Below are 144,179 nucleotides of genomic sequence, written 5' to 3'. Positions count from 1 at the left end.
ACAAACAGGGAAGAAGTTTGGCGAAAATCTTTAGTTGCCTGTAAATAAAATTTCAGGGCACGGACTACATCTAGATTGTGCAGAAGTCGTTCCTTCTTTGAAGAAGGATTCGGACACAATGATGGCACAACAATCTCTTGATTGATATTCTTATTAGTGACAACCTTAGGTAAGAACCCAGGTTTAGTACGCAGAACTACCTTATCTGAATGAAAAATCAGATACGGAGAATCACAATGTAAGGCTGATAACTCAGAGACTCTACGAGCCGAGGAAATAGCCATTAAAAACAGAACTTTCCAAGATAACAGCTTGATATCAATGGAATGAAGGGGTTCAAACGGAACACCCTGTAAAACGTTAAGAACTAAATTTAAGCTCCATGGTGGAGCAACAGTTTTAAACACAGGCTTAATCCTGGCCAAAGCCTGGCAAAAAGCCTGAACGTCTGGAACTTCTGACAGACGCTTGTGTAAAAGAATGGACAGAGCTGAGATCTGTCCCTTTAAGGAACTAGCAGATAAACCCTTTTCTAAACCTTCTTGTAGAAAGGACAATATCCTAGGAATCCTAACTTTACTCCATGAGTAACTCTTGGATTCGCACCAATGTAAGTATTTACGCCATATTTTATGGTAAATCTTTCTGGTAACAGGCTTCCTAGCCTGTATTAAGGTATCAATAACTGACTCCGAAAAACCACGCTTTGATAAAATCAAGCGTTCAATTTCCAAGCAGTCAGCTTCAGAGAAATTAGATTTTGATGTTTGAAAGGACCCTGAATTAGAAGGTCCTGTCTCAGAGGCAGAGACCAAGGTGGACAGGATGACATGTCCACTAGATCTGCATACCAGGTCCTGCGTGGCCACGCAGGCGCTATCAGAATCAACGATGCTCTCTCCCGTTTGATCCTGGCAATCAATCGAGGAAGCATCGGGAAGGGTGGAAACGCATAGGCCATCCCGAAGGTCCAGAGTGCTGTCAAAGCATCTACCAGGACTGCTCCTGGGTCCCTGGACCTGGACCCGTAACAAGGAAGCTTGGCGTTCTGGCGAGACGCCATGAGATCTATCTCTGGTTTGCCCCAAAGTCGAAGTATTTGGGCAAAGATCTCCGGATGAAGTTCCCACTCCCCCGGATGAAAAGTCTGACGACTTAGGAAATCCGCCTCCCAGTTTTCCACTCCAGGAATGTGGATCGCTGACAGGTGGCAAGAGTGAGACTCTGCCCAGCGAATTATCTTTGATACTTCCATCATCGCTAGGGAGCTTCTTGTCCCTCCTTGATGGTTGATGTAAGCTACAGTCGTGATGTTGTCCGACTGAAACCTGATGAACCCCCGAGTAGTTAACTGAGGCCAAGCCAGAAGGGCATTGAGAACTGCTCTCAATTCCAGAATGTTTATTGGAAGGAGACTCTCCTCCTGAGTCCATGATCCCTGAGCCTTCAGGGAATTCCAGACAGCGCCCCAACCTAGTAGGCTGGCGTCTGTTGTTACAATTGTCCAATCTGGTCTGCTGAATGGCATCCCCCTGGACAGATGTGGCCGAGAAAGACACCATAGAAGAGAATTTCTCTTGATCCAGATTCAGAGTAGGGGACAAATCTGAGTAATCCCCATTCCACTGACTTAGCATGCACAATTGCAGCGGTCTGAGATGTAGGCGTGCAAAGGGTACTATGTCCATTGCCGCTACCATTAAGCCGATTACCTCCATGCATTGAGCCACTGACAGGTGTTGAATGGAATGAAGGACACGGCAAGCATTTTGAAGCTTTGTTAACCTGTCTTCTGTCAGATAAATCTTCATTTCTACAGAATCTATAAGAGTCCCCAAGAAGGGAACCCTTGTGAGTGGTAAGAGAGAACTCTTCTCTACGTTCACCTTCCACCCATGCGACCTTAGAAATGCCAGTACTAACTCTGTATGAGACTTGGCAGTTTGAAAGCTTGACGCTTGTATCAGAATGTCGTCTAGGTACGGAGCCACCGAAATTCCTCGCGGCCTTAGCACCGCCAGAAGAGAGCCCAGAACCTTTGTGAAGATTCTTGGAGCCGTAGCCAACCCGAATGGAAGAGCTACAAACTGGTAATGCCTGTCTAGGAAGGCAAACCTTAGATACCGGTAATGATCCTTGTGAATCGGTATATGAAGGTAGGCATCCTTTAAATCCACTGTGGTCATGTACTGACCCTTTTGGATCATGGGTAAGATTGTCCGAATAGTTTCCATTTTGAACGATGGAACTCTTAGGAATTTGTTTAGGATCTTTAAATCCAAGATTGGTCTGAAGGTTCCTTCTTTCTTGGGAACCACAAACAGATTTGAGTAAAAACCTTGTCCGTGTTCCGACCGCGGAACCGGATGGATCACTCCCATTAGTAAAAGATCTTGTACACAGCGTAGAAACGCCTCTTTCTTTATCTGGTTTGTTGACAACCTTGAAAGATGAAATCTCCCTTTTGGGGGAGAGGCTTTGAAGTCCAGAAGATATCCCTGAGATATGATCTCTAACGCCCAGGGATCCTGGACATCTCTTGCCCAAGCCTGGGCGAAGAGAGAGAGTCTGCCCCCCACTAGATCCATTCCCGGATCGGGGGCCCTCACTTCATGCTGTCTTAGGGGCAGCAGCAGGCTTTCTGGCCTGTTTGCCCTTGTTCCAGGACTGGTTAGGTTTCCAGCCTTGTCTGTATCGAGCAACAGCTCCTTCCTGCTTTGGTGCAGAGGAAGTTGATGCTGCTCCTGCCTTGAAGTTACGAAAGGCACGAAAATTAGACTGTCTAGCCCTAGGTTTGGCTCTGTCTTGAGGCAGGGCATGGCCTTTACCTCCTGTAATGTCAGCGATAATTTCCTTCAAACCAGGCCCGAATAAGGTCTGCCCTTTGAAAGGTATGTTAAGTAGTTTAGATTTAGAAGTAACATCAGCTGACCAGGATTTTAGCCACAGCGCTCTGCGTGCCTGAATGGCGAATCCGGAATTCTTAGCCGTAAGTTTAGTTAAGTGTACTACGGCATCAGAAATAAATGAATTAGCTAGCTTAAGGGTTTTAAACTTGTGTGTAATCTCATCTAATGGAGCTGATTCAAGGGTCTCTTCCAGAGACTCAAACCAAAAAGCTGCTGCAGCCGTGACAGGCGCAATGCATGCAAGGGGTTGCAATATAAAACCTTGTTGAACAAACATTTTCTTAAGGTAACCCTCTAATTTTTTATCCATTGGATCTGAAAAGGCGCAGCTATCCTCCACCGGGATAGTGGTACGCTTAGCTAAAGTAGAAACTGCTCCCTCCACCTTAGGGACCGTTTGCCATAAGTCCCGTGTGGTGGCGTCTATTGGAAACATCTTTCTGAATATAGGAGGGGGTGAGAAAGGCACACCGGGTCTGTCCCACTCCTTAGTAACAATTTCAGTAAGTCTCTTAGGTATTGGAAAAACATCAGTACTCGACGGTACCGCAAAATATTTATCCAACCTACACATTTTCTCTGGTATTGCAACTGTGTTACAATCATTCAGAGCCGCTAAGACCTCCCCTAGTAATACACGGAGGTTTTCCAGCTTAAACTTAAAATTTTAAATGTCTGAATCCAGTTTATTTGGATCAGATCCGTCACCCGCAGAATGAAGCTCTCCGTCCTCATGTTCTGCAAATTGTGACGCAGTATCTGACATGGCCCTAATATTATCAGCGCACTCTGTTCTCACCCCAGAGTGATCTCGCTTACCTCTAAGTTCTGGTAATTTAGACAAAACTTCAGTCATAACATTAGCCATGTCCTGTAGTGTGATTTGTAATGGCCGCCCTGAAGTACTCGGCGTTACAATATCACGCACCTCCCGAGCGGGAGATGCAGGTACTGACACGTGAGGCAAGTTAGTCGGCATAACTTCCCCCTCGTTGTTTGGTGAATGATGTTCAATTTGTACAGAATGACTCTTATTCAAAGTAGCATCAATGCAATTAGTACATAAATTTCTATTGGGCTCCACCTTGGCTTTTGCACATATAGCACAGAGATATTCCTCTGAGTCAGACATGTTTAACAAACTAGCAATTAAACTAGCAAGCTTGGAAATACTTTTCACTCAAATTACAAGTAATGAGAAAAACGCACTGTGCCTTTAAGAAGCACAGAAAAAAATTATGACAGTTTAATAATAAGGAACTTGAAAAATTATAACAATCAGATTTTTCCCAGTAAAGGCATAAATTTAGCAAAGGATTGCCCCCATTAGCAATGGATAACTAACCCTATATGGCAGAAAAAAATGTACAAAATATAAACGTTTTTTTATCACAGTCAAAGCACAATCTCACAGGTCTGCTGTGAGTGATTACCTCCCTCAAAATAATTTTTGAAGACCCTTGAGCTCTGTAGAGACGATCCGGATCATGCAGGAAGAGAAACAGACTTTTGACTGAATTTTTGATGCATAGCAAAAGCGCCAAAATAGGCCCCTCCCCCTCACTCACAGCAGTGAGGGAAGTTCAGTAAACTGTCACAGATTAAAATAAACGATAGCCAAGTGGAAAAAACAGTGCCCAAAAACAATTTTTCACCCAGTACCTCAGATATTTAAACAATTTAGCATGCCAGCAAAAACGTTTAAAATCAAATATCATGAAATGCCAATAAACAGCCTGTTGCTAGACGTTCCCACTGCAAGTAAGGCTAAAGATTATATGCATATAGTATTACCCAGAGAAGTGCCATTCCCCAGAATACAGAAGTGTACACATATATACATAAACAGCCTGATACCAGTTGCTACTACTGCATTTAAGGCTGAACTTACATTATATTGGTATTGGCAGTATTTTCTTAGTCAATTCCATTCCTCAGAAAATAATATACTGCAACATACCTCTTTGCAGGTGAACCTGCCCGCTGTCCCCTGATCTGAAGTTTACCTCACTCCTCAGAATGGCCGAGAACAGCAAAATGAATTTTAGCTACGCCGGCTAAAATCATCCAAAAACTCAGGTAGATTCTTCTTCAAATTCTACCTGAGAAGGAACAACACACTCCGGTGCTGTTTTAAAATAACAAACTTTTGATTGAAGATATAAAAACTAAGTATAATCACCACAGTCCTCTCACACATCCTATCTATTAGTTGGGTGCAAGAGAATGACTGGGTGTGACGTAGAGGGGAGGAGCTATATAGCAGCTCTGCTTGGGTGATCCTCTTGCACTTCCTGTTGGGGAGGAGTTAATATCCCAGAAGTAATGATGACCCGTGGACTGACCACACTTAACAGGAGAAATAATATTAATATAACTGTGTTGGTTATGGAAAACTGGGGAATGGGAAATAACGGGATTATCTTTCTTTTTAAACAACAAAAATATTCTGGTGCTGACTGTCCCTTCTAACAGCTTTGCTGGGGTGCTCTTTGCCTCCTCCTGCTGGCCAGGAGTTAAATATCCCACAAGTAATTGGAATGGCAATGTAAACTCTCCATGCCATCGGAAAAAATATCTGTTTATATCCCCTGGCAATAATAGGTGTACAATGTTTCACTGATTTAGCGTAGATAGGTGTAATAAATGGTAATAGCACCATGTCATTCAGTAAAATATAAAATTGCACATATTATAGTCAATTGAGTACACTGTAGATCACTCAAGAATGTGCTGTGTTGCTGCCTAACGGTCCTTGAAAAAAGACACCAACATATAGGGTGTTATCAAATCTGAACTTATACATTATCAAATAAGAAATAGTTTGCACATTTACCTCAGGAGATGGTGTTAAATACCCAGATTTAGGCTTACGCTTACTTATTTTGGGGACAGCTGCTAAACAAACAGTCACTATTTTGTATATATTATTTTTAGCTTCCAGATAAAAAAAAACTGTAGTTTCCCCCTGAGTGATAAGTACAGGTCAAATTCCATCAGGTAAGAGGACTGTTGTGGTTGATATGTATGCAAAATATGAGGTATACAATTCTCACAGATTTGAGTTATCTGGCATACTGGAACATATTTGTAAAATAAACATATATATATAGATGGCAGGATATCAGAAAACTGACTCCTCAGAGATATTAGAAGGGCCAGAGGCATTTTGTTCCAGATTTTACATATACTAAAGTATGCAAAAACACTGTATACAAGTATACACACACACACGTACAGTGGATATAAAAGTCTACACACCCCTGGTAAAATGGCAGGTTTCTGTGATGTAAAAAAATGAGACAAAGATAAATCATTTCAGAACTTTTTCCACCTTTAATGTGACCTATAAACTATGCAACTCAATTGAAAAACAAACTGAAATCTTTTAGGCGAAGGGAAGTATAAATAAAAAAAATAAATAAATTGGTTGCATAAGTGCTAATACTTTGTTGAAGCAACTTTTGATTTTATTACAGCACTCAGTCTTTTGGGGTATGAGTCTATCAGCATGGCACATCTTGACTTGGCAAGATTTGCCCACACTTCTTTGCAAAAACACTGCAAATCTGTCAGATTGTGAGGGCATCTCCTGTGCACAGCCCTCTTCAGATCACCCCACAGATTTTCGATTGGATTCAGGTCTGGGCTCGGGCTGGGCCATTCCAAAACTTTAATCTTCTTCTGGTGAAGCCATTCCTTTGTTGATTTGGATGTATGCTTTGGGTCATTGTCATGCTGAAAGATGAAGTTCCTCTTCATGTTTCTAGCAGACAATATTGACTGGTATTTGGAACTGTTCAAAATTCCCTCTACCTTGAACAAGGCCCCAGTTCCAGCTGAAGAAAAACAGCCCCAAAGCATGATGCTGCCATCACCATGTTTCACTGTGAATATGGTGTTCTTTTGGTGATATGCAGTGTTGTTTTTGCGCCAAACATATCTTGGAATTATTGCCAAAAAGTTCAACCTTGGTTTCATCAGACCATAACACCTTTTCTCACATGCTTTTGGGACACTTCAGATGTGTTTTTGCAAAATGTAGCTGGGCTTGGATGTTTTTCTTCGTAAGAAAAGGCTTCCGTCCCACTGTCTACCCCAAACATATGAAGAATACGGGAGATTGTTGTCACATGTACCACACAGCCAGTACTTGCCAGATATTCCTGCAGCTCCTTTAATGTTGCTGTAGGCCTCTTGGTAGCCTTGCCAGACCGGTTTTCTTCTTGTCTTTTCATCAATTTTGGAGGGACATCCAGTTCTTGGTAATGTCATTGTTGTGCCATATGTCCTCCACTTGATGATGACTGTCTTCACTGTGTTCCATGGTATATCGAATGCCTTGGAAATTCTTTTGTACCCTTCTCCTGACTGATGCCTTTTAACAAGAGATTCCTCTGATGCTTTGGAAGCTCTCTGCGGACCATGGCTTTTGTGTAGGACGCGACTAGGAAAATGATAGGAAAGACCTACTAGAACAGCTGAACTTTATTCGGGGTTAATCAGAGGCACTTTAAATTATGGCAGGTGTGTGATGACTATTATTTAACATGGTTTTGAATGTGATTGCTTAATTCTGAACACAGCTACATCCCCACTTATGCAACCGTATTATTTTAGTTTTTTTTGTTTACTTCCCTCCACCTTAAAGATTTCAGTTTGTTTTTCAATTGAGTTGTTTAGTTTATAAGTCACATTAAAGGTGGAAAAAGTTCTGAAATGATTTATCTTTGTATATTTTTTTTACATCACAGAAACCTGATATTTTAACAGGGGTGTGTAGACTTTTTATATCTACTGTACATACATAGAGCCCTTGAGCACCCCCTGGCAGCTCTTGTATGGGTACTCACCCCCTTCCTGGGACTGGTCCTAATGGTAATAGCAGATAATCTAGTTACAGAGGCTCCATATTGAGAGAGAGAAGCCTGGGAACACTGAGGGAGTGAAGCCAACATCAGGAGCAAAGCCGATGGCCATGTTAAAAAGTTAAAACACTTTTGGTTCTTTAACCAAGCATAAAACCTCCATGAAAACTATCAAACACTGGTCCCCAGCCTAACCGGCACTTTCTCTATCAAACCCCATATTAAACTAAGGAAATGCCTGTCTTCTTAAAGGGCCATACGCCTACATTTTAAAAGTGCCTCAAAAATTTCACTTAGAGCTGCCAGAGGGCTGTAAAGGGTCAGCAGCCCCCTGATAGTGTTCTCAATGATGATAGAACCTTTAGGGACCTGATAGGGAGAACAAATTGTGTCATGAGGTGCAGAATACTGTACCTGTGTCAAAGTACCTACAGATAGCCTCTAGGCTATATGTGTGCTGTGTAAAGTCACTTACCTTATGCAGCAATCCTCTACTGGCTTACCAGGCATGTCAATGTAGATGCAGCAGTATCTAGTAGAGAGCACATCCAGTGCAGGTATCAAGTACCACAGAGGATTGCAGTTGGAAATATCGGGAGTCCCTCATAAGAGGCTAGGGACAAGTACCCGCAATGCCTGAGGGTAGTTATGGCTGAAGTCCTGTTAGGGAAAAGCTGTGCACATAACAAGGCATTCCTGTGTCCCTGTATCATTCAGCTGCTGTGAAGTTTCTCTTCTATTTTCTTGGTAAATGATACTCCCTAGAGACTCTGGGTCTTATATAGGTCTGAGCTCCCAATTTTTAACTCATAAGCAAGTAGCTGGAACAACCTCCATTCTCTACAATCTCCTAAGAGGCAAAGAACAAAGCTAGCGAGAGATGGGGGGTATTTTAAGCTCTTATATGGGTTCCTGACCTCCTCCTAGTGGCGGGAAATATATCCCATATGTTATGGAGGACTGTGGTCCATCATCATTTTGAGAAAGAAAATTCTAATAGAAATGCAAATTGGTTAATTATTTTGGCATCAATATATATTTACTAATATAATGTATATACAATAATCTGATCTATGTAAATTTACTATCAAGTTTTCAAATTTACTTCTGTGATCTTTGTTCTCTTGAAGTCCTTTGTTGAAAAGCATAGCTAGGTAGGTTCAGAAGCAGAAATACACTATGGGAGCTAACTGCTGAGTGGTGGCCACACATACATGCCTCTTGTCATTGGCTTTCCTAATGTGTTCATCTAGCCCCTAGAAGTGCATTGCTCTCCTTTAACAAAGGATACAAAGAAATTAAAGCAAATATAATAATAGAAATGGTAAATTTGTTTAAAATTGTATGCTCAAACTACATGAGTAAAAATTTGAGTTTTAAACAAAAATCAAATTTATGCTTACATGATATATTTGTTTGTTTCTTGACACGGTGAGTCCACGGGTCATCATAATTACTATTGGGAATATCACTCCTGACCAGCAGGCAAAGAGCACCACAGCAAAGTTGTTAAATACCACTCCCCTTACCCACAACCCCCAGTCATTCAAACAAAGGGAAAGGAGAAAGGAAGTAATATAAGGTGCATAGGTGCCTGAGGTTTAAGAAAAAATAAACTGTCTGAAAATACAGGGCGGGCCGTGGACTCACCGTGTCAAGATAGAATTTATCAGGTAAGCATAAATTTAATTTTCTTTCTATAGTCTCTAAGTTGTGACAAAATAGTCTCGTTAGTTGGTTGTGTTTTGTGAAGATAGTCTAACTTTATTACTTTTTGGGCTATAGAAGTGTATTCAAGTCTGTCACGTTTGTGTTTTTGTGCCTTTATCTTAATAAATTCACCCCTCATATAACTCTTTTGGGCCTCCCAAATAGTTCACAAATCCACCTGTTGATTATCATTTATGGTAAAAAAAAAAACATAATTTATGCTTACCTGATAAATTTATTTCTCTTGTGATGAATCGAATCCACGGATTCATCCTTACTTGTGGGATATTCTCCTTCCCTACAGGAAGTGGCAGAGAGAGCACCCACAGCAGAGCTGTCTATATAGCTCCCCCTTAGCTCCACCCCCCAGTCATTCGACCGAAGGCTAGGAAGAAAAAGGAGAAACCATAGGATGCAGTGGTGACTGAAAGTTTAAAAATAAAAATATATATGCCTGTCTTAAATAAACAGGGCAGGGGGCGGAGCCAACTGTGAAGCCAGACGGTCGCACTTTTCAACAGCTCTATCCCTAAGATATATAAAAAATAAAATTAGCGACTGTCTGTGCTCAAATATTCAACTATCTGACTACCAATGATGATCTGAAGCCTCGGCTGCTCTTAATGACTTCTTTGAAAGGGAGCATGATCACAACAATAGATCCTTACAACCCTGTTGCGTTTAACTCCGAACACGCTATCTGCAGCAGCCATCTTGTGGCCTACTCAGCTCCTCCAGTCGTGAGTAAAATTTGTCTACAGACTACTACTTTGTAACCCTCAGGCTGAGGAGCCACTATCCTATCTACGAATGGAGGAAGCGGATTGCATTACGGAACAAATACATATCTTCATTAAGAAGTGTGGAGCTCTGATCGGGCACCATTTTCCAACGGAGCCTAAGCAGACAGCGATAACGATCACATCCCACGCTGCCCAATCACTCACCCCTGATGTTGCAGAGGTTCATTCTGATTACACGACAGCTGGAGGACTAGAGGCTGTTCCCGAAACTCTAGGAGCCATGCCTCAAGTCAGTATGACCGCACCTAGAGTGCTTAGATCAGCCCTGCTGCACGGCCGCACCGGCAGAACCCTTATGTTGCATAGCACACATCTCATCATAACAACGAACCCGCGTGTTCCACACCATGCCTCAGAGTCTGTCTTACAATCTTCAATGCAAGATCGTGCTAGCTGGGACCCTGGTAGTGCGGCATACAACATGATACATGAGCCGGTATGCATTTTACTGGAGACAAGCTCTGGAGCCTTCTATAGGTCTAGCAGAGGAACTCAACTACCCTGGCCATGTGGAGTGGGATAAATGTAAGACGTCGCCATTGCTGCAGTGCCCCCAACAAAAGGAATAACTGCGGTAACTGGGAATAAAGGGACACTATCCTTTACAGCGCAAAGCACATTGACTCTGTTTAGGGACAAACTCTTTTACGCTCACATTTTTTACGATTCTACCCTCACTGCTCAAGCAATAACAATATTGTAGATTATTGCAGTTACACACTAAGCCTGTCTAAATTCTATTAGCATTGACAGTCAGTTTCATAAGTCAACTCAAGCTACCGTATTTTGTTATATCGATCAGGCTATATACTACTATTTTTCTTTTGCCTGTTGCAACAGGAGACATTCTACAAGACACCTATGCTAGTGAGCTTTGGGACGGCTTATTTAAAATAGGCACTGTTTGGTTTATTTACTCATGGAGCATTGTTTATAACAGGTTCATATTATAATTTATAACACAGCCATTTGCAATGCTCTAGAAAGCCCATTTTTGCCATCTTGTTATCTGTTTTAATGTTTTGTCTGCTCACTTGCTAACAGTTTTATATTTTAAATCTAATGTTTCCATTATATTTACTACTGAACCATACCAAAGGCAAGCTATACTTATATTTTGTAATCCTAAATTTACTAGAGATATTTGTAATTGTTTCCCGTGAATGACTGAGGTTACGGTCTGTTAGGGAATTCATGGCGCATGTAGATATGTGCAACTAGCATTCCTCTTCTGCATAGTATGTTTATTAGAGATCTGTGCCAGAGGGTATACTTAGTCATTCTCACATTTCAAAAGCCCCTCATGCCCTTATATGCCTTTGTTGTAGGCTTGAAGCATTAGACTAGCAGACATTATGGTTTTACAGTTTACTATGCCTAGACTGTATACTCTAGCACGGCTTTCTTATTGAGACCAGCTGCCTGCGGCCGGGGTGGCTGGATTATATTATCCCTTGATTGTATCTACTTAATGTGCCTTGCTAATGGGGAGCTCTGTTCCAGACTCTAGGCGCATACAGAACAAGAAAATAAATTTTCTCCAATCTATGAATATGTACATATAAAATTAGTTTGCTTACACTAATCGCAGCGTATGCTGCTAGCCTAGTGAATTTTTTTGGAATGCATGTAACTGATATCAAGCTAATCTGCACCTTGCATTTAGGTCCATATGCTATCAGCTCAAGCTTTCTTAAAAGCTGCGTTGGTTGAATGTACTCCCATTTTCCCTAGTTACTCTGGCTTCCAACACATAAATGACACGTGCTCCTGTTGTGTTCCCCCACCCAAGTTCTTGGTTTATACTTAATTCCTTACTTTGTAGACTGTTTAGATAACCATTACAGTTCCTGGACTTACTAAGATAAATGTTTTTTCTATGTGATAAGCTATGTCGGGTGCTTGCATGCTCATTACCCTGGTTCTGGATCGGAGTGGTTGGGGCAACCTATGAATACAATGATTATTTTGAGGCCAAGACATTGAATATTAGTAATATAGCTCACTTAATATATTCAAATTACCACCTCCCCCCCACCCATATCTATGTATATCGGTTTCCTTTCCTTCTTACAGCATAACCTCTGAAGCCATATAAATAGAAGTTAAGAATCTGCGCTATAGTTTATTATTTGAGCCTGCTGGGGCTATGATGTGATTTGCAGCATTGCCACGTAACAGCTGTGGATGGGTTTACCCATGGTAATTCACATAAATCGCATAAACCTTATTTAACTTACCACCTTCGCCCCCCCCACCCCCATAATATACCTCCCAATGTTGGAGGGTTATCTATATGGCTTATCTTGTCTATGCCATACCCTACCTATTTATACCTGCATACTTTACTACATTATCTACACTGCAAACCTATATATTTACTTTATTATTGTTTACAATACCAATTACAAACTACTCTAAACGTACAGGTTCAAAAGTGACCATCGAACTCGCTAATTTCAGTTCATATCATTTCCCTTATCTACTTTAGTAATCTACATAATTTATGAGTAGTCCTGTGGATTCATTATTATTCCCAGTTAACATCCCTCCTGTCCTATGTTGTATGAATCTTCGGGACCTCAGGAACAAAATCGCTGTTAAATTTAAAAATATCGAGGTTTATGAATGAGGTCCAAAAGTGGTCTCCTTGGGTACAATTTCCTTCTTTCGCTTCATTATTTCCTGTTACTCTTGTTGGCCCAAGAGTAATCCATTGTGTCATATAGAAGGTTCCTGAAAGATCAGCATCCTATCTGTATAATGTTTGCAAGTCATGTAAATTGTTGGCTATACGTCTCTTTCATGTATATTTTATTACTCCTGTAACATTGAAACCTTTTCTCATGTGACATAAGAATCTGCTATTATGATCTATGTATGCCTTTAACTAAACCTCAATAAAAATTACATTAAAAAAATAAATAAAAATAAACAGGGCAGGCCGTGGACTCGATACATCACAAGAGAAATAAATTTATCAGGTAAGCATGTTATGTTTTCTCTTGTAAGATGTATCGAGTCAACGGATTCATCCTTACTTGTGGGATACCAATACCAAAGCTTTAGTACACGGATGAAGGGAGGGACAAGACAGGGACCTTAAACGGAAGGCACCACTGCTTGTAGAACCTTTCTCCCAAAAATAGCCCCCGAAGAAGCAAAAGTATCAAATTTGTAAAATTTGTAAAAAGTATGAAGCGAAGACCAAGTCACCGCCTTACAAATCAGGTCAACAGAAGCTTCATTTTTAAAAGCCCATGTGGAAGCCACAGCTCTTGTAGAATGAACAGTAATTCTTTCAGGAGGCTGCTGTCCAGCAGTCTCATAAGCCAAACGGATGATGCTTTTCAGCCAACAGGAAAGAGAGGTAGCCGTAGCCTTTTGGCCTCTCCGCTTACCAGAATAAACAACAAACAATGAAGATGTTTGACGGAAATCTTTGGTTGCTTGTAAGTAGAACTTTAAAGCACGAACCACATCAAGATTGTGCAACAGACGTTCCTTCTTTGATGAAGGATTAGGACACAGAGAAGGAACAACAATCTCTTGATTGATATTCTTATTAGAAACAACCTTAGGAAGAAAACCAGGTTTGGTACGCAAAAACATAATTTATGCTTACCTGATAAATTCCTTTCTCCTGTAGTGTAGGCAGTCCACGGGTCATCCATTACTTATGGGATATTAACTCCTCCCTAACAGGAAGTGCAAGAGGATCACCCAAGCAGAGCTGCTATATAGCTCCTCCCCTCTACGTCATACCCAGTCATTCGACCGAAAACCAAACGAGAAAGGAGAAACTATAGGGTGCAGTGGTGACTGGAGTATAATTTAAAATTTAGACCTGCCATAAAAAACAGGGCGGGCCGTGGACTGACTACACTACAGGAGAAAGGAATTTATCAGGTAAGCATAAATTATGTTTTCTCCTGTTAAGTGTAGTCAGTCCACGGGTCATCCATTACTTATGGGATACCAATACCAAAGCTAAAAGTACACGGATGACGGGAGGGACAGGCAGGATCTTTACACGGAAGGAACCACTGCCTGAAGAACCTTTCTCCCAAAAACAGCCTCAGAAGAAGCAAAAGTGTCAAATTTGGAAAATTTGGAAAAGGTATGAAGAGAAGACCAAGTTGCAGCCTTGCAAATCTGTTCAACAGAGGCCTCATTCTTAAAGGCCCACGTGGAAGCCACAGCTCTCGTAGAATGAGCTGTAATTCTTTCAGGAGGCTGCTGTCCAGCAGTCTCATAGGCTAAGCGTATTATGCTACGAAGCCAGAAAGAGAGAGAGGTAGCAGAAGCTTTTTGACCTCTCCTCTGTCCAGAATAAACGACAAACAGGGAAGAAGTTTGGCGAAAATCTTTAGTTGCCTGTAAATAAAATTTCAGGGCACGGACAACGTCTAGATTGTGTAGAAGTCGATCCTTCTTTGAAGAAGGGTTAGGACACAATGAAGGAACAACAATCTCTTGATTGATATTCCTGTTAGTGACTACCTTAGGTAAGAACCCAGGTTTAGTACGCAGAACTACCTTGTCTGAATGAAAAATCAGATAAGGAGAATCAGAATGTAAGGCCGATAACTCAGAGACTCTTCGAGCCGAGGAAATAGCCATTAAAAACAGAACTTTCCAAGATAACAGCTTGATATCAATGGAATGAAGGGGTTCAAACGGAACACCCTGTAAAACGTTAAGAACTAAGTTTAAGCTCCACGGTGGAGCAACAGTCTTAAACACAGGCTTGATCCTGGCCAAAGCCTGACAAAAAGCCTGAACGTCTGGAACTTCTGACAGACGTTTCTGTAAAAGGATTGACAGAGCTGAGATCTGTCCCTTTAAAGAACTTGCAGATAAACCCTTTTCTAAACCTTCTTGTAGAAAAGACAATATCCTAGGAATCCTAACCTTACTCCATGAGTAACTCTTGGATTCGCACCAATGTAAGTATTTACGCCATATTTTATGGTAAATTTTCCTGGTAACAGGTTTCCTAGCCTGTATTAAGGTATCAATCACTGACTCCGAAAATCCACGCTTTGATAGAATCAAGCGTTCAATCTCCATGCAGTCAGCCTCAGAGAAATTAGATTTGGATGTTTGAAAGGACCCTGAATCAGAAGGTCCTGTCTCAGAGGCAGAGACCAAGGTGGACAGGATGACATGTCCACTAGATCTGCATACCAGGTCCTGCGTGGCCACGCAGGCGCTATTAGAATCACCGATGCTCTCTCCTGTTTGATCCTGGCAATCAATCGAGGAAGCATCGGGAAGGGTGGAAACACATAAGCCATTTTGAAGGTCCAAGGTGCTGTCAGAGCATCTATCAGAACCGCTCCCGGGTCCCTGGACCTGGACCCGTAACAAGGAAGCTTGGCGTTCTGGCGAGACGCCATGAGATCCATATCTGGTCTGCCCCAACGCCGAAGTATTTGGGCAAAGACCTCCGGATGAAGTTCCCACTCCCCCGGATGAAAAGTCTGGCGACTTAGGAAATCCGCCTCCCAGTTCTCCACGCCTGGGATGTGGATCGCTGATAGGTGGCAAGAGTGAGACTCTGCCCAGAGAATTATCTTTGAGACTTCCATCATCGCTAGGGAACTCCTTGTCCCTCCTTGATGATTGATGTAAGCCACAGTCGTGATGTTGTCCGACTGAAACCTGATGAACCTCAGAGATGCTAGCTGAGGCCAAGCTAGAAGGGCATTGAAAACTGCTCTTAATTCCAGAATGTTTATGGGAAGGAGACTTTCCTCCTGAGTCCATGATCCCTGAGTCTTCAGGGAATTCCAGACAGCGCCCCAACCTAGCAGGCTGGCGTCTGTTGTTACAATCGTCCAATCTGGTCTGCTGAAGGGCATCCCCTTGGACAGATGTGGCCAAGAGAGCCACCATAGAAGAGAATTTCTGGTCTCTTGATCCAGATTCAGCATAGGGGACAAATCTGAGTAATCCCCATTCCACTGACTTAGCATGCACAATTGCAGTGGTCTGAGATGCAGGCGTGCAAAGGGAACTATGTCCATTGCCGCTACCATTAAACCGATTACCTCCATGCATTGAGCCACTGACGGGTGTGGAATGGAATGAAGGACACGGCAAGCATTTAGGAGTTTTGTTAACCTGTCCTCTGTCAGGTAAATTTTCATTTCTACCGAATCTATAAGAGTCCCTAAGAAGGGAACTCTTGTGAGTGGCAATAGAGAACTCTTTTCTTCGTTCACCTTCCACCCATGTGACCTTAGAAATGCCAGTACTAACTCTGTATGAGACTTGGCAGCTTGGAAACTTGACGCTTGTATCAGAATGTCGTCTAGGTACGGAGCTACCGATATTCCTCGCGGTCTTAGTACCGCCAGAAGAGAACCCAGAACCTTTGTGAAGATTCTTGGAGCAGTAGCTAACCCGAAGGGAAGAGCTACAAACTGGTAATGCCTGTCTAGGAAGGCAAACCTTAGGTACCGGTAATGATCCTTGTGAATCGGTATGTGAAGGTACGCATCCTTTAAATCCACTGTGGTCATGTACTGACCCTTTTGGATCATGGGTAAGATTGTCCGAATAGTTTCCATTTTGAACGATGGAACTCTTAGGAATTTGTTTAGGATCTTTAAATCCAAGATTGGTCTGAAGGTTCCTTCTTTCTTGGGAACCACAAACAGATTTGAGTAAAACCCTTGTCCGTGTTCCAATCGCGGAACCGGGTGGATCACTCCCATTAGTAAAAGATCTTGTACACAGCGTAGAAACGCCTCTTTCTTTATCTGGTTTGTTGACAACCTTGAAAGATGAAATCTCCCTTTTGGAGGAGAAGCTTTGAAGTCCAGAAGATATCCCTGAGATATGATCTCTAACGCCCAGGGATCCTGGACATCTCTTGCCCAAGCCTGGGCGAAGAGAGAAAGTCTGCCCCCCACTAGATCCGTTTCCGGATCGGGGGCCCTCACTTCATGCTGTCTTAGGGGCAGCAGCAGGTTTTCTGGCCTGCTTGCCCTTGTTCCAGGTCTGGTTAGGTTTCCAGCCCTGTCTGTAGCGAGCAACAGTTCCTTCCTGTTTTGGAGCGGAGGAAGTTGATGCTGCTCCTGCCTTGAAGTTGCGAAAGGCACGAAAATTAGACTGTCTAGCCCTTGGTTTGGCTCTGTCTTGAGGCAGGGCATGGCCCTTACCTCCAGTAATGTCAGCGATAATTTCTTTCAAACCGGGCCCGAATAAGGTCTGCCTCTTGAAAGGTATGTTAAGCAATTTAGATTTAGAAGTCACATCAGCTGACCAGGATTTAAGCCACAGCGCTCTGCGCGCCTGAATGGCGAATCCGGAGTTCTTAGCCGTAAGCTTAGTTAAATGTACTACGGCATCAGAAATAAATGAATTAGCTAGCTTAAGGACTCTAAGCTTGTCTGAAATCTCATCCAATGTAGCTGAGCTAATGGTCTCTTCCAGAGACTCAAACCAGAATGCCGCTGCAGCCGTGACAGGCGCAATGCATGCAAGGGGTTGCAATATAAAACCTTGTTGAACAAACATTTTCTTAAGGTAACCCTCTAACTTTTTATCCATTGGATCTGAAAAAGCACAGCTATCCTCCACCGGGATAGTGGTACGCTTAGCTAAAGTAGAAACTGCTCCCTCCACCTTAGGGACCGTCTGCCATAAGTCCCGTGTGGTGGTGTCTATTGGAAACATCTTTCTAAATATAGGAGGGGGTGAAAAAGGCACACCGGGTCTATCCCACTCCTTGTTAACAATTTCTGTAAGCCTTTTAGGTATAGGAAAAACGTCAGTACACGTCGGTACCGCAAAATATTTATCCAGCCTACATATTTTCTCTGGGATTGCAACCGTGTTACAATCATTCAGAGCTGCTAATACCTCCCCTAGTAACACACGGAGGTTCTCAAGCTTAAATTTAAAATTTGAAATGTCTGAATCCAGTTTATTTGGATCAGATCCGTCACCCACAGAATGAAGCTCTCCGTCTTCATGTTCTGCAAATTGTGACGCAGTATCAGACATGGCCCTAGTATTTTCAGCGCACTCTGTTCTCATTCCAGAGTGGTCGCGTTTACCCCTAAGTTCTGGCAATTTAGATAAAACTTCAGTCATAACATTAGCCATGTCTTGCAAAGTGATTTGTAATGGCCGCCCTGATGTACTTGGCGTCACAATATCACGCACCTCCTGAGCGGGAGATGCAGGTACTGACACGTGAGGAGAGTTAGTCGGCATAACTTCCCCCTCGTTGTCTGGTGAAATTTTCTTTACATGTACAGATTGGCTTTTACTTAAAGTAGCATCAATGCAATTAGTACACAAATTTCTATTGGGCTCCACATTGGCCTTTGAACATATTGCACAAAGAGATTCCTCTATGTCAGACATGTTTAAACAAACTAGCAATTAAACTAGCAAGCTTGGAAAATACTTTTCAAATAAATTTACAAGCAATATAAAAAACGTTACTGTGCCTTTAAGAAGCACACAAAAAACTGTCACAGTTGAAATAACATGAACCGGATTAGTTATAGAAACCAAATTTTCACATTAAATTTATTAATTTAGCAAAGGATTGCACCCACCAGTAAATGGATGATTAACCCCTTAATACCAAAAAACGGATAACAATAAAAATATATACGTTTTTATCACAGTCAAAGCACAGTCTCACAGGTCTGCTGTGAGTGATTACCTCCCTCAAAACTAGTTTTGGAGACCCCTGAGCTCTGTTTCACCAAGTACCTCAGAGAAAAAACGATTAACATGCCAGTAAATGTTTTAAATATAAATATATGAGATGTTAATAAAAAGCCTGTTGCTAGTCGCTTTCACTGCAGAGAGGCTATAAGTTATATATATACAGTATTTTCTTAGTGAAGTGCCATTCCCCAGAAATACTTCAGTGCAAACATACACACATATCAGCCTGATACCAGTTACTACTACTGCATTTAAGGCTGTACTTACATTACATCGGTATTAGCAGTATTTTCTCAGTCAATTCCATTCCTTAGAAAATAATATACTGCAACATACCTCCTTGCAGGTGAACCCTGCCCGCTGTCCCCTGTTCTGAAGTTACCTCGCTCCTCAGAATGGCCGAGAACAGCAAATGGATCTTAGTTACGTCCGCTAAGATCATACACAACTCAGGTAGATTCTTCTTCTAATGCTGCCTGAGAAAAAACAACACACTCCGGTGCTGTTTAAAATAACAAACTTTTGATTGAAGGAATAAAAAACTAATTTTAATAACCACAGTCCTCTCACACGTCCTATCTATTAGTTAGGTGCAAGAGAATGACTGGGTATGACGTAGAGGGGAGGAGCTATATAGCAGCTCTGCTTGGGTGATCCTCTTGCACTTCCTGTTAGGGAGGAGTTAATATCCCATAAGTAATGGATGACCCGTGGACTGACTACACTTAACAGGAGAAAACCACCTTATCTGCATGGAAAATAAGATAAGGGGAATCACACTGTAAAGCAGATAGCTCAGAAACTCTTCGAGCCGAAGAGATAGTAACTAAGAACAAAACTTTCCAAGATAGAAGCTTAATATCTATGGAATGCATAGGTTCAAACGGAACCCCTTGAAGAACTCTAAGGACTAAGTTTAGGCGCCAAGGCGGAGCAACAGACTTATATACAGGATTAATTCTGACCAAAGCCTGACTAAAAGTTTGAACGTCTGGAAAATCTACCAGACGTTTGTGTAGTAGAATAGACAAAGCAGATATTTGTCCTTTTAGAGAACTAGCTGATAATCCCTTCTCCAAACCTTCTTGGAGAAAAGACAATATTCTAGGAATCCTAATCTTACTCCACGAGTAACCTTTGGATTCACACCAATAAAGATATTTGCGCCAAATCTTATGATAGATCTTCCTGGTGACAGGTTTTCTAGCCTGAATCAGGGTATCAATGACCGACTCAGAGAATCCACGCTTTGATAGAATTAGGCGTTCAATCTCCAAGCAGTCAGACGCAGAGAAGCTAGATTTGGATGCGAGAACGGACCTTGGATTAGAAGGTCCCGCCTCATTGGCAGGGTCCACGGTGGAACAGAGGACATGCCCACTAGGTCTGCATACCAAGTCCTGCGTAGCCACGCAGGTGCTATCAGAATCACTGAAGCTCTCTCCTGCTTGATTCTGGCAACCAGAAGTCGGAGGAGAGAAAGCGGTGGAAATACGTAGGCCAGATTGAAGGACCAAAGTACTGCTAGAGCATCTATCAGTACCGCTTTGGGATCCCGGGACCTGGACCCGTAACGAGGAAGTTTGGCATTCTGACGCGACGCCATCAGATCCAATTCTGGTGTGCCCCATAGCTGAATCAGCTGAGCAAATACCTCCGGATGGAGTTCCCACTCCCCCGGATGAAAAGTCTGACGACTTAGAAAATCCGCCTCCCAGTTCTCTACTCCTGGAATGTGGATTGCTGAGAGATGGCAAGAGTGATCCTCTGCCCATCGGATTATTTTGGTTACCTCCATCATCGCTAGAGAACTCCTTGTTCCTCCTTGATGATTGATATAAGCTACAGTCGTGATGTTGTCCGACTGAAACCTGATGAATTTGGCTGCAGCAAGCTGAGGCTACGCCTGAAGCGCCTTGAATAATCGCTCTCAGTTCTAGGATGTTTATCGGAAGAAGAGATTCCTCCAGAGACCATAAACCCTGTGCTTTCAGGGAGATCCAGACTGCACCCCAGCTTAGCAGGCTGGCATCTGTCGTTACAATGAGCCACTCTGGCCTGTGGAAGTACATTCCCTGAGACAGGTGGTCCTGAGAGAACCACCAGAGAAGAGAATCTCTGGTCTCCTGGCCCAGATGCAGTTGAGGAGATAAATCTGCATAATCCCCATTCCACTGTTTGAGCATGCATAGTTGCAGTGGTCTGAGGTGTAGGCGGGCAAAAGGAACTATGTCCATTGCCGCTACCATGAGTCCGATTACCTTCATACACTGAGCCACAGATGGCCAAGGAATGGAATGAAGAGTTCGGCAAGTGGTTAAGAGCTTTGATTTTCTGACCTCCGTCAGAAATATTTTCATTTCTACCGAATCTATCAGAGTCCCTAGAAAGGAAACTCTTGTAAGAGGGAAGAGAGAACTACTTTTTTATGTTCACCTTCCACCCGTGAGATCTCAGAAAAGCCAACACAATGTCCGTGTGAGACTTGGCTAGCTGAAAAGTCGACGCCTGGATTAAGATGTCGTCTAGATAAGGCGCCACTGCTATGCCCCAAGGTCGTAGAACCGCCAGAAGGGACCCTAGCACCTTTTTGAAAATTCTTGGAGCTGTGGCTAACCCGAAGGGAAGAGCCACAAACTGGTAATGCCTGTCTAGAAAGGCAAATCTGAGAAATTGATGATGATTTCTGTGAATAGAGATGTGTAGATACGCATCCTTTAAGTCCACGGTAGTCATATATTGACCTTCCTGGATCAGAGGCAGAATAGTCCGAATGGTTTCCATCTTGAATGATGGAACTTTGAGGAACTTGTTTAGAATTTTTAGATCCAAGATTGGTCTGAAAGTTCCCTCTTTTTTGGGAACCACAAACAGGTTTGAGTAGAACCCTAGCCCCTGTTCCTCTTTTGGGACTGGGCGGATCACCCCCATGGTAAGAAGATCTTCTACACAGCGTAAGAACGCCTCTCTCTTTGTCTGGTTTACAGACAATCGAGAAATATGAAATCTCCCCCTTGGAAGGGAGTCTTTGAATTCCAGAAGATATCCCTGGGACACAATTTCTAAAGCCCAGGGATTGTGAACATCTCTTGCCCAAGCCTGAGCAAAGAGAGTCTGCCCCCTACTAGATCCGGTCCCGGATCGGGGGCTACCCCTTCATGCTGTCTTAGAGGCAGCTGCAGGCTTTTTGGCCTGTTTACCCTTGTTCCAAGCCTGGTTAGGTCTCCAGACTGACTTGGATTTGGGCAAAATTCCCCTCTTGCTTTGTAGCAGAGGAAGCTGAAACGGAACCACTCTTGAAGTTCCGAAAGGAACGAAAATTATTTTGTTTCATCTTCATCTTATTTGATCTATCCTGAGGAAGGGCATGACCTTTCCCTCCAGTGATGTCTGAAATAATCTCTTTCAGTTCAGGCCCGAATAGGGTCTTTCCTTTGAAAGGGATGTTCAAAAGTTTAGATTTAGATGACACATCAGCAGACCAGGACTTAAGCCATAACGCCCTGCGTGCTAAAATGGCAAAACCTGAATTCTTTGTCGCTAATTTAGCCATTTGAAAAGCGGCATCTGTAATAAAAGAATTAGCCAACTTAAGGGCCTTGATTCTGTCCATAATCTCCTCTAATGGAGTCTCCATCTGAAGAGCCTCTTCTAGAGCCTCAAACCAGAAAGCAGCTGCAATAGTTACAGGAACAATGCACGCAATAGGTTGGAAAGAAAAACCCTGATGAACAAAAATTTCTTCAGGAGACCCTCTAATTTTTTATCCATAGGATCTTTGAAAGCACAACTGTCTTCGATAGGTATAGTTGTACGCTTAGACAGAGTAGAAATAGCTCCATCCACCTCAGGAACTGTCTGCCACGAGTCCCGCATGGTGTCAGATATGGGAAACATTTTCTTAAAAACAGGAGGGGGAGAGAACGGAATACCTGGTCTATCCCACTCCTTAGTAATAATATTCACAATCCTCTTAGGGACTGGAAAAACATCAGTGTAAACAGGAACCTCTAAGTATTTATCCATTTTACACAATTTCTCTGGAACCACTATAGGGTCACAATCATCTAGAGTCGCTAATACCTCCCTGAGCAATAAGCGGAGGTGTTTAAGCTTAAATTTAAAGGCCGTCATATCAGAATCCTGAATCAGAAATTTCTCCCTCAGATAACAAATCCCTCACCCCTACTTCAGAGCATTGTGAGGACATATCAGATACGGCTACTAAAGCGTCAGATGGCTCAGCATTTTTTCTAAACCCAGAGCTGTTCCGCTTTCCTTGTAAACCAGGCAGTTTAGATAAAACCTCTGTGAGGGTTGTATTCATAACTGTGGCCATGTCTTGTAAAGTAAAAGAATTTGACGCACTAGAGGTACTTGGCGTCACTTGTGCAGGCGTTACTGGTTGTGACACTTGGGGAGAGCTAGATGGCGAACCCTCATTTACTTCTGACTGAGAATCATCTATTGCTCTATTTTTAAGTGCATATATATGTTCTTTATAGTTTATAGACATATCAGTACAATTGGGACACAATCTAAGAGGGGGTTCCACAATGGCTTCCAAACATATTAAACAAGGATTTTCCTTGGTGTCAGACATGTTAAACAGGCTAGTAATGTAACAAGCAAGCTTGGAAAACACTGTAATCAAAGTAAAAAACACTTAGAAATAAAACGGTACTGTGCCTTTAAGAGAAAAAAAGCTGCACCAGTTCTGCAAAACAGTGTAAAAAAGCAGTAAACTTAACAAAATTTTTACAGTAGCATTATAAAGACTTAGTAACTTTGCACAGCTATGCAAATAAACAATTAACCCCTTAATGGCAAAAACGGATTGAAAAACGTTAAACCCAGTAAAAAAGACTTTCAGCACCTTGCCACAGCTCTGCTGTGGCTCCTACCTGCCCTTCAGAACAATTTGTGGGGGAAAAAAACTTATTTAACAGCCCTCAAACACAGCAGGAAACTCAGGAGAAGCCGTGATATGTCTCAGAGGAAAGGAAACTGCGCAACTGAGACGCGGAAATAGGCCCCTCCCACCTCACTCAATGTTTTGAGGCCTATCAGAGAAACACCAGTGTCTCTTAATTAACCATGTGAGTTACAAAACTCAAAACAATGTATAAAATGATCAAAAAAGATCCAAATGAGGAGCACCAGGCGATGTTGTATTTAAATAAAACTTAACTTTTATTCCAGCTCTGCAGCTTCCATTAAAACATATCACATTTACAACATATAAAAGGATAGCGTAGCATTGTCTCGCTTACGCGTTTCGGCTTTAGCCGTAGTCATAGCATGCTATGACTACGGCTAATGCCGAAACGCGTAAGCGAGAGAATGCTACGCTATCCTTTTATATGTTGTAAATGTGATATGTTTTAATGGAAGCTGCAGAGCTGGAATAAAAACATAATTTATGCTTACCTGATAAATTTATTTCTCTTGTAGTGTATTCAGTCCACGGGTCATCCATTACTTATGGGATATATTCCCTTCCCAACAGGAAGTTGCAAGAGGATCACCCAAGCAGAGCTGCTATATAGCTCCTCCCCTCACATGTCATATCCAGTCATTCGACCGAAACAAGACAAGAAAGGAGAAACTATAGGGTGCAGTGGTGACTGGAGTTTTAATTAAAATTTAGATCTGCCTCAAAAAGACAGGGCGGGCCGTGGACTGAATACACTACAAGAGAAATAAATTTATCAGGTAAGCATAAATTATGTTTTCTCTTGTTAAGTGTATTCAGTCCACGGGTCATACCAATACCAAAGCTAAAAGTACACGGATGATGGGAGGGACCAGGCAGGAACTTTAAACGGAAGGAACCACAGCCTGTAGAACCTGTCTCCCAAAAACAGCCTCCGAAGAAGCAAAAGTGTCAAATTTGTAAAATTTTGAAAAGGTATGAAGCGAAGACCAAGTCGCAGCCTTGCAAATCTGTTCAACAGAGGCCTCATTCTTAAAGGCCCAGGTGGAAGCCACAGCTCTAGTGGAATGAGCTGTAATTCTTTCAGGGGGCTGCTGTCCAGCAGTCTCATAGGCTAAATGTATTATGCTACGAAGCCAAAAGGAGAGAGAGGTAGCCGAAGCTTTTTGACCTCTCCTCTGTCCAGAGTAAACGACAAACAGGGAAGAAGTTTGACGAAAAACTTTAGTTGCCTGTAAATAGAACTTCAGGGCACGGACTACGTCCAGATTATGCAAAAGTCTTTCCTTCTTTGAAGAAGGGTTAGGACATAATGATGGAACAACAATCTCTTGATTGATGTTCCTGTTAGAAACTACCTTAGATAAGAACCCAGGTTTAGTACGCAGAACTACCTTGTCTGAATGGAAAATCAGATAAGGAGAATCACAATGTAAGGCAGATAACTCGGAGACTCTTCGAGCCGAGGAAATAGCCATCAAAAACAGAACTTTCCAAGATAACAGCTTAATATCAATGGAATGAAGGGGTTCAAACGGAACACCTTGAAGAACTTTAAGAACTAAGTTTAAGCTCCACGGCGGAGCAACAGTCTTAAACACAGGCTTAATCCTAGCCAAAGCCTGACAAAAGGCCTGAACGTCTGGAACTTCTGCCAGACGTTTGTGTAAAAGAATAGACAGAGCAGAAATCTGTCCCTTTAACGAACTAGCAGATAAGCCCTTTTCTAAACCCTCTTGTAGAAAAGACAATATCCTAGGAATCCTAACCTTACTCCATGAGTAACTCTTGGATTCACACCAATACAAGTATTTACGCCATATCTTATGGTAAATTTTTCTGGTAACAGGTTTCCGAGCCTGTATTAAGGTATCAATAACCGACTCCGAGAAGAGAATCAAGCGTTCAATCTCCATGCAGTCAGTCTCAGAGAAATTAGATTTGGATGGTTGAAAGGACCCTGAATTAGAAGGTCCTGCCTCAGAGGCAGAGACCATGGTGGACAGGACGACATGTCCACTAGGTCTGCATACCAGGTCCTGCGTGGCCATGCAGGCGCTATCAGAATCACCGATGCTCTCTCCTGTTTGATCTTGGCAATCAGTCGAGGAAGCAGCGGAAATGGTGGAAACACATAAGCCATGTTGAAAACCCAAGGGGCTGCTAGAGCATCTATCAGCGCCGCTCCTGGGTCCCTGGACCTGGATCCGTAACAAGGAAGTTTGGCGTTCTGGTGAGACGCCATGAGATCCAGTTCCGGTTTGCCCCAACGACGAATCAGTTGAGCAAAGACCTCCGGATGAAGTTCCCACTCCCCCGGATGAAAAGTCTGGCGACTTAGAAAGTCCGCCTCCCAGTTCTCCACGCCTGGGATGTAGATCGCCGACAGGTGGCAAGAGTGAGACTCTGCCCAGCGAATTTTCTTTGAGACTTCTAACATCGCTAGGGAACTCCTGGTTCCCCCTTGATGGTTGATGTAAACCACAGTCGTGATGTTGTCCGACTGAAATCTGATGAACCTCAGTGTTGCTAACTGAGGCCAAGCTAGAAGAGCATTGAATATTGCTCTTAAATTCCAGAATATTTATTGGGAGGAGTTTTTCCTCCTGAGTCCACGATCCCTGAGCCTTCAGGGAGTTCCAGACTGCGCCCCAACCTAGCAGGCTGGCATCTGTTGTTACAATCGTCCAATCTGGCCTGCGAAAGGTCATCCCTTTGGACAGATGGACCCGAGAAAGCCACCAGAGAAGAGAATCTCTGGTCTCTTGATCCAGATTTAGTAGAGGGGACAAATCTGAGTAATCCCCATTCCACTGACTTAGCATGCATAATTGCAGCGGTCTGAGTTGCAGGCGCGCAAATGGCACTATGTCCATTGCCGCTACCATTAAGCCGATTACTTCCATGCACTGAGCTACTGACGGGCGTGGAATGGAATGAAGGACACGGCAAGCATTTAGAAGTTTTAATAACCTGGACTCCGTCTGGTAAATTTTCATCTCTACAGAATCTATAAGAGTCCCTAGGAAGGGAACCCTTGTGAGTGGTAATAGAGAACTCTTTTCCACGTTCACCTTCCACCCATGCGACCTCAGAAATGCCAGAACTATCTCTGTATGAGACTTGGCAATTTGAAAACTTGATGCTTGTATCAGAATGTCGTCTAGGTACGGAGCCACCGCTATGCCTCGCGGTCTTAGCACCGCCAGAAGTGAGCCCAGAACCTTTGTAAAAATTCTCGGGGCCGTAGCTAACCCGAAGGGAAGAGCTACAAACTGGTAATGCCTGTCTAGAAAAGCAAATCTTAGGTACCGATAATGATCTTTGTGAATCGGTATGTGAAGGTAGGCATCCTTTAAGTCCACTGTGGTCATATACTGACCCTCTTGGATCATGGGTAGGATGGTTAGAATAGTTTCCATTTTGAATGATGGAACTCTTAGGAATTTGTTTAAGATCTTTAGGTCCAAGATTGGTCTGAAGGTTCCCTCTTTCTTGGGAACCACAAACAGATTTGAGTAAAATCCTTGCCCTTGTTCCGTCCGCGGAACTGGATGGATCACCCCCATTACTAGGAGGTCTTGTACACAGCGTAGAAATGCCTCTTTCTTTATTTGGTTTGCTGATAACCTTGAAAGATGAAATCTCCCTTGTGGAGGAGAAGCTTTGAAGTCCAGAAGATATCCCTGAGATATGATCTCCAACGCCCAGGGATCCTGGACATCTCTTGCCCAAGCCTGGGCGAAGAGAGAAAGTCTGCCCCCCACTAGATCCGTTTCCGGATAGGGGGCCCTCTCTTCATGCTGTCTTAGGGGCAGAAGTAGGTTTTCTGGCCTGCTTGCCCTTGTTCCAGGACTGGTTAGCTTTCCAACCCTGTCTGTAACGAGCAACAGTTCCTTCCTGTTTTGGAGCGGAGGAAGTTGATGCTGCTCCTGCCTTGAAGTTACGAAAGGCACGAAAATTAGACTGTTTGGCCTTTGATTTGGTCCTGTCCTGAGGAAGAGTATGACCCTTACCTCCAGTAATGTCAGTAATAATTTCTTTCAAGCCGGGCCCGAATAAGGTCTGCCCTTTGAAAGGAATATTAAGCAATTTAGATTTAGAAGTCACGTCAGCTGACCAGGATTTAAGCCATAGCGCTCTGCGCGCCTGGATGGCGAATCCGGAGTTCTTAGCCGTTAGTTTGGCTAAATGTACAACGGCATCAGAAACAAATGCGTTAGCTAGCTTAAGTGCTTTAAGCTTGTCCATAATCTCATCCAATGGAGCTGTGCGAATGGCCTCTTCCAGAGACTCGAACCAGAATGCCGCAGCAGCAGTGACAGGCGCAATGCATGCAAGGGGCTGTAAGATAAAACCTTGTTGAACAAACATTTTCTTAAGGTAACCTTCTAATTTTTTTATCCATTGGATCCGAAAAAGCACAACTAACCTCCACCGGGATAGTGGTACGCTTAGCTAAAGTAGAAACTGCTCCCTCCACCTGCCATAAGTCTCGTGTGGTGGCGTCTATTGGAAACATTTTCCTAAATATCGGAGGAGGGGAAAAGGGCACACCGGGTCTATCCCACTCCTTGCTAATAATCTCTGTAAGCCTTTTAGGTATAGGAAAAACGTCAGTACACACCGGCACCGCATAGTATCTATCCAGCCTACATAATTTCTCTGGAATTGAAACCGTGTTACAATCATTCAGAGCCACTAATACCTCCCCTAGCAATACACAGAGGTTCTCAAGCTTAAATTTAAAATTAGAAATCTCTGAATCCGGTCTCCCTGGATCAGATCCGTCACCCACCGAATGAAGCTCTCCGTCCTCATGTTCTGCATATTGTGACGCAGTATCGGACATGGCTCTCACATCATCAGCGCGCTCTGTCCTTAACCCAGAGCTATCGCGCTTGCCTCTTAATTCTGGCAATTTAGATAATACTTCTGTCATAACAGTAGCCATGTCTTGCAAAGTGATTTGTATGGGCCTCTCTGATGTACTTGGCGCCACAATATCACGCGCCTCCTGAGTGGGAGGCGAAGGTACTGACACGTGAGGAGAGTTAGTCGGCATAACTTCCCCGTCGTTGTCTGGTGATAATTTCTTTACAGAAAAAGACTGACTTTTATTTAAAGTGACATCAATACATTTAGTACACATATTCCTATGGGGCTCCACATTGGCCTTCAAACATAGTGAACAAACAGATTCATCTGTGTCAGACATGTTTAAACAGACTAGCAATGAGACTAGCAAGCTTGGAAAATACTTTCAATAAATTTACAAGCAATATAAAAGACGCTACTGCGCCTTTAAGAAGCACAAAAAAACTGTCACAGTTGAAATAACAATGAACCAAATCAGTTATAGCAACCAAATTTTCACAGTAAATGTATTAAGTTAGCAAAGTATTGCACCCACTAGCAAATGGATGATTAACCCCTTAATACCCAAAACGGATAATCAATTTAACAATTAATGTTTTTATCACAGTCTAACACACTGTCACAGGTCTGCTGTGACTGATTACCTCCCTCAAAATGAAATTTGAAGACCCCTGAGCTCTCTAGAGACGTCCTGGATCAAGGAGGAATAAGCAGGAAGACTGTGACTGAATTTTTACTGCGCAAAAAAAAACGCTAAAATAGGCCCCTCCCACTCATATTACAACAGTGGGAAACCTCAATTAACCATTTCTATGCAGAAATATACGTCAGCCATGTGGAAAAAATCATGCCCCAATAAGTTTTATCACCAAAGTACCTCACAAAAACTATTAACATGCCAGTAAACGTTTTAAACATACATTTTAAAGGTTATGTAGTGTTATCAATAAGCCTGCTACCAGTCGCTTCTACTGCAGTTAAGGCTCATACATTACTTCAGTATTAACAGTATTTTCTTAGTCAAATTCCATTCCTTAGAAAATTACTTTACTGCACATACATTCATCAGCCTGATACCAGTCGCTACTACTGCATTTAAGGCTGTACTTACATTACATCGGTATCAGCAGTATTTTCTTAGTCAATTCCATTCCTAGGAAAAATATTTTACTGCACATACCTCATTTGCAGGGGACCCCGCATGCTATTCCCTTTCTGAAGTTACCCCATTCCTCAGAATGTGCGAGAACAGCCAGTGGATCTTAGTTACTTCTGCTAAGATCATAGAAAACGCAGGCAGATTCTTCTTCTAAATACTGCCTGAGAGAAAAACAGCACACTCCGGTGCCATTTAAAATAACAAACTTTTGATTGAAGAAATAATTAAGTATAAAAACTCCACACTCCTCTCACGACCTTCCTATTATGTTGAGAGTTGCAAGAGAATGACTGGATATGACATGTGAGGGGAGGAGCTATATAGCAGCTCTGCTTGGGTGATCCTCTTGCAACTTCCTGTTGGGAAGGGAATATATCCCATAAGTAATGGATGACCCGTGGACTGAATACACTTAACAAGAGAAAGTAAAGTTTTATTTAAATCCAACATCGCCTGGTGCTCCTCATTTGGATCTTTTTTGATCATTTTATACATTGTTACGATTTTGGGATTTTGGAGTGAGCACAGGACACAGAAAACAGACAGACCCTGGGTAAGAGAAAGGATTTCCCACAAATCACAGAGGCGCCAGCAAGAGAAAACCCGGATGGAGAAACAAAGTTTGGAGAGAGAGAGGTCACAGCCGTTACTGCATTGATCGAGGAGGGAGCCTGAATTCAATTAAGGTACAGGAAACCAAAGTTTGGAAAGGAGGCTCCTGTGGACCGACAAGCAAAGGAGACGCTGAGAGACCCGACAACACGAGTTACGCCAAGAGCGGGTAAGATACTTGAACTACATACAAACAAGATTGCTGATTGCTGTTCACTGCAACAAATTGATACTCTTATTAGAGACATTCCAACCAATTTGTAACACATACACTATTGGAGGCAGCACTATATTAAAAGTGCAAGTGAATTGGGAAATCCTCGACCCCAGGTTTTACAATAATAAGATTTAAGAAAGACTGTTTTTTTTTTTGGTGCTTGGACTTTTTGTTTGTGTACAGTTTTACAAAACTCAAAACCAAGCCACAATGACCCCTTTAGTCCCTTCAAAAAACGTTATAAATGCATCAATAAACAAAATGTTTTTTCCTAACAGTGTCACCAGCCCTTTAGTCCCTTCAGAAAACGTTATAATTGCATCAATAAACAAAACGTTTTTTCTTAACAGTGCCACCAGTAACTAATGAGCCCTTCAAGCAAGCTGAAATTCCTATTAAAATGTCTGAATACTGCTTACCCTTCCCTCATGGGGATATTGCCAGCCTTTTCTAGAATTAACACAGTCTGTCTAGAAAAATATAGACTGAACATACCTCATATACAGCTTAGCCTGCAAACTGTTCTCCCAACTGAAGTTTTCCAGTACTCTTATGGCCTTGTGAGATCAGCAGTGGATCTTAGTTACAAAGTGCTAAGATCATCATCCTCCATGCAGAAATCTTCATCCCTTTTCTGCCAGAGAGTAAATAGTACACACCAGTACCATTTAAAATAATAAACTTTTGCTTGAGAAATAAAAAACTAACATTATAGTCACCACATAGCTCTTTGCCCTTCCTAGCAGCTAAGCAGGCAGAGAATGACTGGGGGGTGGAGCTAAGGGGGGAGCTATATAGACAGCTCTGCTGTGTGTGCTCTCTCTGCCACTTCCTGTAGGGAAGGAGAATATCCCACAAGGATGAATCCGTGGACTCGATACATCTTACAAGAGAAAAAAGTATCTAGCTGCTCAGATAGGCGAACTTTAAAGTCAGGATCAAGTAAGATGGATTCATCTAATCTCCAGTTAAAAGCTTTTAGGGGCATGGAAGGCCAATGTAAGTTGCAGGTGGACATGGAGTGGTCTGACCAGGAGGTATGCTTGATGTTTGCATTCCTTACCAAAGAGAGAGCAAGGTGATCAACTAGAATATAATCGAGCCTAGAGTAGGTTTTCTGGGGGATGCGAAAAGAATGTATAATCCTTTTTCTGTGGGTGAAGGTACCTCCATGTATCGTGTAATGTTAGTGATTTCAGATTGTGCCAAATGGAAGTTAGAGTGTTTTGGGGTACTCTAGAAATAGAGGTGGAACAGTCCACACATGGGTTAAGTGTAACGTTAAGGTCCCCTGCCATTATAAGAGGGCCTTTTATTAGAGGAGTTATTTTAGTGGTAATTTTTTGCATAAAAGAGTCCTGATTTTTATTAGGCACATATAAATTCACCAGAGTAACTGGCTTACCGAAAAGGAGGCCAACAAGACAAAGATATCTACCCTCTCTATCCCTGTCAGATTGCAGCAAAGAAAAAGGAAGGGAAATACTAATAAACAATACTAACTCCATTAGTTTTTTAAGTGTATTGGGACTATGGAAGTGTTGAGTATAGTGTGAAAAGAAATATTTAGGTAATTTTCCTAGATTAAAATAGGTTTTTTGTAGCATTACTATGTCCCCCCTTCTCTCCTTTAGGTCTCTCATGGCCACCCTTCTTTTAGATGGAAAATTAAAGCCCTTCACATTTTGAGAGATTATGGTCAGTACTTTTTGTTGTGTATCATGCATTTAATGGTAAACCAGATTGAGAGTGTATAGCCCGCCAGTCTAGAGGAAACATGAAGTTACAACCTATACAAAACAACATAAAATTAAAACTTAACAACATCAAATTACCAAAGAACAAATTGGTATGAATTAAAAATCAGAAAAGGAATTAGGTAATTGAGGATAATCATCCTCCTCACCATGTACAGATAGGTAATACAACAGAAGCAATAAGAACATACTGATAACAAGCAGATACAGTCCCCTTATCTTTCTAAAAAGATGCAGCAGATTTAATGCCCCTGTACTGCTGGAGGGCACTAACTCGTCCTGGACGCTGTTGCCAGGTCCAAGTCTTGAATAGTCTTTTAACTGATCCCGAAAAGATTAAAAAAAACCAAGATGCACACAAATTTTAACCCTTGTGTAACACTTATATTTTGAAAAAAGGATATGACATGTCCATTCAGGTTCCCACTTCCGGATCTGGAATATGTTTCACGGCTTGTTTGCGAGGTTTTTTAGGTTGAGATTGAAGCCACTGTGGTCTCTGTGGTAGAGGCTCCAAGGGCCGCTGCGATGAATTTCGTACCAAAGGTTGTTGGGAGTCGTTTGGTTGTGGAATTGGAAGATCTAATTTCTCACAGATTTTTGGGGTATCCTCCACAGATTTGCAGATTAGTCAGATCCCTTTCCAGTTAACTAGCATGTGAAATCCCCACCTATATAATATGTTCTGCTTTCTGAGCAAGGTGGTAAGGGGGGAAAACTCTTCTTTTCTTTTTTGTAGAGTCCTCACCGAGAGGTCTGGGAATATTTGTAAGTCAGAGTTGTCATATCTGATCGGTTGTTTTAACCTGGCCCGTCTCATAATTTCTTCTTTGACTGCGTAGTTGGTAACCTTTGTTATAACATCTCTTGGAGGTTGAGAATCAAGAGGTTTAGGGCGCAGCGCCCTATGAGCTCTGTCCAATTCAACTGTATCTGTAGTGTCGTCTTCCCTGAGGAAGTTAAATAGGCCCTGGAGGTGTCTATCAAGATCAGTAGCCCCAATAGTCTCAGGGATCCCCCTAATTCGCATATTTTGCCTCCTGCTCCGATTTTGAATGTCATCTATCCAATTCTCAAGGTCTTGAATGTATTCATCTTGTTTTGATATTTGTGAGTGCACTTCAGAGATGTTTGTAGCGTGGGAATCCTGATCAGATTCTATTTTTTCTATTCTGTGACCCAAGTCATTAATATCTTTTTTCACTTCCATCAATTCATCTCTTATACACTGCTTTACTTGCGAGACCAGAGATGAAAAGTCCTTTTTAGAAGGTAGAGAATCAAACAGGGCTTTTGGAATGGTGACAGCATCTGTAGCACTATCTCCCTCCGAATCAGAGGAATGTGTTGTGTCCTCCAGGCTTACTGTTGACTGTTTTTTGCTGGGAGGTGCAGTATTTTCTAAAGTTTTAAAAAAAATTGTTAACCAAGGGTGGTTTTGATGGGATAGTTTTCCCTTAAGGGTCTTTTTTTATTCCCCTTTTTAGGCGACATTTCTGCCTTTCTCTTTCCCCCCTTGCTCTTCCTATTTGTTAATGACAATTTTTTTTTTTTTTATATCTCCTGAATTAAGGACTATTGTTTTGGGATTTGTATCTTATATTATACTGATCTCTGCGGATCGTTATTCCTCCTGTATATTTATCTCCCCTCCAGCCCTATGGTATGCCGTAACTCAATACCGGCCTATTGAAAGATTAAGTGTGCAGCCTGTCTGCAGTAGGTGCGTACCTCCAAAGCGGGTCTGATGTCTTCACCGGAACAGAAGTGTAAGTGTGAGTGCGAGCAGCTGCAGGTTCGGCTTAGCAGTGAGGGATCTAACAATTGCAGGCTAAGTGTCTCTGCTCCACCGGGAACGTATTTCTCCCGACAACAAATCTAGGTGCGTCTGGGCGCGGCCTGCACACTGACCTCTACTACATCGTTATTTCTTAGCCGAAAACTCTGCTCACTGGGGCCAGATGTGTTGAGCAAGTATGCAGGGCGGCTTGCGATTATTATAAGGGCTGGAGGAAAGTGATTATAGCAATATTACACGGCACAGGAGCGGGAGCTCACTTAAAGTGCAGCTACCATTGTTGAGCGCTGGCTCCGCCCCCCCTTAATTTTCTTTCTAATGACATGGTGAGTCCACCAATCATCATAATAACTATTGGGAATTAATACCCAAGCTAGAGGTAGAGGACACGGATGAAAAGGGAGGGACAAGACAGCCTAAAAGAAGGCACCACTGCTTGAAGAACCATTCCCCCCAAAACAGCCTCAACTGAAGCAAAAGTATCAAATTTGTGAAATATAGAAAAAGAGTGTAAACTGGCAGCCTTGCAAATCTACAGAAACACAATTTTTGAAAGCCCAGGTAGAAAAAAAAAAACAGCCCTCATGGAGTGAGCCGTGATTTTCTCAGGAGACTGCTGACCAGCAGTCTTATATGCCAAGCGAATAATACTCCTCAACCAACAAGAAAGCAAAGTATCCGTAGCTTTCTGACCCTTACGCTTCCCAGAAAAGATAACAAATAAAAGAAGACTGGTGAAAAACCTTAGTCACCTGTAAATAATATTTCAAAGCACGAACTACATCAAGGTTGTGCAACAAGCGTTCCTTATGAGAAGAAGGATTAGGACACAAAGAAGGAACAACAATTTCTTGATTAATCTTATCTGAAACAACCTTAGCAAGAAAACCGAAAGCAGTATGTAATACTACCATATCAGAATGGAAAATAAGAAAAGGAGCTTTACATTGCAAAGCCGAGAGCTCCGAAACTCTTCTTGCCAAAGAGATAGCAACCAAAAACAGAACCTTCCAGGTTAACAACTTAGTATCCAAAGAATGCATAGGCTCAAACGGAGCCTGTTGAAGAACTTTCAGAACCAAATTAAGACTCCAAGGAGGAGTCAAAAACTTAACCATAGGTCGGATTCTAACCAAAGCCTGACAAAAAGACTGAACGTCTGTTACATCCGCCAGACGTTTATGTAACAAAATAGACTAAGCAGAAATTTGACCCTTCAGGGTACTAGCAGATAAACCCTTCTCCAGACCCTCCTGGAGAAAAGACAAAATCCTAGGAATCCTGACTCTACTCCAAGGAGTAGCCCTTAGATTCACACCAATACAGATATTTACGCCATATCTTGTTGTAAATCTTTCTAGTCACAGGCTTACGCGCCTGAATCATAGTCTCAATAACTGACTCAGAAAAACCACACTTAGATAGAATCAAGCGTTCAATCTCCAAGCAGTCAGCTTCAGAGAAATGAGATTTGGATGAAGGAAGGGACCCCAAAGTAGAAGGTCCTTCCTCAACGGAAGACTCCAAGGTGGAAAGAATGACATCTCCACCAGATCTGCATACCAGATCCTGTGAGGCTACGCCGGTGCAATGAGAATTACCGACGCCCTCTCCTGTCGGATCTGAGCAATAACTCGAGGAAGAAGGGCAAACAAAGGAAACCCGTATGCCAGACTGAACTTCCAAGGAACTGCTAGAGCATCTATTAAAACCGCTTGAGAATCCCTTGACCTCGAACCGTACTTCGAAAGCTTGGCATTGTGACGAGATGCCATAAGATCCAACTCTGGTTGACCCCACTTGAGAATCAAACTGGAAAACACCTCCGGATGAAGTTCCCACTCCCCCGTATGAAAAGACTGTCTGCTCAGAAAATCTGCTTCCCAATTGTCCACCCCTGGAATGTGGATCGCAGACAGCCAACAACTGTGAGCCTGCGTCCACTGAATAATCCTGGCTACCTCCTTCATCGCCAAGGAACTCAGAGTTCCTCCCTGATGATTAATGTAAGCCACGGACGTTATATTGTCCGACTGAAATCTGATAAACTGGGTTGAAGCCAATTGAGGCCAGGCCAGAAGAGCATTGAAGATTGCCCTCAGCTCTAAGACATTTATAGGAAGGACCGATTCCTCCCAAGTCCACAGACCCTGAGCCTTCAGTGAACCCCAGGCAGCACCCCAACCTAGCAGACTGGCATCCGTGGTCACAATCACCCAGGAAGGCCTGCGAAAACAGGTTCCCTGGGAAAGAAGATCCTGAGAAAACCACCACGGAATAGAATCTCTTGCTGCCTGATCTAAAACAATCTTTGGAGACAGATCCGTATAATCCCTGTTCCACTGTGTCAGCATGCATAACTGCAGAGGTCTGAGATGAAACCGGGCAAACGGAATGATGTCCATGACCGAAACCATCAGACCAATAACCTCCATACACTGGGCCACCGACGACCGAGGAGATGACTGAAGAGCCAGACATGAATTGAACATTTTTGACTTCCTTACTTCTGTCAAAAAGATCTTCATTTCCAGAGAATCTATAATGGTCCCCAAGAATACCACTCTTGTAGCCGTAATCATGGAACTTTTTCCAAAATTCACCTTCCAACCGTGGGAGTGCAGAAAAGACAACAACAACTCCGTGTGGGAGTTTGCTAGTTGAAAAGATGGCGCCTGAACTAGAATGTCGTCCAGATAAGGAGCTACCGCAACCCCCTGCAATCTGAGAACTGTCAGCAACGCACCCAGAACCTTTGAAAACACCCTGGGAGCTGTTGCAATACAAAAAGGAAGATCCACAAACTGAAAATGCTTGTCTAGGAAAGCAAATCTCTGAAACTTGTGATGATCCTTGTAAATGGGAATATGCAGATATGCATCCTTTAGATCTACTGTAGTCATGAATTGACCCTCTTGAACCAGAGGAAGAATTGACCGAATAGTTTCCATTTTGAAAGGCGGAACTCTGAGAAACTTGTTTACACACTTGAGATCCAGGATGGGTCTGAAAGTTCCCTCCTTTTTGGGAACGATAAACAGATTGGAATAAAAACCTAGACCCTGCTCCTGAACTGGAACAGGAACGATCACACCCATGTCGGAAAGATCCTGAACACAACTTAAGAATGCCTCTCTTTTTATCTGGTCTACAGATAACCTTGATAGATGAAACCTGCCCCTGGGAGGAAAAATTTTGAACTCCAGCCTGTATCCCTAGTACACAATATCTATCACCCAGGGATCTGGAACATCACGAACCCAGGATTGAGCGAAAAAAAGACAGCCTGCCCCCCACACGATCCAGTCCCGGATCGGGGGCAGACCCTTCATGCTGACTTTGAATCAGCGGCAGGCTTCTTGGATTACTTCCCCTTGCTCCAGGACTGATTGTGTCTCCAAGAAGGCTTGGGCTGATCCTGTTAGGAGGAGGAAGAGGAAGACTTACCAGAGAAGTTACGAACAGAACGAAAATTACTCTGACGACCCTTCTTTTTTTCTCTTCTCCTGAGGAAGAGAATGCCCCTTCCCACCAGTAATATCAGAAATAATTTCAGCCAAATCAAGTCCAAACAAAGTCTTCCCCTTGTAAGGAATGGATAAAAGCTTAGATTTGGATGATACATCCGCAGATCAGGACTTTAACCATAAAGCCCTGTGTGCCAGAACCACAAAGCCAGAAATCTTTGCTCCCAACTTGATGACCTGTAAAGAAGCATCCACAATAAAATAATTGGCCAACTTTAAAGCCTTAATTCTATCCTGAATCTCCTCCAGAGAAGTCTCCTGTTGAATAGAATCAGACAACGAATCAAACCAATATGCAGCCTCACTGGTAATAGTAGCAATACACCCAGCACGCTGCCATTGGAACCCCTGATGAACAAAAATTATTTTCAGCAAAGTTTCTAATTTCTTATCCATGGGATCTTTAAAAGAACAACTATCATCAATAGGAATAGTGGTCCTCTTAGCCAGAGTGGAAATAGCTCCCTCTACCTCAGGAACTGTCTAGGGAGTAACTATGACTGTTGAATCAGACTCATCCAAGGTAGCTAAAACCTCCCAAAGTAACAACTGGAGGTGCTCCAGCTTAAATCTGAAAGAAACCACCTCAGAATCAGCAGAAGGAATTACACTATCAGATTTCCCCTTCAGAAGCTACTGGAGAATCTTCTTCCTCAGACTTATGGGACGAAACATGTGACATAACTCCAACAAAGTCAGAAGCCTTAAACTTCCTTTTGCAAAACAGGAAAAGCAGACAAAGCCTCAGATACAGCAGAGGATATGTGAGTAGCCATATCCTGCAACGAAAATCCAACCTGAGACGAGACACAGGGCACTGCATAAGAAGAGGATTGAGATTGGGATGATTGGGGAGAAAGCTGCGGAATAGCTTGAACAGGAGACTCCTGAAAAACAGTCTCCTTAGAAAATTAAGGCTCTGAATAAAAAAGTCTATCCCTATACTGTAATGTTCTCTCTATACATGAGAAACAAAAAGGGATAGGTGGCTCCACATTAGCATCAAGTGCAAGTAATACCTTGCAGGTCCCTTTGATCCATCTTAACACAAAAAAGAAACAATAAAGCAGGAAATTCAAAAATTCAGAAAACTGCAGCAGCAAAAAAATAATTTTTAAACGTTACAGTCCCTTTAAGAATGAACGTTAAACATATCACACAGAAAATATACAATACAATATAAAACTTGACCCCTGCAGCACCTAAATAAGCCTTGCTGAGGTGCTTACCTGACCTCCCACGGACTAGAGTAATAACTAAAGTAGCAGAGATGATCCGGACTCTCCCACTGCTACCACCTGCTCTCCAGACTGACCGCACATGCACCAGCACAGGAGTCAACAGGAAAAGCAAACAAATCACACACTTCCTCCTAAAGGAGTGTGCAAAACTAGCGCAGCAGAAGCGCCGCCCATCGTGGGCGTATGCAAACACCTCCCGGCCGACATTACTACAAACAGTAGTAATGTCGGCCAAAATAAGCATCCAGCAGTCTACGACTGACAACACAACACAGCCTCTCAATAAAAATGAAAAAAATGTAATGTCATATAAGGAGTGTAAAAAACACTCCCAAACAGAGCCATAAACATTCAGTCCCTCTCACAGTGCCCCATAAAACTGCCACCATGTAAAAACCTGCACAAACAAACAGATTCACAATCTCAAAAGTTAACCCCATAAGTGCCATTTTTTTCTGAACACCTTCAGAAAAATAAAAAACAGCACTTCTCTCCATAATAATCTGCCCGGCAGCAAGGCAGCTCACTAGGTTTGAAAGGTTTCCCTCCTAACATGGACCTGTGGATACAGAAAGAAAAAGACTAAGTAAACCTACATAGTCTTTTTACCAAAAGGGCGGCTCACAACCTGGGAGGCACAGAAGGGATTATACCCCCCCCCCCCAGTTCCCAGAAGCTTAAAAGCCACCACTTCTCTACTGTAGAGACGGAAGTGGACTACAGCTAAACCCCAGAAAAATCAGAACAAACCTGTTCTGCTTAATATATAAAACTCTTGATTGAAGAATCTAGCTTTACCCCTTCCTTGTAACTGATACAAGCAATGAGAATGACTGGGGGTTGTGGGTAAGGGGAGTGGTATTTAACAGCTTTGCTGTGGTGCTCTTTGCCTCCTCCTGCTGGTCAGGAGTGATATTCCCAATAGTAATTATGATGATCCGTGGACTCGGTGTCATTAGAAAGAAATGGGTGTTCTTTCAGATATTGAGTGTTGCTCATACATTACCATTTGCTCTGCAATAATTCACCCTTCTTACAATTCTATAAGAGAAGTCTCTCTGGAACAAGACCTTGAACGTTATTTCTTTTTACTAAATACAACCTTTGCTAGACAACTTTAGCTTATCCACAGAAGAGGATAATCAGCACGAGATCTCTCATACAATTCATGAAGCATTAAATATTCATCTGATGCTTCAGGTACCAAATTCTGTTTTACTAAGAAATATTCTCACCATACTTTTAGTATTTCAGTTTATTTATACCCATTGCTTTTGGTATTGTTCTGGCCCTTCTTATTTTTATATTGCCTACTGCTTTAAAGGGACAGCCTACTCCAGAATAGTTATAGTTTAAAAAGATAGATAATCCTTTTATTATCAATTCCCCAGTTTTGCATAACTAACACTGTTATATTAATACACTTTTTACCTCTGTTATTACTTTGTATCTAAGCCTCTGCAGACTGCCCACTTATTTCAGTTCTTTTGAAAAACTTGCTTTTTAGCAAATCAGTGCCCTCTCATAAGTAACTCCATGGGTGTGAGCACAATGTTATCTGTATGGCACACATGAACTAATGCCCTCTAGCTGTGAAAACTGACAAAGGCATTCAGATTAAAGGCAGCCTTCAAGGGCTTAGACATTAGCATATGAGCCTTCCAAGGTTTAGCTTTCAACAAACAATACCACAAAAATAAAGCAAATTTGATGATAAAAGCAAAAACAAATTATGCTCACCTGATAATTTCATTTCCATCTGTATGAGGAGAGTCCACGGCTTTATTCATTACTTGTGGGAATAAAGAACCTGGCCACCAGGAGGAGGCAAAGACACCCCAGCCAAAGGCTTAAATACCTCCCCCACTCCCCTCATCCTCCAGTCATTCTGCCGAGGGAACAAGGAACAGTAGGAGAAATATCAGGGTATAAATGGTGCCAGAAGAAACAAAAGAAACGTAGGTGCGCCCAACGGAAAACCGGTAGGGGCAGTGGACTCTCCTCATACAGATGGAAATGAAATCATCAGGAAAGCATAATTTGTTTTCCATCTTAATATAAGGAGAGTCAATGGTTTCATTCATTACTTGTGGGGAAACAAATACCCAAGCTCTAAAAAACACTGAATGAAAAAAAACGGGAGGGCAAAAGAGAGGCAGACCTTAATCTGAGGGCACCACAACCTGCAAAACCTTTCTCCCAAAAGCTGCTTCCGCTGAAGCAAAAACATCAAATTTGTAAAACTTTGAAAATGTAAGGAGGACCAGGTAGCCGCCTTACAAATCTGCTCCATAGAGGCCTCATTCTTGAAGGCCCAAGAAGAAGCCACAGCTCTAGTTGAGTGAGCCGTAATCCTCTGAGGAGGCTTATGTCCCGCTGTCTCATAAGCCAAGCGAATCATGCTCCTCAGCCAAAAAGATAGGGAAGTCGAAGAAGCCTTCTGCCCTTTGCGCTTCCCTGAATAGACAACAAACAATGCTGAAGTCTCTCTAAAATCCTTCGTAGCCTGAAGATAGAATTTCAAAGCTCGAACCACATCCAAATTATGAAGTAACCGTTCCTTCGAAGAATGAGGATTAGGACACAAGGAAGGAACCACAATCTCCTGATTGATGTTGCAATCAGAAAAAAACCTTAGGGAGAAACCCCAACCAAGTGCGAAGAACAGCCTTATCAACCGAGTGCATGGGCTACTCCAAGGAGGAGCGGAATGTCTAAACACAGGCCTGATTCTGGACAGAGCTTGAACAAAGGACTGAATATCAGGAAGCTCAGCAAGCTTCTTGTGTAACACAGAAAGAGTCGAAATCTGTCCCTTTAAGGAATTGGCGGCAAGTCCCTTCTCCAAACCATCCTGGAGGAAGGAAAGGATCCTGGATACCTACGGCCCCACACCAGAATAAGTAGGTCCTCCACACCTTATGATAGATGCGTCAGGTGACCGGCTTCCTGGCTTGAATGAGAAAATCAATCACACTTTCCGAAAAAATCCTCTTGGCTAGGACTAAGCGTTCAATCTTCACGCAGTCAGACGCGCCGAGAATCTAGATTTTGATGCACAAAGGGACCCTGTATCAACAGATCCCTGCGACAGGGTAACCTCTATGGAGGAGACAATGACATCCCCACCAGATCCGCAAACATCATTCGTGGCCCCGACGGAGCAATCAGAATAGTCTAAGCTTGCTCCGTCGGTTTGATGCGGGCCTCAACTCGAAGAAGAAGTGGTAACAGTGGAAATATGTAAACTAGGTTGAACCCCCAAGGCACTGCTAAGGCATCTATCAGTTCTGCCTGGGGATCCCTGGACCGCGACCCGTATCTGGGTAGCTTTAAGTTGACTCTGGACGCCATGAGATCTATCTCCGGTGTCCCCCATCTGATGCAAAGCTCTGCAAACACCTTGGGGTTTAGAGACTATTCCCCCGGATAAAACGATTGTCTGCTGAGAAAATCCCCTTCCCAGTTGTCCACACCCGGAATGTGGATAGCCGACAGTTGTGGGTCTCCGCCCATTCCAGAATCTGAGAAACTTTCCTTAATGGCTAGGGAGCTTCTAGTCCCCCCCTGATGGCTGATATAAGCCACCGAGGTAATGTTGTCCGACTGGAATCTGATGAACTGGGACAAACCCAGGAGGGGCCAAGTGCTCAGAGCATTGAAGATCGCTCGAAGTTCCAGGATGTTGATCAGAAGACGCGGCGACTCCTGATTCCACCTGTCCTGTGCCTTCCTGGCACCCCAAACAGCTCCCCATCCTGAGAGGCTTGCGTCCATAGTCACAATCTCCTAGGATGGTCTCAAGAAGGGATGTCCCATGGGACAGCCTATCCGGACTGAGCCACCAAGAGAGGGATTTTCTCGCTCTGCCGTCCAGAGAAATCTGTTGAGATAGATCCGAGTGATCGCCGTTCCATTGCTTCAGCATGCACAACTGAAGAGGTCTGAGATGGAACCTGGCGTATGGTATGACATCTATGCTGGATACCATGAGCCCAATCACCTCCATACACTGGGCCACAGAAGGCCTTGAGGAGGTATGAAGGGCAAGATAGCTGGAGACAATTTTGCAACGTCTCTGGTCTGTCAGGGAAATCTTCAAGGATATGGAGTCTATTATCGTTCCCAGGAACTCCACTCTGGTACTGGGAACCAGAGAACTCTTTCCCGAGTTTATTTTCCATCCATGAGATCGAAGTAGAAGAGCTCTCGAATGGTCCTCTGCAAGCCGGCAGGACGGAGCCTGGACCAGGATGTCGTCCAGATAAGGCACTACTGCAATACCTCTGGATTTCGCCACCGCGAGCAGAGCTCCCAGAACCTTTGTAAAGACTCATGGAGGACCCTTGAACTAAACGATGGTGATCTAACCACCAAGTCCGAGATAGTCGAACATTGGGATTTAAGGATATTAATTGTGATATCTTTGTATAATCCCTGCACCATTTGTTCAGCATACAAAGCTGAAGAGGTCTCATGTGAAAACGAGCAAAGGGGATCGCGTCCGATGCTGCAGTCATGAGACCTAAAACCTCCATGCACATAGCTACTGAAGGGAATGACTGAAACTGAAGGTTCCGACAAGCTGAAACCAATTTCAGACTTTTGTCTGTTAGAGACAAAGTCATGTATGCTGAATCTATTTGGAATCCTAAAAAGGTTACCCTTGTCTGAGGAATCAAAGAACTTTTTGGTAAATTGATCCTCCAACCATGTTTTTGAAGAAACAACACAAGTTGATTTGTGTGAGATTCTGCAGAATGTAAAGACTGAGCAAGTACCAAGATATCGTCCAAATAAGGAAACACTGCAATACCCCGATCTCTGATTACAGAGAGTAGAGCACCGAGAACCTTTGAAAAGATCCTTGGAGCTGTTGCTAGGCCAAAAGGAAGAGCAACAAATTGGTAATGCTCGTCTAGAAAAGAGAATCTCAGGAACTGATAGTGATCTGGATGAATCGGAATATGAAGATATGCATCCTGTAAGTCTATTGTGGACATATAATGCCCTTGCTGAACAAAAAAGGCAGGATAGTCCTTATAGTCACCATCTTGAATGTTGGTATTCTTACATAACTATTCAAAATTTTTAGATCCAGAACTGGTCTGAAAGAATTCTCCTTCTTTGGGACAATGAACAGATTTGAATAAAACCCCAGACACCGTTCCTGAAAAGGAACTGGCACAATTACCCCAGACAACTCCAGGTCTGAAACACACTTCAGGAAAGCCTGAGCTTTTTCTGGGTTCACTTGAATGCGTGAGAGAAAGAAACTTCTCACAGGCGGCCTTACTTTGAAACCTATTCTGTACCCCTAAGAGACAATGTTCTGAATCCAATGATTTTGGACTGAATTAATCCAAACATCCTTGAAAAAACTTAGTCTGCACCCTACCAGCTGGGCTGGAATGAGGGCCGCACCTTCATGCGGACTTGGGGGCTGATTTTGATCTTTTAAATGGCTTGGATTTATTCCAGACTGAAGAAGGCTTCCAATTGGAAACCATTCCCTTAGGGGAAGGATCAGGTTTCTGTTCCTTATTTTGTTGAAAGGAACGAAAATGGTTAGCAGCCTTAAATTTACCCTTAGACAAAAAAAGCTCCCTTCCCCCCAGTGACAGTTGAAATAATCGAATCCAACTGAGAACCAAATAATTTATTACCTTGAAAAGAGAGAGATAGCAACGTTGATTTAGAAGTCATATCAGAATTCCAAGATTTAAGCCATAAAGCTCTTTTAGCTAAAATAGCTAAAGACATATATCTAACATCAATTCTAATGATATCAAAAATGGCATCACAAATTAAATTAGCATGTTGAATTAACTTAACAATGCTATACACATTATGATCTGGTACTTGTTGCACTAAGGTTTCCAACCAAAAAGTTGAAGCAGCTGCAACATCAACTAAAGAAATAGCAGGCCTGAGAAGATGACCTGAACATAAATAAGCCTTCCTTAGATAAGATTGAAGTTTCCTATCTAAAGGATCTTTAAAAGAAGTACTATCTGCCGTAGAGATGGCCCCATCAACTTTGGAGATCTTTTCCCAAAACTGCAATATATCAGACGGTAAAGGATACAATTTCTTAAACCTTGGAGGAGTAAAAGAAGTACCCAGTCTATTCCATTCCCTAGAAATCACATCTGAAATAGCATCAGGAACTGGAAAACCCTCAGGAATAACTACATCAGGTTTAAAAACCGAATTTAAACGTTTATTAGTTTTAATATCAAGAGGACTAGTCTCCTCCATATCCAATGCAATCAACACCTCCTTTAATAAGGAACGAATATACTCCATTTTAAACAAATATGAAGATTTGTCAGTGTCAATATCTGAGGCAGAATCTTCTGAACCAGATAGATCCTCATCAGAGATAGATAAATCAGAATGTTGTCGGTCATTTAAAAATTCATCAACTTTATGAGAAGTTTTAAAAGACCATTTACGTTTATTAGAAGGCGGTATGACAGACAAAGCCTTCTGAATGGAATGTTGAAGGACCAGCAACAGGTAATGGACTACTACTAATGGAAATATGCATGTAAAAGTTAGTCATGACAACTATCACAAATTACAGCCGGAGGAACAGTTACCACAAGTTTACAACAAATGCACTAAGCTTTGGTAGAACCGGCATCAGGATTCCAGTAGTAGATTCTGAAACAGGGTCAGTTTGAGACATCTTGCAATATGTAAGAGAAAAAAATAACATATAAAGCAAAATTATCAATTTCCTTATATGAGAGTTTCAGGAATGGGAAAGAAATGCAAAACAAAATAAGCCTCTGGAAACCAGAAGCAAAAAGAAATGAAGTCTTAAATAATGTCAAAAAGTTTAGCGCCAAGTATGATGCCCAACAGACAAAATATTTTTTGGCGCCAAGAACGTCTGCAACAAATACGAGCATCATAGATGACGCAACTACGTGAAAAAAACTTGGCGCCAACTAAGACGCCGGAAATGACGAAATAAGGTCAACAAACATAATTCTTGCGCCAAGAAAGACTCAAATTATAGCATTTTGCGCTCCCACGAGCCTAACAGCCCGCAATCTTGAAAAATTCAGGTAAGAATTTTTTTTTTATATATATATGCATTTCCCAAATATGAAACTGACAGTCTGCAAAAAGGAAATATACTGAGAAACCTGAATCATGACAAATATAAGTACAAACATATATTTAGAACTTTAAATATAAAGTGCCAAACCATAGCTGAGAGTGTCTTAAGGAAACATACTTACCAAAAGACACTCATCTACATAAAGTAGATAGCCAAACCAGTACTGAAACGAGAATCAGCAGAGGCAATGGTATATAAGAGTATATCGTCGATCTGAAAAGGGAGGTAGGAGATGAATCTCTACGACCGATAACAGAGAACCTATGAAATAGATCCCCGTTAGGATGACCATTGTATTCAATAGGTAATACTCCCTTCACATCCCTCTGTCATTCACTGCACTGAGAGGAACCGGGCTTCAAAAAAGCAGAGAAGCGCATATCAACGTAGAAAATCTAGCACAAACTTACTTCACCACCTCCATAGGAGGCAAAGTTTGTAAAACTGAATTGTGGGTGTGGTGGGGGGTGTATTTATAGGCATTTTGAGGTTTGGGAAACTTTGCCCCTCCTGGTAGGATTGTATATCCCATACGTCACTCTTGCCAATTACATGAAAGAAATATATTTAAATGGTACTTCATATGCATAACAGAACAGTTTTGTGGTTTAACACATTCCAAGAACAACCAATATATATTAAATAACTGATGAAACACCATCTCTTTCAGACTAATATTAAAATTTTCCAAAACAAAGTTAAAGTAACATTGACTCAATTGAACCATTTTCCATTTAAAATTGGACAAAGTGCTGCAAATTAATTTTGACAATTATTTCCCATAACTTTTGGGTTCTTTTTGGAAGACTTTTAATAAAAACAGCCGACATTTGGACATTTCACAATGGCAGTTGGTTATCTTACAGCAGATTGGATTACGCAGCATGAAAAGCTGCAATAGACATAATTACAGCAATTGGAACATGGATGCATTTAATTCTGGAGAAGTGCCAGCTCAAGAGAGAAATGCAGGGAAGGGCGCTTTGACTTGCTGCCCCCAAACTAAGTTTCCAAGGGGTTAAACACAAAAAAAAACAAATATAGAAGTAATGTACATTACAATTAGCCCTAATTAAAACTAGAATATAATAAAGGATTAGGACTACACATTCACACCAACACAAAAAGAAGCAGCATTCAACAAGTACAAAACAAATATACATTTCTACAACTCCTTCCAGAGGAAAAAGCAGAATGATGTCCTGGTGACATCCGACTTCTTGTCTTATTGCTCAGGAGGATATTTACATTTTATAAACAGAGGCTGACCACATCCTTTCTGGACATGCAAAAAGTCAGCCTTCAGAAAAAATAATACAAAAGTAGAGGAGCACAGATGAAGGGTAAACTCATAAGAGGAAAACAAATGTGGTCTGTTGTGCAAGAGCAGTTATTTGTGTGAACCTCCTGCTGAAGAGCACCCACTCATGTTGGTCTCCCGGTGTTGCTTATCCTCTCAGCGAGTATCGTTCTTGATGATAATTTCTACTCCGTGATGGCGCAGCTGTGCTCGCAGGATAAGGTTCTTGTTCTTCAGATCCTCCACCTAAAGAACAGAAGATAAATAATCCTTTTTTACGATCATGACAGCTTCCAAGTGCTGGCAACCCAACCAACTACTCAGGTCTTGTAGTGAGAGACAATTTCCAACTAGATCTGTAAATGTTGAATTCCATCAGTCATCATTGTACTATCCCCTACCTGCTGTCTCAGAAGCTCATTGTCCATTTGAAGCTGGTCCAAGGTCTGCAGTTCTTCAGATAAGCGGTGGTTGCTTTGTCGCAGTTCCTGGATGTAGTCACAGGCTTTAGATAAGATGCCTCCCTTGCTCTACAAAGCAAAAGATGGTGCATTTAAATGAACACTGTAAAAAAACATGCAGTGCACATTTATTTTTTTCAGTTTCCCCTGTAGTTTACTTTGCAAAGTATATATTTTTCCACTCCATCCAGTAATGCTAGATTCTATACTGCATATACTTAAGTATATTTCTATTTACTTGACTATTTAGTGCACAAGGTCTTTTACATCTGCCCATGTTTGGACACACAAATAAAAATCGATAAACAAGGTCAAGTGTAGGAGCTATGACCCTGAACTTCCATGAAATAGAAAAAGCTATGCAGTCAAAAAGAGGCTTTTATAACTATGCACTATGCATTATATACATAACAAATATTTAACTCAGTAAGAGGAATACATTGGCAATAAAGGTCATAATTGGAGACATAACTTGTAACAAGTTACTCACAAATCTCCATCCAGTCAATGATCTAATGAAAATAAAGATGACGCAAACTCAGCCACAAAAATATGTATGGCACCAATGCCTGCCATCTAATTACCTGTCCGGATTTGGTGTTCTCCATTGAGCAGTCAGGAATGATTTTAGAAAGCTGCACAATCCAATTATTAATTTTGTCCCGGCGCCGTCTTTCCACTACAAATATTATAATTAAAAAATAGAAATCCATTGGATGACAATGACTAGAAAACAGGGTGGATTTTTTTTTTTTAAATCTATCTATAGTTTCTATTTAAGGAACATTTTTATCCAAAGGTTATTAAACTTGAAATAAGGATTTGTTTTTAATTATGTAGGTATGAGGCTGTATATTCATGTTTTGGTAAATTAAAGGGATAGGAAACCCACATTTTTATCTTTCACGATTCAGATAGAGCAGGCAATTTTAAACAACTTTCTAATTTATTCCTATTATCAATTTTTCTACCTTCTCTTCGAATCTTTATTTGAAAAAGCAGGAAGGTATACTCAGGAGCTGGCCCATTTGATTGATGGCTACATTTAGTCACCAATCAGCAAGCGCTACCCAGGTGCTGAATCAAAAGTATGCCGGCTCCTAAGCTTACATGAAAGAAAAAAAAATGGGTTTCATATCCCTTTAATTGTAATGCTCTCACAGAGGTTTCTGTAAGATTATTTTTGGCATTTTTCTGCCTAGATGATGTCACATATTCTTTGTTTTGTAGTTCTCAAAACTGTGAATGTGTCTGCAGAAATAATGTGCCCCTTTATCACAACACAAATGTTATAAAATAAATATACAAAGTTGAGAAATAGACATTAAAAGGGACAAAATTTAATTTTCTTTCATTATTCAGATAGAATATACAATTAATATTTACTTTTATCAATTTTGCTTCATTCTCTTGGTATCCTTTGTTGAAGGAGAACATTGCTCTACTGGGAGTTAGGTGAACATACTTGGTGAGCCAATTACAATCAGCTAGATCACAGTAGTGCATTGCTCCTGAGCCTACCTATGTATGCTTTTCAACAATGGATACCAAGAAAACAAAGCAAATTAGATAAGAGGAATTGGAAATTGGAAGTAAGTGGAATCATTAAAGTTTAATTTTGACTTCACTGTCCCTGTAATGCCATTTCTCCCCTTCAAATCTATGGACACAGAATTAACTCTTACTAAGTATCAAGAAGCTCAATGAATAGAAGATTGTTTGGAGTGGAAAAGATCTGCACAAGGACCTAAGTGTGAGGAGGAAGGGACAAACATTAAAAATGAAATATGTTATTGTTTTAGTTAGTATTCATTATTTTTTCTCCTTCCAATAAAGTAAAGCTGAAAAGTTAATCAACTATGAACCGATAAAACTGAAGATTGTCCACTTCCCAAAAAATCTAATGATCTATGTATTTTGAATGGCATATAAATCAGAAATTTTCCGATATAAAAAATATTATCTGAAAGTTATTATTCTAAAAATGAAACCTTTATATAGCAAACCATGATTTAAAAAGGAGTCTTACTTCTAGTTATTTAAATTGTGATTTAAATCAAATCCACTCTGCTAGAAAATACAGTCTTTCTTGCATTATAAAAAAAATGTATGTGTGTTTATTTACACCCACACAATATTCTCTAGAACATAATGAAAAGAATAAAAAGAATGCTACAAGAATTAGTTGCAGGGCAATGGAAAACATAAAACTTCACAAGTGGGCAAACGAACATCTCTCTCTCTCTCTCTATATATATATATATATATATATATATATATATATATATATATATAGGCATATTTGGCTGATAAATACTGAGAAATTGATACATGCTGCTGCCATTATAATGTCCTAATTGTGCTGCAGTTAGGCAAAAAAAAAAATGTATGCTTACCTGATAAATTTCTTTCTTTACGGATATGGTGAGTCCACGGGATCATCAATTACTGTAGGGAATATCACTCCTGGCCAGCAGGAGGAGGCAAAGAGCACCACAGCAAAGCTGTTAAGTGTCACTCCCCTTCCCACAATCCCCAGTCATTCGAGCAAAGGAAAATGGAGAAAAGGAATAACACAAGGTGTAGGGTGCCTGAGGTTTAGACAAAAAAAACTCTCAGAAAAAAAGAAATTTATCAGGTAAGCATAAATTTTGCTTTCTTTCCTAAGATATGGTGAGTCCACGGGATCATCAATTACTGTTGGGAATCAATACCCAAGCCAGAGGACACAGATGATTAGGGAGGGACAAGACAGGGAACCTAAACAGAAGGAACCACCGCTTGATGAACCTTTCTCCCAAAAGAAGCCTCAGCCGAGGCAAAAGTATCAAAATTATAACATTTGAAAAAAGTATGCAAAGAGGACCAAGTTTCAGCCTTGCAAATTTGTTCCACTGAAGCCTCATCTTTGAAAGCCCAAGAAGAAACAGCCCTAGTGGAATAACTGTAGAGCTCTCAAATGGTAACGAGCAAAGGGAATTATGTCCATGGAAGCCACTATCAAACCAATTACCTCCATACATTGGGCCACTGATGGTCTAACAGCAGACTGTAGACAGAGGCAAGAATCTTGGCTCTTCTGACCTCCATCAGAAATATTTTCATTGATAGGGAATCTATAATGATTCCTAAGAAGACTACCCTTGTATCCGAAACAAGGGAACTTTTTCCAAATTTACCTTCCATCTGTGGGAACGAAAAAAAGACAACAAGATCTCTGTGTGAGATTTTGCTAGTTGAAAAGATGGTGCCTGAACCAGAATGTCATCCAGATAAGGTGCCACTGCAATTCCTCGAGACCGAATTACTGCCAGCAGTGCTTCCAGGACCTTTGAGAAAATTCTGCGAGCTGTGGCGAGGCCAAATGGAAGAGCCACAAACTGAAAGTGTTTGTCCAGATAGGCAAACCTCAGAAATGTGTGATGATACCTGTGAATGGGAACGTGGAGGTACGCATCCTTCAGGTCTATGGTCGTCATGAACTGACCCTCTTGCACTAAAGAAAGAATGGAACGGATAGTCTCCATTATGAAGAACGGCACTCTGAGAAACTTGTTAAGGAACTTTAGATCCAGAATAGGCCTGAAAGTTCCCTCTTTTTTGGGAACCACAAACAGGTTGGAATAGAACCCTAGACCATGTTCCTGTACTGGGACTGGAACTATCACTCCCAGGAGGGAAAGATCCTGTACACATATTAAGAACGCCTCTCTTTTTATCTGGTTTGCAGATAATCTTGAGAGGTGGAATTTGCCCCTGGGAGGAAAGGTTTTTGAATTCTAACTTGTAACCTTGGGATACTATAGCCACGTGTCTGGGACACCTCGTATCCATGCTTGAGAAAACAGAGAGAGTCTGCCCCCGACTTGATCCGATCCCGGATTGGGGGCAAACCCTTCATGCTGACTTAGACTTAGCTGCGGGCTTCTTAGATTGCTTCCCCTTGTTCCAAGACTGACTGGGTTTCCAAGAGAGCTTGGACTGTTCCTGCTTGGTAGAGGAGGGGGAAGACTTACCTCTGAAGTTACGAAAGGAACGAAAATTACTCTGACGTCCTTTCGGTTTATTCTTCCTATCTTGAGGCAGAAAAGATCACTTACCACCCGTGATATCGGAATTTCTGCCAAACCCGGCCCAAACAAGGTCTTTCCCTTGTAAGGAATCGCCAAAAGCTTAGATTTAGAAGAAACATAAGCTGACCAAGATTTCAGCCATAACGCTCTGCGCACCAAAATCGCAAGCCCAGATATTTTGGCTCCCAACTTAAAGGCCTGCAATGAGGCATCAGTGATAAAGGAATTGGCTAACTTAAGAGCCTTTATCCTGTTTCTCCTCCAAATGAGTCTTAGCTTGGAGGGACTCACAAAGCGTCAAACCAATGTAGCAATACACACTGCCGGTTGCCTTTGTAGACCATGGTGAATATACATCTTTTTAAAGAAAGCCTCCAGCTTCTTGTCCATAGGGTCCTTGAACGAGAAACTATCCAAAATAGGAATAGTAGTCCTCTTGGCAAGTGTAGAGATTGCCCCTTCCACCTTAGGGACAGTCTGCCACGACTCCTTAATGGAGTCAGCCACCGGAAACATCTTCCTAAAGCCCAGAGAGCGAGAAATAGGAACTCCAGGTCTCTCCCATTTCCGGGCAATAATCGCCGTAGCGCAATCTAGCACTGGAAACACCTCCCCAGGGGAGGGTACATCAGTACATCAAAGTATCTATTTAATTTGCTAGATTTCTTAGGGTTGACAATAACAGGAGTATCGGAGTTGTCCAAAGTGGCCAACACCACCTTTAACAAAACACGAAGGTGTTTAAGCTTGAGTCTGAAGGAAACCACTTCAGCATCAGAAGAAGGAATTATACTATCCAAATCTGAGATTTCACCCAAGAGCAACTTGGTTAGCTTGGACTGGATCAGAAACTTTACTACCTGATTCCCTAACTTTCCTCTTGCGTCTTCCCTGAAGCATGGGGATGGCAGCTAGCCTCTCAGATACCGCCGAGGATACCTGGGCAGCAATTTCTGTATGCAAATATACTCCTCAAGGAGATTGCGAGGAACCGCAGGGCACTGCATGTGACAACGGTAAAGTTTGGGACGCTTGAGGAGAAGGCTGTGGCATTACTTGACTAGCATCATCCAGAGAGAATGGTAGCTCAGAAAAAATGTCTCTTTGTACATTAGAGTTCCCTCAATACAAGAAGAACAAAAGGGCAAAGGAGGTTCCACTTGGTTATCAAAACAGAGCTTGCACTCTACAGCCGGCACAGACTCTTGGTCCATATTGCAAGAAAAAAAAAATGTATTTGACTACTGTCTCTTTAAGGCAGTGACCCCAAAGTAATCAAAACCCCTTAATATGGAAAAAGTGCAATCAATACATAAATTGGATTGGCCAAAGGTTATCTTTAAACACCTAACAGGGAACCTAACAAAACCTCTTATAGCAGCCCTCTACAACTCAGCGATATAGCTGAGGCGCCTACCTGCCCCCTCTGCACCGCTGAGCTGATTGCGACACTGATGCCTGATCGCAGTAGCTCCGGACCTCTAGGACTGTATCCGTTGAAGCCGAGGTTCGCACAGGAAACAAACTAGATGCGTCACAGAAGCTGTAAAACTGTGCACTTAAGCGGTCACTGCCGCCTGAGAAAGGGATCAGTCTCCCCTATGATGACAGGCGCGGTCCTGGCGGCCATACTATTCAGACCGCATAAAGATTCCCAGAATATAAGGGGATAAAAAACATGAAACACAAATCTGGCTGGTTCTTTCAAAAAACGGGTTAACAGTCACCATATAAAAATAAAATTACTGAGCCACCACTGATTGCAAAAACAATTTCTCTAAACATCACACAGTGCCTGCTCCCTGCCTTTATGAATCTTGACCTTTTAGGAATGCTAAAGTCCTGTATTAAATGCAGACTTTTCAGTGCAAGAGCTCTTCCCCAGAAGAAACCAAAATGGCACTTTTACCTGCACCCTTCACTGTCCGGCAGGAGGAAATCTCATCCGGCATGAAAGGAAGCCACTCCTCACAGAGACCTGTGGAAATAAGAAAGAACAGAGTAAACCTACTATGGCTTTCTATATCAGGGCAGCAATTTGTCAGGAAAACGCAGTGAGGCCCACCTCACAAGTTCCTAACTGCTTGAAAGCCACCACTGTCCTACTGAAGCGACTAATGTGGAGTACAGCTAGACCCTATCATGATATGAAAGATCAGAGCAAAACTACTCTGGCTTTCAAAATAATAAAATCTTTATTGAAGAGAAATTCTTCAGACTCGAAAAAACTTAATCTCCTCCTTGCACTGAAGGCAAAGAGAATGACTGGGGGTTGTGGGAAGGGGAGTGACACTTAACAGCTTTGCTGTGGTGCTCTTTGCCTCCTCCTGCTTGCCAGGAGTGATATTCCCAACCGTAATTGATGATCCTGTGGACTCACCATATCTTAGGAAAGAAATATAATTCTTGTTCATGTTTATCGTCCTATGGTTGTAACCTTTTTACTGCTGGAACTTTCTAAATTATTTGTGGTGTTATATTTAAAATGGAGTGTAGTGTACACATTGGGGTCTAAATAAATGTTATTAGTTTTTTCCTTTTTTGCTAAAATATATGTGCCGGATAACTATTATTTGTGTTTAATTTATTTTGGTAATTTTTTAAAAAAGGGTTCAGTATCCCGAGGACCTAGTTTTATTTATTTTTTTCAAAAACTTTTTTCAATCACTACTGAGATTTGCTGCCTCTAAATCAAAATGTTTCTTCTCTATGTTGCACCTAAATGATTACACATTTAAGAAATAAAAAGAAATAAAAAATGCAATATCAGTTTAAAAAACCTTTACTATAATAAAAAACAAAAGAACAGTATTTAAAACGGTGTTTAATTTATATAAATAGATATTTACCAATTTACACATGCATATTTATGGTTGTGAATATACATATTTGTATATGATTTATATATATATATATATATATATATATATATACACATACACATACATATATATATATATACACACATATATACACACACACAGTATCTCACAAAAGTGAGTACACCCCTCACATTTTTGTAAATATTTTATTATATCTTTTCATGTGACAACACAGAAAAAAAGAAACTTTGCTACAATGTAAAGTAGTGAGTGTACAGCCTGCATAACAGTGTACATTTGCTCTCCCCTCAAAATAACTCAACACACAGCAATTAATGTCTAAACTGTTGGCAACAAAAGTGAGTATACCCCTAAGTGGAAATGTCCAAATTGGGCCCAATTAGCCATTTTCCTTCCCCGATGTCATGTGACTCGATAGTGTTACAAGGTCTCAGGTGTGAACGGGGAGCAGGTGTGTTAAATTTGGTGCTATCGCCAAGACCCTGAAACTGAGCTGCAGCATAGTGGGCAAGACCATACAGAAGTTTCACGGGACAGGTTCCACTCAGTACAGGCTTCACCATGGTCAAACAAAGAAGTTGAGTGCATGTGCTCAGCGTCATATCCAGAGGTTGTCTTTGGGAAATAGACGTATGAGTGATGCCAGCATTGCTGCAGAGGTTGAAGGGGTGGCAGTTCAGCCTGTCAGTGTAAGACCGCACACTGCACCAAATTGGTCTGCATGGCTGTTGTCCCAGAAGGAAGCCTCTTCTAAAGTTGATGCACAAGAAAGCCTGCAAACAGTTTGCTTAAGGCAAACAGACCAAGGACATGGATTACTGGAACCATGTCCTGTGGTCCGATGAGACCAAGATAAACTTATTTGGTTCAGATGGTGTCAAGCGTGTGGGGCGGCAACCAGGTGAGGAGTACAAAGACAAGTGTGCCTTGCCTTAAGGTGAAAGCTAATCCTAGCGTTTCACAAACACTAGGATTGACTATTGAAACAAATAAAGGGGACTTTCATTCATGAAGTATAAGGATACTTCATGTAGAAAGCTCCTTTATTTGTCTCAACCGATCGGTGATTTGAGCTACTAACAAAGCCCACGGCTAAAAAATGTTTTTGCTAAGAGGACTGGCGCCCATGGGAGCCGGATATACCGCACTGCTATTGGCTAAGAGGTGAAAACGTCACCTCTTAGGAAAAAACATAATTTATGTAAGAACTTACTGGATAAATTCATTTCTTTCATATTGGCAAGAGTCCATGAGCTAGTGACGTATGGGAAATACAATCCTACCAGGAGGGGCAAAGTTTCCCAAACCTCAAAATGCCTACAAATACACCCCTCACCACACCCACAATTCAATTTAACGAATAGCCAAGTAGGGGGGTGATAGAAAAAGGAGTAGAAAGCATCAAAAAGGAACTGGAAATAGAATTGTGCGTTATACAAAAAATCATAACCACCATAAAAACGGTGGGTCTCATGGACTCTTGCCAATATGAAAAATGAATTTATCAGGTAAGTTCTTACATAAATTATGTTTTCTTTCATGTAATTGGCAAGAGTCCATGAGCTAGTGACGTATGGGATAGCAATACCCAAGATGTGGAACTCCACAGAAGAGTCACTAGAGAGGAAGGGATAAAAATAAAAACAGCCATTTCTGCTGAAGAAAATTAAATCCACACCCAAAAGAATACGTTTTTCTCATAAATGCAAAGAAAAAATTAAAACATAAGCAGAGTAATCAAACTGAAACAGCTGCCTGAAGAACTTTTCTACCAAAAACGGCTTCTGAAGAGGCAAATACAACAAAACGATAGAATTTAGTAAATGTATGCAAAGAAGACCAAGTTGCTGCTTTGCAAATCTGATCAACTGAAGCTTCATTCTTAAAAGCCCACGAAGTGGAGACTGTTCTAGTAGAGTGAACTGTGATTCTGAGGCGGGGCTTGAACCGACTCCAAATAAGCCTGATGAATCAAAAGCTTTAACCAAGATGCCAAGGAAATGGCAGAAGCTTTCTGACCTTTCCTAGAACCAGAAAAGAGAACAGACTAGAAGTCTTCCTGAAATCTTTAGTAGCTTCAACATAATATTTCAAAGCTCTTACAACATCCAGAGAATGTAAGGATTTCTCAAAAGAATTCTTAGGATTAGGACACAAAGAGGGGACAACAATTTCCCTATTAAAGGGACAGTATACACTCATTTTCATATAACTGCATGTAATAGACACTACTATAAAGAATAAGATGCACAGATACTGATATAAAATTCCAGTATAAAAATGTTTAAAAACTTACTTAGAAGCTGTCACTTTGGCTCTGTTGAAAAGGTAGCTGGAAAGCCCACTGCAAGTGGCAAATAAGACACTCCCCCCTCCCCCTTCTTTTACATATGAAAAGACCCTTTACACAAACAGAAGCAAGCTGGAGAAGGTAGCTGACAGTATTCTCATAAAACTTTGGGGCTTGGTTAGGAGTCTGAAAATCAGAGCAATGTTATTTAAAATAAGCAAAACTATACATTTATTTTAAAAAAAAACTTCATGGGCTATATAAATAGATCATCTACAAAACATATATGCAAAGAAAAAATGAGTGTATAATGTCCCTTTAATGTTGTTAGAATTCACAACCTTAGGTAGGAATTTAAATGAAGTCCACAAAACTGCCTTATCTTGATGAAAAATCAGAAAAGGAGACTCACAAAAAAAGAGCAGATAATTTGGAAACTCTTTTAGCAGAAGAGATAGCCAAAAGGAACAACACTTTACAAGAAAGTAGTTTAATATCCAAGGAATGCATAGGCTCAAAAGGAGGAGCCTGTAAAGCCTTCAAAACCAAATTAAGACTCTGAGGAGGAGAAATTGATTTAATGACAGGCTTGATACGGACCAAAGCCTGTACAAAACAGTGAATATCAGGAAGCTTAGCAATCTTTCTCTGAAACAATACAGAAAGAGCAGAGATTTGTACCTTCGAGGAACTTGCAGACAAACCTTTATCTAAACCATCCTGAAGAAACTGTAAAATCCTAGGAATTCTAAAAGAATGCCACGAGAATTTATGGAGAATAATACCATGAAAAATAAGTCTTCCAGACTAGATAATAAATCTTTCTAGAGACAGATTTACGACCCTGTAACATAGTATCAATCACCGAGTCAGAGAAACCTCTATGACTAAGCACTAAGCGTTCAATTTCCATACCTTCAAATTTAATAATTTGAGATCCTGATAGAAAAAACTAAATTTATACTTACCTGATAAATGTATTTCTCTTGTGGTGTATCCAGTCCACGGATTCATCCATTACTTGTGGGGTATTCTCCTTCCCAACAGGAAGCTGCAAGAGGATCACCCACAGCAGAGATGTCTATATAGCTCCTCCCCTAACTGCCACCTCCCAGTCATTCGACCGAAGACAAGCAAGAGAAAGGAGAAACTATAGGGTGCAGTGGTGACTGTAGTTTAAAAATTAAAAAACACCTGCCTTAAAATGACAGGGCGGGCCGTGGACTGGATACACCACAAGAGAAATAAATTTATCAGGTAAGCATAAAATTTTGTTTTCTCTTGTAAGGTGTATCCAGTCCACGGATTCATCCATTACTTGTGGGATACCAATACCAAAGCTATAGGACACGGATGAAGGGAGGGACAAGGCAGGCACTTAAACGGAAGGCACCACTGCCTGTAAGACCTTTCTCCCAAAAATAGCCTCAGAAGAAGCGAAAGTATCAAATTTGTAGAATTTAGAAAAAGTATGAAGCGAAGACCAAGTCGCCGCCTTACAAATCAGTTCAACAGAAGCCTCATTTTTAAAGGCCCATGTGGAAGCCACAGCTCTAGTGGAATGAGCTGCAATTCTTACAGGAGGCTGCTGGCCAGCAGTCTCATAAGCTAAGCGGATTATACTTCTTAACCAAAAAGAAAGAGAAGTTGCTGAAGCCTTTTGGCCTTTCCTCTGTCCAAAGTAGACAACAAACAATGCAGATGTTTGACGAAAATCTTTAGTAGCTTGTAAATAAAACTTTAAAGCACGAACCACGTCAAGATTGTGTAATAGACGTTCCTTCTTTGAAGAAGGAATAGGACACAGTGACGGAACAATCTCTTGATTGATATTCTTATTGGATACCACCTTAGGAAGAAACCCAGGTTTGGTACGCAAAACTACCTTATCTGCATGGAAGATCAGATAAGGGGAATCACACTGCAAAGCAGATAACTCTGAAACTCTTCGAGCCGAAGAGATAGCTACCAAGAACAGAACTTTCCAAGATAGAAGCTTGATATCTATGGAATGCAGAGGTTCAAACGGAACCCCTTGAAGAACTTTAAGAACTAAATTTAAACTCCATGGCGGAGCAACAGGTTTAAACACAGGCTTGATTCTAACTAAAGCCTAACAAAACACCTGAACGTCTGGAACATCCGCCAGACGCTTGTGCAAAAGAATAGACAGAGCAGAAATCTGTCCCTTTAAGGAACTAGCTGACGATCCCTTCTCCAATCCTTCTTGGAGAAAAGACAATATCCTGGGAAGCCTGACTTTACTCTATGAGTAACCCTTGAATTCACACCAATGAAGATATTTACACCATATCTTATGATAGATTTTCCTGGTGACAGGCTTTCGAGCCTCAATTAAGGTATCAATGACCGACTCGGAAAAACCACGTTTTGACAAAATCAAGCGTTAAATCTCCAAGCAGTCGGACGCAGAGAAATTAGATTTGGATGTTTGAAGGGACCTTGAAGTAGAAGGTCCTGCCTCAGCGGCAGAGTCAAAGGTGGAAAGGATGACATGTCCACCAGATCTGCGTACCAAGTCCTGCGTGGTCAAGCAGGAGCTATCAAAATCACTGAAGCTCTCTCCTGCTTGATCTTGGCAATCAGACGAGGAAGCAGAGGAAACGGTGGAAACACATAAGCCAGAGCATCTATCAGCGCTGCCTTGGGATCCCTGGACCTGAACCCGTAACAAGGAAGCTTGGCGTTCTGATGAGACGCCATGAGATCCAGTTCTGGTTTGCCCCAAAGTTGAATCAACTGTGCAAACACCTCCGGATGGAGTTCCCACTCCCCCGGATGAAAAGTCTGTCGACTTAGAAAATCCGCCTCCCCGTTCTCTACTCCTGGGATATGGATAGCTGATAGATGGCAAGAGTGAACCTCTGCCCATAGAATTATTTTTGAAACCTCCAACATTGCTAGGGAACTCCTTGTTCCCCCTTGATGGTTGATGTAAGTTACAGTCGTGATGTTGTCCGACTGAAATATGGTGAACCTGACCGCAGCTAGCTGAGGCCAAGCCTGAAGAGCATTGAATATCGCTCTTAGTTCCAGAATGTTTATTGGAAGGAGTGTCTCCTCCTGAGTCCACAAGCCCTGAGCCTTCAGGGAGTTCCAGACTGCACCCCAGCCCAGAAGGCTGGCATCTGTCGTTACTATTGTCCAATCTGGCCTGCGGAAGGTCATACCCTTGGACAGATGGACCCGAGATAACCACCAGAGAAGAGAATCCCTGGTCTCTTGATCCAGATTTAGTAGAGGGGACAAATCTGTGTAATCCCCATTCCACTGACTGAGCATGCAGAGTTGCAGCGGTCTGAGATGTAGGCGGGCAAACGGCACTATGTCCATTGCCGCTACCATTAAGCCGATTACTTCCATAAACTGAGCCACTGAAGGGCAAGAAGTAGAATAAAGAACACAGCAGGAATTTAGAAGTTTTGACAACCTGGCCTCTGTCAGGTAAATCTTCATTTCTACAGAATCTATCAGAGTTCCTAGGAAGGAAACTCTTGTGAGAGGGGATAGAGAACTTTTTTCTTCGTTCACTTTCCACCCATGCGACCTCAGAAATGCCAGAACAATGTCCGTGTGAGACCTGGCAACTTGAAAAGACGACGCCTGTATCAGAATGTCATCTGAGTAAGGGGCTACTGCTATAGCCCGCGGCCTTAGGACCGCTAGAAGGGACCCTAGAACCTTTGTAAAGATTCTTGGTGCCGTGGCCAACCCGAAGGGAAGAGCCACAAACTGGTAGTGCCTGTATTAACCCTCCTGGATCATAGGAAGGATGGTTCGAATAGTCTCCATCTTGAAGGATGGGACTCTTAGAAATTTGTTTAAGATCTTGAGATCTAAGATTGGTCTGAATGTTCACTCTTTCTTGGGAACAACAAACAGATTTGAATAAAAGCCCTGTCCCTGTTCCTCCTGCGGAACTGGGTGGATCACTCCCATAACTAGGAGGTCTTGAACACAATGTAAGAATGCTTGTCTCTTTATCTGGTTTGCAGATAAAAGTGAGAGATGAAATCTCCCTTGTGGGGGAGAGGTTTTGAATTACAGAAGATAACCCTTGGACACAATTTTCAATGCCCAGGGATCCTGGACATCTCTTGCCCAAGCCTGGGCGAAGAGAGAGAGGCTGCCCCTTACTAGATCTGTTTCCGGATCAGGGGTTGCTCCTTCATGCTGTCTTAGAGGCAGCAGCAGGCTTTTTGGCCTGTTTCCCCTTGTTCCAAGCCTGGTTAGGTCTCCAGACCGGCTTAGACTGGGCAAAAGTTCCCTCTTGTTTTGTGTTAGGGGAAGTTGAAGCTGCGCCACTCTTGAAGTTTCGAAAGGGCCGAAAACTAGACTGTTTGGTCCTTAATTTGTTGGACCTGTCTTGAGGAAGGGCGTGACCTTTTCCTCCAGTGATGTCAGAAATTATCTCCTTCAGTCCAGGCCCGAATAGGATCTGTCCTTTGAAGGGAATGTTGAGAAGTTTAGACTTTGAAGTCACGTCAGCTGACAAGGATTTAAGCCATAGCGCCCTACGCTCCTGAATAGCAAAACCTGAATTTTTAGCCGTTAGCTTGGTTAAATGAACAATGGCGTCAGAAACAAATGAATTGGCTAGCTTAAGGGCCCTAAGCTTGTCAATAATATCTTCCAACGGGGTTTCAACCTGTAGAGCCTCCTCTAGGGACTCAAACCAGAAAGCCGCGGCAGCAGTGACTGGGGCAATGCATGCAAGAGGCTGGAGAATAAAACCTTGTTGAATAAAAAATTTCTTAAGGTAACCCTCTAATTTTTTATCCATTGGATCTAGAAAACATAACTGTCCTCGACAGGGATAGTGGTACGCTTAGCTAGAGTAGAAACTGCTCCCTCCACCTTAGGGACCGTCTGCCATAAGTCCCGTGTAGCGGTGTCTATAGGAAACATCTTTTTAAAAACAGGAGGGGGAGAGAATGGTACACCTGGTCTATCCCATTCCTTAGTAATAATTTCAGAAAACCTTTTAGGGATTGGAAAAACATCTGTGTAAGTAGGTACTGCATAGTATTTATCCAATCTACATAATTTCTCTGGGACTACAATAATGTCACAGTCGTCCAGAGTTGCTAAAACCTCCCGAGGCATAACGCGGAGGTGTTCAAGCTTAAATTTAAATGTAGACATATCATAATCAGATTGAAGTATCTTCCCTGAATCAGAAAAATCACCCACAGATTGAAGCTCCCCTGCTTCAGCTTCATTATATTGTGAGGGTGTATCAGAGATAGCTACTAAAGCGTCAGAGAGCTCTGTATTTATTCTAGTCCCAGAGCTGTCTCGCTTTCCTTGCAATCCTGGCAGTTTAGATAATACCTCTGTAAGGGTATGATTCATAACTGCCGCCATGTCTTGCAAGGTATACGCAATGGGCGCGCTAGATGTACTTGGCGTCCCCTGAGCAGGATTTATAGGATCTGACAAGTGGGGAGAGTTAGACGGCATAACTTCCTCCTTGTCAATTTCTTATGGTGATAAATTTTTTAAAGCCAGAATATGGACTTTGTAATATATAGTAAAATCAGTGCATTTGGTACACATTCTAAGAGGGGGTTCCACAATGGCATAATGAACAATGAGTTTCCTCTATGTCCTCTATGTCAGACATGTTTAAACAGACTAGTAATTAGACCCGCAAGCTTGGAAAACACTTTAATAACTGTGAACAAGCAAAAAATAAAAACGGTACTGTGCCTTTAAGAGAAAAAAACAATCACAGAAACTGCAAAACAGTAAATCTTACGAAATTTTTACAGTGTGTATAATAGGCTGAAAGAGCATTGCACCCACTTGCAAATGGATGATTAACCCCTTAGTTTCAAAACCGGATCAAAAAAACGATATAAACGTTGTTAAACAGTCACAACAAACTGCCACAGCTCTACTGTGGCCCTACCTGCCCATACAACGACTTTGGAAGGCACAAAAACCCCTTAGAGAGGTCCTATATGTTCAGAGGACTCCATCAGGGAAGCTGGATATCTCAAGCTGCAAAAACTAATGGAAAATTGGCCCCTCCCAACCTGTACTCACAGTGAGAGGGCCTTAAAAAACTATCCCTAGGCAAAATCTAGTCAGCCATGTGGAAAAAACTGGGCCCCAGAATAAAGTTTTATCACCAATATGAAATAAACGTTTATGCACCTCAAGAAAACGTTATATCTATTCAGTAATGTGAGTAAATAATAAAAATATTACCCTTTACAGCAAGCATGATACCAGTCGTTATTAAATCACTGTAATCAGGCTTACCTTAAATAAATCCGGTATTCTCAGTATTTTCTAGCTTATCATTTCTCTAGAAAAATTTAAAACTGCACATACCTCAGAGCAGGAGACCCTGCACGCTATTCCCCCAGCTGAAGTTACCCATCTCTTCAGTTATGTGTGAGAACAGCAATGGATCTTAGTTACAACCTGCTAAGATCATCAAAGACCACAGGTAGACTCTTCTTGAACTTTCTGCCTTAGGCTAAAATAGTACAACTCCGGTACCATTTGAAAATAATAAACTTTTGATTGAAGATAAACTACATTAATGCACCACATCTCTCTAGCTGCTTCCCTTGTCGAGAGCTGCAAGAGAATGACTGGGAGGTGGCAGTTAGGGGAGGAGCTATATAGACAGCTCTGCTGTGGGTGATCCTCTTGCAGCTTCCTGTTGGGAAGGAGAATATCCCACAAGTAATGGATGAATCCGTGGACTGGATACACCTTACAAGAGAAACGGCCCTTGAGACAGAAGTTCTGGTCATAAAGGAAGTGGCCAAAATGGCAACTGGACATCCGGACAAGATCCGCATACCAGAACCTGTGAGGCCATGCTGGTGCTACCAGAAACACAAACGATCGCTCCATGAAGATTTTGGAAATTACTCTTGGAAGAAATACTAGAGACGGGAAGATATAAGCAGGTTGGTAAAACCAAGGAACTGCTAACGCATACACCGACTCCACCTGAAAATCCCTGGACCTGCATAGGTACCTGGGAAGTCTCTTGTTTAGATGAAAAAACACATCTGGATGGAGCAACCACTCCCCCGGATATTTAGTCTAACGGCTGAGATAATCCACTTACCAATTGTCTACACCTGGGATCTGGACCACAGGAATTAGAAAAGAGCTGGATTCCGCCCAAGAAAGTATCCACGATACTTCTTTTATAGCTAGGGGACTGTGAGTCCCACCCTGATGATTGATATATGCTACAGTTGTGATATTGTCTGTCTGAAAACAAATTAACGGTTCTCTCTTCAACAGAGGCCAAACCTAAAGAGCCCTGAAAGTAGCACAGAGTTCTAAAATATTTATTGGTAATCTCGCCTCTTGAAATTTCCAAACCCCTTGTGCTGTCAGAGATCCCCAGACAGCTCCTCAACCTGAAAGACTTGAATCTGTTGTGATTACAGTCCAGGTTGGAAGAACAAAGGAGGCCCCTTGAACTATACGATTGTGATCTAACTACTACTTTCAAGGCTCTTCAGGTTTGGCCTCTGTTGAAGAGAGAACCGTTCATTTGTTTTCAGCCAGACAATATCATCACAACTGTGGCATTTGTCAATCAAAATAGAAAGAGTCGAACATTGGAATTTAAGGATATTAATTATGATATCTTTATATAATCCCTGCACCATTGAATCAGCATACAAAGCTGGAGAGGTCTAATATGAAGACGAGCAAAGGAGATCACGTCCGATGCGGCAGTCATGAGACCTAAAACTTCCAGGCACATAGCTACTGAAGGGAAAAATTGAAACTGAAGGTTCCGACAAGCTGAAACCAATTTAATTTGTCTCTTGTCTGTTAGAGACAGAGTCATAGACAATGAATCTGTCTGGAAACCTAAAAAGGTGACCCTTGTCTGAGGAATCAAGAAAATTTTTGGTAAATTGATCCTCTAACCATGTCTTTGAAGAAACAACACTAGTTGATTTGTGTGAGATTCAAAATTTTCAGATCCAGAACTGGCCTGAATGAATTATTTCTTTGGGACAATGAATAGATTTGAATAAAACCCCAAACCCTATTCCTGAACGGAACTGGTATGATTACCCCTGAAAGCTCTAGATCTGAAACACACTTCAGAAAAACCTGAACCTTCACTGGCACAATAAATATCAGCATTTTGCAACCTCGCAAGCCTAATTTTGTCCGCAAAAATTTAATGAAAAATAGTCAATTTAAATAAAAAGACTAAACCCCAGGTAAGAAAAAACATAATTTATGTAAGAACTTACCTGATAAATTCATTTCTTTCATATTAACAAGAGTCCATGAGCAAGTGACGTATGGGATATACATTCCTACCAGGAGGGGCAAAGTTTCCCAAACCTTAAAATGCCTATAAATACACCCCTCACCACACCCACAAATCAGTTTAACGAATAGCCAAGAAGTGGGGTGATAAGAAAAAAAGTGCGAAGCATATAAAATAAGGAATTGGAATAATTGTGCTTTATACAAAAAAATCATAACCACCACAAAAAAGGGTGGGCCTCATGGACTCTTGTTAATATGAAAGAAATGAATTTATCAGGTAAGTTCTTACATAAATTATGTTTTCTTTCATGTAATTAACAAGAGTCCATGAGCTAGTGACGTATGGGATAATGAATACCCAAGATGTGGATCTTTCCACACAAGAGTCACTAGAGAGGGAGGGATAAAATAAAGACAGCCAATTCCTGCTGAAAATAATCCACACCCAAAATAAAGTTTAAAGAAAAACATAAGCAGAAGATTCAAACCGAAACCACTGCCTGAAGTACCTTTCTACCAAAAACTGCTTCAGAAGAAGAGAATACATCAAAATGGTAGAATTTAGTAAAAGTATGCAAAGAGGACCAAGTCGCTGCTTTGCAAATCTGATCAACTGAAGCTTCATTCCTAAACGCCCAGGAAGTAGAAACTGACCTAGTAGAATGAGCTGTAATCCTCTGAGGCGGAGTCTTACCCGATTTAACATAGGCAAGATGAATTAAAGATTTCAACCAGGATGCCAAAGAAATGGCAGAAGCTTTCTGGCCTTTTCTAGAACCAGAAAAGATGACAAATAGACTAGAAGTCTTTCGGAAAGATTTAGTAGCTTCAACATAATATTTCAAAGCTCTAACAACATCCAAAGAATGTAACGATTTCTCCTTAGAATTCTTAGGATTAGGACATAATGAAGGAACCACGATTTCTCTACTAATGTTGTTGGAATTCACAACCTTAGGTAAAAATTCAAAAGAAGTTCGCAACACCGCCTTATCCTGATGAAAAATCAGAAAAGGAGACTCACAAGAAAGAGCAGATAATTCAGAAACTCTTCTGGCAGAAGAGATGGCCAAAAGGAACAAAACTTTCCAAGAAAGCAATTTAATGTCCAATGAATGCATAGGTTCAAACGGAGGAGCTTGAAGAGCTCCCAGAACCAAATTCAAACTCCATGGAGGAGAAATTGACTTAATGACAGGTTTTATACGAACCAAAGCTTGTACAAAACAATGAATATCAGGAAGAATAGCAATTTTTCTGTGAAAAAGAACAGAAAGAGCAGAGATTTGTCCTTTCAAGGAACTTGCGGACAAACCCTTATCTAAACCATCCTGAAGAAATTGTAATATTCTCGGAATTCTAAAAGAATACCAAGAAAAATGATGAGTAAGACACCAAGAAATATAAGTCTTCCAGACTCTATAATATATCTCTCTAGATACAGATTTACGAGCCTGTAACATAGTATCAATCACAGAGTCAGAGAAACCTCTTTGACTAAGAATCAAGCGTTCAATCTCCATACCTTTAAATTTAAGGATTTTAGATCCGGATGGAAAAAAGGACCTTGTGACAGAAGGTCTGGTCTTAACGGAAGAGTCCATGGTTGGCAAGATGCCATCCGGACAAGATCCGCATACCAAAACCTGTGAGGCCATGCCGGAGCTATTAGCAGAACAAACGAGCATTCCCTTAGAATCTTGGAGATTACTCTTGGAAGAAGAACTAGAGGCGGAAAGATATAGGCAGGATGATACTTCCAAGGAAGTGATAATGCATCCACTGCCTCCGCCTGAGGATCCCGGGATCTGGACAGATACCTGGGAAGTTTCTTGTTTAGATGAGAGGCCATCAGATCTATCTCTGGAAGCCCCCACATTTGAACAATCTGAAGAAATACCTCTGGGTGAAGAGACCATTCGCCCGGATGCAACGTTTGGCGACTGAGATAATCCGCTTCCCAATTGTCTACACCTGGGATATGAACCGCAGAGATTAGACAGGAGCTGGATTCCGCCCAAACCAAAATTCGAGATACTTCTTTCATAGCCAGAGGACTGTGAGTCCCTCCTTGATGATTGATGTATGCCACAGTTGTGACATTGTCTGTCTGAAAACAAATGAACGATTCTCTCTTCAGAAGAGGCCAAAACTGAAGAGCTCTGAAAATTGCACGGAGTTCCAAAATATTGATCGGTAATCTCACCTCCTGAGATTCCCAAACTCCCTGTGCCGTCAGAGATCCCCACACAGCTCCCCAACCTGTGAGACTTGCATCTGTTGAAATTACAGTCCAGGTCGGAAGAACAAAAGAAGCCCCCTGAATTAAACGATGGTGATCTGTCCACCACGTTAGAGAGTGTCGAACAATCGGTTTTAAAGATATTAATTGATATATCTTCGTGTAATCCCTGCACCATTGGTTCAGCATACAGAGCTGAAGAGGTCGCATGTGAAAACGAGCAAAGGGGATCGCGTCCGATGCAGCAGTCATAAGACCTAGAATTTCCATGCATAAGGCTACCGAAGGGAATAATTGAGACTGAAGGTTTCGACAAGCTGTAATCAATTTTAGACGTCTCTTGTCTGTTAAAGACAGAGTCATGGACACTGAATCTATCTGGAAACCCAGAAAGGTTACCCTTGTTTGAGGAATCAAAGAACTTTTTGGTAAATTGATCCTCCAACCATGATCTTGAAGAAACAACACAAGTCGATTCGTATGAGACTCTGCTAAATGTAAAGACTGAGCAAGTACCAAGATATCGTCCAAATAAGGAAATACCACAATACCCTGTTCTCTGATTACAGACAGAAGGGCACCGAGAATCTTTGTGAAAATTCTTGGAGCTGTAGCAAGGCCAAACGGTAGAGCCACAAATTGGTAATGCTTGTCTAGAAAAGAGAATCTCAGGAACTGAAAATGATCTGGATGAATCGGAATATGCAGATATGCATCCTGTAAATCTATTGTGGACATATAATTCCCTTGCTGAACAAAAGGCAATATAGTCCTTACAGTTACCATCTTGAACGTTGGTATCCTTACATAACGATTCAATAATTTTAGATCCAGAACTGGTCTGAAGGAATTCTCCTTCTTTGGTACAATGAAGAGATTTGAATAAAACCCCATCCCCTGTTCCGGAACTGGAACTGGCATAATTACTCCAGCCAACTCTAGATCTGAAACACAATTCAGAAATGCTTGAGCTTTCACTGGATTTACTGGGACACGGGAAAGAAAAAATCTCTTTGCAGGAGGTCTCATCTTGAAACCAATTCTGTACCCTTCTGAAACAATGTTCTGAATCCAAAGATTGTGAACAGAATTGATCCAAATTTCTTTGAAAAAACGTAACCTGCCCCCTACCAGCTGAACTGGAATGAGGGCCGTACCTTCATGTGAACTTAGAAGCAGGCTTTGCCTTTCTAGCAGGCTTGGATTTATTCCAGACTGGAGATGGTTTCCAAACTGAAACTGCTCCTGAGGACGAAGGATCAGGCTTTTGTTCTTTGTTGAAACGAAAGGAACGAAAACGATTGTTAGCCCTGTTTTTACCTTTAGATCTTTTATCCTGTGGTAAAAAAGTTCCTTTCCCACCAGTAACAGTTGAAATAATAGAATCCAACTGAGAACCAAATAATTTGTTTCCCTGGAAAGAAATGGAAAGTAGAGTTGATTTAGAAGCCATATCAGCATTCCAAGTCTTAAGCCATAAAGCTCTTCTGGCTAAGATAGCCAGAGACATAAACCTAACATCAACTCTAATAATATCAAAAATGGCATCACAGATAAAATTATTAGCATGCTGGAGAAGAATAATAATATCATGAGAATCACGATTTGTTACTTGTTGCGCTAGAGTTTCCAACCAAAAAGTTGAAGCTGCAGCAACATCAGCCAATGATATAGCAGGTCTAAGAAGATTACCTGAACACAGATAAGCTTTTCTTAGAAAAGATTCAATTTTTCTATCTAAAGGATCCTTAAACGAGGTACCATCTGACGTAGGAATGGTAGTACGTTTAGCAAGGGTAGAAATAGCCCCATCAACTTTAGGGATTTTGTCCCAAAATTCTAACCTGTCAGGCGGAACAGGATATAATTGCTTAAAACGTTTAGAAGGAGTAAATGAATTACCCAATTTATCCCATTCTTTGGAAATTACTGCAGAAATAGCATTAGGAACAGGAAAAACTTCTGGAATAACCGCAGGAGCTTTAAAAACCTTATCCAAACGTATAGAATTAGTATCAAGAGGACTAGAATCCTCTATTTCTAAAGCAATTAGTACTTCTTTAAGTAAAGAGCGAATAAATTCCATCTTAAATAAATATGAAGATTTATCAGCATCAATCTCTGAGATAGAATCCTCTGAACCAGAAGAGTCCAAAGAATCAGAATGATGGTGTTCATTTAAAAATTCATCTGTAGAGAGAGAAGATTTAAAAGACTTTTTACGTTTACTAGAAGGAGAAATAACAGACAAAGCCTTCTTTATGGATTCAGAAACAAAATCTCTTATGTTATCAGGAACATTCTGCACCTTAGATGTTGAGGGAACTGCAACAGGCAATGGTACATTACTAAAGGAAATATTATCTGCTTTAACAAGTTTGTCATGACAATTATTACAAACAACAGCTGGAGGAATAGCTACCAAAAGTTTACAGCAGATACACTTAGCTTTGGTAGATCCAGCAGGCAGTGATTTTCCTGTAGTATCTTCTGGCTCAGATGCAACGTGAGACATCTTGCAATATGTAAGAGAAAAAACAACATATAAAGCAAAATAGATCAAATTCCTTATAAGACAGTTTCAGGAATGGGAAAGAATGCCAAATATCAAGCTTCTAGCAACCAGAAGCAAATGAAAAATGAGACTGAAATAATGTGGAGACAAAAGCGACGCCCATATTTTTTAGCGCCAAATAAGACGCCCACATTATTTGGCGCCTAAATGCTTTTGGCGCCAAAAATGACGCCACATCCGGAACGCCGACATTTTTGGCGCAAAATAACGTCAAAAAATGACGCAACTTCCGGCGACACGTATGACGCCGGAAACGGAAAAGAATTTTTGCGCCAAAAAAGTCCGCGCCAAGAATGACGCAATAAAATGAAGCATTTTCAGCCCCCGCGAGCCTAACAGCCCACAGGGAAAAAAGTCAAATTTTTGAGGTAAGAAAAATATGATAATTCAATGCATAATCCCAAATATGAAACTGACTGTCTGAAAATAAGGAAAGTTGAACATTCTGAGTCAAGGCAAATAAATGTTTGAATACATATATTTAGAACTTTATAAATAAAGTGCCCAACCATAGCTTAGAGTGTCACAGAAAATAAGACTTACTTACCCCAGGACACTCATCTACATGTTTGTAGAAAGCCAAACCAGTACTGAAACGAGAATCAGTAGAGGTAATGGTAAATATAAGAGTATATCGTCGATCTGAAAAGGGAGGTAAGAGATGAATCTCTACGACCGATAACAGAGAACCTTATGAAATAGACCCCGTAGAAGGAGATCACTGCATTCAATAGGCAATACTCTCTTCACATCCCTCTGACATTCACTGCACGCTGAGAGGAAAACCGGGCTCCAACTTGCTGCGGAGCGCATATCAACGTAGAATCTAGCACAAACTTACTTCACCACCTCCCTTGGAGGCAAAGTTTGTAAAACTGATTTGTGGGTGTGGTGAGGGGTGTATTTATAGGCATTTTAAGGTTTGGGAAACTTTGCCCCTCCTGGTAGGAATGTATATCCCATACGTCACTAGCTCATGGACTCTTGTTAATTACATGAAAGAAAATAACTTCCTAAAAATGTTTTCCCAATTTTGAAACTGATAGTCTGCAAAAGGAAATATACATAAACCTGACTCATGGCAAATATAAGTACAATACATATATTTAGAACTTTATAATAAACATAAAGTGCCAAACCATAGCTGAGAGTGTCTTAAGTAATGAAAACCTACTTACCGAAAGACACCCATCCATATATAGCAGATAGCCAAACCAGTACTGAAACAGTAACAGTAGAAGTAATAGAATATGAGAGTATATCGTCAATCTGAAAAGGGAGGTAAGAGATTAATCTCTACGACCGATAACAGAGAATCTTTGAAAAGATTTTCCGCGAGGAAAACCATAAAATCAATAGGCAATACTCTCTTCACATCCCTCTGACATTCACTGTACTCTGAGAGGAATCGGGCTTCAAAATGCTGAGAAGCACATATCACAGAAGAAAATCAAGCACAAACTTACTTCACCATCTCCATAGGGAGGCAAAGTTTGTAAAACTGAATTGTGGGTGTGGCGAGGGGTGTATTTATAGGCATTTTGAGGTCTGGGAAACTTTGCCCCTCCTGGTAGGACTGTATATCCCATATGTCACTAGCTAATTGACTCTTGACAATTACATGAAAGAAAATGTTTTTGCCGTGGCATTTGTTAGCAGCTCAAATCGCCAATTGGTTGAAACAAATAAAGGAGCTTTCTACATGAAGTATCTTACATGAATGAAAGTTCCCTTTATTTGTTTCAATAGTCAATCCTAGCTTTTGAGAAATGCTAGGATTGACTTTCACTTTAAGTCAAGCATGGTGATGAGAGTGTCATGCTCTGGGCCTGCATGAGTGCTGCCGGCACTGGGGAGTTACAGTTCATTGAGGGAACCATGAATGCCAACATGAACTGTGACATACTGAAGCAGAGCATGATCCCCTCCCTTCGAAAAATGGACTGCAGGGCAGTATTCTAACTTGATAACAACCCCAAACACACCTCCAACTGGCCAAGCATGTCTCCAGACCTAAACCCTATTGAGCATCTGTGGTGTATCCTCAAACGGAAGGTGGGGGAGCGCAAGGCCTCTAACATCCACCAGCTCCGTGATGTCATCATGGAGGAGTGGAAGAGGACTCCAGTGGCAACCTGTGAAGCTCTGGTGAACTCCATGCCCAAGAGGGTTAAGGCAGTGCTGCAAAATAATGGTGGCCACAGAAAATATTGACACTTTGGGCCCAATTTGGACATTTCTTTTTAGGGATGCACTCACTTTTGTTGCCAACAGTTTAAACATTAATGGCTGTGTGTTGAGTTATTTTGAGGGGACAGCAAATTTACACTGTTATACAGGCTGTGCACTCACTACTTTACATTGTAGCAAAGTGTCATTTCTTCAGTGTTGTCACATGAAAAGATATAATCAAATATTTACAAAAATGTGAGATACTGTGTATATATAACACATACACACACATATATATATATATATATAAAAAAACTTTATGGAAGGGTTACTGGATTTTGAATAGTTTTGTTAATCCATGTATTAAGAGTCTTTCCTGATGGCTTGCAGCATCTTTTCTGGCTAACAGCTTGGACGTACCTTCATTATGCTGTGCTCGCCTCTTCTCATCCCGTGTAGTACGGGGGCCATCTGACTTGCTAAAGGACAAAACAGGAAAGGATTAGAATGAAAACAGATTAATAATTTTATAAATCTGGTGAAAAAAACCCAAAAAAACCCAAACATTTAAAAAACAGATTTACAGAAACATATTCCTTGTATGACGTGGACAGGTCACTGTTCTATGTAAGTTATTTCAGACTCACTGCAGTATTTGTTGTTCGACACTCACTGTCAGGATAACTGCTGTGTGCACTCTTGGTCTCCAGTTTAAAGGACAGTGAAGTCAAAATTAAAAGTTCATGATTAATGTGGGAATTCCATGTTCTACCTGAAACAACTTTCCACTGTAATACTGATTATCTCATTTGTTTTGTTCTCTTGGCATTAGGCATGTGCAATTAGATAATTTGTTATGATCCGAACATGGAAGGCAGCCACTCAAGGCATTCGTCTCTTTTCGGAGCCGCATTTATTCTTGTGAAAGAGAAACACAGTAAGATCTGGATTTGCACAGATCTTAGTGCGTTTCTTTCACAAGAATAAATGCAGCTCTGAAACAAAGCCGAATGCAGCGAGCCAACACCTTCTTCCACATTCGAATCATAATAAATTATCATTAAATAAATTTATGCAATTTGTGCTTCAAACAGCATTTATAAATAACAGAAAATGTTCTATTATTACACTTGCCCCACCCAGCTACTTCATTGCTATAGAAAAGCTGTGCAAACATAGCCAGCAGAAAAAAAAAACACTCCTAGTGGGGGTTAGGAGAGATTAGTAATAAAAGTGTTAATTTTCAATTAGTTCTTTCTAAGTATTGGGCTTTGGCATAGAGGCAAATTAATATGGTTTGTGGTGTCAAAGAACAAAACCAGCTATTTCATATATTTTATACTCTGCAGCTGGTATAACAAGTCATTGGAAACATTTTCAGGAAAAAACTATTTACAGTACGCTTTCCCTTTAAAAGGGACGATGTACTTGAGCTTGCGACTGATAAGTTCACTGTATTCAAAAGCAGCTGCTGAAATACTCTTTCAATTGGGTGGGCTCTATCTTTTTTATTAAAATTGTAATAAATAAGGTTGCAAACAATAGTGGGTTTGTGTTTTTTTTTCTAAACTCTATAGTCAAAAGAAGTGGTTATCCTCATATAAATGATTGCCTTTGGGTATAGTTAAATAACTTTAATGTGCACATATGGGCTGCCATGAGCCTCTTCTCAAATAAATGACCAGTTATTCACACCATGTGACCCCTATTACTACAGTGATCACCTGGCTATTAAAACTACATTACACTACATTTTAAAGAGGGGTTATAGGCTTTTATTTAAAAAAAAAAAAAATGTAATAGGTTGTAAATGCTCAAGACATACACCATTGGAAAGGGCAGGCGATTAAGCACCACCCCATCCGAGTTCCCTTCTCCTATTTACTGTTCCTGTTACTTGTGTGTATAAGTAACGTCACACCACCTCATGAGTCGCCTAAGACTGCTGGGGGTGGGGGGGGGCAGCGATAAGCTCTAAAAGCGGCATTGTGTAGGAAATTTAGAGAAAAACTTGCCCTAAATACCGTAGATTTTTTTGCATTTTTGCTATCATTCCATTTAAACAGAAATAGAGCTTAGTTTTTTGTTTACCTATCAAAACACACACACACACACATATATGTATATATACACACATACACACACCCCCCTTAACACCGCTAGGATGTTCTATGCCGTTCTAACCGCGCTGGGATTTAGAGCCGTTAGGACGGCACGGAACGTCTTAGCCGTTCTGCTTTACTGAAGCAGCTACGGCTTCCTAACTGGGATCCCGGACTGGAGGGCATGCCTAGCGTCATAGGCACTCCACCCAGACCTGATCACATCATTGAAATCACAAGGTCGCATGTACGATGGCGTGATTTCAAATTTTTACTTACTTGTTTACATCATGAATTAGAAAAAAAGAGGGCGCCACATAGCGTGATATTGTTGACTCAGAACCCAAAATAGGTGATAGATGTTAAGGCTTACCAAAGGTAATGGCACCGTGTAACTGGTGCTGACAGGCAGGCTAACACTTTCAGTGGTTAGCACACTGGGTGATCTCCGGCGATCTGTGCACAGGTGGTATTCAGTGTTTCCTTAATTGGCGTCTGTGCGGCTGCTAGCTGAGACGCTGCGGTATCGCAGACACTTAGAAACCTTTACCAAGAAGGCTCAATAAGGAGAACAAAAGCAGGCAAAGAACAACTTCCGTGTATTAAAATCATTAAATTTTAATCCATACAAACTAATAATCCCAATAATAGCAATAATAAATATATTGAATTATATCAAAATATGGTTCTAGAGGATTGCGAAAAATTACTTAAAACAACAGCTAAGAAAACCAACTACTCTTTCCATAGACATAAAAAAGCTTTACACAGTTTACAAAATAATCCTAATATCATCATACGTGACGCAGACAAGGGGGGTGGGATCATTATTCAAGACTATAAAGATTACATTCAAGAAGCAGAGAGAATCCTAGGAGATGATAATTGTTACAAAATTTTACCCAAGGATCCAACTCCGATATTTAAACTAACATATCAGAAACTAATAGATAAAGGCGCATTACAAGGTATCCTAAACAAAGAAGAAAGAGAATTTTTGAAAATAGACAATCCTAGCATAGCACATTACTACCATCTTCCCAAAATCCATAAGGATAAAATTAACCCCCCCGGACGTCCCATCATAGCAGGGATTGGCAATCTTACGTATAATTTATCTTCTTATATTGACAAATTTCTACAGAAATTTGTCACTACACTCCCTTCCTATATCAGAGACAGCACACATCTTTTACAATCATTACATAATCTCACTTTTACCGATGACATAAAACTTTGGATCACATGTGATGTCAGCTCACTGTATTCAAATATCACACACGACTTAGGATTGATGGCAGTTTCACATTATTTAGAACAGGACCCTTTTTTACCTGAGGATCAAAGAACTTACATCTTAGAATGTATCAAATACATATTACAACACAACTATTTTTTATATTTAGATCGTTATTATTTACAGACAAAGGGAACGGCCATGGGTACCAGGTTCGCCCCAAGTTTTGTGAATCTCTTCATGGGATTTTTTGAAGAGATCTACATACATCAAGCGAACCTTGGGGGGAGCCTGGTATTCTATGGCCGTTACATAGATGATCTTATTTTAATTTGGAATGGCAGCATACAAGCGGCAGAATCATTTATAACAAATCTTAATAATAATGATATGGGGATTACGTTTACAGCCAACATTCAAACAGAGTCAATAGAATATTTAGATTTGATACTCAGTTGGGGTCCCAATTGGTCCATTACATCAAAAACATTTTTTAAGGATGTTGATAGCAATAGCTATTTAGAATACCATAGTAACCATCACAGAAGTTGGATTAACAACGTACCGTACAGTCAGTTTAGACACATCAGGAGGAATTGTTCTGATTTTAACACCTTCCTTGAACAAAGCCAGGTCATTTACAACAGATTTTTAGAAAGAAACTATCCGGTTCACATTTTGGATAATGCATTGACAAAAACCAAAAAATTAAATAGAGATGAGATATTATTCAATAACAATAAAAACAACAGAGTAATTAATAGCACAACAAAGCAAGATAAGACCATGTTTATTACACAATACAACAGTAGTTTTCATAAAATAAATCAGATAATACACAAACATTGGCATGTCATCCAAAGAGATCCTGTTCTAAAGAATATTGTACAAGACAAACCTAAGATAGTCTACAGGAGAGCGCCCACTCTGAGAAGTAAACTAGCACCAAGCAAAATAGTCAAACACACTTTACAACGATCCAAAAACAATACACATACAAAAAATGGGATATTTGGTTTACAAGGAACATACAAATGCGGGAAAAGTGGTTGCAATTCTTGCCAATACATCAAACATGGTATTAAATCATTCAGATCCCACACGACAGGGGACACATACCCCATTCAGGGATTTTATAACTGCAATTCTTCTTTTGTAGTATACCTATTGGAGTGTATATGCGGCCTACAATATGTAGGCCGCACCTGCAGAAAAATAAAAATAAGATGGGGTGAACACTTGCGTAATTGCAAGAATTGCAAAAAAACTAAAATCAAACACAGTGTACCAAACCATTGTCTAAATAAACACCAAGGCAATCCATATACTTTCAGATATACACCCATAGATTTTATCCCTAGGTCTGCAGATTACAACAGAACAAACAAACTCAGACAACGAGAAACTTTTTGGATCTTTAAATTAAAAACTCTTTTTCCTGATGGTCTAAACGCCAATTTAGATTTAGCAGCTTTCAACTAAAATTTAACCCAAAACTCAAGATAGGATATATATGCATTCTAACATGTATGTAAATATAGCCATAGAGTAAACTCAGCAGATTCAATTATTCATCTTATTAATCCTTCTCATACACCAAAATAGCTATTTCCCATACACTTAACTTTTTTCATCACTCTAACAGCAAACACACACTATGGACTGCCATAATAGTTTCAATATGTCCCAGTCCACTAAATTCCATTAATATAGGGATACATGATACATTAGGCACATTAGACCAAACACCAAATAGCATATAACACTAGCTGATGGTAAGAATGACTATACTTTATGTACTGTTCATTTTAGATATATCAGACCATATCAATATCCTGAGGTAATCATTAGATCTATTTTTAAAATTGGAATACAAATAAATATATATATATATAAAAACATGACCATTAAATATAGATTGCTTAACGAAGCAAATAATAATAAATCAGAACAATTATTCGCTAGATTTATCTGTCCAAGTTTCAATTACAGAAGTGTAAGATCAGATACCTTCATAGTAACATGATACAAGCCTTTTTAGGAACACACAGATCTCTCGTTAGAATCCATAGGTTAAAGGACCTCTGTGTATTAATATCCAGAGCTGGGAGTCCAGTCGCATTTGTCAATTGTGGACGATTATATAACATTTTGAATCTTTGAGTCCCTCATATCAGTGATGAATACAATAAGAATTTTATTCACAGGTTTTGGTTTATTATAAGGATTACATTTTACATAGAAATTTGTAATTACAACCAACTTACACAGTTTACTCTGTCAAAATCAAGTATTGCTCAGAATACATTCTGACTTATAGGTCACGATTTTGTGTAATACACACATCCGTGTTGTGACTTATTAAATTACATCGTGGTTTCAGGATCAATATACACCATTGGCCGAATACACATTCACACGCCTATATGTCCATAGATTTGAATTATGATAAATTGACACACTTCACATCCAATGCGAACACAAGATCTTTTGTTAATTGACCATTTTATTTTTCTCTTTTTTCACATGGGGTTACACATACTTTTCAAACGATCATACTCAGACTCACACATAGGCAGATTAAGTTTTTTAAGTTTTTATATCATATATATATTTTTTTGAGCAGGCACACTATAGAACATTCAAGTTTGTTGTGGCAGATTGAGAAAAATATTCGAGTGTTTCATTGAATAACCATTTGCAGGTACCAATTGAGCATACAGGTGATTAAGCCCTATTAACACAAATAAGATTCAAAGTAACCACCTATATTTCATTGGCCTTTGTTTTAAAATCTATGACAACTTCCGTTTTTTAATTGTTTATAAGGTTAATACTTTTAACGAATTTATATCCATTTTTGTATGCCTGAAGAAAAGACCGGTTTATGGTCTAGAAACGCGTAGCAGTTTGTATGGATTAAAATTTAATGATTTTAATACACGGAAGTTGTTCTTTGCCTGCTTTTGTTCTCCTTATTGAGCCTTCTTGGTAAAGGTTTCTAAGTGTCTGCGATACCGCAGCGTCTCAGCTAGCAGCCGCACAGACGCCAATTAAGGAAACACTGAATACCACCTGTGCACAGATCGCCGGAGATCACCCAGTGTGCTAACCACTGAAAGTGTTAGCCTGCCTGTCAGCACCAGTTACACGGTGCCATTACCTTTGGTAAGCCTTAACATCTATCACCTATTTTGGGTTCTGAGTCAACAATATCACGCTATGTGGCGCCCTCTTTTTTTCTAATTCACAGATACCTTTTTCCCAAAGATCAGAGGAGACTTGCCGCCCGCACATTTGACTGTTTTAGAAGACACAGCACCATTTTCTCACATGGATTAATATGGTTTGTCCATAGACACTAAGTCCTTACACCATATATTATTTCTGTCAGCGCACCCCGCTCTCGGTTCCCTACGGGGTTCCTTTTTGTTGTTTACATCATAACTGTGTTCCGATGCAACAAATAAGTACCGGCAGAAAGAGGTTAAGTAGACAACTCAAGGTATTGATCTAGGCCACAGGATTTCAAACCTGTCCTCAGGCCTCACCAACAGGCCAGGTTTTCTGTATTAATTTTGGATGAGAGCAGGTAAAATAACCATTTTACTAATCAGCTGATTATTTCACCTGTGCTCCAATTCAGTTATCATTAAAATGTGGCCTGTTAGGGAGACCTGAGGACAAGTTTGAAAACCAGTGATCTAGGCCAATTTTGATATATTTCATGTAACAATTTTACTGCCAAAATAATAAAAAATTAACTTTTTCACAAACATATACACAGCACTCACTGGGAATACTTTGCAAACTTGTCACCTTTATTAAGTGAACGTTTTTTTACAATAATTCCTTAATTCTGAGAATAAACTGTCATCCACTGAAAGTTCTTTTTATGCCCCGCCCCCCCAACCATATATAGTTTGCATAGGTAAATTAAAAAAAAAAGGCTCTCTTTCTATGTAAACTGAGTGATAGCATAAATGCTTAAAATTCTACCGTACTTTGGGCAAGTTTCTCTCTGAAATGCATGGTAGCAAAGGGGTTAAACACTTATATGAAAACTTCAATCCTGGTATTACCATTTTTTCTATATATAAAATACATTTTAATCTCTTGTACACAATGGGTTAAAAATTAAGCATTGTAACCTGAATGTTATGGTTGGCCATAACAAGTAAAATGCTGGGTTTCAATCTCATCTAATCTAGTACAATGTAATGCTTATTACAATATAACCAGCATGCACCATTAGGTGCAAATAATTGTATGTTTACTCAATAGTTGTGCAAACTGCTTAGCACAGATTTTCACAAATGCAAGGGGATTCCAACCCCAGAGTTTGTCATGTGAAAACTTTAAATTCAGGTCAGCTGGTGTTTGGTTTTATATTCTACTCTATTCCAAAATATTTGAAGCATGGCCTTTTGAATGTATTCACCTGCCGAAACAACAGATACAGTATAGCCAGATCATTGTGTTTTCTTATACTGAGTAAACACACAAATAGCAGCAACAGACAGACCTGTCTCAGGAATTTATTTGTCTATTCTCAAAGACAGTTTCGATAATAAAACAAGATTGTAAATGTTCGTTAATAGTCTAATCAAACATTGTCTGACAAAAATCTAGCACTAGATGCTTCTTAGGAGGAAAGAAGATGAGATGGTGCCATGTGCTCTAAAAACATAGGCAAAGAATACAGTGTTCAAGTTGATCATAGTCAAATTACAATAAGATTAAAAAAAATGATCTAATAAACTCATGCAATTTGAACAGCTACAGGGGTTTTCTATCTATGAAACCTCACAGTGCTAGTAAGTTATTCCTTAGCAGGTCTATAAAACAAATGGATATTTAAAATATAACCAATTCAATACAAAGTTTTTTTTAAAAAAAACATAATAAATGATCTTATGCAAGACCAGTGTTTACTTGTACTGTGTTTCATTCCTGAAATCGTTAGTATATACTTATCTTCAGATATATTTCACTAGAAATGTTTCTAGTGAAATATATTTGAAGATAAGTGTATACTTATGATTTAATGAATGAAGCTCTCATCTTCAGATATATTTTACTAGTAACGCTATACGGATAAGAATTGAACGCCCCGAGGGGGAAAGAACGATTAGTTAATTGCTGATAATTCATCTATCAATCAATTGCTGAAAATGGCGACCGGAGCTTCAGATCTTATCCGTATAGTGTTTGTAGTGAAATATATCTGAAGATAAGTATATACTAACGATTTCATGAATGAAGCTCGAAATTCATTTTTTCACTTCTATCATTTCACTTTTGCTTATATGGTTAACTTTACATTCACTTTAAACGGACTCTGTCATCAAAAAACTAAATTTATGCCTGATAAATATATTTATTTCTTGACACGGTGAGTCCACGGATCATCATCAATTACTGTTGGGAACATCACTCCTGGCAAGCAGGAGGAGGCAAAGAGCACCACAGCAAAGCTGATAAGTATCACTTCCCTTCCCACAAACCCCAGTCATTCGACCAAGGAAAAGGAAATAACACAAGGTGCAGAGGTGCCTGAGATTTATATAACAAAAAACTGTCTGAAAAACAGGGCGGGCCGTGGACTCACCGTGTCAAGAAATAAATAAATTTGTCAGGTAAGCATACATTTTGTTTTCTTTCTAATGACACAGTGAGTCCACGGATCATCATTAATTACTGTTGGGAATCAATACCCAAGCTAGAGGACACAGATGATAAGGGAGGGACAAGACAGGGAACCTAAACAGAAGGCACCACTGCTTGAAGAACCTTTCCCCCAAAGGAAGCCTCAGCTGAGACAAAGATATCCAATTTATAAAATTTAGAAAAAGAGTGCCAAGAAGACTAAGTTGCAGCCTTGCAAATCTGATCCACAGAGGCCTCAATCTTAATAAGGTCCAAGAATAAGAAAAACAGCCCTAGTGGAATGAGCTGTGATTCTCTCAGGGGGCTGCTGTCCAGCAGTCACAAATGCCGTACGAATAATACTTCTCAACCAGAGAGAAAGAAGTGGCAGAAGCTTTCTGACCCTTACGTTTTCCAGAAAAGCAAACAAACAATGCAGAACACTTACGAAAGATCTTCGTAGCCTGCAGATAGAATTTAAGTGCCCGCACAACGTCTAAGACGTGTAACAAACATTCCTTAAGAAAAAAAGGATTATGACAGAAGGAGGAACAACAATTTCCTGATAATACTTCTGTCTGCAACCACCTTAGGAAGAAAACCAAACTTGATACGGATAACTGCCTTATCTGCATGAAAAATGAGATAAGGAGAATCACACTGCAAAGCAAAGAGTTCAGAAACCCTCAGAGCAGACAAAAATAGCAGTAAGAGACAAAACCTTCCAAGATAATAACTTGATGTCTATGGACTGCATAGGCTCAAACACAGCCAGCAGGAAAACCTTAAAGACCAAGGTTTAGGCTCCAAAGTGGGGCAACTGAATTAAATACAGGCCTGACTCTGACCAGGGCCTGACAAAAGGATTGTACATCCGGCATATCCGCCAGGCGCTTCTGCAGCAGAAAGGATAGAGCAGAAATCTCTTCTCAAAGCCAAAGATAAGATCCTTGGATCCTGACCCTACTCCAAGAATATCCTTTATATATTCACACCCATAAGGTATTTACATCTATCTTATGGTAAATTTTTCAAGTAACAGTCATAATAGCCTTAATCATGGTCTAAACAACAGACTCAGAAAAGCACGCTTAGATAGAACTAAGTGTTTAATCTCCAGTCAGCTTCGGCAAAACGAGATATGGACGAAAGAAGGGTCCCTGAACCAGTAGGTCCTTCCTCAGATACGGTCTCCCCGGTGGAAGAGACAACATCTCCACTAGGTCTGCATACCAGATCCTGCAAAGCCACGCAGGGGCTATTAGAATCCCTGATACTCTCTCCTGTTTGATAGGAGCGGAAGAAACGGGTATACCAGCCTGAAATTCCAAAGAACCGCCAGAACATCTATCAGAGCGGTCAGTGGATCCATTAACCTAGAACTTGGCATTCTGCCAAGACTCAATCAACACCAGTTCCAACACGCCCCATCTGAGGGTTAAACTGGAAAACCCCTCCGGATAGAGTTCCCACTCCCCGGGATGAAAAGTCTGTACTCTCAGAAAATCCACTTCCCAGTTGTCCCCTCCTGAAATGAGGATGACAGGTAGACAGCAATTGTGAGCTTCCGCCCACTGAACATCCAAGTCACCTCCTACCGGCTAGGAAACTCAGAGTTCCTCCATGATGTAAACGAGGAAAGCAGACACATCCGAAACCATAATCCCCTCGCCTTAACAGAACCTAGACTGTTTACCAGCCCAGCAAGTAGGCGTCCGTGGTCACATGACCCAGGGTGTCTCTAGAAGCATGCGCCTTGAGACAGATACTCCTGAAGGACCACTAAGGAAGAGAATCTCATGTCTCTGAATTAGAACTATCCTCAGAGACAAATCCGAATGTTCTCCATTTGATGGAAATCAGCAAGGGAAATGATGTCCCTGGAAACCAGCAGACCAATTCCATCCAGACATCGAGTCACTGAAAAGGGTAGAAAAAACAACTGCAGCTAGATCTCACCTCCCAACCTCCTGGTTGCGAGATGGCTAAGTTATCAACCGGACCACTAGAGCTTGCTGTTGGCCGAACATTAGACTGCAAAGAATGGAGAAGGAATAATTCCTAAAATTATCTGACCTCCGAGAGCCATCATCTCTAGATAGAGAATGTAAAAAGGCCCAAGTCAACCACACCTGATGATACAAGGTGAGCTCCCATCCTGGTACTGACCAGGCCTGGCCCTACTTGACTTCCGAGATCAGACAGAAGTGGGTATCCATTAAATCACCCTAGTAGAAGTAGCAAGGGAACGCTTTCCCAGATTCATTCCAATCCATGGGAAAGAAGATTGACAAGGTCTCTAAAAGAGAAATTGCTCAAAGTAAGGATGACACCTGAACCAAATAATGTCCTGAAAAAAAACATCCTTGCAATACCCCAAGACCTAAAAGTCTTTCTCAGAAGTTTGAGAAAATCCCGATCAAGGGAACAATAAAAACCTTCAGGTTTATGCTTGTCAAGAACAGGCCCTTATGAACCAAAAGGAGAAAGGATACAACTCCGAAGGTCAAAACCTTGAGTTACTTGAGGTAAATAACTGACTGAACTATAAGTTCAAGGAATGCCTCTCATCATACTTGGACCGCAGGTACTCTAGCAGGAGAAATCTGCCCTAGGATAAATCTTAGGTAGGACTTCAAAAGACCCGACTGATCCAGTAGAAGATGAAAAGGAAAAAAAACTTTCCTGTGGATTAAGCTACAGGTAGGCTTCTCGGCTAACCAAGATTGCAGCCACAAAACCCAGCAGGTTAGAACAGCAAATCTAATAAAACAAGGAATTGTTCTAAATGAAACAATTAAACCTCCAGCTTCAATTCATGGAACCAGAAAGGAGTTAGCTAACCTACACAGAGATCTAAGTTTTCTGAACTATAGTATAAATACCACAGAAGATATCTGAGCTTGCAATTCTGTATGCAAATACACTCTTCCAGGAGACTGAGAGGAACCGCATGGCACTGCAGCATGTGACGCCATAAAAGTTTGGGACGATTAAGGAGAAAGCTGTGGTATAACCTGAACAGCATAATCCTGGGAGAGCTTATACATATCAGAGGGCAACAACCTTTCTGAACATGAGATAAGCTAAACATGTAATACAGACAATTGAAAATATATCTGCTATATGAGAACAAGAGTTTTTTTTTTTCTTCTTTCTTTCTTTCTAATGCACCTCGTCTCAAAAGCCATATTATTTGGTCCTAGCAACAAATCAAATATGAAAAAATAAAAATAATATTTTAATAACCCTTTATTCTTAAGGGAGAGAATTGTACTGTCACTTTAAGAGAAAGACATTTTTTAATTCAGCACATTTTATTCATAAAAACATGAACTAAATGTTCAAACAATCAGAAAGGTATGCAATACACTATCTAATACTAAAATTAGGGCAAGTGGTCTAAGATACTGGTATAACATCGTCCAAACAGACCCACTACTTCTAGCCCAGAGTAATCAGGATGGACTTTAGGCTGTACTGTGACTATACAGTTTCTACTGATTGCCAAAAGTTGCACCGCTAATTCAAGTCTAACACCCGATACCAGCAGGCAATACTACGCAGAGAACTAGGTGGAGTTAGAAACTGCACTCTGCAAGAAAATAAATGGCGGCGCTCCGTTTCAGAAGGAGGAGGTGGGACTATGAGAACAGCATGGAGATGAAGCGCAGATCTTTTTATCTTGCGCCTTATCCTGCTGCTTAGATTGAAAAACAAGTCAGACCTGGAATTAGAAAAAAACAAGCCCCAATCGATCACAAAATAAAGATGTCGCTCACCCTTATTATAAAGAGCAGAGGAAACATCAACTAGCGCCTTAGGAATGACGCTACCAGGGAAAAAGCGCGCTCTCCAAATAAACACAATCACTCTGAATAAGAGCATTAGTGTAGGAGAATGTCTAAACGATGTAAAATACTGAAGCCCCCAATAGAGTTAATTACTTCTTTTAAGAACGGTTAACCTCTAAGTCTCCCTCACATGCAATAAAGTGCCTGCCCACTGCCAAAATAATCCACTTAAAAGATAATGTGTCCCATAGTTAAATGCAGATTACCTTATTATTTAGGGTCCTTAACCCCCATCAGTGCCGGCCTCCTAGCCCCAGAAGACAAAAAGGCACTTACCTGCACATCTAGCTGTCCGGCAGGAAGACAGCTCACCCAGTTTGAGAGGATGCCGATCCTCACATGGACCTGTGGAAAAAAAGAAAGACTGAGTAATCCTACTCAGGCTTTCAAGACAGGGCAGCAACAACTGTTTGGGAGGCACAGTGAGGATTATACCCCACAAGTTCCCAATTGCTCAAAAGCCACCACTGCTATACTGAAGAGACTGACATGGGCTACGGCTAAACCCCAGAAGGAAGCAGGACAATCTTGCTCTGCTTCAAAATAATAAAATATTGGATTGAAGAATCTTCTTTCAGACACCTAAACTTTACCACCTCCTTGCTCTTAACGTAGGCAAAGAGAATGACTGGGGTTTGTGGGAAGGGAAGTGATACTTATCAGCTTTGCTGTGGTGCTCTTTGCCTCCTCCGGCTGGCCAAGAGTGATATTCTCAACAGTAATTGATGATGATCCGTGGACTCACCGTGCCATTAAAAAGAAAATATTATTTTGTAATTCAGTCATAAACATTGATTGAAAAATATATTTGTCGTTTTTATTTATTTCCATGAAGGTATTTTGAGTAATTACATGTCAACGTGCTGTCATGGGGCATCCATTCTATAAGGTCTATGTGGCTAGATTTGTCAATTTAAAACTGTAGGCTGTACATAATACCTTAGTACATGTAATAAAAGGGCAGCTGATGCTAAAACCTTTCCATCCACCTTACATTATTATTGTCTGTTTCCTCTATTGTTAAATCCACTGTGGGCTGTGCTGACCATCAGATTTAGAATACATAAACATGCCAGGTTTCTAACTAGTGTTTTTATTTTTTTGAGAGGACTAAATTGTAATACATTTTTTCCTCATTTATTTTGATTATATATATAAAAAAAAAAGTTAAGGGGTGCAGATTCATGTGGTTTTCAGAGGAGGTGCAGGGCCAGGGTATCTGACTGTATGTGGGTCTGCAGGGCTATAGGGTCTGATCTGAGGTCTAGTGTGCATATGACTAACAGGAAATACAGGGTCAGGAGTCTAAGCACTAGTCTCTTGAGGTTTGTGGATGTTAGTGGGGCCATAGGGACAGGGGGTCTTTATGCAGAGATATGATTCTCAGAGAAGCTCCAGGGCAAGAGAATACCATGGATATAGGGCTAACAAAAAAACAGCATGATAATTTGAGTGTGAAATGAGGCTTATTAGAATGTGCAGAAAGCATACAGTTAGATAATATAACATCTGAAAAGTATAAAAATGGAAAATGAGATGAATAATTAGAGCTGTTTAGCAGTTATAGGGTTACTTATGTAAATGTTGTGTGTGACTGGGTTGTGTAAAGTGTACTTTGGTAACTTACTTGTTTGCCAGTGAGCAAAGGTACACAGAGGAGTGAAGAGGAAAGTCTATACTCAGTGTGAGCAGAGCCCACAGAACGGAGCAGTACTAGTAACTAACTAAAATCCACTGGTTTTAGATGAGCAGAGAGAAGGCGGAGAGTTTGGCGCACAGCATAGCAGGAAGCAGCTGAGTAAGAAACTGCAGAAATGTGGATGGCAGACAGGAGATTTCAATGGTGAGGTGATGCAAGGGTTAATAAATGCTGCTGTGGTAAAATGCACTTGTTTTATGATGAAGTTATGCAATATGAAAAATAAGAATGGCGCTGAAATGATTTTGTGGCAATACTGAATGTGAAATAAACAGAACAGCACCACCTACTGGTCACCCTCAGTAATACATGTGTCAATACTAAGAATAACGGTAGTGTCAGGCAATTTGTACCTGACTAGGCACACTATACAATTAAAAGGGTGGAAATCAATTTCATTATCTCATGTGTTTTAAAAAAAAAAAAAATACAAAGAGGGGCTTTTATGTATAGGAAAAATATGTATTTGAAATAAGAGGGTTCCTTCCTTTAAAAGGGACATTACACACTCATTTTTTCTTTGCATACATGTTTTGTAGATCTATTTATATAGTCCATAAAGTTTTGTTTTTTTAAAAATGTAGAGTTTTGCTTATTTTTAAATAACAATGCTCTGATTTTCAGACTCCTAACCAAGCCCCAAAGTTTTATGAGAATACCGTCAGACTCCAGCTTGCTCCTGTTTGTGTAAAGGGTCTTTTCATATGGAAAAGAAGGGGGAAGGGGGAGTGTCTTATTTCCCACTTACAGTGGGCTTTCCAGCTACCTTTTCAACAGAGCTAAACTGAGAGATTCTAAGTAAGTTTTTAAACAGTTGTATACTGGATTTTTATATCAGTATCTGTGCATCTTATTCTTTATAGTAGGGTCTATTACATGCAGTTATATGAAAACTAGTGTATACTGTCCCTTTAAGATCAAACTTTTAGGTTCAATTTTGATTATGTAATCAGTGTGCTAAAAAAGACAAGATTCTTATATACAGCCTCTGGAACAACACAAAATGTACATTATTTACAGTTGGATAGTTAGAAACCCTACCACTGTATTACCATTCAGGATCCAGTAATAGTATCAAACCGCCAGCTTCACTCCTTTGTTAGGAATCAGGCAGAGAGAGTTGTATCCATAAATAATGGTAGAGTCATTCAAAAGTTTAGAAGCCAGAAGTAAAATTCTAGAAGCCTAATTTATTTGGCTACCAAGTGGCTAATGAACTCAACAATAACCAGTAAATACTCATAGGTAAACGCAATAATTTAAATGAAAGTCTAAGAGCACTTACGGTGAATAGGGGTGGGTTCTAGGGGCAATGGATCGGGCTGGTCCTCCTTGTAAAACCTCTTGTGGTGACATCATCACAAAGAACTGACCTGTTTCAAGAAGAAAAATACTTAGCAGCCCAGCACCACGTAAAGAGACTAAACTCAAAATCTCCCTAAAATGTTTAAGTATAGTAAATAAATAATGTTCATACATTTTACTAGCATTATTTGTGCAGATTTTATTATAAAGTGCAGTGCTTAATAGCTAATTTACATTATGAAAACATAAAACAGATCTTTACTAGAAAGATATTTTAAAATAACATTACCACACACACCTGTTGACAGGAAAAAGAAGCCACGGACCCATTCTGAAAAAAGCATCTGCTGCTGGATAATAAATGTAGGGAACAAATTACCTGTACCTGTAGATGTCGCTTGTCCCAAAAGGGCCTCACTGTTCTGTGTGGTGACTACGGTGGTGGCGGTGGCGCCTGCTCCCACAGAAGTGCTGGGATCTCCCACAGTTGTAGTTGGGAAGTAGGTGTAGTGCGTCTCTGTGGTCGATGCATCTGTCTCTCCGGCATCTTCACTAGTAAAGGCCCCCTGGATTACAGCCTTCATAGTACACACCTCGATTAGCTCTTCACTAGTTAAGTTCCTGCCTCATCTTGGCAGCTTGAATCGTGCAGAATAAAAGGTCTAATTACTCACACAACATGGATTATTGTGCTGGTACTTACCTGGGTCATAGACTGGGTAGCAGGAAAGCCACTTATGGCACTTGTCCCTTCTGTCTGCCCATCGAGCTGACCATCTGCTACCTGTATTACCCGATACATTACCTGCAAAGAAAGTGCATGTTATGCCAGGAAAGGTTTTACAACAGGGAATTTAAGGATATTCCATTTCAATCACTTAAAGTAAAATGCCTTTTAAATCTAGAAGAAAACATACAAAATTAAATTTCAACTCAGCAAGTGCATGTCTGACTACAAGTCGGAAACACGCAACTAAGTATATCTAGATAATGAAACCACCCTTTAAAAAAAATAAAAAAATAGTTAAATAAAAAGATCATTTCAAAATAAGATATTAAAATAAATATTTTATCATCCATTTAAAGGAATGTTAAACACAGCAAATGTTTTGAATTAAAACTGCGTTAAATTTAGAAAATGTATTTTATTACAGTTGGCAGCCCATCAGAGAAATGCTAAGAGCAACTGAAAGAGCCATCCATACCTGCGCCCCTCCATTCTCAGTGCGGAACACATACTTAACACTGGGATCAGGGAACGTAGCTGCTGACTGGATGCTTGCAATTGCCACACTTGTGGGATCTTCGCCTGTTGCGACTGCACCTTATGGGGAAGCAATACAGTTAGAGCATGAACCTCTTCAGATGTTCCAATCACCACAAACTAAACATTTAACTTTGTCACAGGTTCGGCTGCAACACTGATCAATGCTGTGTATGAATTGCAGTGGTAAAATAATCACACATTGTAGCAGTGATTACTAACACCATGGATGGTTGGGTAATTCATGTCCATTTATACCTGGAAATGCAAGACCCACCAAAACCACATTGCCATTCATCCCATAGCACTTTATTTAGGTGGAAATAATGCAAAAACGTTAAATGCATAACTTACATCCCTTTAAATAACTGCTGCATATATAAAGTAACCTCCTCTGACTGCCGTATGGCAGGTCTACCATAAACTGATATATAGTTTCAAGAAACTCCAAAGCTTAAAAGGAGCCATTGAGAAACTTCATTCACAATACATCACAGCAGTCACGAGAATGATTTAGTGCATTTGTTCCCTGTATGCTTCAGCTACCTCGCCATGGACATGCAGGGGAAAGTACTAGTTATGGCCTCATTGAATGGAATGGCCTTTGCTATTTAAAATAAATATACACACAGCAGCATTTGGGGTAAGCCAAACTGCATAGTATGGCTTTACTTATGCATTCAATAATCTGTTCCATCTGCACGCAAAATTGTAAAAAGACAGTTTAATGTTAAGAGGGAAACATTTTTTTTTTGGTTATTTGTAGAGCGCCAAAAGATTCTGCAGCGCTAAATTTGATTATAAAATGTGTTTATGATAGATATGCCATCTTTTCTCCCTCTTTTTCTTTTATAGTATCAGTTTCAAATATTGTAGTTTTATATGTATATTCCACGAAATAATGTGCAAATGTTTGCAATAACCTTGCAAGCACTTTTTTAATAAATAATTTGTACACATTGTATTTCAGCAAGCCAGGCCTCAAATGGTTAAATGAGGCGTGGCCTATTTTTGCACCAGTGCCTATAAAAAGGCACTATGTTTGGTATTCAGTGTTACTTGACATGACTAAGGGCAACAGGTCCAAACGTTGCCTTGATTTATGTACCATGGGAAGACTCCAATAAATATATGAACTTTTGTAAAAATTGGGGAGTGCTGCTGTCTTTTGGACTTTTCACAAAACATATGGGATGTCAACAAGTTCAATTACTGCTTTAAAACACACTCGGCACAACGTTTAATCCAGGGCTCTAGAACCCCACATGCCAGGGCAACTTACAACTTCGACTTTGCGAGTGAATTTGGAAGTCTTGAAGCTACTACAATACTGACTGCTCCAAGTGTGACTTGGTAGTCCTGTCATATAGCTGCAGCTATCCTTTGAACATGCCTGTGAAGTTGTAAACTAAAGTAGCTGGAGGAGAACTTCTGGCCTCTAAATATAGTTTTATTATACATTTTTTTGACCTTCGAAGAACCATATAAAAATAATACACATTTGAGCCAACCTTCATCCAAATGCTAATATACAAAAAGGCACACTAACATAACATAAAATGTTAAGATTTGCAAAATGAAACAACTTTGCAAAATACTTTATTTTGCCCCCTTTTAATGTAACTCTAAAAATTGAGGATTTTCTAATTCTTGGAACTTATAATGCACCCTGCTGACTTTTCAAGGCAAAGCAATGCTGACTCCTGCATAACTCCATAGGAGTGAGCACAATGTCAATTATATGGCACACATGAACTAGCACTGCCTAAGTGCGAAAAACTGTAAAATTCAATGAGATAAGAGATGGCCTTCAAGGGCTAAGAAATCAGCCTATGGGCCTACCTAGGTTTAGGTTTCAACAAAGAATACCATAAGAACAAAGCAAATTTGATGATAAATGTAAACTTGAAAGTTGTTTAAAATCGTATGCCCTATCTGAATCATTAAAGTTCAATTTTTACTAGACTGTCCCTTTAAACTTGGCTGACAACATTCTATAGCAACACAACAGAAATGCATTGTAATAAAGCATTTGCTGTCCCTTTAAACACATTAAGGCACTTTAGTACAGGTTAACACAGTTGTGTGTTAGCAAAGGCTCAGGGGTGAAAAACTGTTGATACAGACAAATGGGTTATGATTATGTATGTTATGTAAAGTACAAACATATTTATGTGTATTTTGACTTTTTGAATTAAAATAAACTTGTCAAGCACTGTTGTAGTCTGCAATCTTTTTTTTTTTTTTTTTTTTTTTAATTCCCCATAAATTGTATTATAAAGCCAGAAGTTTTAGCCTTACCTAATAAAGCTTATTTTAAACTTAGCAGTGTGGTTCAGCCTGTTGTGGACCCTTTTTTTTTTTTCTCAAAGATATTTTTTATTGAGTTTATACGATAAAGAACATACAATGATGGCCTTACAACAGTAAAGACACAAAAATCAATCGTCAAACATTGTCAAACGAAAAGGAATAAGAAAAGATAAAGACGAAGTACAACATTGCATGACAGTAGCTAGGCTTCTCAAACCTCTATTTTTTTTGGTATAAATTAGCATAACGGGCTGACTATTTAGGAGGCCACTCATGAGCCCATTGGCCACTAGAAAATGAGGGATCATATGGTAGCCAGAACTGCGGCCTCTTTTGGGCCTAAGAATAGCATATAACAATCAGCGGGTAAGCACCGCTTGGAAAATGAATTAAAATGCATACTAATTTAGGGCAGGGAGGGAGAGGGGTGTTGGCAATTGACAGTAGAATAACTAATAAAAACTGTAGTCACTAGGGGGGGCGGAGCCAGGCACCGAAGCAGCAAGACGCAGCTCTGCAGAGCTCCTGAGCACTTACTAGATTTAAGAATTAATAACTTTGTCTATCTATGATTTTTATACAGCCAAACTCACTGAAGAACACTGTGATACTATCGCTTCATGTGTATTCTGGCTATGGCTATATAACGCAACTTTTCGGCCACTGAAGAAGCTGTTGTATGGGGAGGCCTAAAGGTCTAGTGGTAGTGGTTTGTGACGCCACGCATTGATCTCCTCTGCTGAGCGGGTTACTTGCCAATTCTACAGTGAATACTACTTACAGTGACTTTACTCAAAACTTCATAATGGTCCTCATGGAGGAACTTCTACATAACCTGCAAGCCATCTTTGACGACTTCGAAGTGGCTGTGATCCGGGCTTTTGGCGGCCTCCTGCCGGCAGCTCAGACTGGAAAGCCGCAGACTACAGCTGTCATATCACCACCTCAATCGCTTTTGGAAGGCACGCAACAGAAGCGGGCCGCTGGACGGTGCTACTATGTATTGACTGACCTACCCTCGTGGGATATGGCCGGTCCCGGGGAGGGGGTGTCAGATGCTCAGATATGCCAGTCTGGAGAATCAGCTGATGTGGAAGTTGAGCCGCAGGACAATATAGCGTATCCTCATACTTTGTCACGGTCAGAGGCGAGGGGCCCTAGCTTCTTGACCGGAAGGTGTTTAGAGTTTATGTGGCAGATGAGTAAACGAGCAATCGCCCAGGGTCCGCGTGGAGCGGATAGATATGCAACAATATCCTCCCTACTAGTGTACTGCTCTTGGGCAGTTGAGGACTTTAACTTTCACTCCTGGATGACGCCGTGCATCGCTCTTGGGAAGCAGGAGACATTTTGCCTAACTCTGATGCAGCACGGTGCTAGTAAAGCTGGAATCGGGTAGAATATTACACTCTAGGCAGAGACTTATTTGGCTACTGCAAATAAACTTTCAATATTGGTTTATCGTTATATTTGATAGGCCCTTTTTTTTTATTTTGTTCTATTGCCATTTTTTGTTTCCCTTATTGTGTGCTCTGTATTTATGTTATGTTCAGAGCGCTATATTAGACATGTAGCATGCGCTTATGCAGATTAGAGAGGAGTAGGCTGCTAAGTTTTATTCAGTGACTTATTAATGTATTTTTAGTATTAGTGTATGTACCTAGAAGTGTTTGAAATTATTAACGAAGTGCTACTGGCATATACCTTTTTCACTCTGCATGCCCTGCTTATTTGTTTTGTTAAGAGTGTTATTCCATATACTGTACTTTTATAGTGAATTAAATGCCCATTGTTTCCTTGGTATAGATGTATTTAGAGGTATTTTATATACTAAACTTCAACACAGCCTCCTAGATCACCTCTATTAGGGTGAATAATAGTATTCTAGTGATAGTCCTGACTTCCTAAGTAGCAATATAGGTATATACTCTTCAATTGAGATAGCTATATGATTAACTCTATACTCTCATATAAAGGTAACCTAGTACTCAAATGATATACCTGATTAATTCAGTCAGGGTGCCTGGCTTTCATAGCCATAACTATATTTGTATATCCTGTTGGAGTTAAAGCGGTTTCATTATCATACATAATTTGCTTTCAAATTGATTCATTTTGAGAGAGCTAGATAGATACCATATTCGGTTAGCTCTAGTAGCCTTGAAACCGCAATTCTCCTATGTCACACTCTGCCCTCCCCCAAACATTTTGTTTATTTCATAAACAATAGGAACACAGATTCCATTGTCACTCCCCACTCACCATCAAAAGCTAGTATTTTATTCTTAAGAAGCAACTAGTTCTATTGAGGAATCTAGATGAACTGAGTAACATCTTCACATGTACTCTAGATTAAAACATGTCAATAATATGTGATGGGATTGCTGTCCCTGCCTTAGAGTGTTGTGTGCCCATAGTCTATATCTAATATCCATTAGGCGGGACGATAATTTTATTCATTATCAGTTATTCAGTGGAGACTGGTGTCTTTACTATAATCCTATGTCGCTAGATTATTCTATATTCTGATGTTAATAAGCTTCTTGCCTTTCATATCATCCCTTTCCTTATGTTGATTGACATTACATACTTTATATACTAGTGTAGTTACTATAAATGTGATTAATATATTCCAATAGTGCTACCGTGATCATCTATGATCTTAAGAGTCCAAGAGTAGCCCTATTTTTGTAACAAGTCCCCTATCCAGTCCCCTTATTGGTAGTAGTTAAAGGTTCAGGCCCAGGAGAGGCTATTGTTTTTTCTTTTGGGGACTATACATTCACATGATTTGTCTATTGTACACAGGGGTTAATTGTTTGCTTATATATTACACTATATTTACCATAAGTATGTTAAATGGGTTTAATAGTTCTTAGAAGTCCTAAAAAGGACTATATATCTTTATTGTCCTCCTGAAATGACATATAGCAGTTTGAGATGGAGGTCCTAGAGGAGCCTCACTATTCTTGTAAAGGGGGAAAAAAACCTGAGGATTATCTTTGAAATATGTTTTTTATATACTATACAGGTTTTGTTTAAACTGTTGGCTATATATTAGTATTCCTTTCTAATTTTTACTCAGATGCCGACTTGCTTATATGTCTTTCCATTGCTATGGAATATACTATATATGTATTTCTGATTTCTCACAACACAATTCCTGTATGTTTTTTTTTTTGTTTTTGTTTGGTTCCTCAATAAAGAAATAAAAAAAAAAAAAAAAAAAAAAAAAACTGTGGTCACTAAAGGATCCATCTACACTAGTGGGGTTGAGGGCACAGTATAGTCCGAGAGAGGGACTTTGGGCAGGTAAACTTAGTTACATGGACTGTGCACATTTCTAGGTCTAGACATCTTGGACAACCAAGGCTACCAGTTAAGTCAAGGCTAGGCAATAATGATAGTGTGAAGCAAGCCTACGGGGTTTATATCAGTGTGAGATAGCTGTAACAAACAGAGCCTTATAAACTGACGGTGTAGTTCTTTTACTATGTGTGTATAAAAAGTGATGTAATGCTGCTGAAGGCCTTCTGTTACTTTTATATGACTAATAGTCTATACCTCTAAATGCCCTTCTAAAAGTCTCAAACAGTGAGCGGGATACTAAATTATGCAAAGAGGAGAAAAATATCCTGGGATATACCTTGATTAAGCCTCACGTACCCACTTGTACTAGTAGATTTATATAAAGTTATAGTCAAATATGCAGGTTTCCACATGATAATGCATAAATAACATCACAATTGTAATGAAAAAAGGGCAACAGATACATGGGTCATCAAGCCTGATACAGTATAAATTCGCCCTAAGTGTAGACAGCAAAATCTCAAAAAAATGTACCAGTTAAGGAGCATTGGCTTATGAAGTATAAATATCGATGGCAACACTAAATCTATGCTTGTAAGTAGGAGCTATTGCAAGCTCGGTTCATATAAGGGATATTATTGGGTACCCTGGCATCAAATTAGTCGTGACTCCCGTAAGGTGACATAGTGCATCTTGGGTCCTATAGTTGGCTGAGGCTTAAAGGGAGATTAAATACTTTGTCTCAATTAAGTAGAGGATGCAAACCCAAAATATAGAGTAGTATGACAACTGGGGGAAATCACTAAACATTAACATGCCTAAAATATAGTTATGCTCTAGTTAAGTGTTATGTAGGGTAGCGATAACAGGAGTATCTTTATAACCTAGGAATATATATGAAGTCAAGAAGATATGTAATATCTATACTAACTACTCCATGTCACCTTAAATTTACAGGTTGTACATCCATATCAAAGGTGTGGTATTATATCAACATTTGGTGTGAAACAGTACTCTTCAGTTAAACATAAATATATCTTAACTTTCACCTCCAATTAGTAAACTGTGGATATGATATGGGGATACAGGTAGTAGAACTCTATATTATTAACTAAAGCAGACTTAGGTATACATAAAAAAACTATTATCAGACTATACAGTCATCACACATGTGCCAATACACTCTTCCTGACTAATTAGAGGAGTCTCTGTGCTGCATGCGCTGAAGTATGAAGTAAAGTTGGACATTCTCTTCCATTATCAGCATAATCATATTCCCACAGCATAACAGCCGAGAAACGAGAGATGCTTTCCTCCACAATGGGACAGAAGAGGGTCCGAAAACAAGTTCTGGTCAACCTACTCCTGAAGAAGCAAACTGAGTGATGACAGGCATGTGGGAAGACTGGTATAGTAACGTGTATGTGGAAGGTTGCCAGCGGGTGGTTGTAGATAGCTGGACCGCCATGTCTCAAAAGTTCCAGTGGGACAGATATCTCAGAGTCTAAAGTCCTTAGCAGTCCTTTCTCTTTCTGCGCTGCTAGCAGTAAGCTGTCAAAAAGTCTTGTACAAATGTCAGAGCTACCCTGTGTCAGGAGGCCGGCTGCACCATCTTGAGTATTGGCTAAGGAGAATTCAATGCAATGGCTGCACTGATGTATAGCGTATCTCTGGCTAGATGCGTAGCAGAGGTTACCTGGATTCCAGTAATGTAAGATGGGGTTCAGAGTATTTTCACCCCTCTCAGACTGGATCGAGTAGCACTGGAAAGGGATTGCCGTGAAGAGGGGAATTTGCGATTTCCCGCTCTGTAGAGGATCATCGCTTCTCTCCACCATCTTAGGTGTAACACGGTCTCCTTGAGCGCATGTATTTCTGAACATAGATGTAAGTTCATCAAAGTTAGTTTGCATCTGCGAAGAGAGCCCCGAGAGTAGTGCTAGTATCTCCTCCATCGTCAGGGCAGGTTGTCTGGGTAATACAAACTTCAGCGTTCGTATCAATAGCTGCTCTGGTTTGGAATATCAGGTAGGGCTATGAGAACTGCAGGGCCGATTCACCTTCGGCTAAATCCGTTCCCAAAGCTTGCAGAGGGAGCAAGGTTATCTCATTATAGTCACCATATTATTATGTAGTCAGGGTGTCCAACTCTGAAGAAGTATGATAACTGTTTGTGCTAGCAATTGGCAAAGTAGTAGTTTAACTTAAGGAGCTTCATTTAGTGCGACTAGCCATGGCCGCTTCTTAGCCCCTCCCCCCTGTTGTTGACCCTTTTAATGGTTCATGTGCTATACAGAGGACATTCTGGATATTGCTCCTGTTATAAAGCTAAGCAGGTAGCCGATGACCGAAGGCTACTTCTACTGGGGGTACCTTATACATAAGTATCCATGAGGCACCCAGAGGTGCTTCCTAAAACATGGTTTTTCAAATTTTTATATTTTGATACAGACATACTGCACCATGAGCACCTTCTATTGCTGTTATATTTGTGGACCCAACACAATTTGAAAAACCATTGAAAAATTACTTAAAGGGATATGAAATCCAAAAATATTCTTTTGTGATTCAGTCAGGGAATACAATTTTAAAAAAAGTTTCAAATTTACTTCTCTTATAAAATTTGCTTCGTTCTTATGATATTCTGTGTTGAAGAGATACCTAGGTAGGCATCTGGAGCACTACATGGCAGGAAATAGTGATGCAATCTAGTGCTCTTGCAAATGGATAACATTCTTGCAAACCTGCTGCCATATAGTGCTCCAGAAATGGGCCGGCTCCTAGCCATATGTCCCTGCTTTTCAACAAAAGAAACCAAAAGAACAAAGACAAATTGCTAATAGAAGTAAATTAGAAAGTAAATTGCATGCTCTATCTGAATCATGAAAGAAACATTTTGGGTTTCATATACCTTTAAAAAGAGATATAAAAGTGTATAAAGAAAAAAGCTTTATTATAGCACTATTGCTTGCATATAGCTATGTGTTTAACCGCTGCAATGGGATTAAACACAGAGTTAAATCAGCTCCAGAGAAGCAATTCACTACTGGGAGCTAGCTGGAAATATTTAATGAGACAATGGCAAGAGAGAAAATGTGTGTAGACCTTAATCACCATCTAGCATCACTGCTGCTCTGTACATGTGCTTTTCAACAAAGGATACAACGTGAATAAGGTAAATGTAATAATAGTAGTGAAATTAAGGGTTTTAAAATGACTCATTGAATCATAAAAGTTCAAGTTGGACTTTCCTGTCCCGTTAAATTCCAAATTCATATAGTGAACTGATGTATATATTTTTCTCCCAAACTTTACTAAACCATTTTGATATACTTAAAAGTTTCTATCACATTTTCCACCTCCAATTACTCATTTGTGGAATAAATATTAATATTCCCAATTATCATTTTTACCTACAAATAGCTCTTTATCTTGTCATGTTAAAACCTCCACCTATACTAAAAATGTCAGTGGCGCAGTACTGGCTACTGAAAAGCTACGTAAACAAAAAATATCAGAACAAATCAACCTCCTAATAATGCATGGGCGAGAGAAAGTCCGACCTTTTGTAAAAGGCATTCCTGTATCAGCTTTAAATAACTTAACCCTTTGTTTGTTGCTTGCCTGAGTACAATATTCCTTTAATTAGCAGCAAATACAAACAGGTAAGTCTAGGAATAGGCAGATGTGAGAAAGTATAGAGAAAACAGGAACCCTCAAAACAACAGATGTAATATCATAGTATAAATGAAAACCCACTCTGAAAAATCCTGCAAAAGGAAGCAGATTCAAACGAATTAGGTTGTACAAGTGATATTCATCTTATGACAGGTTGCTATGATGTATTCATTCCCAAGCTGGGTATGGCTATAAACAGACAAACAACCAAGCATTGCTCACCTTCTTGCACTCGTACAGTTCCTTCTTCAATATCTGCCGCTTTCTGCTGTCTGAAAGATAAAAAAAATCAATACATTTCATATTAGTTCCACATTGTGCCCAACAGCTAATGTTATGCATACGCCTTACTCTAAAACTCAAACACAAGCCTTTCTAAAGTGACATATAAATGCAAAAAGAAAATGCCCTGTTGCATATAACCATGAGTTTAACTTATGCAAAAAAAAAATATTTCAAACCTAGAGCACCAATGCACTACTGGGAGCTAGATGATTTGTGGCTGCTCGCATAGGCCTCTTATGTGCTCACCAGATGTGTTCAGCTAACTACCAATAGAGCATTACTGCAGAGTTTAATCAATAACCAGCGGGTAATTTATTGTTTATGCAAGTAATAGCACATTAGAAATGCTCTAACACGTTTTCTTTTTGTACTTTTTTGATGCGTACACATGAAGCATGTATCAGTAAGAGACTAAGAGCATTTGAAATATCGAAAGACAAAAAAAAAAAAAAAACTTACCCCTTCATCGCTCTGTACTACACATCAGAAGCAGAGTCCTCTAAAAGGTGTTTTTTCTAAAATATTAGAAAATAAAAAACACACACTTCAAAAAATAATGGAATCAGAAAACCACACATGCTACAGGACAATATTGCAACTATTCATTGGCTATACCAATCAATATATAGGGCTACAAATCCCTCAAATATCTGGTGCCAACTCCTTACAACATATATCTCAATTTTTTATTTACTTTAAGAGCGCATTTTAAAACATTTATATGTTGTTTTTTGTGTGTGTTTTTGTTTTAATTCTTTTTTTATTGAGGTAAAAAAAAAAAAAATCTTTACAGGCACATGATCAATATTGACATTATACATGGATATCTTATAATTTACAGTCAAAAAGTTTGACACACATTCTCAATGTACAATCCTATTCCCTTAGTTGTATTATTAACAAAAGAAGCATGTCCTTTTGGAGAATCAAAAATAAGGTTGTAGTGTCCTGCACCTGTAAGAGTCCCTCAAAATTTTAATCATAAATAACAAACACAAAACAAAACTATTAACAAACCTAACTATACTGGTCAACCTGTGTCTTCTTGTGTATACCAGGGAAAATCGGTGAATGCTAAAAGAGGGTTTCAATGAGTATCTCTTCTGGGTTAGATTGTGGGGCAGGGGCCGGTGTGGTTTCACACAACATAGTCCACTCTCCCCGCAGAGCTGTGGACAGCATCAGCTCATGCTGCAAGAATGGCCTAAGGATCTGATGCTGTATTCTAGGTGGTAGGGCCTTTATAAGGACCTTCCATTTCTTTAGAAAAGATGGCAGCCTATGGTTAGAGTCCAATATGACACCGTCTTGTTCAATAAATAGGTTTCTATATAGGAATCGTTTAAATTGGATCAAAGAGGGTAGAGTTTTTGAGCACCACAAGGTTAGGACACATTGTCTGGCAATTAGAGTCAAAAGGGTTAGTAAGTGGTGTAGTTTACTGTGAATATTAATCCATTTGAATAAAAAGATGTCAGTTGAAAATGTTAGTTCTATGGTTAGTGTTGTTTTGATCCAATATTGTAGGCAGTTTCAAAAGCGCTTAACCTTTGGCCATTCATAGAATTAGTGGGTCATGGAGGGGTTGGCATAGTGGCATTTAATACAGCGGTTTGGGTGTATATGGTTCCATTTTACCCATCTACTAGGGGTGATGTAGTCTATTTATTAGTCTAGTCTGAGCTTCTCTCAATGTTAGGGATAGGGTAGCTTTCTTAGCAAGTTCCAAGCTATTCTTAATATCCTGTATGGTGATGTCAGTGATGTCAGCGTTTATGTCTGGTTGCAGTCTTTCCATTATTATTTTTTGAGTCTTCTTAGTGTGATGTTTAAGAATGTCTTGTTAGAAACTTGTAATTGAGAAATGGCCAACGCCAAACGGGAAGTAATAAATGGTGTGGGAATCCAAAAGGCTGGGTTTTTAGTTATCATATCAGTGATATAATATCGGAGCTGTAAGTACGCATAGAAGTGTTTATTTGAGATGTCATATCTGTCTTTGAGCTCTTGGAAGGATCTGACAGTGTGCAGCAAAGGGCCTAGAGCATTGCCTACTGTTCTAAGTTCCTTCTCCCACCAGACTGCAAAGAAGGCATTTTCATTCACTGTGGGAAAATCCTTGTTTTCTATCAGAGGTATGTATTTAGGGGTGGGATGTGAACAGTTTAACATAGTATGGGCTAGTGAAGTGTATAGAATATTATTCTTAAGAGATAATGGTAGCGTATTGGCTGTGCAGTATGGAAGGGAAGACATGGCATATGGTGTAGTTACCGCATTTTCCAAAGATGGATCATAAAAATGGGCTGTGCTAAGCTGCCAGTCTGTCACTAGCCTTAGCAAAGTTGCCCAGTTATAGTACCTAAGATTAGGTAGGCCTAGACCTCCACTTGTATAGGGAGGTGTAGTTTAGATGCAGCTATTCTGGGGGTTTTCCCCTCGCCATACGAACTGAGAAATTGTTCTTTCTAAAGGTTTGATATCTTTGTTGGTCATTAGGAGGGGCAACATAAGTAATAGGTACAAAAGTTTTGGGAGTAAGGACATTTTAAGAAGATTGATATGGCCCGAGAGGTTCAAGGGGAGGTTTCTCCAGTTGGTAAGTAGAGTGTAGAGTAAGGTGCACTGGTTTGTTATGTTTAAGTCATAAACTTTATTTGGGTTTCTATGCAATTGGATACCTAGATAAGTGAGTGAATTGGGTACTTCGACAAATGGGTAGGAAATGGCTGTCGAGGTACGGTGCGTTAATCACAGGATTTCTGATTTGGAGTTAATTTTGTAGCCCGAAAACTTGCCAAAGGTCTCTAGATTCTCCAAGATTATTGGTATGTATTTCCATGGGGAGTCCACAAACAGGAGCATGTCGCCTGCCTATAGTGCAAGCTTGTGAATGCTACCTCAGATGAACACCCCCGGGTAGACTTGTCTCAATTTGACAGCCAGAGGCTCCAGTGCTAGGTCAAAAATCAAGGGTGATAGGGGACATCCCTGTCTAGTGCCCCTCTCCAGGGTGAGATCTGGGGAAAAGAATCCATTTACCAGTATCCGAGCTATGGGGGTAGAGTATATTTTATGAAGTGCATTTAAAAAGGGGCCTTGGAAGTTATATCTGTTAAGCGCTTCGAAAAGATAGTCCCAGTCGACACGGTCTAAGGCCTTTTCTGCATCAAGGGATAAAAGAAAGGCTTCGCTTTGAGGGGTTACCGACTATTTATTTCTCTCCCAATAGTGGTCAATGACATGTAGCACCCGTCTTAAATTGGTCACCAACGTACGGTGAGACACAAAGCCTGTTTGGTCGGGGTGCAGTAGTGAAGGAAGGATATTCTTCAGACGTTCAGCCAGAATCTTTGTGAAAGTCTTATAATCAGTATTGAGGAGAGAGATAGGGCAGTATGATTCTGGCAGAGAGTGATCCTTACCAGGTTTGGGGATTAAGGTTATGTAGGCTGAGGAAAAAGTATTAGATGGTCTATCCTCTTCTGTTAGAAAGCCATTGTATATTTTGGTTAGAATGGGGGATATTTGGGACTGTAACATTCGGTTGAATTCAGCTGGGAAGCCATCAGGTCCCGCCGCCTTGCCTAATGCTAGGGATTTAATAATGCTTTGCAGTTCCTCTGGAGACAGGGGCGTTCAAAACCCTCAGATATTCTTCAGTCAGTTGTGGAAGTGTAATAAAGTTCCAGAACTCCTCAGGCATATTGGATGTTGCCCCTGGCTGCTTAGTGTATAGATTTTTTTAATAAGTTGCGAAACTCTGGGCTATATCGGACGGATTTGTATGCATGGTGCCCTGAAATCTCAAGGCTGCCACGTCCCTACGTGCCGTACGTTTGTTGACTAGAGAGGCTAGCAATCTACCCGACCTATTTCCGAATCTGTGGAATTTACTTGCCGATTTTATTAGTGCTGATGCTGCTTTTTGTTTTAGGAACGCATCTAGCTTCTCTTTAGCTAGGATGAAAGAGCCGTATACCACTCTGGTGTTAAAATTACAATATTCTCGATACGCCCGTTCTACCTTTTTCTGTAGGTCATTATATTTTTGGTAGGTTCTGTGTCTAAGATTTGCTACATAAGATATTATCTGGCCTGAGAGGACCACTCTAGCCTTCTGCTAAAATAATTGGGGGTTATTAAAGTGTTGTCTATTGTCTGTATAAAAGTCGTTCCAGCTATGTGTTTGATAATTTTGGAAGGCTACAGAGTTGTATAGATATGTTGGGAATCTAAGCATGTTTCTGTTTGATGTAGGTTTAAAGTGGGAGAGCATCAATTCTATGGGAGCGTTGTCTGAAAGTAAAACGTGTATTTTTTCAAATTTCACTTGTGGGATTAAATTTCTCTGAGATCAAAAACCAATCTATCCTTGAAAGTGATCCAGCTGTCTTTGACAGGCATGTATAATCCCTATCGGTCGCGTGTCTCTGTATTTCACACACCGCCCGATCCATCTGTAGTCTAGTAAATACTCTGCTCTCAAACCTCCCCTTATTTCATCTAGTTCTAACATTCGTCTGTGTGGGATGTAGCCAAGTTCTAACTAGTTGCGGGATCGGTGATAAATTGAAATCTCCACCTATAATTAGTGGGATACCCAGAAAAGGAGTTAGGACTTGGATCAAAGTGTCCCAGAAGGGCATAGATTTATAGTTAAGCGCATATACGTTGCATAAAATATAGGCTTCTACTAGAGCTTGTATGCAAGAGGTACGTGGTTTGTCCTATCCAGTTTCCCTTTAATTTGTCGTGCTCCGGGTCAGATAAATGTGTTTCTTGTAGGAAGGTGATGTCTGCGCCTAATTTTTTTAGATGGGCCAGGATGGATTTTCTTTTTATTCAGGAGTTAATAATCCCCCCCCCCATTCCAAGAAATCAGCCTAAGTGACATGTATATTTATGTGTTGACGGAAAAAGGAGAGGTGAGAAAGAGTGTGCCCCTCTGTCCCTCTCCACCTGGTAGAAAAAGACCAGTTGTGAACATTTACGTTTGAAATAAAATATGACACAGGTGTATATTCTTTACAACATAAAACATTATTCCCAAGCCTTAAGGGAAAATACATGTTTGATAACAGTTTCCTAACATTAGCCAAGTCTGTATATTTATACTCCGGCGTAGCAACCATCTCTAAATGCTGTGTGTTAAAACTCCCAGCTTGCTGGTCGAACATTATCAAGCAACTAGTAGACATATGTATGTGTATACTGGGAGTATGAAAAGTTGGTAAGCCAGAGACTGGTACACAGAGCCGACAGTATAAAATGCAAACATATTAAAACATTCATAACGTAAGTCCTGTCTGTATATCTATACTACGGGGCAGCGGCAATCACCACACATTGCGTGTTGAGGCGTTTAAATAGTGTCAAGCGATAAGAAGACATATTTATGCATACCTTGGCCATATGCTGGGCCGATAGCCCAAAGTACAGCACACACACAACAGGTATAACAAGTTATACAAACATAACAGTACAAAACTATGTAACATTATGGGGGCATAAAGTAGATTAGTCCAGCGACAACTTCCCCCAAAAAAACAGATGGTAAAACAAGTTATAATTAGAGCTATCAGCCCAGTGCTAGTCACAAGGCTGATAGCAAGTAAGCATAAAAGCATTAAGGTCCGGGAGGACATGGATCAATAATAAGAAAAGTAGCCATGAACGAGTTTTATATTTATGTGTTCCTCGGGAGTGCTCCTTTCAGCCATTTACTTGGGATCGCTCAATGGTTAGGTAGGTTTCCACAGCTTGAGGGGTGTGGAAGTATTTGGGGCCTGATGTAGTTTGAAGACTTAGTTTGGCGGGGTAAAGAAGGGCAGCTTGGCGGCCCTGGCTGTAAAGGCGCAAGCAGATTGGTGCAAAGTCTTTTTTGCAGTCTGGAGACCGCAGAGGAAAAGTTCTGAAAAAGCAGGAGGCGATTGCCCTCATATATAACCTCTTTCTGTGATCTATAGGCACAGAGAATTCTCAGTTTTTCCTGGAAGTTGAGACATTTAAATATCACTTGTCTGGGTTTAGACTCGTTATTTTCCAGGTTCCACTCTGGCCCAACTCTGTGGGCCCTTTCTACATTGATAGGTAGAAACCCCTGTGGTATGCCCAGCAGCTTGGAAAGACCAATGCAGTGAAAGCCAGAAGATCTTTGCCTTTGACTCCCTCTGGAACACCTACTATATGCAGGTTATTCTGACGGCTTCGATTTTCTAGGTCGTCAACCCGTTCATGTAGAAGTTTGTTACTTGTTAGTTGTTGTATGGAGTGGTCTGTCTGTCCTCGACTTCTGAAATCCTCCCCTCAGCACTAGTTAGGCGGGCTGAGTATTGTCGGACCTCGCTAGTCAGTGTGTCCATTCCCGCCTGCTGGGACTCCATTTTAGGTAGAAAGAAGGATTTGAGGTCTTGCATAAGCTGATTTTGGTCTTCAGGTTGTTTAGTGTGGTCTTCAGCGTGAGGGGAGAGCTCAGCCTGCACCTCTATGGTGTGGCGGTTTTGTCTGTCTGCGGGCTTGGATTTATAGCTCATGGTAGTTGGAGGAGAGTAGAGTCTTTTAAAAGTACTTGTCCACTTTTATTAGCGATGGGCGTGAGAAGGTGGTAATCTGGCCAGCTATGTATTATACGCATCTGTGTATATCAGATAAGAATCACGAGTGAAGTCAATAGCGGCACTCCATGTGTTGCCTTATGCTACTGCTATTAGTTGAAGTTGTCAGGGTGCTGGGTTATAGCTGTAGTCTGCTGCGTTTGTATTGCTGCGCTCTATGAGCGAGTAGGAAACTTGTAGAATAAAGGTTAATCCGGATAGTCACCTGAGAGTCAGCGGTGCAGAGCAGTAAAGTGCCCCCCTCTAGAGAGCCATAGGGAAGAAAAGTGCTGTAGCAGGCGTTCTCTGGGGTGTGCTGTGTTTGGTGATCAGCTTTACATATAGTAGTGCAGTTTGTTCGCACACGTGTCAGTATGTTGTGTCTTAGCGGTCACAAAGGAAGCCTCCGTTACTCACTGTGCTGCATGGGTAATCCCTTATCCGTTTTGAGGGTGATGCCTTGTATTGCTCTGCCCTGGGGGTCAGTGACGGTCTGTCAGCTGTGAGGTATGCTGGCTGGCCCTGTATTTGAAGCTTCTTTCTGCTCCCCTGGCAAGATTGCGCCAGCGCTTTTCGCGCACTTTAGATGTGTGCTGTCCGGAGGCTGGGGCTCGGTGGTGGTACCCCACAATTTCTTATGGCCGATACAGTCTGCTCCCTAGATGTTAATGAGGTGTCAGCTGTATAAGGGTTGTGCGTGGGAGCGGTTTTAACTGCAATTATGGCACTTATATCAGCCGCTTAGTTGGAGCTCTCTACTCCGACTGCTTCACCGTTGCTCTGCCTACCGGAAGCCCACTGGTTTGTTTTTGTATCAATAAAAATGACCTAATAGACCACGGTAAAGTTTTGTGAGCAGAGGAATAAAGCCACACTCCACACTGCCCATTACTAATACAGCCATAGTGTAAATGGTTGTCAGCCTGGGGACCAGATGCTGATGTTTTGAGTAAGTGGAGCTGCTTGTTTTTCCACGGTAGTAGCTAGCTCTTATCCAGCTAAAGGACCTGTGATATCACAGCATGCACACTGATAGGAATGAATCATTACCATTTTTTTTTTTCAAAGCACAGCTTCAATTCGGAGTACAGAGCATAAATCATGGCTGTTTAAGCCCAAGCATCGTCAAACAAACGATGGGAACTCGGTGCAGCCTTTCATATCTCTCTTTATCTCAAAGTTTCCTACTTTCCACATCCCTTGAAATTAAATTTGGCAACCTGAAAATGTCTGCCTACTAGTCAATAAAAATCTATCTGCACCCTAAATGTTAAAGACAACTCAATGTTAAGAGAGGGAAAAATATTTTTCTCAACACTACAACTGTGAAGAAAAAAAAAAACCTCAACCGATTTACTTCTAATTTGTAGTCATTGATTGTGCAACGCAAAACTGCTAAATTTTGATTAAAATTAGTTCCTCCAAAGTCACAAGTTCTTAAAAACAGGATTAAACACATAAATGTCTAAAGTCAGTAATGCCAAATGTATGCATTCTCACAGAACATATGGGTTGCTCAGACAGGGCTGGAGTCAAACCCAGGAACTAGGGAGCCACTGGCTCCAAATTTTTCTCCATATATCCATATACAAATATCAGTGTCTGGCTCTTAGAGTTTAGACAGATTTCTTGACCCCTGTTAACCCCTTTCTGCCGTTAGGGCATTCCATGCCGTCCTAATTGAGCTGGGCTTTAGCGCCTTTATAAGATATTGTAACGTCCGAGACGTTTGGCTATCCTGAAGCCTCTACAGCTTTATAAATGGGATCACGGGCTGGAGAGCGTGCCTAGCGTCATAGGCACTCCCCCTGACCGCGATACCAAGGCAGGAAGGGGTTAAGGAGTTACATTACTGCTTCATAACACGCTGAGAGCAATGTTTAATCCAGGGCTCTACACTTGTACACAGCATACACTACTGAAAAATAAATAATGTGCTGACATATACATAAACAAATTAAATATCCGCTAATGATAAAAACTTCTAGCTCCTAAATTTATATTTATTATAATCTTTATTAAAAGGGAGATGAAACCCAAAATTTTTCTTTCATGATTCAGATAGAAAGTACAATTTTAAACAACTTTCCAATTTACTTCTATTATTTAATTTGCTTCCTTCTCTTGTTATCCTTTGCAGAAAGGTTTATCTATGAAAGCTAAGGAGCAGCAAAAAACCTAGGTTCTAGCTACAGATTGGTGGCTGCATATATATACCGATTGTCATTGGCTCACCCATGTGTTCAGTCAGCAACCAGTACTGCATTGCTGCTTATTCAAAAAAGCATACCAAAAGGACAAAAAAAAGAAATTAATAGGAGTAAATTAGAAAGTTGTTTAAAATTGCATGCTCTGTCTGAATCATGAAAGAAAAAATGTGGGTTCCATATCCCTTTAAATTTCAAAGACCCAAACAAACATAATGCAGATCTGAACCCGCCTAAATCCAAATGCTAATATACAAAAGAGGTACATTAACACAACATCAGACCTAAGAAGTGTTGTGTATATACAAGACTTTTAACACATAAATAATATACATATGGAAAAGTAGGCACTTTAGATCAGGTTTAAACTCTCAATACCGGATAGGAACATAGAAAGTATCAATAGTATTCAGCCATTAACCCCTTAAGGACAAGGCCATTTTTCAATTTCTTTCCCTGAAGGACCAGGGCTTTTTTAAATTTCTGCAGTGTTTGTGTTTAGCTGTAATTTTCCTCTTACTCATTTACTGTACCCACACATATTATATACCGTTTTTCTCGCCATTAAATGGACTTTCTAAAGATACCATTATTTTTATCATATCTTATCATTTACTTTAAAAAAATGATAAAATATGAGGAAAAAATGGAAAAAAACACACTTTTTCTAACTTTGACCCCCACAATCTGTTACACATCTACAACCACCAAAAAACACCCATGCTAAATAGTTTCTAAATTTTGTCCTGAGTTTAGAAATACCCAATGTTTACATGATCTTTGCTTTTTTTGCAAGTTATAGGGCCATAAATACAAGTAGCACTTTGCTATTTCCAAACCACTTTTTTTTCAAAATTAGCGCTAGTTACATTGGACCACTGATATCTTTCAGGAATCCCTGAATATCCATTGACATGTATATATTTTTTTTTAGAAGACAACCCAAAGTATTGATGTAGGCCCATTTTGGTATATTTCATGCCACCATTTCACCACCAAATGCAATCAAATAAAAAAAATTGTTCACTTTTTCCCAAATATTTTCACAAACTTTAGGTTCCTCACTGAAATTATTTACAAACAACTTGTGCAATTATGGCATAAATGGTTGTAAATGCTTCTCTGGGATCCCCTTTGTTCAGAAATAGCAGACATATATGACTTTGGCGTTGCTTTTTGGTAATTAGAAGGCTGCTAAATGCCACTGCGCATCACACGTGTATTATGCCCAGAAGTGAAGGGGTTAATTAGGGAGCATGTAGGGAGCGTCTAGGGTTAATTTTAGCTTTAGTGTAGTAGACAACCCCAAGTATTGATCTAGGCCCATCTTGGTATATTTCATGCTACCATTTCACAGTTAAAGGGACAGTTTACTCAAAAATTGTCTCCCCTTTAATTTGTTCCCAATGATCCACTTTACCTGCTGGAGTGTATTAAATTGTTTACAAGTAGATCCTTTACCCTTATATTGGCATTTGAAATAGTTGATTTAGCATGTGGTATCCCCACCTATTCTGAAAGTTTGTGGCCGCGCGTACCAGCTATAGATAAGCTTTGTAAACACAGCCAGCAGAAGAAATTACACTCCCAGTCGGATATAGCAGAGATAAGGTAATAAAATGTTGATTTTCCATTGTTCTCTCAAAGTACTGGTGATTGTTTTAAGGACAGATATAAGATAAAGAAGCAGGTATATGTGCACAATGTGATACAGTAATGAGATCTGATTATACCTACAAGCTCAACCCATTTTATTAGGTTGTGGCTTCAAAACACAAAATCAGAGCTTTATTATACACAAATAAGCCTTAAAAAGCTAATTTTCATACATTTTTTACTCTGCAGTTGGTAAAAAAAGCAATTGTTAACACATTAAGGGAAAAACCATTTTACAGTATACTGTCCCTTTAAATGCGATTAAATAAAAAAAAACGTAATTTTTTTCACAATTTTAGGTTTCTCACTGAAATTATTTACAAATAACTTGTGCAATTATGGCATAAATGGTTGTAAATGCTTCTCTGGGATCCCCTTTGTTCAGAAATAGCAGACATATATGACTTTGGCGTTGCTTTTTGGTAATTAGAAGGCTGCTAAATGCCACTGCGCATCACACGTGTATTATGCCCAGAAGTGAAGGGGTTAATTAGGGAGCATGTAGGGTTAATTTTAGCTTTAGTGTAGTAGACAACCCCAAGTATTGATCTAGGCCCATCTTGGTATATTTCATGCTACCATTTCACAGTTAAATGCGATTAAATAAAAAAAAAACGTAAAATTTTTCACAATTTTAGGTTTCTCACTGAAATTATTTACAAACAACTTTTGCAAGTATGGCATAAATGGTTGTAAATGCTTCTCTGGGATCCCCTTTGTTCAGAAATAGCAGACATATGGCTTTGGCGTTGCTTTTAGGTAATTATAAGACCGCTAAATGCCGCAGCGCACCACCCGTGTATTATGCTTAGCAGTGCAGGGGTTAATTAGGTCATTAGTAGGGAGCTTGCAGGGTTAATTTTAGCTTTAGCGTAGAGATCAGCCTCCCACCTGACACATCCCACCCCCTGATCCCTCCCAAACAGCTCCCTTCCCTCCCCCACCCCACAATTGCCCCCGCCATCTTAAGTACTGGCAGAAAGTCTGCCAGTACTAAAATAAAAGGTGTATTTAAAAAATAAAAAAAAATTGTATAGCATATTTACATATGCAGCTGTGTAGGATCCCCCCTTAGCCCCCAACCTCCCTGATCCCCCCCAAAAAGCTCTCTACCCTCCACCTCTAACTTACTGGGAGCCATCTTGGGTACTGGCAGCTGTCTGCCAGTACCCAGTTTGCAAATAAAAATGTATTTTTTTAATTTTTTTTTTTTATTTATTTTCCTTTTTTCTGTAGTGTAGTGTAGCTCACCCCCCCCCCCACAGACCCCTTAGATTAACTTTCATTAGGGATTTTATCCCCCCTTACTGCCACTTCTGTACAATGTTTTTTTCTGTAGTGAAGCGGTTCCCACCCGCTCCCTCCCCGTGCACGCACCCGCCCGCCGCCCCCCGTGCACGCGCACGCTGCGGTGCGCACTCCCGACAACCCCGCCCACGATCACGCCCTCCTCTCTCTTCAGCCTTTCATCGATGGCCGCCCACCCGCCTCCCACGTCAGCTCCCACCCACCAACGATTGCGGCCATCGATGCCGGTGCAGAGAGGGCCACAGAGTGGCTCTCTCTGCATCGGATGGGGGAAAAATGTTATTGCAGGATGCCTCGATATCGAGGCATCACTGCAATAACTGTAAAGCGGCTGGAAGCGATCAGGATCGCTTCCAGCCGCTTTAATCCCCAAAGTCGTACAGGGTACGTCGCTGGTCTTTAAAGACCAGGTTGTATGCGACGTACCCTGTACGACTCGTGTCGTTAAGGGGTTAAAAGGGCAATTTAAAAAAAAAAGTGTGCTCTAATTTGTTAGAGCATTTAATTTTAAGACAACCGACCCCTGCACTACTGTGTGTTTAACCTTCACAAAGAGGTTAAAGTGATGGTAAATCCAAGCATTTAACAAAAAAACCACTAGGATTTACCATCACTAAAAAGCAACTATAGTTTAATTTATCACAAAGGTTTATCACAAAGGGTGCTACACTCACCCTGTCTGTTCCATGGTACCTTGCTAAAGTCAGAGCATTCAGCGCTCTTCTCTCAATGAGGTGACATTTCCACCTCTAAACCAATAGCTGTGCTTGTCATCTGACTGTTATGTATGCTAGCACGGCTATTGGTCTAGAGGTGGAAACATCACCCCATTGGTAAAGAGCGTTGAAGGCTGGGGGTGCCGCGGCACAGACAGGACAAGTTTAGCTCACTTTTTTTTTTTTTTTTTAATAAGTAATAAATTAAACTACAGTTTATTTTTAGTGATGGTAAATCCTAATGTTTTTTTAAACACTCGGATTTACCATCACTTTAAACACTCAATAGAAGTAGCGTTTGGGCCCTGGAAACAGCAATGCTCAGCAGGGCCCAAACGGTTTAACCCCTTGAAAGATAAAGGGCAATTAAAGCTAAAAATTCTCTTTTGTGATTCACACAGAGAATACATTTTTAAAACGGTTTCCAATTTACTTCTCTTATAAAATTTGCTTTGTTCTTATGATATTCTGTGTTGAAGAGATACCTAGGTAGGCATCTGGAGCACTACATGGCAGGAAATAGTGCTGCCATCTAGTGCTCTTGCAAATGGATAACATTATTGCAAACCTGCTGCCATATAGTGCTCCAGAAATGGACCGACTCCTAGCCATATGTCCCTGCTTTTCAACAAAAGAAACCAAAAGAACAAAGACAAAATGCTAATATAAGTAAATTAGAAAGTAAATTGCACGCTCTGTCTGAATCATTAAAGAAACATTTTGGGTTTCATATCCCTTTAAAGTGATATAAAAGTGTAAAAAGAAAAAAGCTTTATTATAGCACTATTGCTTGCATATAGCTATGTGTTTAACCTCTGCAATGGGACTAAACACAGAGTTAAATCAGATCCAGAGCAGTAATGCACTACTGGGAGCTAGCTGGAAATATATGGTGAGCCAATGGCAAGAGATTAATGTGTGTAGCCATTAAGCACCAGCTAGCTCCCAGTACATTGCTGCTGCTGCTCTGTACATGTGCTATTTCTATTATAAAATGTTTCTATTATAAAATGTGCTTCCATCCTATGGTATTCTTTGTTGAAGAGCTACCTAGGTAGGCATCTGGAGCACTACATTGCAGGAAATAGTGCTGTCATTTAGTGTCAATGCAAATGGATAAAATTCCAGTTAAACTCCTGAGAAATGGAACACACACTTTTTCTAACTTTGACCCCCAAAATCTGTTACACATCTACAACCACCAAAAAACACCCATGCTAAATAGTTTCTAAATTTTGTCCTGAGTTTAGAAACACCCAATGTTTACATGTTCTTTGCAAGTTATAGAGCAATAAATACAAGTAGCACTTTGGTATTTCCAAACCATTTTTTTTTTAATTATTATTTTTAACCCTTTAAGGACACAGCCTTCAGTTTGCTCAATTGTTTTACGACGGAAAAATTCTGTCATATGTCCTTAAGAGGTTAAATTAGCGCTAGTTACATTGTAACACTGATATCAGTTAGGAATCCCTGAATATCCCTTGACATGTATATATTTTATTTTAGTAGACAACCCAAATTATTGATCTAGGCCCATTTTGATATATTTCATGCCACTATTTCACCGCCAAACACGATCAAATAAAAAGAATTCGTTCACTTTTTTACTAACTTTCTCACAAACTTAAGGTTTCTCACTGAAATTATTTACAAACCGCTTGTGCAATTATGGCACAAATGGTTGTAAATGCTTCTCTGGGATCCCCTTCGTTCAGAAATAGCAGACATATATGGCTTTGGTATTGCTTTTTGGTAATTAGAAGGCTGCTAATTGCCGCTGAGCGCCACACACGTATTATGCAGTAAAGAGGTTAATTGGGGAGCTTGTAGGGTTAATTTTAGCTTTAGTGTAGTAGACTACCCAAAGTATTGATCTTTATTTGAATAAGCAGGAATGTAAGCTTACGAGCAGGCCCATTTTTGGTTCAGAACCCTGGATAGCGCTTGCTGTTTGATGGCTGAATTACAGCATTTAATTTTTACACTACAGAATCCCTTTAAATTGGTATGAAAACAAAAAAAAAAAATATTTGTTTTTTCACAGCTGATTGATTACTCACACTCCCATAGGTTTATTGGTGGTCAAAGCTATTCCTCCAGCCACAAGTAGACCAAATTTTTAAGAACTAGAACATCCGTTTTTCAGGAAAAAAGTATAATACATTTTAAACTCCCTAATTTAAATCTATTTTATCTGTCTAAACTGTGCATACTAATCCACTGTTCGGCATAGACCCTATTGTTATCCTGCCCAGGCGCTGCCTGTGTTTCACAGGGTCTGGTGCAGCAGGGTGTTGCACGCTTATGAGTTTAAAGGGACACTGAACCCAATTTTTTTATTTTGTGATTCAGATAGAGAATGCAATTTCAAGCAACTTTCTAATGTACTCCTAATATCATTTTTTCTTCGTTCTCTTGCTATCTTTATTTGAAAAAGAAGGCTTCTAAAAAAAATTGATTCAGAACTCTGGACAGCACTTTTTTATTGGTGGATAAATTTATCCACCAATCAGCAAGGACAACCCAGGTTGTTCACCAAAAATTGGCCGGCATCTAAACTTACATTCTTGCATTTCAAATAAAGATACCAAGAGAATGAATAAAATTTGATAATAGGAGTAAATTAGAAAGTTGCTTAAAATGTCATGCTCTATTTGAAACACAAAAGAAAAAAAGTGGGTTCAGTGTCCCTTTAACTACTTCGCTCACATCAACTAACTTTTGGCATCTTTTTTGCTTATTGCAATGTCTTATACCAAAGTACTGTTCTAACCCTTGATCACTGTGTTTATTATTGTACTTGATATGTGTGTTTTCTATTATGGAGAATGCTGCTCTACTATAACCTGTAATAAAGTTATTTTGTATATTTATACTAATCAAGAGTACTGATTTGCTTTACTTAATAGATAGAGATTAATAGATTTCTGTAACCTATCTTTCTGCACGATTCCTCAAATTTAAATGGCCATAGTAGTGCAAAAAATGACATGCTCAAATACACTAGAGCATGTAATGTACTACTCACCATGGAACACAGCCAATATCACGCAAATGATGTTTTGACTACCTCATCAACCTTTTACTTGGAACCAGAAAATCCCTGCAGCACCCAAGCTGGACTTTACATGTGGGGTTTTAACAGCGTTCCAGGGTGCGCAGTTCAAACATGACATGCATGCTCTAACAAATTTTAGGGCATACGATTTTTTTATTAAAATGACCCTTTAACTGCAACAATGTAAACTATAACAATATACATTTAAAAATTATCCAGAAGCATCCCTTCAGAACGGCTTATCAAAACACTTTATTATAAATCCCAAATAAAAATAATTTTATTTTATCTCCCACATAAAAATAATGGTAAATACTATAGTTACTATAACAAATCTGACCAATTTCTTAAAGGGATACCAAACCCAAATTCTTTTATTTAACGGGACAGGAAACCCCCAAATGTTCTTTCATGATACGGATAGAACATACAATTTTAAACAACTTTCCAATTTATTTCTTGTATCAAATTTGCTTCATTGTATTGTAAATATTTGCTAAAGAAACAGCATTGCACTAATGAATGCTAGCTGAACACTTCTAGTTAGCCAATCACAAGAGACAAGTGTGTGCAGGCACCAATCAGCAGCTAGCTTCCACTTGTTAAGGATATGTGCGTATTCTTTTTCAACAAGGTATACCAAGAGAACGAAATCTATCTTTATTTTCAAAGCATTAATGTAGAGCTTAGTAGTCGGCCAATTTTTGGTTCAGAACCTGAGTTATGCTTGCTTATTGGTTTGCTAAATGTACCCAACAATAAACAAGTGCTATCCAGAGTGCTGAACTTAAAATCAGACGGATCCTAAGCTTTACATTAATGCTTTTTAAATAAAGATAGCAAGAGAACGAAGAAAAATTGATAAGAGTAAATTATAAAGTTGCTTAAAATTGCATGCTATATCTGAGTCGTGAAATAATAAATTTGGGTTTGGTATCCCTTTAATGTTCTATTCTTCTGGAACTAAAACTATTGTTATATTAGTTCATATGTGAAACCGATAACCACTAATCCAACAACGTTATATACTGCCTAAAACTTTAAACATATCTAAACTGGAGCATCTACCTCTACCCTTTTCACTCTTTCCCCCTCTTTACACTGCATTATCCCCTTCTTTTAGTCTTCCTAATTCTATTCCACTAAACCCCTTTCCTTGTTAGGACCATCTCCTATTCATTATACATCATTGAGTTGAAATTTGTTATTTAAAGAATTGTAGATGTTTATCAGACACCCTATATTATGTACAACGTATATTCTGATGATTCTAAACCAACTATGATTAAATAAAATAAATAAATAATGGTAACCTGAAAAAAAATTTCATTGGGCACTTTGGAAAATATGCATGCATGTAATGTCAGCTCGTTATCTACACTGACAGCACAGTATACTCTTCTGCATATCTTATATATCAATATTATTCTATCCAGTCTCTAGTTAGACCTTCATGTGCTGGAATTGTGTAACTAAAGTAGTTCTGTGTATGTGATCACGTCTCCCCTAAATAGCTCTCACATTCACTCTGCCTCTCTTCTAACCTCTTGTCTGGCAGGGTACCTGGTTCACCCTAAGGGCGCTTTCTGGTTCTCACACTGACGACACTATAGTAGGCACTACCCCCTGGACCTGGCACAGACCAAACCATAAAGTGGCTCCATAGAGCTGTTCCTGCCATCATGCAACTAGGACGCCGTCTGAGATGTCAGTAGTCCAGAAACCAAAACCAGACTGTCAACAGCCTGACACCGCTACGCCTTGGAATGCCTCACTCACTGACTATAAAGCCCCATACTGGTTCGCGCACAAATACATTTTCACCTGCTTTGTAGCCTCTCGTTCTCTCACCGGTCCTGCCTTCCTTTATACGGACTGTTTTTGCCTATGCTACACAGGCCGTTACTATCTCCAGCTCTGGTTCTTTTTAGATCTCTCACAATAAACAAACACAAAAGCTCCTCACGTCATCACTATGCAGCACTTACGTTACGGTATAACACCTCAAGAAACGTCTCTGTTTAGGGTTTTTGTCTGGCAGATTATTTTCTCCGCTACCTCTTTTTTTGACTCTGGGCCTGGATGTTTCCATGCGCCTGCGCAAAAGCATAGCATAAACCCGTCAGGCCCTGCACCGGAAATCACGTGATCACTACATTGGATACTTTTTCTTTTTTTTTTTTTTTAGAGCACGACCACGATTGAGTAGTACGCGCAGAGATTATATTGACAGGTTGAATGTAATACTGTAAGAGGTTTGAGCGAGGTTAATTCATTTTAGTAGCCATACGACAATGCTGACGTTGGCTTCTTATTCACAGAAGTTGGCTTCTTATAGGGCGACTGGTTACAATCGGACAAAAAAGCTGTAAAAACAAAATATCTCCAATTATTTTTATTTTAAATAAAATAATAGACTTTACCAAAACGTAAACAAATTTACATTTTATACAAATACATGTAATATTGCAATAAACAGATGGTAAGCATGTTATGTTTTAAATAGGGTTAAAATCTTTTGGAGAAATCGTTTTTGAAGACTTCTCCCGGCTTCGTTGAGGACTTCTTGCCGCTTCGCTGAGGACTTCTCCCGGCTTCATTTAGAATGGATGTTCGGTCTATAAAACTGTAAGTGGATCTTCGGGGGTTAGTTTTAGGTTTTTTTAAGGGTTTATTGGGTGGGTTTAAGTTTTAGATTAGGGTTTGGGCAGAAATAGAGCTAAATGCCCTTTTAAGGGCAATGCCCATACAAATACCCTTTTCAGGGCAATAGGGATCTTAGTTTTTTTTTAGTTAGGATTTTATTTGGGGGGTTGGTTGTGTGGGTGGTGGGTTTTACTGTTGGGGGGATTGTGTGTATTTTTTTACAGGTAAAAGAGCTGATTTCTTTGGGGCAATGCCCCACAAAAGGCCCTTTTAAGGGCTATTGGTAGTTTAGTTTAGGCTAGGGTTTTTTTTTATTTTGGGGGGGCTTTTTTATTTTGATAGGGCTATTAGATTAGGTGTAATTAGTTTAAAGATCTGTAATTTGTTTTTTATTTTGTGTAATTTAGTGGGGTTTGTTTTGTAATTTAGGTAATTGTATTTAATTAATTTAATTTATGTATCTGTAGTGTAATGTTAGGTGTTAGTGTAAGACAGGTTAGGTTTTATTTTACAGGTAAATTTGTATTTATTTTAGCTAGGTAGTTAGTAAATAGTTAATAACTATTTAGTAACTATTCTACCTAGTTAAAATAAATACAAACTTGTCTGTAAAATAAAAATAAACCCTAAGATAGATACAATGTAACTATTAGTTATATTGAAGCTAGCTTAGGGTTTATTTTAGAGTTAGGTATTTAGTTTTAAATAGGAATAATTTAGTTAATTATAGTAATTTTATTTAGATTTATTTTAATTATATTTAAGTTAGGGGGTGTTAGGTTTAAACTTAGGTTTAGGGGTTAATAAATTTAGTATAGTGGTGGCGACGTTGGGGGCGGCAGATTAGGGGTTAATAAATATAAGTAGGTGGCGGCGATGTTAGGGACGGCAGATTAGGGGTTAATAATATTTAACTAGTGTTTGCTAGGCGGGAGTGCAGCGGTTTGGGGTAAATATGTTTATTATAGTGGCGGCAATGTCCGGAGCAGCAGATTAGGGGTTAATAAATGTAGGTAGGTTGCGGCGACATTGGGGGCGGGAGATTAGGGGTTAATAAGTATAATGTAGGTGTCGGTGATGTTGGGGGCAGCATATTAGGGGTTAATAAGTATAATGTAGGTGGCGGCGATGTTGGGAGCGGCAGATTAGGGGTTAATGAGTATAATGTAGATGGCATCGATGTCGGAGGCGGGAGATTAGGGGTTAATAAGTGTAGGTAGGTTGCGTTGACATTAGGGGCGGCAGATTAGGGGTTAATAAGTATAATGTAGGTGTCGGCGATGTTGGGAGCGGCAGATTAGGGATTAATAAGTATAATGTAGGTGTCGGCAATTTCGGGGGCGGCAGATTAGGGGTTAATAATTGTAGGTAGGTGGCGGCGATGTCGGGGGCGGCAGATTAGGGGTTAATAAGTATAATGTAGGTGTTGTTGATGTCAGGAGTGGCAGATTAGGGGTTAATAAGTGTAGGTAGGTTGCAGCGACATTGGGGGCAGCAGATTAGGGGTTAATAAGTATAATGTAGGTGTCGGCGATGTTGGGGGCAGCAGATTAGGGGTTAATAAGTATAATGTAGGTGTCGGCGATGTCGGGGCAGCAGATTAGGGGTTGATAAATGTAGGTAGGTGGCGGCAATGTCGGGGCGGCAGATTAGGGGTTAATAAGTATAATGTAGGTGTCGGCGATGTCGGGGGCAGCAGATTAGTGGTGTGCAGACTCGGGGTGCATGTTAGGGTGTTAGGTGTAAACATAAGTTTTGTTTCCCCATAGGAATCAATGGGGCTGCGTTACAGAGCTTTACGCTGCTTTTTTGCAGGTGTTATACTTTTTCTCAGCTGGCTCTCCCCATTGATGTCTATGGGGAAATCGTGCACGAGCAAGTAAAACCAGCTCACCGCTGACTTAAGCAGCACTGGTATTGGAGTGCGGTATGGAGCTCAATTTTGCTCTACGCTCACTTCTTGCCTAATAACGCCAGGTTTAGGAAAACCTGTAATGCCAGTGCTGTAGGTAAGTGAGCTGTGACAATAACGTGCAAGTTAGCACCGCACCCTTCATAATGCAAAACTCGTAATCTAGCCGTTATATAGAAAAGGTAAAATATGTGATTTGACAAGGGTTGCACCAATTTGTTGTTTGTCAAAAAAAGCGTTGGTCCAGTCTGCGAACATGTCTATCCTATTAAGTGGTTCATGTCCTGTACATATCCATACAGAAATAGGTGTCACAAAATACTTGAACCCTTTTAACGTACCAGTTACTTTTTAGAAAAGGTTAAAATAAATGATGTGGCAAAGTTGCACAAGTTAGTTTGCCAAAGAAATCGTTGGGCCAGTCGTAAAAAAAAAGAAAAGATTGTATGAAGTGACTTATACCCTGGATCACCTGGGATATTTCTGCTTCCCATTTGTTAATAGCCTCCATGACCATATTTCTTCCGTAACGTTCACTTAGCCTCCGCTAAATTTGGTATTAAATTGCTGTAGAAGGTCTCAATTGTTGTAATATTATACGCACTGTTTTTTCTCCCCTATCCGCCATAGCCATTCTGATTCTCCATCTACTAGATTAGCGTAGGACGATGTAGGGAACTAGAGAGTGATGATTGTGTGTGAAGACCAGTCACTTGGAGAACCAGAGTACTCGGTACCTCAGTTGTCTGGGGGAGGGGGGGATTCTTGCAGCCTAAGCCACACTGGATGAAGCTTGTAGGATATAACCTCCAAGGCCTAAATGCAGGTCCACGTGGCTTTTCTGAAGAGCATAGGCCAGGCTTGCAGTCAATTATCAGCTCTTAAATTCAGATGTTGGCATGCAGCATAAGTTAGCTTTCAAATTAGCAGGTACAATATATTGCCAAAAAAAATATACCTAGAAATATATAGAAAAACAACACTGAAGCCAGGAGCTTCACTGAGACGCGTCCTGCCACTTCAGAAGTATGTTGACAGTTTTTCACAACTAGAGGACGTTAGTTCAAGTGTGCCATATAGATAATATTGTGCTCACGCCTGTGGAGTTACCTAGGAGTCAGCACTGATTGGCTAAAATGTAATTCTGCCAAAAGAACGGAAATAAGGGGGCAGTCTGCAGAGGCTTAGATAAAAGTTAATCATAGAGGTAAAATGTATATTAATATAACTTTGTTGGTTATGCAAAACTGGGGAATGGGTAACAAAGGGATTATCTATATTTCTAAACAATAAAAATTCTGGAGTAGACTGTCACTTTAAAATGAGTTAAGTAGTATTTGTTAAAGATTATATTTACAAGAGACACTATTGCATTATGCTAAATTGTCTTAAAGGACTAGTGAATACAGTAGAATTGCATAATTAACAAACTCTTGCACATGCTCAGTAGTAGCTGGTGCATCAGAAAGTGTGCATATAAAAAGCACAATTTGATAATGGAAGAACATTGGAAAGTCTTTCAAATTTAGAGAGGTGCATTTGTTTTGTTACGAATGTGCTTTCATAATGAATATTCAGATATTCTTTTTGTTTTGTCAGAATGAGTGCACCAACTAATTTAAAGAATAAAAAATATATACAAATGAAATTCATTAATATTCATTTGTTATACGTTAAATTAGGTTTTAGAGGTAAATACCTATAGCATGTCAGGGAGTCATGGTTATCTTCTTCAGAGTCCAGAGGCCGTGGTAATAGGTGGATTAGTGCGGCTCCCACCATGCTATAGGCAGAGCTATAGGCAGCAGTAATCTGACCCTTCTTCACATAGTGCAATTCAAATCAGTGGCATTAACAAGGCAGGTTAATCAGATAAGACAATAGCAAGTGTCTTCTCGACATGTGAACCTTGTATGCTAAATGAGCAAACTAACGGCTAGATTTAGAGTTTTGTCGGTAAAGACCCGCGTATCCAACGCTGGCTTTTTTCTGGCCGCACCTTTAAAATAACTCTGGTATTGAGAGTCCACAGAATGGCTGCGTTAGGCTCCAAAAAAGGAGCGTAGAGCATATTTAACGCAACTTCAACTCTCGATACCAGAGTTGCTTACGCACGCGGCCAGTCTCAAAAACGTGCTCGTGCACGATTCCCCCATAGGAAACAATGGGGCTGTTTGAGCTGAAAAAAAACCTAACACCTGCAAAAAAGCCGCGTTCAGCTCCTAACGCAGCCCCATTGTTTGCTATGGGGAAACACTTCCTACGTCTGCACCTAACACTCTAACATGTACCCCGAGTCTAAACACCCCTAACCTTACACTTATTAACCCCTAATCTGCCGCCCCCGCTATCGCTGACCCCTGCATATTATTTTAACCCCTAATCTGCCGCTCCGTAAACCGCCGCTACTTACATTATCCCTATGTACCCCTAATCTGCTGCCCCTAACACCGCCGACCCCTATATTATATTTATTAACCCCTAATCTGCCCCCCACAACGTCGCCTCCACCTGCCTACACTTATTAACCCCTAATCTTCCGACCGGACCGCCCCGCTATTATAATAAAGTTATTAACCCCTAATCTGCCTCACTAACCCTATAATAAATAGTATTAACCCCTAATCTGCCCTCCCTAACATCGCCGACACCTAACTTCAATTATTAACCCCTAATCTGCCGACTGGAGCTCACCGCTATTCTAATAAATGTATTAACCCCTAAAGCTAAGTCTAACACTAACACCCCCCTAAGTTAAATATAATTTAAATCTAACGAAATTAATTAACTCTTCTTAAATAAATGATTCCTATTTAAAGCTAAATACTTACCTGTAAAATAAATCCTAATATAGCTACAATATAAATTATAATCCTAACCTAAGTTACAATTAAACCTAACACTACACTATCAATAAATAAATTAAATAAAATACCTACAATTACCTACAATTAAACCTAACACTACACTATCAATAAATAAATTAAATACAATTCCTACAAATAAATACAATGAAATAAACTAACTAAAGTACAAAAAATAAAAAAGAACTAAGTTACAAAAAAAATAAAAAAATATTTACAAACATTAGAAAAATATTACAACAATTTTAAACTAATTACACCTACTCTAAGCCCCCTAATAAAATAACAAAGCCCCCCAAAATAAAAAAATGCCCTACCCTATTCTAAATTACTAAAGTTCAAAGCTCTTTTACCTTACCAGCCCTGAACAGGGCCCTTTGCGGGGCATGCCCCAAGAAGTTCAGATCTTTTGCCTGTAAAAAAAAACATACAATACCCCCCCCAACATTACAACCCACCACCCACATACCCCTAATCTAACCCAAACCCCCCTTAAATAAACCTAACACTAAGCCCCTGAAGATCTTCCTACCTTATCTTCACCATACCAGGTTCACCGATCGATCCAGAAGAGCTCCTCCGATGTCCTGATCCAAGCCCAAGCGGGGGGCTGAAGAGGTACATGATCCGGCTGAAGTCATCATCCAAGCGGGAGCTGAAGAGGTCCATGATCCGGCTGAAGTCTTCTATCAACGGCATCTTCTTTCTTCGGGAGCCATCATCTTCCATCCGACGCGGAACATCCTCTTCTCCCGACGCCTACTAGCCGAATGACGGTTCCTTTAAATGACGTCATCCAAGATGGCGTCCCTCGAATTCCGATTGGCTGATAGGATTCTATCAGCCAATCGGAATTAATGTAGGAATATTCTGATTGGCTGATGGAATCAGCCAATCAGAATCAAGTTCAATCCGATTGGCTGATTCAATCAGCCAATCAGATTGAGCTCGCATTCTATTGGCTGTTCCGATCAGACAATAGAATGCAAGCTCAATCTGATTGGCTGATCGGATCAGCCAATCGGATTGAACTTGATTCTGATTGGCTGATTCCATCAGCCAATCAGAATTTTCCTACCTTAATTCCGATTGGCTGATAGAATCCTATCAGCCAATCGGAATTCGAGGGACGCCATCTTGGATGACGTCATTTAAAGGAACCGTCATTCGGTTAGTAGGCGTCGGGAGAAGAGGATGTTCCGCGTCGAATGGAAGATGATGGCTCCCGAAGAAAGAAGATTGAAGATGCCGTTGATAGAAGACTTCATCCGGATCATGGACCTCTTCAGCTCCCGCTTGGATGAAGACTTCATCCGGATCATGGACCTCTTCAGCTCCCGCTTGGATGATGATTTCAGCCGGATCATGGACCTCTTCAGCCCCACGCTTGGGCTTGGATCAGGACATCGGAGGAGCTCTTCTGGATCGATCGGTGAACCTGGTATGGTGAAGATAAGGTAGGAAGATCTTCAGGGGCTTAGTGTTAGGTTTATTTAAGGGGGGTTTGGGTTAGATTAGGGGTATGTGGGTGGTGGGTTGTAATGTTGGGGGGGGTAGTGTATGTTTTTTTTTTACAGGCAAAAGAGCTGAACTTCTTGGGGCATGCCCCGCAAAGGGCCCTGTTCAGGGCTGGTAAGGTAAAAGAGCTTTGAACTTTAGTAATTTAGAATAGGGTAGGGCATTTTTTTTATTTTGGGGGTCTTTGTTATTTTATTAGGGGGCTTAGAGTAGGTGTAATTAGTTTAACCCCTTAATGACAACTGACGTACCAGGTACGTCCTGCAAAAACTTGCAGTTAGTGACAATGGACGTACCTGGTACGTCAGTTGTCTAAGAGAGTGCTGGAAGCGATCGCAATCGCTTCCAGCAGCTCTCAGGGTATTGCAGTGATGCCTCGATATTGAGGCATCCTGCAATACCCTTTAAAAAGCATCCGATGCAGAGAGAGCCACTCTGTGGCCCTCTCTGCACCGGTAGCGATGGGGCCGTTCGTTGGTGGGTGGGAGCTTACAGGGAGGAGGGTGGGCGGGTTAGGGGGGTGGGGGTACTGGGGGGGGGCAGCTACACTACAGAAAAAATGGGGAAAAAAAACATTTAAAAAAAAAAAAAAAAAAAAACACTTTATTTTTTGGGGAAAACTGGGTACTGGCAGACAGCTGCCAGTACCCAAGATGGTGGCAATTAGGTAGGTGGGGAGGGTTAGAGAGGTGTTTGGGGGGATCAGGGAGGTTGGGGGTTAAGGCAGGGGTCCATCACAGCTGAATAATTAAAAAAAACAACAAAAAAAAAAAACCCTTTTATTTTAGTACTGGCAGACTTTCTGCCAGTACTTAAGATGGCGGGGACAATTGTGGGGTGGGGGAGGGAAGAGAGCTGTCTGGGAGGGATCAGGGGGTGGGATGTGTCAGGTGGGAGGCTAATCTCTACACTAAAGCTAAAATTAACCCTGCAAGCTCTCTACAAGCTACCTAATTAACCCCTTCACTGCTGGGCTTAATACAAGTGTGGTGCGCAGCAGCATTTAGCGGCCTCCTAATTGCCAAAAAGCAACGCCAAAGCCATATATGTCTGCTATTTCTGAACAAAGGAGATCCCAGAGAAGAATTTACAACCATTTGTGCCATAATTGCACAAGCTGTTTGTAAATAATTTAAGTGAGAAACCTAAAATTGTGAAAAATGTCACTTTTTTTTTTTATTTGCTCGCATTTGGCAGTGAAATGGTGGCATGAAATATACCAAAATGGGCATAAATCAATACTTTGGGTTGTCTTCTAAAAAAAAATATATACATGTCAAGGGATATTCAGGGATTCCGGACAGATATCAGTGTTCCAATGTAACTAGCGCTAATTTTGAAAAAAAGTGGTTTGGAAATAGCAAAGTTCTACTTGTACTTATTGCCCTATAACTTGCAAAAAAAGCAAACAAAATGTAACCATTGGGTATTTCTAAACTCAGGACAAAATTTAGAAACTATTTAGCATGGGTGTTTTTTGGTGGTTGTAGATGTGTAACAGATTTTGGAGGTCAAAGTTAGAAAAAGTGTGTTTTTTTCCATTTTTTCCTCATATTTTATATATTTTTTATATTAAATTATAAGATGTGATGAAAAAAATGGTATCTTTAGAAAGTCCATTTAATGGCGAGAAAAACGGTATATAATATGTGTGGGTACAGTAAATGAGTAAAAGGAAAATTACAGCTAAACACAAACACTGCAGAAATTTAAAAATAGCCATTGTCATTAAGGGTAAGAAAACTGAAAAATGGTCCGGTCATTAAGGGGTTAAAATTGTTGTAATATTTTTCTTATGTTTGTAAAAAAAAAATTATTTTTTGTAACTTAGTTCTTTTTTATTTTTTGTACTTTAGTTAGTTTATTTCATTGTAGTTATTTGTAGGTATTGTATTTAATTAATTTATTGATAGTGTAGTGTTAGGTTTAATTGTAGGTAATTGTAGGTATTTAATTTAATTTATTTATTGATAGTGTAGTGTTAGGTTTAATTGTAACTTAGGTTAGGATTTATTTTACAGGTAATTTTGTACTTATTTTAACTAGGTAGCTATTAAATAGTTCTTAACTATTTAATAGCTATTGTACCTGGTTAAAATAATTACAAAGTTACCTGTAAAATAAATATTAATCCTAAAATAGCTATAATATAATTTTAATTTATATTGTAGCTATATTAGGATTTATTTTACAGGTAAGTATTTAGCTTTAAATAGGAATAATTTATTTAATAAGAGTTAATTAATTTTGTTAGATTTAAATTATATTTAACTTAGGGGGGTGTTAGTGTTAGGGTTAGACTTAGCTTTAGGGGTTAATACATTTATTAGAATAGCGGTGAGCTCCGGTCGGCAGATTAGGGGTTAATGTTTGAAGTTAGGTGTCGGCGATGTTAGGGAGGGCAGATTAGGGGTTAATACTATTTATTATAGGGTTAGTGAGGCGGATTAGGGGTTAATAACTTTATTATAATAGCGGTGCGGTCCGGTCGGCAGATTAGGGGTTAATAAGTGTAGCCCGGTGGAGGCGACGTTGAGGGCGGCAGATTAGGGGTTAATAAATATAATATAGGGGTCGGCGGTGTTGGGGGCAGCAGATTAGGGGTACATAGCTATAATGTAGGTGGCGGCACTTTGCGGTCGGCAGATTAGGGGTTAATTATTGTAGGTAGCTGGCGTCGACGTTGTGGGGGGCAGGTTAGGGGTTAATAAATATAATATAGGGGTCGGCGGTGTTAGGGGCAGCAGATTAGGGGTACATAAGTATAACGTAGGTGGCGGTCGGCAGATTAGGGGTTAAAAAATTTAATCGAGTGGTGGCGATGTGGGGGGACCTCGGTTTAGGGGTACATAGGTAGTTTATGGGTGTTAGTGTACTTTAGAGCACAGTAGTTAAGAGCTTTATGAACCGGCGTTAGCCCAGAAAGCTCTTAACTACTGACTTTTTTTCTGCGGCTGGAGTTTTGTCGTTAGATTTCTAACGCTCACTTCAGACACGACTCTAAATACCGGAGTTAGAAAGATCCCATTGAAAAGATAGGATACGCAATTGACGTAAGGGGATCTGCGGTATGGAAAAGTCGCTGCTGAAAAGTGAGCGTTAGACCCTTTTTTGAATGACTCCAAATACCGGCGGTAGCCTAAAACCAGCGTTAGGAGCCTCTAACGCTGGTTTTCACGGCTACCGCCAAACTCCAAATCTAGGCCTAAATATTTTGTAATTTCTTAAACCTCAATAAAAAAATATTTAAAAAAAAGAAAAGACAATATAAGTCCGTGTTGTAACAAGTTGCATGTAATGTCTTTAAATATAAATAGAGAATTATGGAGCATACTGTTGTAAACAATGCTGTTGATAATTGCTCTGTACTAAGCATCCGAAGCTGTTTCTGTATAATAGTAAAGTAACCAATACTGGTGTTCGTGTGACTGAAATTTAGCCTGCTCCGTTCCGATGTTACAAATAACCAGCATTAAATCCACTCTCTAAAAATGTAACAAAAAAGACTTGCCTGTATCCAGAAGCAGTGGCGGCTCGTGGGTTATTCAAATGGGGGTTCACGGACCAGTTATGTAAAATAGTATATATATATATATATATATATATATATATATATATATATATATATATATATATATATATATATATATATATATATATATATATATATATATATATATATATATATATATATATATATATATAGTTGCAAGAAAAAGTATGTGAACCCTTTGGAATGATATGGATTTCTGCACAAATTGGTCATAAAATGTGATCTGATCATCATCTAAGTCACAACAATAGACAATCACAGTCTACTTAAACTAATAACACACAAAGAATGAAATGTTGCCATGTTTTTATTGAACACACCATGTAAACATTCACAGTGCAGGTGGAAAACCTATGTGAACCCTTGGATTTAATAACTGGTTGAACCTCCTTTGGCAGCAATAACTTCAACCAAACGTTTCCTGTTGTTGCAGATCAGACGTGCACAACGGTCAGGAGTAATTCTTGACCATTCCTCTTTACAGAACTGTTTCAGTTAAGCAATATTCTTGGGATGTCTGGTGTGAATCGCTTACTTGAGGACATGCCACAGCATCTCAATAGGGTTGAGGTCAGGACTCTGACTGAGCCACTTCAGAAGGCGTATTTTCTTCTGTTTAAGCCATTCTGTTGTTGATTTACTTCTATGCTTTGGGTCATTGTCCTGTTGCAACACCCATCTTCTGTTGAGCTTCAGCTGGTAGACAGATGGCCTTAAGTTCTCCTGCAAAATGTCTTGATAAACTTGGGAATTAATTTTTCCTTCGATGATAGCAATCCGTCCAGGCCCTGACGCAGCAAAGCAGCCCCAAACCATGATGCCCCCACCACCATACTTCACAGTTGGGATGAGGTTTTGATGTTGGTGTTCTGTGCCTCTATTTCGCCACACATAGTGTTGTGTGTTTCTTCCAAACAACTCAACTTTGGTTTCATCTGTCCACAGAATATTTTGCCAGTACTGCTGCAGAACATCCAGGTGCTTTTGTAAACGTGCAAACTGTAAACGTGCAGCAATGTTTTGTTTGGACAGCAGTGGCTTCCTCTGTGGTATCCTCCCATGAAATCCATTCTTGTTTAGTGTTTTACTTATTGTAGATTCGCTAACAGGGATGTTAGCATTTGCCAGTGACTTTTGTAAGTCTTTAGCTGACACTCTAGGATTCTTCTTCACCTTATTGACCAGTCTGCGCTGTGCTCTTGCAGTCATCTTTACAGGATGGCCACTTCTAGGGAGAGTAGCAGCAGTGCTGAACTTTCTCCATTTATAGACAATTTGTCTTACCGTGGACTGATGAACAGCAAGGCTTTTGGAGATACTTTTATAACCCTTTCCAGCTTTATGCAAGTCAACAATTCTTATTCATAGGTCTTCTGAGAGCTCTTTTGTGCGAGGCATCATTCACATCAGGCAATGCTTCTTGTGAAAAGCAAACCCAGAACTAGTGTGTGTTTTTTATAGGGGAGCTGTAACCAACACCTCCAATCTCATCTTATTGATTGGACTCCAGTTGGCTGACATCTCACTCCAATTAGCTCTTGGAGATGTCATTAATCTAGGGGTTCACATACTTTTTCCACCTGCACTGTGAATGTTTACATGGTGTGTTCAATAAAAACATGGCAACATTTTATTCTGTGTGTGTTTAGTTTAAGCAGACTGTGATTGTCTATTGTTGTGACTTAGATGATGATCAGATTACATTTCATGACCAATTTGTGCAGAAATCCATATCATTCCAAAGGGTTCACATACTTTTTCTTGCAACTGTGTGTGTGTGTATATATATATATATATATATATATATATATATATATATATATATATATATATATATATATATATATATATATATATATATATATATATATATGTATATATATGTGTATATATATATATGTATATATATATATATATATATGTACAGGGAGTGCAGAATTATTAGGCAAGTTGTATTTTTGAGGATTAATTTTATTATTGAACAACAACCATGTTCTCAATGAACCCAAAAAACTCATTAATATCAAAGCTGAATAGTTTTGGAAGTAGTTTTTAGTTTGTTTTTAGTTATAGCTATTTTAGGGGGATATCTGTGTGTAAGGTGACTATTACTGTGCATAATTATTAGGCAACTTAACAAAAAACAAATATATACCCATTTCAATTATTTATTTTTACCAGTGAAACCAATATAACATCTCAACATTCACAAATATACATTTCTGACATTCAAAAACAAAACAAAAACAAATCAGTGACCAATATAGCCACCTTTCTTTGCAAGGACACTCAAAAGCCTGCCATCCATGGATTCTGTCAGTGTTTTGATCTGTTCACCATCAACATTGCGTGCAGCAGCAACCACAGCCTCCCAGACACTGTTCAGAGAGGTGTACTGTTTTCCCTCCTTGTAAATCTCACATTTGATGATGGACCACAGGTTCTCAATGGGGTTCAGATCAGGTGAACAAGGAGGCCATGTCATTAGATTTTCTTCTTTTATACCTTTTCTTGCCAGCCACGCTGTGGAGTACTTGGACGCGTGTGATGGAGCATTGTCCTGCATGAAAATCATGTTTTTCTTGAAGGATGCAGACTTCTTCCTGTACCACTGCTTGAAGAATGTGTCTTCCAGAAACTGGCAGTAGGACTGGGAGTTGAGCTTGACTCCATCCTCAACCCGAAAAGGCCCCACAAGCTCATCTTTGATGATACCAGCCCAAACCAGTACTCCACCTCCACCTTGCTGGCGTCTGAGTCGGACTGGAGCTCTCTGCCCTTTACCAATCCAGCCATGGGCCCATCCATCTGGCCCATCAAGACTCACTCTCATTTCATCAGTCCATAAAACCTTAGAAAAATCAGTCTTGAGATATTTCTTGGCCCAGTCTTGACGTTTCAGCTTGTGTGTCTTGTTCAGTGGTGGTCGTCTTTCAGCCTTTCTTACCTTGGCCATGTCTCTGAGTATTGCACACCTTGTGCTTTTGGGCACTCCAGTGATGTTGCAGCTCTGAAATATGGCCAAACTGGTGGCAAGTGGCATCTTGGCAGCTGCACGCTTGACTTTTCTCAGTTCATGGGCAGTTATTTTGCACCTTGGTTTTTCCACACGCTTCTTGTGACCCTGTTGACTATTTTGAATGAAACGCTTGATTGTTCGACGATCACGCTTCAGAAGCTTTGCAATTTTAAGAGTGCTGCATCCCTCTGCAAGATATCTCACTATTTTTGACTTTTCTGAGCCTGTCAAGTCCTTCTTTTGACCCATTTTGCCAAAGGAAAGGAAGTTGCCTAATAATTATGCACACTTGATATAGGGTGTTGATGTCATTAGACCACACCCCTTCTCATTACAAAGATGCACATCACCTAATATGCTTAATTGGTAGTAGGCTTTCGAGCCTATACAGCTTGGAGTAAGACAACATGCATAAAGAGGATGATGTGGTAAAAATACTCATTTGCCTAATAATTCTGCACTCCCTGTGTATGTATGTATGTGTGTATATATATATATATATATATATATATATATATATATATATAATCATCATATATATAATCATCATATATATAATCATCATATATATACATACATAAACACACACACACACTGTATATTCAATATATCACAAAATGTATCACACCAAAAATGTATTAAATACCTATGTGGTAAAATATCTGCCTAGTTTTTTTCACAATTCCCACACACACACACACACACACACATATATAACGAGCATTGAAATGCTAACATGTTTCGGCCAGCGGCCGTAATCTTAGCTAATCAATTTTTCTGCAATAAAAATATTTAAAAGCAGCGCCCATTTTCCATTGGTAGGCTTGTAATCCAATCAGATAGCAAACCACCAATGTGTGTTGTAGTCTCACAAGTGTGGACTAATTACAATAATTGTTTAACCCTCTCATCGAGAGCAGCATTATTCACTCAAGACAGGATTATAATAGGGACAGACTCATGTAGAAGCATAAACTGTCAGTGTGTATACACTAAAATAAGAACAACAAACAAAAAACACATAAAACATAAATGCAGAAATACAGAAATGCAATATCAAACACATCTTGTGAAAAACATCAGTACTGGAATACTATTCATGACGGATGGTATATAGTTAGTTATTGTTCTACAGAGTGTACATCCATCAAATGGCACTATCAAAGGGGATGATAAGAGAGAGATACAAATCTATTACTACATGTATATATTTTTATTTATATATATATATATATATATATATATATATATATATATATATATAGTATGTGTTAAAGAACATCCGTCCCCACATATCCTATTTTAGGTTGTATCATATACTGTCTCAATGTTTGAGTATATAATCCCATCTGACACAATACCATCACTGTCACCTTAAAGGGACAGTCTAGGCCAAAATAAACTTTCATGATTCAGATAGAGCATGTCATTTTAAACAATTTTCCAAATTACTTTTATCACCAATTTTGTTTTGTTCTCTTGGTATTCTTAGTTGAAAGCTTAACCTAGGAGGTTCATATGCTAATTTCTTAGACCTTGAAGCCCACCTCTTTCAGATTGTATTTTAACAGTTTTTCACCACTAGAGGGTGTTAGTTCACGTATTTCATATAGATAACACTGTGCTCGTGCACGAGAAGTTATCTGGGAGCAGGCACTGATTGGCTAGACTGCAAGTCTGTCAAAAGAACTGAAAAAAGGGGCAGTTTGCAGAGGCTTAGATACAAGATAATTACAGAGGTTAAAAGTATATTATTATAACTGTGTTAGTTATGCAAAACTGGGAAATGGGTAATAAAGGGATTATCTATCTTTTAAAACAATACAAATTCTGGTGTAGACTGTCCCTTTAAGGGTACCAAATAAAGGTGAAGGTTAGATTTAAATATAAATATGGATCTAAGATACTAGAGATATAAATACAAATATACCAGTTGGGGATATACATCATTATACTTAATAGTATTCTAACCAGTGTTAGAGATAAACATTTGAACCCATATTTACAATGGTGTATATATACACATCTGGCATGGGGTATTCCTTATTTAAGTTGTTAATGGTAAAATAGTTTTCTCAGTTGTAGTGTCTGTCAAACAACATCGACATTTATACATGGATATATATATATATATATATATATATATATATATATATATATATATATATATATATATATATATATATATATATATATATATATAGGCAAAATGAGTCAGTTGCACTCTCACAAACAGTTTCCCAAGGGCCAGGGTGCTAGAATAGGTGAAATGTAGTCAGGTAGAAAACAGCACTCTCTGGACTTAAGTTTTAAACAAATAGTTTAATTACTAATTAAACTATTTGTTTAAAACTTAAGTCCAGAGAGTGCTGTTTTCTACCTGAATATATATATATATATTTGTGTACACACACACACCCATATACATGCATGCGCACCTGAACCTGTGTATAGATATAACTATCAAAGTGCATAAAAATGAAAGGGGGAAATAGCTGATGTGCGCTTCTCCATGCACATACATAGGGGTTAACCAGTGTGGTAATGCATTAATCTTGTCAGGTGTGTAAACACATATGTATACACATGTATGTTCGTATTTTCAAAAAATCATTCAAGATGAATGTCATTTACAGATAACACTAAAAGAAGCCTTACACATAGGGTATTCAAAGTTAAATTGAATTAAAAATAGGGATAATGACTATCCTATTTCCAGTAGTTAATTAAGTCGTATTCTGAATTTAAGCCTGTGGGGACTCTTGTTGCTAATTTAAAAATCCAGAACATCTCACGTTTCCCTAATATTTTATTCCTATCCCCACCTCTAGGTGGTGGATTCACCTGTTCAATTATTTGCCATCTCAACGAATCAACACTTTTATGATGGTACCTTTTAAAATGTTGGACTAGAGGGGTACTAGCCTCTCCCTTAGTGATCGTTGACAAGTGGTTTCTGATTCTGGTGTTAGCGTCATTCGTCGTTAAACCTACATACTGTAGGTGGCAATCTATACATGTAATTACATAGATAATGTGTGTTGAGGTACAATTCAGACATTTTTCAATTGAGTACCTTTCTGTGTCACTGATGATGTAAAGTGATCAGTAAATATTCCAAATTCACAAGGTCTGCATTTTACTCTCCCACACCTAAACATCCCCTTATGTGTCAGCCAGGATCCTTTAGTAGTTTGTGTAGTCAGGGGTAATTGAGAAGGAGAGAGTATGTTACCCAATGTTTTACACTTTCTGTAAGAACAGCGTGATCCATTGTTGACGCAAGAATCTAATTTAGTGTCTGCTGCTAGAAGTTTGAAGTGTTTCTTCACAATGTTACAGACAGCATTATAATTAGTACTGAAATCAGTCACAAACGTGACCTGAGAATGGTCATTCTTATCATCTCTATCTTTATCAGCAAGAAGTGTATTTCTGTCAATTTTATCGACTTGATTTTGGGCTCTGTTTATAATGTTCCTAGAGTATCCTCTATCTTTCAAGTTTGATCTCATAATTTGACTTTGTGTTTTGTAGTTCTTCTCTAGTGTACAGTTCCTCTTAACTCTGGTTAGCTGTCCCTTTGCCACTGCAAAGGGAACATGCTTGGGGTGGCAGCTAGTAGCATGTAATAGTGTGTTTTTCGTAATTGGCTTTCTATAGATGTCACATATAATTTTGCCATTTTCATCTGCCTTTAGAGTGAGGTCCAAGTAGTTTATGGACTCCTTACTTCTCTCCGAAGTAAAATTTTAGTCCCACTACATTATTGTTCAGGTTTGACAAAAAATCATCCAATTTGTCCTCAGGACCTTTCCATATAAGTAGCAGATCATCTATATAGCGTTTATAAAACGCTATATAGTGTCTCTGTGGATTTTCATCTCCATAGATGTGGGACAGCTCCCACCAACCCATAAAGAGGTTGGCGTATGAAGGGGCAAATTTCGCCCCCATGGCTGTCCCACATCTCTGGAGATAAAAATTCCCATCAAATTTGAAATAGTTATGAGTTAGCATAAATTCTGCTACTTTCAGGACAAAATCTGTAAACTCAGTACTATAGTTAGAAAAGGTAGTCAAAAAGAATTTTAATGCTTTTAGTCCCTCACAATGTGGGATAGCAGAGTACAGGGCTGTCACATCTATTGTAACCCATAAATAATTGTGTTCATCCCATGTCAGTGGTTCCATCAATTTAATGACGTGTTTTGTGCCTCTTATATAGATCATCAATGACATTACAAAAGGATTTAATATGGCGTCAAGCCATTGGGAGAGATGTTCCATAATGGAACCTATACCACTGACTATGGGTCGCCATTGTACATTATGGATAGATTTATGTACCTTGGGAAATAAATGGAAAATAGGTACCACAGGATGTTCTATAAGTAGATAATCATATGTCATTTTGTCAATGAAGCCTTCTTCGAGGCCATCATCCAGTAAAGATTTAATTTCTCTCTGATACATATTAGTTGGATCTTTAGTCAGACATGAATAGTTATTGAGGTTGTTAAGTTGCCTATGGGCCTCCTCTATATATGTGGTTCTATCTAGGACTACTGTAGATCCACCTTTATCCGCTCTTCGTTTGACTATATCTTTGTTAGTTTTTAGTTCTTGTATAGCCTGCTTTTCTCTATATGTTAGATTATGTGTTCTATCTCCCTGGGTACAGGCAGATAGTTGAGTGAGATCCCTTTCCACTTTCTTATAGAATGTTTCTAATACTGGGCCCCTACTCTGTATCGGGTAGAATTCTGAGTTATTTCTGAACCTATTAAAACAATTCACAGTAACTTTATCTTCTTGTGAAATAGGAGTAGACATAGAATTTAATGTTTGAACATCACATGATTCTTTAAAATCAAGTGGTATCATATTAGTAGAGAAGACTGTTTGTTTACTACTTGAATATAAATTATCATGTGAATTATCAGTAGTATCTGAAAAGTGTTTTTTTAGGGTGATGTTTCTGATTAGTTTATTTACATCTAACATTGTGTTGAATATATTGAAGTCACATGTGGGAGCAAAGTTTAAGCCTAGGTTTAATACTTTATACTGTATGTTCGTAAGTTCAACACTTGATAGATTAATGACATTGTTATTCACTGGTATTTGGACGATGTCTTTTGTCCTCTCAATGGGTACCTGTCCTGCTTCTCTATGCCTATCCCTGTTTTGTCTGATTGTTTCTGAAAAACCTGTTCAAATGCATCCTTATCTTCTGAAGTATTTGTATTTCTATTCAACTGTGTCACTCTCTCATTACTTTCAACATATTTAGAGCCCTGTGTAGGTTTCTGTTTGTGTGTTTGAGACTGTTGTTTAGGTCTAACGTCTTGTGTTGTAGTGTTAGTGTTAAGTGTCACTTGTTTGGTTGGTTTAAGAATGCTTATTTGATTTGTAGATTTTTCAGTGGTATTAGATCCTTCTCTCTAATCTCCTGTTCCTGAACTCTGTGATCTGTTGTTACCTCTACCCCTTCTATTCCTGCTACGTGATCTCCCTCTATTGTTGGGGTTCCATCTATTTGTGTTGTTTTGTGTGTGGGTCCAAATATATACCAGTTTATTATCGTAGTCTGTCTGATCTCTCATATACTTGGTGTGTTTGATGTTCAGTATTGTATTCTTAGAAGAAGTGAGTGAAGCCTTAAGCATATCATCAAATCTAGGGTAGTCTATTTCATTTTGTCTAGTATTCATTTCTATCTGTATGGCTTGAATTTCATCTCTTATTGTTTTAAGCTGATTGTTTTTATACATACATAATTAACAATTTCATAAGTCTTAGAGAGCATTCAGTCAGTATTACATTCCATGATTCTATAAAATCTACATCAGAGACTTCAAAAGTTGGAAATTTGTTGACTCTAAGTCCTCTGGGGACCATATTTAGTTTCACATATTTTTCAAGTGTCCAGATATCAAATTGAACTTTATGTTCTTTTATTAAGAGTCTTTCCATGTCCTCAAAGAGTCCTCCCAAAGTATATATAGTAATGTCTTTAGAAAAAATCAGGTCCATGTCAGACACTCCATTCTCTCTTTCAGTCACAGGCATGAGTGAACAATAATTAGTGCTACTTGCCTCCATTATAGGTAGAATCGTAGAAAAGCTCTTAAGCGGCCTTGTGTAATAGTGCTGCCAGGAAGCACTTAAATAATGATAAACAAACAGAGAATATACACAGGCAGCTTAAAACCAAACTTGAAGCTGTAATACTAGAGTGGTAATGCTTTTGTTTCCGTCAGGCAGAGTATCAGTAAAAGTAATGCCAAATCAAACGGACTCTGTGCTATGCATCAGAAAAACACCAAAAACAATAGTCCAATGTCCTCAAAAGTGTATTTAACCATAAAGATGATATAGATTGAACTCTCTAAATAACATCCACCAACTGTAAGAGCAGCGCTCTCAAAATAACCCCAAACAAGGCAATCTCATGTACGTGTCAGCATACCCCTTTAGAATCGTAGAGAAAGTCTGTGATCTCTGTAATACTGTTACAGGCAGGAGCCAACTCACCGGTTCACAGGCGTTCTATCAGAGGCTGAAGCGCAAACTGCTGTCTGGCCGTCCGTGTGTCGTAGTCGCTTTTGCGAGGTGCTTGTACCGTTGCACGCCAGGGGAACCACTTGCTCTACTTCCTGGTTAGCACCAATCGCGCTACTCGACATCCGGTGCAACCGCTCCAGAACCTCCACCTCTGGGAGCACTGAAACACAGAAGGGTAGGTGTGTCCGCCTCGACCAATCAGGTACTTCGTTCTCCTCTTCAGGTATGCCAGTCAGGGGAAAATGTATCCATCTACTTCAGTGGATGTTTAGGGAGCCAGTCTTTATCCTCACTCATTGATAAACAGCTTGGGAGCTTTGTGATAGAGAGCCTAAACGATTCCTGGTCAATAGATATATCATCACAAACAAAAGGTATCGTAGGCTCCAAGTCATAAAAACAGTTCTTTTATTGATCCCACATAGGGTTTAAAATAACCAAGGAGGTTATAGCAAGGGTAATTACAGCACAAACGAGCATTGAAATGCTAACATGTTTCGGCCAGCGGCCGTAATCTTAGCTAATCAATTTTTCTGCAATAAAAATATTTAAAAGCAGCGTCCATTTTCCATTGGTAGGCTTGTAATCCAATCAGATAGCAAACCACCAATGTGTGTTGTAGTCTCACAAGTGTGGACTAATTACAATAATTGTTTAACCCTCTCATCGAGAGCAGCATTATTCACTCAAGACAGAATTATAATAGGGACAGACTCATGTAGAAGCATAAACTGTCAGTGTGTATACACTAAAATAAGAAAAACAACAAACAAAAAACACATAAAACATAAATGCAGAAATACAGAAATGCAATATCAAACACATCTCGTGAAAAACATCAGTACTGGAATACTATTCATGACAGATGGTATATAGTTAGTTATTGTTCTACAGAGTGTACATCCATCAAATGGCACTATCAAAGGGGATGATAAGAGAGAGATACAAATCTATTACTACATGTATATATTTTTACATACACACATATATATATATATATATATATATATATATATATATATATATATATATATATATATATATATAGGTAGATAGTATGTGTTAAAGAACATCCGTCCCCACATATCCTATTTTAGGTTGTATCATATACTGTCTCAGTGTTTGAGTATATAATCCCATCTGATACAATACCATCACTGTCACCTTAAGGGTACCAAATAAAGGTGAAGGTTAGATTTAAATATAAATATGGATCTAAGATACTAGAGATATAAATACAAATATACCAGTTGGGGATATACATCATTATACTTAATAGTATTCTAACCAGTGTTAGAGATAAACATTTGAACCCAAATTTACAATGGTATATATACACATCTGGCATGGGGTATTCCTTATTTAAGTTGTTAATGGTAAAATAGTGTTCTCAGTTGTAGTGTCTGTCAAACAACATCGACATTTATACATGGATATATATATATATATATATATATATATATATATATATATATATTTGTGTACACACACACCCATATACATGCATGCGCACCTGAACCTGTGTATAGATATAACTATCAAAGTGCATAAGAATGAAAGGGGGAAATAGCTGATGTGCGCTTCTCCATGCTCATACATAGGGGTTAACCAGTGTGGTAATGCATTAATCTTGTCAGGTGTGTAAACACATATGTATACACATGTATGTTCGTATTTTCAAAAAATCACTCAAGATGAATGTCTTTTACAGATAACACTAAAAGAAGCCTTACACATAGGCTATTCAAATTAAAGTTACATTGAATTAAAAATATGGATAATGACTATCCTATTTCCAGTAGTTAATTAAGTCATATTCTGAATTTAAGCCTGTGGGGACTCTTGTTACGAATTTAAAAATCCAGAACATCTCACGTTTCCCTAATATTTTATTCCTATCCCCACCTCTAGGTGGTGGATTCACCTGTTCAATTATTTGCCATCTCAACGAATCAACACTTTTATGATGGTACCTTTTAAAATGTTGGACTAGAGGGGTACTAGCCTCTCCCTTAGTGATCGTTGACAAGTGGTTTCTGATTCTGGTGTTAGCGTCATTCGTCGTTAAACCTACATACTGTAGGTGGCAATCTATACATGTAATTACATAGATAATGTGTGTTGAGGTACAATTCAGACATTTTTCAATTGAGTACCTTTCCTGTGTCACTGATGATGTAAAGTGATCAGTAAATATTCCAAATTCACAAGGTCTGCATTTTACTCTCCCACACCTAAACATCCCCTTATGTGTCAGCCAGGATCCTTTAGTAGTTTGTGTAGTCAGGGGTAATTGAGTAGGAGAGAGTATGTTACCCAATGTTTTACACTTTCTGTAAGAACAGCGTAATCCATTGTTGATGCAAGAATCTAATTTAGTGTCTGCTGCTAGAAGTCTGAAGTGTTTCTTCACAATGTTACAGACAGCATTATAATTAGTACTGAAATCAGTCACAAACGTGACCTGAGAATGGTCATTCTTATCATCTCTATCTTTATCAGCAAGAAGTGTATTTCTGTCAATTTTATCGACTTGATTTTGGGCTCTGTTTATAATGTTCCTAGAGTATCCTCTATCTTTCAAGTTTGATCTCATAATTTGACTTTGTGTTTTGTAGTTCTTCTCTAGTGTACAGTTCCTCTTAACTCTAGTTAGCTGTCCCTTTGCCACTGCAAAGGGAACATGCTTGGGGTGGCAGCTAGTAGCATGTAATAGTGTGTTTTTCGTAATTGGCTTTCTATAGATGTCACATATAATTTTGCCATTTTCGTTTGCCTTTAGAGTGAGGTCCAAGTAGTTTATGGACTCCTTACTTCTCTCCGAAGTAAATTTTAGTCCCACTACATTATTGTTCAGGTTTGACAAAAAATCATCCAATTTGTCCTCAGGACCTTTCCATATAAGTAGCAGATGAAATGATTTTTTGAAAATACGAACATACATGTGTATACATATGTGTTTACACACCTGACAAGATTAATGCATTACCACACTGGTTAACCCCTATGTATGTGCATGGAGAAGCGCACATCAGCTATTTCCCCCTTTCATTCTTATGCACTTTGATAGTTATATCTATACACAGGTTCAGGTGCGCATGTATGTATATGTGTGTGTGTGTGTACACACATATATATATATGCATGTTTAAATGTCGATGTTGTTTGACAGACACTACAACTGAGAACACTATTTTACCATTAACAACTTAAATAAGGAATACCCCATGCCAGATGTGTATATATACCATTGTAAATTTGGGTTCAAATGTTTATCTCTAACACTGGTTAGAATACTATTAAGTATAATGATGTATATCCCCAACTGGTATATTTGTATTTATATCTCTAGTATCTTAGATCCATATTTATATTTAAATCTAACATTCACCTTTATTTGGTACCCTTAAGGTGACAGTGATGGTATTGTATCAGATGGGATTATATACTCAAACATTGAGACAGTATATGATACAACCTAAAATAGGATATGTGGGGACGGATGTTCTTTAACACATACTATCTACCTATATATATATATATATATATATATATATATATATATATATATATATATATATATATATATATATGTGTGTATGTAAAAATATATACATGTAGTAATAGATTTGTATCTCTCTCTTATCATCCCCTTTGATAGTGCCATTTGATGGATGTACACTCTGTAGAACAATAACTAACTATATACCATCTGTCATGAATAGTATTCCAGTACTGATGTTTTTCACGAGATGTGTTTGATATTGCATTTCTGTATTTCTGCATTTATGTTTTATGTGTTTTTTGTTTGTTGTTTTTCTTATTTTAGTGTATACACACTGACAGTTTATGCTTCTACATGAGTCTGTCCCTATTATAATCCTGTCTTGAGTGAATAATGCTGCTCTCGATGAGAGGGTTAAACAATTATTGTAATTAGTCCACACTTGTTAGACTACAACACACATTGGTGGTTTGCTATCTGATTGGATTACAAGCCTACCAATGGAAAATGGGCGCTGCTTTTAAATATTTTTATTGCAGAAACATTGATTAGCTAAGATTACGGCCGCTGGCCGAAACATGTTAGCATTTCAATGCTCGTTTGTGCTGTAATTACCCTTGCTATAACCTTGGTTATTTTAAACCCTATGTGGGATCAATAAAAGAACTGTTTTTATGACTTGGAGCCTACGATACCTTTTGTTTGTGATGATATATCTATTGACCAGGAATCGTTTAGGCTCTCTATCACAAAGCTCCCAAGCTGTTTATCAATGAGTGAGGATAAAGACTGGCTCCCTACACATCCACTGAAGTAGATGGATACATTTTCCCCTGACTGGCATACCTGAAGAGGAGAACGAAGTACCTGATTGGTCGAGGCGGACACACCTACCCTTCTGTGTTTCAGTGCTCCCGGAGGCGGAGGTTCTGGAGCAGTTGCACCGGATGTCGAGTAGCGCGATTGGTGCTATCCAGGAAGTAGAGCAAGTGGTTCCCCTGGCGTGCAACGGTACAAGCACCTCACAAAAGCGACTATGACACACGGACGCCCAGACAGCAGTTTGCGCTTCAGCTATTACAGAGATCACAGACTTTCTCTACGATTCTAAAGGGGTATGCCGACACGTTCATGAGATTGCCTTGTTTGGTGTTATTTTGAGAGCGCTGCTCTTACAGTTGGTGGATGTTATTTAGAGAGTTCAATCTATATCATCTTTATGGTTAAATACACTTTTGAGGACATTGGACTATTGTTTTTGGTGTTTTTCTGATGCATAGCACAGAGTCCGTTTGATTTGGCATTACTTTTACTGATACTCTGCCTGACGGAAACAAAAGCATTACCACTCTAGTATTACAGCTTCAAGTTTGGTTTTAAGCTGCCTGTGTATATTCTCTGTTTGTATACGTGTATATGTGTTTGTATATGTGTGTGTGTGTGTATATATATATATATATATATATATATTATATATATATATATATATATATATATATATATATATATAACACACACAATCATAATATAGTCCTTAGCTTAGTAACAGGTAAATTGCCCCCCCCCCCTTAGGCGCATTAGCTGCTTGTCTTTAAATGTAAATGTTGGTCTTGAATATAACTTGACAGCTAAAACTACCTGGGGTTAATAAATACGAAGCTTATCAGCACAGATGCACAAGTCCAGCAGCACAGCACATGCCGCTGCCATTCACACTATGTAATGTCTCCTCTATCTGGGGAAGAAAGAGAAAGGAAATAGGTTAAGGGCTGCTAATCCAATCAAACAAAAAACAAACAGCCAGCTATCTAAGCCAGTTATTTATTACTACTAAACACACAGTCAATTTAACAGAAATTAGCAAGCAAGGAAAAAGCAAATTGACAGCAACAGGACTCCTCTTTCTGCAGCCAGCTTGCAGTTGTGACTCATGGGCTCCATAAAAGAGGTATTTTTTCTAAAGCAGACAGACATGCAAATCAGGCTTTATTAGCTCAATAGTTCACTCAGAAAATAAATCACTGTTTTATTTTCTGAGTGAACTATTGAGCTAATAAAGCCTGATTTGAGTCACAACTGCAAGCTGGCTGCAGAAAGAGGAATCCCTTTGCTGCCAACTTACTTTTTCCTTGCTTGCTGTGATCATGGATGGTGTCATGGTGGAGACAGTTAGAGCCTATAATGACCGGTACAGTAAGGTATTACCTTCTCAATGCTGTGACACCACCGTCCCCGGGTCATGCAGCTCTTATGCAATGGGACACTAGATACTCATGCAGCTCGGGCTTAGTATCCCCAGATCACCCACTGGCTACTTGATGTGTACTGAACTGCACTCGCAGCCAGCAAAAAAAAAAAAAAGGAAACTTTAAAAAAAGTGCTTCCCCTGCTGCCCGCCCATAGAAATGGCCCAACTCGCACACTGAAAATTGTGCGATTAAGAAAGGTATAGGCTCTGCTTTGGCCGGCGCAGCAGGCACATAGAAAAATTGTGCAAAGGGCTATGGCAGGCTATAACTCTCTACCGCACGTTCGGTAGAGAGGTATAGAGGAATATAAAAGGGACTCTGATTTAAAAAAAAAAAAAAAAAAAAATGGACAGTCTAGACTGGAACATTTTTTGGCTGAATAAATATAATTTTTCTAATAGGGGGGCTATTGGAGAAATGATATTTATTCAGCCAAAAAATGTATTTTCTTTCTTTTTTCTTTGGGGGTTCATGTGCAGATGTGCTCCTATGGAGGAGCCTCCACTGCTCAGAAGACTACCGTGAGATAAGGGAATGTTGTCATCCAGATGCCCGGACCCACCTTGTGGGATGTGCTCATCCATGCAGCGTTTCACCAAGCTGATAGACGCACTCCATCTCAGATGGCATGTCAAGAGTGTATAAGAACACGGGAATTCTAACAATCAGAAAACATAGTTGTAAAGCAGGCCGGTCCTACGTCTTGAATTCTAGGCATATTCACTTCATAAAAGCACTCCAACAATTAGAGGATACAGATAAAACATAACTTTTTTGTGTAAATCAAATAAAATTAATTTTTAATAAGTGTTGGCATAAAAAAATGTTTAATTGAGTCTCGGTTGATACTGACCTCACACGTTAGAGTTAAAGAGGTTATATATATTTTTTTGTTTTTCAGGAGCAGTTATAAACATAGCCAATCAGAACAGTATTGTTAACAGCAGATGGCTATAACGATATAGCAATCCACTGTTTACATTTCTGTGTTCAGTGTAAGAGCGACTAATGCTGCAGCACATTCACAATTGCACATTTGAAGTTGTTTGGGGGCATGCATTTCAGCAAGTGGGCATATGCTGTCAGTTTAGCATAACCACCCACTCTAGTTTAGGGGGGGAAATTACAGCGAGTCAGTGCGGACGGAGGATAACAACATAAAGTACGTTTTTAGGTAAAAAAAAAAATAGAATTGGCATACCATATTATAATGATTGAAAGCTATGGATAATATTGGTATACATAAAATATATGTAACGTGTGTATGGTAATGCATCGTTTTTCTGTCCCTTTAATTAAAGGGACACTAAAGTCAAAATAAACTTTTATGATTCGGAAAGAACATGCAGTTTTAAGACACTTTCCAATTTATTTTCATTATCAAATTTTGCAGAGCCTTTTTATATTCCCACTTTCTGGGGAAAAAGATCCTACTGAGCATGTGCACAAGCTCACAGGGTATACGTATACTAGTCTGTGATTGGCTGATACAAGCAATGGGGGTATCTGGAACATGGCAACTGCCAGCTTGTGTGCAGAAAACAAATAATAGCAAAATCATCTATGTTGACGTTTCCTTACTTTGTATAAGTAAGTTAAA

The 144,179-nt window shown here is 39.9% G+C and overlaps 1 protein-coding gene across 4 annotated transcripts; it reads right to left on the bottom strand.

Moving 5' to 3' along the window:
• Positions 1-47,036: 47,036 nt before the first annotated feature.
• USF1 (upstream transcription factor 1) lies at positions 47,037-116,867 on the bottom strand. Of its 4 annotated transcripts, none has more exons than XM_053703014.1 (11): positions 116,732-116,867; positions 99,659-99,714; positions 99,137-99,186; positions 89,556-89,674; positions 89,054-89,155; positions 88,730-88,928; positions 88,331-88,418; positions 72,925-72,983; positions 48,596-48,690; positions 47,952-48,080; positions 47,037-47,796 (listed from the first exon to the last, which is right to left on the bottom strand). In XM_053703014.1, the coding sequence occupies exons 2-11, from the start codon at positions 99,664-99,666 to the stop codon at positions 47,707-47,709; spliced, it is 939 nt and encodes a 312-aa protein (XP_053558989.1). In that variant the 5' UTR covers positions 99,667-99,714; positions 116,732-116,867; the 3' UTR covers positions 47,037-47,706. The 4 variants fall into 4 exon arrangements, with proteins under 4 accessions (XP_053558989.1, XP_053558997.1, XP_053559015.1 ...); XM_053703022.1 differs by having other exon boundaries at positions 89,556-89,668; XM_053703040.1 differs by lacking the exons at positions 99,659-99,714; positions 116,732-116,867 and having other exon boundaries at positions 89,590-89,674; positions 99,137-99,187.
• Between the last annotated feature and the right edge of the window lie 27,312 nt (positions 116,868-144,179).

Source organism: Bombina bombina, chromosome 1 (assembly GCF_027579735.1).
Source record: "Bombina bombina isolate aBomBom1 chromosome 1, aBomBom1.pri, whole genome shotgun sequence".
NCBI lineage: Eukaryota > Metazoa > Chordata > Amphibia > Anura > Bombinatoridae > Bombina > Bombina bombina.
This window is presented reverse-complemented; position numbering and strand designations above follow the sequence as displayed.

What these genes read in the sequence shown, in the direction of transcription:
- USF1 (XM_053703014.1), bottom strand. An exon ending in AGCGACATCTACAGGTACAG is followed by an intron (nt 88,419 to 88,729) that starts GTAATTTGTTCC and finishes TTCTTGAAACAG; the next exon opens with GTCAGTTCTTTGTGATGATG. An exon ending in GCGAGCACAGCATAATGAAG is followed by an intron (nt 48,691 to 72,924) that starts GTACGTCCAAGC and finishes TAATATTTGTAG; the next exon opens with TGGAAAGACGGCGCCGGGAC.